Source organism: Molossus molossus, unplaced genomic scaffold, assembly GCF_014108415.1.
Source record: "Molossus molossus isolate mMolMol1 unplaced genomic scaffold, mMolMol1.p scaffold_m16_p_14, whole genome shotgun sequence".
Classification (NCBI taxonomy): domain Eukaryota; kingdom Metazoa; phylum Chordata; class Mammalia; order Chiroptera; family Molossidae; genus Molossus; species Molossus molossus.
In genome coordinates, this window is record NW_023425349.1 from 49,017,195 (window position 1) to 49,161,373 (window position 144,179).

At 40.7% G+C, this 144,179-nt stretch overlaps 1 protein-coding gene and 1 pseudogene across 1 annotated transcript; both read right to left on the minus strand.

The window, feature by feature from the left end:
* Positions 1–24,775: 24,775 nt before the first annotated feature.
* On the minus strand, positions 24,776–24,885 carry LOC118630393 (annotated as a pseudogene).
* A 1,057-nt stretch (positions 24,886–25,942) lies between these two features.
* GDA (guanine deaminase) lies at positions 25,943–109,140 on the minus strand. The gene is made up of 14 exons (XM_036261286.1): positions 108,847–109,140; positions 66,968–67,056; positions 63,469–63,640; positions 58,181–58,268; positions 56,920–57,025; positions 55,261–55,288; positions 53,993–54,100; positions 51,057–51,164; positions 49,187–49,284; positions 46,782–46,849; positions 31,763–31,909; positions 28,556–28,686; positions 27,391–27,418; positions 25,943–26,584 (listed from the first exon to the last, which is right to left on the minus strand). Exons 1-14 carry the CDS (start codon positions 108,967–108,969, stop codon positions 26,514–26,516), a joined length of 1,365 nt encoding a protein of 454 aa, XP_036117179.1. The 5' UTR covers positions 108,970–109,140; the 3' UTR covers positions 25,943–26,513.
* Positions 109,141–144,179: the final 35,039 nt, after the last annotated feature.

Genomic DNA, 144,179 nt, shown 5'->3' on the forward strand with positions numbered 1-144,179 from the left:
TTCTCCAAAATCTGAGGTATACGGAGAGTTGGACTTTCACATAAGCCTTCAGGGGATACAATGTAGCACGAAAGAGGTAGCAACCCAGCTTCCATTGTTTTCATTCATTTGCAGGATGCAGGACTGCAGCTCAGTAGGAATCCCTGAAGTTACCCATAGGTGCTAAGGGCTTTCAAGTTCTTCCACTCTTGTTCTGCCCAGAAAGCCACTTCGGGGTCCCTCTCCACCACTACTCCTGTCTGCACCCGGGGTGCCCTGCCCAGTGCTGAGGAGGCCCGGGTGGCACGGCCTCCTTTGCAGCACAGTCACACAGCCAGGCCCGCGCGGTGGGGAGAACACCACTCGCCCCACTGCCACTGGGCCTCTAGCCAGGCTGCTTATACTTCTGTGTCTCAGTGTCCTTCATGGAAACAGCTGCTTCATCATCTGTCTGCAGCCTCTTGCCCTAGAGGGCTTGGACAGTATCGAACCAAATGCCATGCTCTGTTCCCCACCCTCGTCTCTCTACATTAGGCACCAGGGCACACCACCCCTCCCACTGCAGGGTCAGCCAAAACCTCATTGACATTGACTTCTGTCAACCTCTCTAGGTCATTCCCATGCTCTGACAAATCTGACTCTCAGTTCCAGTTTAGGACTGGATTCCTTTTTATGTAAACCCTTGTACTTTCCCAATATGTTTCTTCAACAGGTGACCTGGGAGAGACGACGTCACCAGATCTGATACTATTGTCTTTGCCACTTGGAATCCTCTAGGGCAGTAGTTCTCAACCTTCCTAATGCCGCGACCCTTTAATACAGTTCCTCCTGTTGTATGTGGGCGGACCCGCCTGGAGACGGATAGAGGAGCGGCGTCTTGGTTCCTAAGACCATCGGAAAAATGTGTTTTCTGATGGTCTTAGGCGACCCCTGTGAAAGGGTCGTTTGACCCCCAAAAGGGTTGCGACCCACAGGTTGAGAACTGCTGCTCTAGTGGGTAAGAGGGTAGGATCTGCCTGGTCTGTGACCTTGGGCTGGAAACTCATCATCCTTCAGCCTCGCATTACCTATCTATAAAATAGGTATAATGATAGTTCTTACTTTGCAGGATTATAGTAAGAGCTAAATTGATAATATATGTAAAGAATTTATCCCCATGCCTGGGACTTTATGATTATTATCATTACCATCTAACATTCTCTAAATGCTAACTCTTCTCAGCATTTCTTCCAGGTATTATCTCATTTACTTCTCAAACAATCCTATGAGGCAGTTGCCATTCTGATCTCAATTTTACAGATGAGGAAACAGTTACATGGGCAGCCAGCAATGGCAGGGTTAACAAGCTACACGGTCAGGATTCAGTCCAGCTCTGTCTGCTCTGCACAGACTGTGCTCCAAGCACTGGGCTCAGTAAGTGATACTTATTATTGCTATAGTCACAATCAATTAGTCAACCGATTCAGTGATACCTCGGTTCTCGAACATAATTCGTTCCAGGAGGACGGTCGAGAACCAAATTGTTCGAGAACCGAAGCAATGAAACCCAATAGGAAATAATGGAAACTGGATTAATTCGTTCCAAGCCCCAGAAAATGCCTATTTACTGGCCTAATTTGTATATAATATGTAGAAAAACATAAGTCTCAACAAGAAATAAAAGTGTACAGTATGTCTAAGGGTTAAATTCAGTGTAAAGCGTGACTCTCTCCACAAAGCGTGACTCTCTCTGCACTCACACTGATGCCACAAGCAAGGCGCGCTGGGCCGAATGAACGCCATTCGGCTCAACTCGGCTCATCTCGGAAGTTCGAGTTCCAAATATTTGTTCGGATTCCGAGACAAAAGTTTCTCGAATCTCCTGGTCGAATACCGATTTGGTCGAAAACCGAGGCGTTCGAGAACCGAGGTATCACTGTAGATGCTAAATGCACTCCAGTAGGTGGAGTGAGAAATACAAGGCGTTATAATAAGAAGTAGTGTTTTCTTTCAGGAAACTGCAATCTCACTGGAAAAACTTGACTACGTATGTGAAAACAGACGGAAATAAAATAAATAAAGTAGAACCGTGCAGGAAGAGTGGGGATGAAATACGCTGTGAGGTCTGAAAAGGGAGAGGGAGAGCCCGTGGTCAATCATATGGTCAAGGGAGGCCCCAAGACAGAGGTGGGCATGACACCTGGGAATACAAGTTTTGTACCTGTTTGATGATTGAATAAATTAGGCAGGCATTGAAGGGTAAGTAGAACCAGGAGAAATTGAGAGGAGGGGGAAAGAAAAGCATTTCAATAGATTGAGGTGAGCAAATAAACTAAACAGGAGGAAATACCAACATTGTTTAGATTAGTAACTTAGAGTGAATTAATAAATGCATCTATTCTCAGATGCATTCAGAACAAAACTGCCTTCACGAAGCTCCCTAACCTCCAAGCTCTGGGCTCAGAGCACATTCGATTGCAGAGCACATTTAGAAAATGGTAAGGCTTTACATTAGGGTAAATAAAAGAGGCAGCTAGAAACAAGAAGCCACTAGCCCCAGAGCTCCAGCCAGCCAGGCCTCATCAGCCACCCCAGGGCTGACGGGAATCAGTATCTTAGTTCTAAGCGCTGTTCTAAACAGCTTAAAAAGTACTTGTGAATAGAAATGTACTGGTATTTCTCAGTGTGTTTTTATGCAATTATAACCCGAAGGTGCCTAAAACAATGAGCGACACATTCCCAAAGCAAATAGAGAAACTGTACAATTAATTGTTACATCAACCTAATGACGAAACTCGTCCAAAGGTTTAAAAGTGAGCCAGGAGAAAGAAAGCCAGCCGTGATGGATAAAAACAAATTAGACTTAGTGGTTTCTTGAGTTTAAACACTCAACCAACAAAAGTCAAACAATAGTAATGACAATCAAAAGCACTGTTTTATTAGGCGATATCTGGCCACGCAGAGTGCCGGGAACTGGGTTTTATTTAAGGAACGCGCAGTCCACCCGAAACAGCAGGTTAGCCCGCGTGTGGCCGCACATTCCCCATGGTGGCACACCAGCTCCTGCCTGCAGGGCTGTCTGAAAGAGAACATTCCATGCATTTCGCATGATTAGTACATTGGAGTGGACACCAGGACACAGCAGCATCACTGTTAGACCCAGCCAAGAGGGGTCCTGTCCTGCGACACATAATGTAGAGGGTTCTGCTCTGGCTTTCCACAAACAACATTCCTCCCTACGGGGCAAGGAGTTCATGCAGCCAAAGGGATGTGTCCACCTGGAATCCAGTTGTTCCCTCCGCACCTTGACCAAATGTCTTCGGGCTACTTTTATATATATATATATTATTGATCTTAGAGAGAGAGGAAGTGAGAGGGAGAGAGAGATAGAAACATCAATGAGAGAGGATCAGTTCTCAACCTTCCTAATGCCGCAACCCTTTAATATAGTTCTTTATGTTGCGGTGATCCCCAACCATAAAATTATTTTTGTTGCTACTTCATAACTGTAATTTTGCTACTGTTATGTCTTAGGCGAGCCCTGTGAAAGGGTTGTTCAACCTCCAAAGGGGCCATGACCCACAGGTTGAGAACTGCTGGAGAAACATCGACTGGCCGCCTCCTGCATGCCCCCACTGGGGATCAGGCCCCCAACCTGGGCATGTGTCCTGACTGGGAATCGAACCAGCAACCTCCTGGTTGCATGGGTTGACCCACTGAGCCACACTGGCTGGACCCTCAGGCCACTTTTGAGGGCGTCTGCAGACCCCGCCCCCAAGCCTATCCTGCGGAGAGTAGACTGCATTGCTGGTGTGGAAGTCCCTGGCCGAAGGATAACTGAAACCCGTTGCCTGTGTGGTGTGAACGGAGGGGCAGTCTGGGGTGTCTGTTCTACTCACATAAAACCCCTCAAGGTTGAGGACAGAGGGTGGGGGGAGGGTTGAACAAGTGTTGGGGCCCAGCTTTCCCTCTGCCACTGTGTTCCAACGTGGGACTTTGGTAAGCCTGACAATTCTAAATTCAAGCCTAGCCCTCTCGGTCATTATAATGGTAACTTTGCCAAGGTATACCATTTATTGGGCTGTGCGCTTGATTTAGAACTTTTAAATATTTAGACATAAGGCATGTGGATCTTCTTTGTATTCTTACCAAGGGCCCCACAAATATTTGTAGTGGGCCCAGGACACACAGAAGAGTGACAGGAAGCAAGAAGGGACAAGAGCCTAGAAATTCTGACTCCCGTCTCACTGAACCCAGGGCTAGGAGGCCCATGGCCTAAATGGGGACCTGTGGGTGCCGTGTCTGCCACCAACATCATGTCTTTCTCTTCTCTTTCTTCTTTCTGTTCTTTTACTTTTTTCCCCCCTCACATTCTGATTGCTCCCTTGCACGGATTGGAAGAGCAGCTAATTGTCACCTTGAGCATTGATTAGGTGGCTGCCAACAGGTGCACAGAGATAAAACACAGTCATTCAGAATTACAAAAACATGAACCACTTAAACTAATAGCCAGCCCTCCGTAGTTGAGGACTCCCCAGCTCTACCCCACATCTAAACCAAATCAGGAGTTCTCCTAATTCTCTTTTCCTAAAATCAGCTATTCTTAGCCTTTTGGATAGATTGGGCTCAATTTTCTTTTTCTTATTTTTAATTTATTTTATTTTTTATCCTCACCTGAGGACATTTTTGCATTTATCTTCAGATAGAGTGGGAGGGAGAGAGGGGGAAGAGAGAGAGAGAGAGACATCGATGCTAGAGACACACACCGAGTAGCCACCACCCACACAACCCCCATCGGGGCCGGGGACAGACTGCAACCAAGGTACGTGCCGTACCCTTAGCAGGAACCAAACCCGGGACTCTCCATTCTGCGGGCCAACTCTCTAACCGCCGAGCCAAACCAGCCCGGGCTCAATTTTCTCTTTTAATGGATGATCAGTGCTCTTCTTTGCTTTCAGAGTATCTCTGCTACCTCAGTTGGTATTAACATCTTCTACTGTAAATAGGAATTAAGCCAGAATCAGTGTTAAAAGTTCTTACACCTCAACATCGCTTAGGTTGTAGAGTGTCTGGAAACAATTCTCATTTGCGTCCTTACATTGACGCGTAGCTTAGGCTAGAAATGAAGATAAATCAGAAAGCAGACTTCGGATGTAGTTCATACCAGTGGTGTTAATTATTGATTTCATTAACCTTTAGACTCTACGATTCAGCAGGGATTTACACAAACTAAAAAGGAAAAAATATTCTAAAGTTTGCCTGTATCTGCTTCATAACTATAATAAATTTCTTGGAAGCATGATTTTCAGTATGCTTCAAAGGGAGGCAAAATGCCAAACTCAGATGATAACTTCATTTTCTGAAGAGGAGAGAAGGAGGAGCTTTTGGGAAAGGTCTTAAGATCTGAATGCAGAAAATGTGATTCTGAATCCCAGCAGTGCCTCCCATTAGCTGTGCAACTTTGAGTAGGTTACTCATGGTTTCTGAACCTATTTCCTCAATTGCAAACTGGAAATAGAATCTAGGGGTGGGATTGCTGGTGGTCTCAAAAGAGATTATGCATGATAAGATATTTTATCAACTAAAACCATTGTAAAAGTATATGTTACTAAATGCTCATCACAAAGTCATATGCTCTCAAGTCTTCATAATAAGGGAATCAGTAAGAATTTGCAGGAAAACAGAGAAAAGCAAATGGGGAATCTGTGAAGATACAAACCAACCAGAAACCCCTTTAAGAATTTAATATCCACCTGTAGACTCTGTCTGCAATAGGTGCTAAATAAATAGTGTTAACCATGGGCGGAACTGAGTTCTTAACAAAACTTTCCTCACAAATGAGAAAAAAATTAATATTTTAAGGATCCAGAAATTTGCTCATCATTTCTATGTAAATATGTTAGTGGAGAAAATGCAAACTGCCCTGAAGTATTTCTGAATTTTACTAAAGGAGCAAATGAGAAACCCCAGTAACTATCCCCTGCCCTTACTCCCCACAAAAAGCAGAAGCTCCCACAGAGCAGGAATTTTGTCTGTTTTGTTAACTGAAGTATCCCCTGTGTCTACACCCAGCGTCTGGCACAGAGCAAGTGCTCAATATGTGTGTATTGAATGAAATGAATTCATATGTATATCTAGGTCACTGTTGTAATTTGGGGGCTAGTTTGCACAGGTTATTTATCTTTAAGAGACTCACTAACAAGGTCCATGCCTGCCATTCCAATGAGAAAAAAGTCTTTTGTTAGTACACATAAGATCCTGTGCCTAAGTGATGAAGGTTTCTACATAAAAGTCTTGAATGAGGGTAACGCTATGCAACTCACATAGACTTTTGACCTTTAAGTGTATGGTCTCCTATCAGCAGAAGGAGAATTGCAAGACCAAGTGTTTCTTGTTTTAAAAATCATCTTACATGCATGCAGCTTATTTATTTTAAAAGGCTCTTTGATACGAGTTATCTCACTTGATTAGCTAAAAAACACAGTAAATGAGGCAAATTACACTACCTCCATTTTGTACAAAATGAGACCTAGAGAAGGAAAGTAATTAAAGAGTAGTAGTGGGGTGGGGTGGGGATGGGGATAAAAATAAATAGTTGGGTCCTTGTTTTTTTGTTTTTTTTTAATCCTCACCCAAGGATATTTTTCCATTTTTTGTACAGATAGAGTGGGAGGGAGAGAGAGGAAGGGAGAGAGAGAGAGAAACATAGACACATCGAGTGGCTGCGGGGACAAACTGCAACCGAAGTACGTGCCCTTAGCGGGAACCGAACCCGGGTCTCTCTGGACCGAGGCCGAAGCTCTAACCGCTGAGCAAAACTGGCCAGGGCTGGGTCCTTGTTATTAGACCTACTTACTCCACCACGATGTATGCCATAGTCATAGGTTTGTTCATTAGCTTTTTTTCCTATGGAAGTGCATTTAAAAAAAAAAACAAAACTAAACAGTTATTTGGACTAAGTCAAAGCATCTTCATATTGAACATAAATATTACAAAAATGCTTTCAAATGGCATTATTTTTTTCTTGGCCTTCTGGTAGTTGCCTCGTCTTCACCCGCCCCGCTCCACGTGCTTGAACACAGCTCTGTCTCTGGTTTCTGGTTTCTTAAAACCACACTCTCTTACCACCTATTTTTATTCTTCGAGAAAAGTGTTTTCTGACTTCTTGTATAAGATTTAAGGATTAACTTTATTGTAAATATTTCCTAGTTCTTACACTTCTAAGCAAATTATGGTAGTACTAAATGCACAAAAATTAAAGTCTATGAATCAGAAGTAAAAAGGCTGCAGGATCTTATTTGTGAAGGAATTTCATTTCAAAAGCATGCCCTCTGCCGTAATAGTCGTGACATGACATCTGGAGAGAAATAAAATTAGGAAGAACTGTGCAGTTATGTTGAAGGCCCAATCTGACACCCAGGGGCTTTATTATCATTTAAAGACTCCTAACAGCATAGGACGTGCTGTCCTGATGAACATCAATCACATAGTCTAGAAAATTCAGAGTTCAGGAATAACATAAGAACACACTATTGAGTTCTCTGCACATACAAAATTTCACCTTAGGCCAAGGGATTTTCTTTCACAAATTATTTTTGACAACACTTCAGAAGAAAATTTTAAAAATTACCTCTTAAAATTTTAAATAAAAACTTAGAAACAAAGTTGTAGTCATGAAAATATAGAAAAATATCCTCTCTCTACCCTGCCTTGTGAAGCTGGCAAACTTCTATTTGTCCCCCAGGGACCAGCTCGAATATCATCTTTTCTTTAAGCTTAGTCATACTCCCTTAAAGAGGATTAGCCATTTTCTTTTCTTGACAATTATGCAAGAAAAAAAAAAAAAAAGGCATCCAGGTTAGAAAGAAAGAAGTAAAACTATCTCATTTTGTGGAAGACATGATCTTGTATACAGAAAAATCTTAAGAAATTCACATGCGCGCGCACACACACACACACACACACAATTAGAATTAACAAGTTCAGCAAGTTGCAAGAGACAAGATTAATATGCAAAATGCAGTTGTATTTCTACTTACTAGCAATAAACAATCTGAAAAAACACATTTAAAAATAATTACATTTATAATAGCACTAAGAAAATAAAGTACATAGAAATAAATTCAGCATGCTCATAAATCAGAAGACTTAATGTTAAGATGATAATACTTTCCAAATTAATTTGTAGAGTCAATGCAATCTTCATCAAAATCCTCACTGCCTTTTCTACAGAAATTGACAAACTGACCCTAAAATAGATATGGAAATTCAAGGGACCCAGTATAGTAAACAATCTTGCCAAAAAAAAAAAAAAAAAAAAAAGAACAAAGTTGGAGGACCCAGACTTTGCGGTTTTAGAACCTACTACAATAATGAAGACAGTATGGCCCTAGCATAAGGGTAGACAGAAAAATCAATGGAATAAGATTGAAAATTCAGTAATAAGTCCTCACATTTCTTGTCAATTGATTTTTGACAAGGGTGCCAAGACTATTCAATGGAGAAAGAATAATTAATCTCTTCAATAAATGGTACTGAGACAATCAAATAACTCCATGCAAAAGAACAGAGTTAGACCTACCTTACACCATGTACAAAAATTAACTCAAAATGGATCCTGGACTAAAATGAAAGTGCCCAAACTATAAAACTTTAAGAAGAAAGAAGAGAAGTAAATTTTTGTGACCTTGAGTTAGGCAATGGTTTCTTAGATATAACACCAAAAGCACATGTGATAAAATAAAAGATAAATAAATTATACTTTATCAAAAATAAATTTTTTTGTGTGTTTCAAAGGACAGCATTAAAAGAGTAAGAAGACAACCCACAGAATGCGACACAATATTTGCAAATCAAATGGGACTTGTGTCTAGAATATAGAGAGAATTTTTACAATTCAACAATAAAAAGATAATCAGTATTAAGATGGGAAGAAGCTTTTAATAGAAATTTCAGAGCTTGGTTTTTTTCACAAATCCAGGTGACTTTCTATTAAAGACATATTAAGCAAGGAGTTTAAATTTAGAAAACAAGCCCTGCCGGTTTGGCTCAGCAGTTAGAGCGTCGGCCTGTGGTCCGGAGAGACCCGGGTTCTGTTCCCGCTAAGGGCATGTACCTCAGTTGCAGTTTGTCCCCGGCCCTGGTTGGGTCGTGTGGGTGGCAGCCACTCGATGTGTCCCTTTCATGTCGATGTTTCTCTCTCTCTCTCTCTCTCACTCCCACTCTACCTGAACAAAAAATGGAAAAATGTCCTTGGGTGAGGAAAAAAAAAAATTTAGAAAACAAATCTACAACCATAGAGTTGAGAATATTTTTTGGTCACCAAGAAAAGAGACTCAAGGACTTCCGGTCAAGATGGCGGGTAGGCAAACGCGGTATCGCGTCCTCCCACAACCACATCAAAGTTACAACTAAACTACAGAACAACCATCATTCAAAACCGCCTGAAATCAAGCCAAATGGAAGTCCTGCAACTACGGAATTAAAGCAGCAGCCACATCCAGACTGGTAGGAGGGGCGGCGGCGGACGGGCTGGTCCCACACCCACGTGTGGCGGATAAAAATCAGGAGGACACCTCGGCTGGGAAGGTCCTTCCTGAGGACTGAGGGGTCCCCGTCCCACACCAGGTGCCCCGCTCAGGGTTCCAGTGCCAGGAAGAGAATCCCCATCACTTCTGGCTGGAAAAACCAGCGGGAACTGAGGCTCAGGGAAGCTGAAGCGGCTGGAGCCCCAGGCAGCTCCCTAAAGGGCCCCGCACGGACTTATCGGACTCTCTCCCTCTAAGCTCGGAGGGGAGGCAGCTCGAGGGGCGCCAGAGACACACAGGGAAGAACTGAGCTGTTTGGCACTGGAGTGAGGGCTGGAGAGGGGGCTTCCTCGGGGACAAACATGCTGTAAGAGGCCTTTGTTCCTTTGGTGAGCCCTTCCCTGGGGCGGCAGACAGTGGCCATATCTGGGACTCCAGCAACCTGGCTCACACTGGTAGCCCCGCCCTGGTGACTCCCTGAGGCCCCGCCCCACCCAACTTTCAGGCTCACCCAAGCTGTTGCCACTTGCTTAACCCTAGGATTGGCCTGTCTTGGATCAGGCTTCAGGTTTTCCTAAATTCTTTCAAACGAGCAGCATCTGGTCTCAGTGAGCCCCACACCTCTCGTTAAGTAATACACAGAAACAAACACAGGGAGGCAGCCAAAATGAGGAGACAAAGAAACAGGTCCCAAATGAAAGAACAGAACAAAACCCCAAGAAAAGAACTAAGCGAAATGGAGATAAGCAACCTAACAGATGCTGAGTTCAAAATACTGCTTATAGGGATGCTCAATGAACTCAGTGAGAAACTCAGTGAACTTAGTGAGGGCCTCAAGAACATAAAAAAGGACCAGTCAGAAATCATGAATGCACAGTCAGAATTGAAGGAGGTATTAACTGAAATAAAGAATAATTTACACAGATTCAATAGTAGAGTACATAAATCCAAGAAGCAAACCTCGATTTAGAATATAAGGAAGCAAAAAACACCCAATCAGAACAGCAAAAAGAAAAAAGAATCCAAAAAAATGAGGATAGTGTAAGGAGCCTCTGGGACAACTTCAAGTGTGCCAACAATCGCATCTTGGCGGTGCCAGAAGGAGAAGAGCGAGAACAAGAAATTGAAAACCTGTTTGAAACAATAATGGCAGAAAACTTCCCTAACTTGGTGAAGGAAACAGAGACACAAGTCCAGGAAGCACAGAGAGTCCCAAATAAGATGAACCCCAAGAGGCCCATACCAAGACACATCATCATCAAAATGCAAAAGGTTCAAGACAAAGAGAGAATCTTAAAAACAGCAAGAGAAAGGCAGCTAATTACTTACAAGGGAGTTCCCATTAGGCTGTAAGCTGATTTCTCAAAAGAAACTTTGCAGGCCAGAAGGGAGTGGCAAGAAATATTCAGAGTGATGAAAAGCAAGAACCGCCCTGGCCGGTTTGGCTCAGCGGTTAGAGCGTCGACCTGCGGTCCCGAGAGGCCCGGGTTCGGTTCCCGCTAAGGGCGCGTACCTCAGTTGCAGTTTGTCCCCGGTCCTGGTTGGTCGTGTGGGTGGCAGCCGCTCGGTGTGTTCCTTTCGCATCGATGTTTCTCTCTCTCTCTCTCTCTGTTCCTGTCTCTCCCTCCCACTCTACCAGAACAAAAAAGGAAAAATGTCCTCGGGTGAGGATAAAAAAAAAAAGAAAAAAAAGAAAAAAAAAAAAAGCAAGAACCTACAACCAAGATTACTCTATCCTGCAAAGCTGTCATTTAGAATCAATGGCCATATAAAGACTTTCCCAGACAAGAAAAAGTTAAAGGAGTTCATCACCACCAAACCGTTATTATATGAAAAAAAAAGATAAAATATATGAACAAACAAAATGGCAATGAATACATATCTATCGACAATGGAATCTACAAACAAAATGAACAGGTAGAACAGAAACATTCTCATAGATACAGAGAACATTTTGTTGGTTGCCAGTTGGGAGGGGGGTTGGGGGAATGGGTGAAAAAGGTGAAGGGATTAAGAAGTACAAATTCATTGCTAGACTGACAAACCTCAAAGGGAAAGGGGTTGGGGAGTGGGAAGAAATAAACCAAAGAACTTATATGCATAACCAATGGACACAGACAATAGTGTGGGAAAAGGTGGAAGGGGGGCAGGGGTGGGGAAGAGGGGATCAATGGGGGAAAAATGAGGAACATCTGTAATACATTTTACATTCAACAATAAAGATTCTTTAAAAAAGAAAGAAAAGAAAATAATTTCAGGAATTCCTGAAAGTATGAAGCTTCACCCAAGAGGACATGTGTGATTCAGTAGGTCTTTGAGTTTGGTTTCATTAGTGTTAGAAATTTTCACCCATGAGCCTTTCCCACCTACAGAGTTAACCTTGAAATTTTGTTGGTGACAAAATTTACCATAAGACTGCAAGGGTAACAGTCCTGGGCTCTTGGCCAGCATGTTCTCACCACCCGGCTTGGAGTGAATCTTGACCAGGAGGCAAAAATAATCAAACTTTTAATGGAAAATTTCTAAAGAAAGACAAGCTATTTCTTGGCTCTTTTGGGAGAGGGCACTATAAAATATTCCTAGATTCAGCCAAGTCACAAATATTCTTTTGATATCCTAGGTATAAAGGATATCCTATAAAGGATTTCTAAACATTAAGATTCCAGTGCAAGCTGTCAGAAAAGCATGTTAAGATATCCATGTCTGCCTTATTTATAAGTAAGATCACATTGAATATAGATGAGTGAACCACTTTCCAACAAGCTGTCTGCAAAGGTTGGATTCACTAAGTTGACATGAGATCAGTTGTTTGGATTGCAAAATGTATTTTCCCATAGAAACAGTTATCCCTAAGGTAACCAACTCATCATGGTTAGCAGGGGACTTTCCCAGTTCCAGCACTGATAGTTCCATATCCCAGAACACCCTCGGTCCTGGAAAACCAACAATCCTGGCAAACTGAGACAGCTGGTCACCCTACTTATTTCTGATAGTTATGCTTCCATATTAGTTCATGGAAGCCCCTGGTATAGCTGAAACTTAGTCCTGATCATGGAGAGGTTCTGAGTCGTGGATAAGATAAGGTGCTGTGATGTATTTGAGAATTTCGGGGCTGATGAAGGAACAGCCAGGACCATGAGATGGCAGTATTGCAAAACATGCATATCAGGCAGCTGTAAGATAGGGCTCAAGAGAGAGTAAGTCCCTCGCAGGGGGAGACCTTCCAGAGATAGTGGGGTGGGGCCACTACCCAGAATGGGGAGAGAGCCAAGGAAGCCTCAGGGGAGAGGAGAATTGGGGAAGGAGCTATGAGTTTAGGCAAGGTGGGGAGTCTCTGGGTCAGAGAGCTCCAGGGGCAGCAGCAGCCTGGGGTCTTCTACAGCTGTGGGGTTTATCTTATGTATGGCTAGCAGTTGCTGCATCCAGTTTCATGAGGTACACAAAGCAGGCAGGCTCTAGACTGCTAAAAGTATGTTTCTTTGGGTTATATTTAAACCAATTAGATGTGTAAGAATTTGAGTTTGTGGGATTTAGGCTTTACAAAAGCCTAAATATAGGAACCAATATGCAGACCTCATCGTTGGCCCATTGTATAGCATATGCATCTGGATTTCCAACCATGGGTATCTGAGCATATACCACTCCTGGGAAAACGAGAATTTTCCTCTGCAGCTGGCCTTCTGCCTCTCCCTGCTTCCCATCCTGGTTCTTCCTTCTTCAGACACCTGTGAGGAGTGTCTCTCGTGACCTGGGGAGAAAGATCCAACATAAAGTAGAAGGAGATGGTGGTGGAGAGGGAAATAGAGTTACTGGTGGATCCGGAGTGCCAAAGTAAAATAATAAGACAGGCGTGGGCAGGAAGGAGGAACAGAGGCAGAACATTTAAAAAAAACATATGTTTCCATTGACTGTTTAGAGAGAGAGGAAGGGAGAGAGAGAGAAAAAAAACATCGATGTGAGAGAGAACCATGGATCAGCTGCCTCCTGCACACTCCCTACTGGGGATCGAGCCCACAACCTGGGCATGTGTCCTGACCAGGAATCAAACTGGGACCCCTCAGTTTATGGGACAGTGCTCAGTCCAGTGAGCCATACTGGCCGGGCCCAAGGCAGGACAGTTGATGTGAGGAATAAAAATGTTCTAGGACATGAAAGGAACTGTAATGGGACCTGTAAGTCAGAACCCGTAGAGATGAGTACTGTAAATAGTCTTTATCTTTATCCAGATTGTCTCTACTTCCCCCTTTTAATTTTCAGAAATACTCCACTCTGTGTGGTGTCGGTGGGATGTGGCATGCCAGTGCTCACTAAGGAAACTCAAGATGAAGGCCTCCTAGTTCATGCCCCTTGGGGAGGCAGGGGCACATCACACAGGATGGCCCACAGATGCCCAGGAACCAAAGCTGAAGGGCACTTACAGTCATTCATTTTGATGGTGTTCCACATGGCGATGGCACCCGTGTGTTCAGCATTGGGTGTGTTACTGGGAGGGTCAGCAGGGCCTTGAACAAACTGTTTCCATAGCTCACATTGGACGGGGCCTGATTTCTGAGCCTGGGTCTCCAGCTTGTATGATGAGTTTTAAACTAGTCCGAGTGAACCCACCCCACTCCACCACCACCACCACCTAAAATTAAAAATAAAATGAAATAAAATAAAATAAAATAACTAGTTGGGATCAATTTCTGTTATTTATAACAAAGAATCCTGATCAATATAAATGTTGTGGCCTCTTTGAAGTTGCACATTTCTATGTCTCTAGGCAAACCCAGATCTCTCCTCAAAGTCTTAAACATAGACAGATGAAGTATATTTTTTTTTTCCCTAAAGACAAATTCTAGCCAAGATGATCAGTCCTCTAAATGTAATGAACAATTTCCATTACAATAAATAAACAGTATATGTATCAAACTCTTTTTTTGATGGACAGAAATAAAAACATGAATTAACAAATATGAAAACATTTTTTGACCTGCAGATACAGTAATTTTAGAAATGCAGAATTGTTGACATTGTTTTCAATTATTGTCACAGCAAGATGCCTGCAAAATTCATATAATTAGATAAAAGTGGCATTGTTAATGACTCTTCAGATATGTACAAATCTAGTCATACACTTTAAAATTTGCAGAGACAAATCAATTTAATATGCTTTATTCATTCTCTGGGTTTAGCATTAGGCTATATCCAAATTAAATTAAAACATCAGATGTGCTGTAATTTGCATTTTTGCACACAGTATACTTTCTGATTCTGCCTCATTCACATCATAATTTAGTATTGTGATTGTGTCAATCATTTCTTAGACGGGAGGACATTAGTCACATTTATTATCAGCTGGGTGATTTGACTCAAAGGGCAAACATAAATCACACTCAATCTGGACAACTGAATGTCAAACTTTTTTTATTTTTTATTTTATTTTATTTTTCAGATAGAGCGGGAGGGAGAAAGGGAGGAAAAGGGAGAGAGAGAGAGAAAGAAAGAAACATCAGTGTGAGAGAGATACATCGAGTGGTTGCTACCCACACAACCCTAACCGGGGCCCGGGACAAACTGCAACGGAGGTACATGCCCTTAGCGGGAACTGAACTGGGGTCTCTCTGGACCGCAGGCCGGCGCTCTCACCGCTGAGCCAAACTGGCCAGGAATGAATGTCAAACTTTTAAACTGTAGCTGACTTAGGTCAGGCAAAAGGCCCTCACTGGTCCTCCTTTCCAGGGGAACAGTGTCAAAAACATTAGGACGTGTCGCTCCACATTCTCTCTAAGATTAAATTAGTATGTTTGGAGGATTATGTTCATATCTGATTAGCAGTAGGGTATGGATGATTTGTGTATGACCTCTAATCAACAGCTTATATATGATCATAAAAACAAAAATCTACAGAAATATGTCAGTTACAAGCCGAAGAGAAGCCCTAACATTTTAGATCAAAAATTGATTATAGCTTTCATGGTTTGAAGTACTACCTAAAAGGAATTTCTAAAAGTCCCAAAATATTAGTGAAATATTAATAGGTATCTTACGGGGAAAAATAACTGAAAGGTGATTCTGTGGCCTAATAATTTTGGAAATAATAGGTAAATAAAGGTAGACAAAATTATTAGGCCAGAGAATAATTTTTTTTTACCACGTTGAAGAATTTCTCATTATCAATAATATGCTATAGTAAATAGTGAAGCTTTGTGGGAAGAGGGATATAGATAAAGGAAGCAATACTTCCCAAACTTATTTGGCCACACAAACATTTTTTAATGAAGTATCTCTCAGAACCTGTGTTCTGGGGAACATAGTTTAAGAAACGTTGGTCCAGAAGGAATGCATTGAAATGTGCCTGTTGTCTTCAATGGCCACCTGCGTCTAAAAACCTACCTTTAATTCATAAGTGTATTTAAAGGGGTAATAGATTATCTGCTATACTATTCAAGTGGAAGAGGTTTTAATGATGAAAACATGAAAAACGGTATAATATGAAGACCTGGGGATGCTTCCTCCGGAGAAAAGGTGCTTCAGTGGGACACAGTAGCCATCTTCAGATATGGGAAGACTGTCACATGCAGAGGGTACACTTGTTTTTGTAAGGGTTTCCATGGGGTGGGGTGAGAGGTTGCCATGAGAACAATTTAGTCTGTTCAAGAGAGGATTTTCCAACTTGGCAGTCCAAGAACAGGACATATCCACGAGCTCCTCACCACTCTCAGGGCTTAAAAATGTTCATTGTTGGAAATGCAAGGCCAGGACTCAGGCCAGCATCAGCCAGCTGCTCAGACACGATGATCTTCAAAGCACTCTTCCAAACCTGAGACCCTGGGTGTCTAAGTCTTGACTCCTAACATCCTTCATGGGACAATGTCAGCATCATCTTCCCAATTTCCCTGCTGATGATTTTATTTGATTATAAAATCCTGGCAGAGGGCATGATGCCTGTTAATTGGTAGTTGATTTGCATATGCTTCAGCAAATTTTATGGTTTGAATCATTCATGTATTCAAAGGAATCTAAAATAATTGACCAAAGTGTAGGCAATGCTGTTAAATTTCATATTCAGTGATGCATAAACGAGTTTGTAATACAGTCTTACTTCTGAGGCCAAATTTAATATGCCATGGAAATTCACCATTTTGTAGTCTCCAAAGATTCCTTTCTGATGGACAAATCTTTGCTTTTCTTATTATTTCTCCTGATAACTTGGGGTGATTCAAACAAGCCATTTCAAATTTCATAATTTTGTTTACTTTTTTTCTTGTGGAATTGTCTTCACCAAGAACAGTAAGTAAATGAAATGTTTTTGTACTGAGAATATAATTTTTTTTAATCTGGTCTATTATGGAGTCTGGGTTCAACCTAAGAATTATTTATTAATTTCCTTGCATAGAAAAAAGAAATATATCCAGCTTCCTGCTAGAAAAAAATCTCCCACATTTTCTTGTATTGTTTTAGACTTTTATGAAAATTATGAATGTCTCTTCTGCTGAGTGTCAAAATAAAATTAATGTAGCCTCTCTTTTCTTCTGTAATTTGGCCCTTTTGGAGGGAGACCTGCTTATTTCACAGAGCCGTCTGTTTAAGCTTTGGCCACTAGGTGGTGCCCTGGTTAAACATTCTCTCCACCTTGCAGGACCGCTTGCAATCTCAAAGTACTCCAAAAACAATTTTGTATCTTGTAACAACAGGCCAGTTTTATTCACTTTGAAATAATTGTATTTTTCCTAAAATTTGAATCACATGTGACTATAATTTAATTTAATTAATGCTTTTCTAATGACTTATGTTGTCCTAGAATGAAATGGGCGGTTTAAAATAAGTTCCTCATCAAGGGAGCTATGCAAGCCGAGGCGGGAAAATCACTTGGCAGAGAAAGGTGGGGACAGGATGACACCTTCTCTCTAAATGCTTTTACATGTATATTCTAAACACACGGACATTTTCTTACATAACCAGAGTGCATTTATTTGTTTAAACGTCTCACTCTGTCTGTCCTGGGACTCTGCCATCAGCGACATCTCCGCAGCACCTTTAGAGGGAACCAAGAACCGTGAGCCGAGGGTCCTGGGGCCCTAACGGGTGCCAGGTCCAGGCCATAGGCGCCCTTCTGGATGTGGGTGAGAGAGCCTCTGAGAAGGCTTGGGGTGGGGAGGCGGCCAAATGCCCAGGGAAGTAATAGTTGTTTCTTTATCATGCATTCATTTATTTAAGAAAACAACAAAACAGTATATAACCCGGGGGCGGGGAGGCCAGAGAGGATTTTAGTCTGGGCTCGTTGATTTGCAAGTCACAGACACACAGTGGGCAGTAGCTTCAGCCAACATAGGGTATTGAGGTCGCCCACAGAGCGGCGGAGCGGCGGCAGCCTTGGGAGCTCCAGGCGGATCAGGGAGTCGCCCAGCCCAGGAGCTTCTCCGTCTGTCTCAAGTCTCCGAGTCAGGGAAAGTCCTCCGGGTGTTTGTGGGCCAGGGGCTCCCGCTGTTTTCCCCTCGTGGCAGGACTGAGGCTGCCAGTGCCACGTTCCCCACTGGGGGTGGAGCCTGCCGCGTTTGCTGATGAGTATCTGCCCAGGAACAGGCCCAGGGACAGGGTTGCACAGGAGGCTCACAGTTTCAGGACTCAGCCAGTGCTGCTGTGACTCTCTTCAGCAGTTCACCCTATGATCACACCTGGTCCTTGTCAGCACCAGGATGGCCCTCTTTACTCTACCCTACCCCTGGCCCTACCAAGGCATCCAGCCAATCCAGACACCCAGCCAATCCAGACATCCAGCCAATCCAGACATCCAGCCAATCCAGACATCCAGCCAATCCAGATGCATGTAGCCAAGTCCAGGCTTTGAATCAACACCCTGGGGACCCTGATGGTCACTGGACTAGTCCACGTCATCCTCAAAGGTCGAGTTCTTTTTTTTTTAGTTTTTATCCTCACTCGAGGACATTTTTTTCCAGTTTTGTTCGGATAGAGTGGGAGGGAGAGAGAGGAACAGAGAGAGAGAGAAACATAGATGGGTCACATGGAGTGGCTGCCTCCCGCACGAGTCCAACCCAGACTGGGGATGAATCGAAACCGAGGTACTTGCCCTTGACTGGAATCGAACCCGCGACTCATTGGTCTGCAGGCCGACTCTCTAACCACAGAGCAAAACCGGCCAGGGCATCAGAGGTCAAGTTCTTTATGATGATTGCTCTTGCTCATGGTGACTGCTGTTTAGAGTACCCTTTTGAGAGTCTTCACGTGGAAAATAAATTTCTATTGTTTTTCTCAGTTTAGGTGTCACTTCCTCTGAGAAATATTCACCGTTATCCTTTGCCCTCTGTTCTTTTCACTCACAATATGCCCAACACACCCCAGCTTTCCCCTCTAAGCCCTCGTAGGTCTCCGTACATCTGTCATGAGCTTAATATATTGACTTGTCTGCACAGCCCCCTTACCCACCATCCCAGCCTGAGTTTCTCAAAGGATGAATGTTGTCACTAACCCTCAACACTGGCTTGGACCAGGTATCTTGTGTGCCCCTCATCAGGTATCACTCCAATGAGTATGGTTTAAAACGTACCAACCTCATGATTAGTAAATAAAAATTATTTAATAGGCATCATTTATGACTTCTGAGTGTATGATTTCTATCTCTTTTAAAAAGCAACTAATTAATTTCAAGTATTCAATTTTACCAACACATGAAAAGCAGAAGAGAACAGCTATGTACATTTCAGGGCAACCTGATTGTTTAACTAAGATTTCCTTTAGAATCAATTATGCCATGTTAAATGGCCTACAGCACTGCAAATAACATTAAATGAAGCTTTTATATGCATTTATATTGACTTCTTTCTTATTTCAGTTGGGTAGTAATTTTATAGAGAATATGATTTTGTGCATGTTTCTACATAACAGGAATTTTTCCTCCTGGAAATTACCCTAAATAATCCATTAGCAAGAGATTACACAATTGTCCTGGACATCAAAAAAAAATCTATTGCTGAGCTTAATATAACAACCACGCCCGGCCAGTGTGGCTCAGTGGTTGAGCATCGACCCATGCACCAAGAGGTCACCAGTTCGATTCCTGGTCTGGGCACATGCTCAGGTTGTGGGCCCGATACCCAGTTGAGGGCATGTAGGAGGCGGCCAATCGATGTTCTCTATCATTGATGTTTCTATCTGTCTCCCCCTCTCCCTTCCTCTGTCTAATATCAGTAAAAAAAAAAGGAAAAAAACAACCACAACCAACCTAAACACCATAGCTTCTCTTTTATACCCATACTACTTAACTCATAAATATCATAGCCATTACTCATAAATGGGAGATTTGCTGGATGCACAGCATGCCATTGCATGGAGCAGGACATGTTCACTATGCAGAGGGTTTGTTGTTGTTATATAAATGAATCCAGACTACATAATTTGCTAAGCCTGATTTCTACCAGCAGGAAAGTGGTCATGAATTGAAAGAAGTATATGCACTGTTTTCCTGAGCCTCTTAATTTATCCTGTGAACTAACAAAAACCCCTCATGTCTTTATCTGTTTATGTGCTTTAGTCAAGGTTTGCAAAGTACTTTCCAAACATAAAGCCATCTCTGCCTTTGTTCCCAAACACAGGTGTGGATGGAATCATCTTTTCTAGGAAGAAAAAGAAAAACAAAACACCAAAGATGTTTAGTCATTTAAGTGCTCTGGGAAGCAAATTTAGAAATTAAAAAAACAAAAACAAGAGTAAAATTCTTCCTTCAGTTAATCATTTTGGGGCTGTGGCCTTCTTTGACAGCATGAAAGGAAAATCTGATTTGGGAGCCCGCCCACAATTCAAAGGGCAGAGATTAATTTCAGTGAAGCTACAAGTGTCAGGTTTCAAGCGAGCATTCGATAACTTCTTGTCTTGTGATTAAAGGATAATCTTTCTGGGGCCTTTATATCTCTTATGTTAGATTTTACTGCTATGACTTTGAGCTCTCTTTACAGATGGGAGAACCAATGTTTGCTTAATTTCCTATCGAGATGAGCAGAATCTAGGTGATGGAAGGGGGCCCAAGCGGCCTGAGAAAAACCTCCATGTATTTGTTCATATTTTATAACTTTTTACATTGGGGTGCAAAACATTTTTTTTCTAAGTTACCACTGAAAAATTAGCCCAGAATAAAATTAGCTATAGAGAATGCTTTTTTAGTGACCTATTGTTCTCCCACCAGAAATATAGACTCAACTCATATAGAAACATGACATAATCCAGACGTGTGACCAGTCTGATACAACTTCACAACGATGGTGTAGGCAGGCTTGATGGGGAAAGTGAATGCGTGTGAATTAGTGAAACAAGTTAATTACCCTTTAAAATAATGTTCTATCATGTTAAAGAAAAAAAAGAATACTTCCCTTGTCCAAATTTAAAACAAGATTTAAAAAAAAAAAAACCCTGCTCCTCTCCGACCGGTGTGGCTCACTGGTTGAGCATCGACCTATGCACCAAGGGGTCACTGGTTCGATTCCAGGTCAGGACACATCCCCAGGTTGTGGGCCTGATCCCCAGTGGGGGGCATGCAGGAGGCGGCCAATTGATGTTCTCTCTCATAGATGTTTTTTTCTCTCTCTCCCTCTCCCTTCCTCTTTCTCTAAAATCAATAAAGGAAAATAAAAATTAAAAAACAAACAAACAAAAACCCTGCTCCTATAGGTGACAACTACTTGTGGGTCTTGTGTCCTTAACTGGGTGGCCTCCTCATGGAGTTTTATTTTTTATCCTCACCTGAGGATATTTTTCCATTTATCTTCAGGAAGAAAGAGGGAGAGAGAAACATCAATATGAGAGGGACACATTTACTGGTTGCCTCCCACACGACCCCGACCAGGGCCAGGGATGAACTGCAACCTAGGTACATGCTCTTGGCTGGAATTGAACCTGGGACTCATTGGTCCAAGGGCTGACGCTCTACCGCTGAGCCAAACCGGCCAGGGCTCCTTAAAACACCCCACAACAGGCCTTGTTTGTATTTATTTTATTTAAGTCTTGAATTTAGTACCATGCAATAATTTGCATGTGTCTACTAATTAACTGTTACAGAACTCAGTGCCCACAATGTACAAGTCAGGCACACATTTTGCAAGATTATGCACATAAAAATTCTCTTCTGGTTATTTTAACTAAGTTGTCCTTTAGGAGGAACAAAAAAAGGTGTTTAGTAAGTTGCTCAGAACACGAGAGTGAATTTATAGACCAAATCTACTTCTCTCTTATGCTTCATGTTATAAATAAAAAATAATGAACATAATAGCACTGAAAAAACTCAGATTTAATCCTTATAGAATATTTTTATGTACAGAGAGATCCGTAACATCACTTGATTTAGATTCTAAAAAGTAGACTGATAAAACTTCCTTTTAGAGTTATTTTTGTTCTGTCCAGTCTGTATTCATTTAAAAAATAACTGCTATATGGTGAGCACGCTGTCCGCGGTGCTATCTTAAGAGCTGGCTGTGTATCATTCTGTTTAATCCTCATGACTCTGAGGCAGCCACTCATGTCATGCCCCAACCACAGAACGGAGTCACGGAGACTTCAAGCAAAAGACACTGAAATGGCTTCCATGCAGGTTTGAGAAACCAAAAATCATTAAACAGAATAAAATGTAATAGAACAGAACAGAATAAAACCATACAGAAAATAGCCCAGGGCATCACAGACATGAAAAATATTATTTTTTGAGACTTTTGTTTTAAATACATATGTACATATGTATGTGTGAAGTAATTCTTCATGTTAAGGTACATTCTCACTCTGGGTTGTGGCATATACATATAAGCTAAAATATGAACATTTTAACTTAATTTGTAAAAGCCATGTACAGTGATTATCAGAGCTTGGAAGTGCATGTTGGCCCACAACTAAATATTCTAGTCTGTTTTTTAAAAATATGTTTTTATTGATTTTTTTTTTTTAGGGAGAGAGAGAGATACATCGATCGGTTGCCTCCTGCACGCCCCACACTGGGGACTGATCCCGCAACCCGGGCACATGCCCGCACCAGGAATCGAACCGGGACTCCTCAGTCTATGGAACAACACTCAGTCCACTGAGCCACACCAGCCAGGCTATTGTTTTAAAAACTTCATGTTAAAAGGAGTAAAAACATTGTAAGATTAATCCCCTTCTATCAAATTGATAGTACTCACAACAAAAATATAATGCAAACACAAAATCTCATTTATTTTTCTAAATCACAAAAGAGCTCACTCCACACATAAACAATAGGTAAACCATACAAATATTGAGAAAAAAAATGTCCCCATAAATACATACATATATATATTTATTCTTCAGAGCAGTGATCAGGAGTTTAACAACAATGTGAAGTGGTTTTCAGTGAAGAATGCTCTCTGACAGGCTTTGCAGTAGGCAATGAACAGGTAAATTACGGACACATAACATCTGGTACTCAGCCACTTGAACTCCGAGGGCTGTGAAAGCCACCTTTATATTTAGTTTCATTAACAGTCTGTTCAACTTTTGCATTTCACTAAGTCTGCACCAGAACTAACCTCTCAATGTTTGATCTCACACGCTGAAAATAAGAGGCATGGCAGAAAATAAGGAGGAGAGCCTGGACCAATGCCAGGGTTTCCTAAGAGTGTCCATTTGTGCACCCTTTTCCATGCTTTTCCTTGAGAGACATGAAAGTGTGTCAGGGTTCAAAGTCATACCTAAACTGGCTAGGTCAACTTGAAACTGCAAATATCTCTTGTAAGCCTCCAGGAAAAAAAATTCACAATGATACATACCACTTAAAAATTATGTCAAGACACTGCCCATGACACATTTCTCAGTCCACCTTTTAATAACTCAGAAAACTCTTCTTACACATGTGAATGTTGCTGCCATCATCATCAGCCTTGAAACATGGACAACAATGAAATGATACCCAGCAGGCTGCAGAAGCATCCGATTCTGCATCTCTTTTGTGTGTGGCACAAGGTACACCTGATCCAATGTGCCTTCCAGCTTGCCTTTAAGGCTTCCCATATGTCTGGTTCTGAGATGGAAAGATTAAAAATAGGAAGAGTTTGGAAGGGAGTGAAGATTCAAAACATGTTGCTGGATCTCACATGCATTGTTTCCTCACTGCGTCTCAGCTGCAGCTGCCAACAGGGAGATTCGAGGGCACACTGCAGAATCAGATCAGCATGACAGGAGTGTTTTCCCACCACTTTCCTTTCTTAACTGAGCAGAATTCTCACAAAAGTAAAAAAGATGGGGTTCGAAGCTCACAATATTCATTTAGAAAGATCTCCTCCTGGCATGAAGGGAGCTTGTCCCAAGACATCCTCTTAGATTCTCAAATCTTTGACAATTGAATAAGAGAAGAAGCTGGGGGAATAAATAAGGGAGCTGAGTCTCCTTGATCTCAGGTCACGATGACTAGGACAACGTCTCAGGCCCTAATCCACATTTCACTCTCTTATGAAAATTAAATTCATCTCATCTGATTAGTCTGCTTTTGTGTTCTGGTTACAAAAATGTATTTTTAAATGCATGACAGTCAATCCTACTGGATACATTTTGGTCTCTTAAAGTGAAACCTAAGGCAAACTAGTGCAGGGTGCAGGAAGTGAGGGGGCTGATTAGAAGTTTTCATTCTTTCCTGTCAGAGAGCAAAATATTCAAACACAAAGTGACGACTAGAATTGGCTTGGGATACTGTTTCCCCACAATTCAGGAAGTCAACCCACATTAGACAAAGGCCACATTTCAAAGTGCAGAACATCTGGGCGTATGTGTAGCTAATGCCCAAAGTACTGCAAAAAAGCATATGCACCATTCAGGAACACGGCACTTGGAGAAATAACGCACGTAAGTTCTAAGTGATGCAGGAAGATCAAAGCACATGTAAACATCTCAACACATTCTATTTTTATTACAAAAGATACTCAGGTCTTAACATACTATCAGGGCTAGATTTAACCTTTGACGAAGTGGTTGTATGTGACCATTCTTCCTGCTGCTGATGCTACACTCACTTATATTTACTGCATAGGAACCCTAAATCTAAATGAGAACTGATGTTCGATTTCAAAATGTACACCCTTAAGGAAGGTAAAAGTATAGGATCTTGCAAAAGCTGGGGGCAGCTGCTACCTGTTAGTGGATCTTGAACATCTCATCCAAATTCTTAAGCCCACTCATGTGGGTGAGACACCAGATAACCGAGCTCCTTTGGCACGGATGGAGAGAGAGCAGAAGACTCGTGCTGGCACTGCAGAGAAACGGGGAGCAGTTCAGTGGGCCATCACTCACATGGCTCGGGAATGAGGAATTCTGGAAATACAGCTACGGAGATTAGAAGTTAGATTTACTGAGTTATTTAAACTGATAAGTACAGATACTCCACTTGATCTTAGCCAAAAGGCGGAGAAGTGATCTGAGTTATTTAATATCCTAAAAAAAAATCTGTCTTTAAAAAATAAGACCAAAGATTGGTTCTATCTTTAGGTGTATTTAAACACAATCAAATCTAAAAGTGTTTCTACCAGAAAGAAAAAAACTGAGTAAATTACTGCTGATGTAGCATGATTATATGAGAATAAAAATTATAGTCCAAGAGGGAGGATTTTATTCTTAGCTCTGTAGATATGGTCTATATATCAAGGTCTCTACTATAAGGTGATAATGAGTCAAATCTAAACCCCAGGCATGAGTGTTATGAAATAATAAGAAAATCTACTCCTTTTCCAGTTTATATTATTTGGAATTAACTGAGAAAAACAAAGTATTTAAATAATATTCACATCAATACTTCTTAAGGATTTATCATAGTCAGTTAGGAAGCATAAAAATACTCTTTGCTTTGTTTAATGTTCCCAGATGTTTGGTACAGATTAATATAAACATTAATTGGGTTGTCTATACATTTTTCATTATACTTAAATTCTAATGTTCTAAAATCATTAGGAATTAAAAAACAATAGGACAAAATTGAAAAATAGACTGCTTTCAATATTCAGAGTTTAAAGATTTTCAATAATATTTCTTTCAATAGGATTTGCCCTTCATTTGAAAGTTCTAACAGATCAATCAGAGTGTGAAATTACCAGTGACTACCACACAGTTCTTGGGGAGAACAGGTCATTGCAATGAAACTCTTCCTTTTAGTACCGACAGCTTCTGCGTGCCCAGCACTTGCCCCACTTTATGAAGACTTCAGTTACACAACAGTGGGGTATGGAATTTGTTTCTCTTCTAATAAAACTGGAGCAACAATAGCATCACACAGTTACACATCAAGGTGATTTAAAGTACACAAAAATACAACTATTTATGTCACGTAGTTATGCAGCTAATGTTCCTAAGAGACTTTAAATCTTGACTACCCAACTTCTGTCAAACACTTTGAAGCACAGAACTATATTAAGAAAGCAGGTGGCATTCAATTTCTGACAGTTCACCCCCTAAACAAGGCAAAGCACAACACTAACAAGTCTCTGAAATGCAAATTCCATTAAGTTCAAATTTCCAGAACACAAAGTCAATCTAGAAACACGTTTTACAATTCAACGAGTTCTCTTTTTAAATTAGTAAGCTCAGTATATAATTTTCAAGCAATCTGAAAAGATTTTCCAATGTTTGTTCATAGTCTTTTTCTCCTTCATAAAAATATGCTCACTAGTTGATTTTCTGTACCCAAACTTCACACTTATTAGCTCAGAATATCTAACCTTATAAGAATATCTTTCCTCTCCACATTTCCAGATACAAAATAGATTTTACTTAGAGCTCATAATTAACACCGCTAGTGATAGCATTCTCTTATGTTTAAGCTTAAAGTAAATCTGAACAGCTCCAAAGGGAGAGATTTTGAATCCGCCCGATCAGAGACTTGAGGATCAATGCAACTTCCTTCGATTTGTCAAGTGAGTACTGTAAGTAAACACAGAAAGAGATAGTCATCCCAAGAACAAGGTACTATTTTTTAACTTTCTAACTCTGCCTGGGCACCACGAGGCAGGCGCAGAACCATGTCATCCAGGAGAACTCCAGACGCCGAGGGTCTTAGACTGAACTGGAAAAGGGAACCACCTGCTTTCCGCCCACATAAACCTCCTCAATATTTCGGTCATCTCCTGAAAGAAAAAAATCAGGGAATCATTTATAAAGTGCTTTTGTGTCAAGAAGTACTTTAATTGCCCCTGGGAGAGACTGAAGAGCAAAACACACTTCTAAGAGACAACATATAAAAAGCTGCCTTTCTCTCCGATTTTTTAAAATATGGACAGAGAGACATGACCAACAGAAAATGCTGCGTCTAATTCGAGGAGAGCGGAGTCTGAATTCTGCACCTAAGGCTGAAATCACACCACCCTGAATTGACCCCTCTGGCTGTCCTCTCAGCTGAAGTGAGTGGTTTGGCTTTCCAGCCCCAAATGGGAAGAGCTTATCTTTCCAGCCCAGCATCACACTCAGGGACTGAGCTCCGCAAGGAATACGGGCCTCTCCCGGCTCAGATTCCCTGGGACTGGGAGCTCCCTCCGCAGATGGGAGGCAGAGTAGATAGAATCTGTGCATGCTGTATTTCTCTCCCTCGGTGACTACAGGGGACTCTGAGTACGTGACAAAGCATGTGTGGGGAGACTGCACCACACCCTTAGCATGAATATAACCTGATAGGGCAGCCATGATGATCCTTCCCCTGGGCATGACATTCCTCAGTTTAGGATTTATGACTGGATGTTCTAGCATGCAGTTTTCAAATTATGTCTTTAAATATTGTGCCACAAATGGGCACCATGCTGAGGAATGTTTTTTTAAAAAAATCAAAGCCAATGACCATACATAGAGTTTAACATGTGGTATCATAAATGTGGATAGTCATACCCAAGACAGAAACAAAGAAAGATTTTATTTAGCATAGAGACATATTTCTACCTACCTAGGTAGAGAAACTTCTGGATAATAGTCTAAAATGGAAAATAAAGGTAATAAAAATAATTATTTTGTGCATTTAGAAAAGTAAATTCACAGTCAATAGTGGGTTGGCAAAACTCAGAAATATAAGTTCATTTCTCAATGGTAAAATCTACTTTTATTAATGAAAAAGAAATGGTCTTTTGCTTAAAAAAAAACCAAAAAACTACTGTCTACTAAGAAATGTTTATCTATTGCCTGGAAGTTCTCAGTATATAACCTTGAAATCTTTAGAAGAAAAGTGTTATATAAATTAATTTAATAAAATAATGCAAACACTTTAAGAGATGTATAATAAAAGAAAAATGAGTGGATGAATAGGACTAAGCCTTTTTACTAGAAATCCACTAAAGAAATAAAAGAATAAATAATATAAAAATTACCTCTAATAATCCAGCATCTTTCTTCTAAAAAACCTCAATATGCTATATTTACATATTTACTTTCATAACTGGATCAATTTATAAATAATAATTATTTTAGAAAAACTCAGTATTTTATAACAAATTGTTATTAAAATAAGAAAAACCAGTTTTTATACAAAGGGAAACATTTTATAATAAGAGAACAAAGTAATAAAACACATTTTCTTATAGTTGAGAAAATCAATGTAGCATTGTAGTCAAGAGCCCAGACTCTGAAAGTCATAAGTCCTGGGCTTGAATCCCAACTCTGTTTACTAGTTACTAATTAATAGCCACGAGTCCTTAGGTAAATCATTTAACCTCCCTTAAGCCTCACTGCCCCACAAATTATATGGCAATATCAACAGTTCCTACCTCTCATGAGAGCTGTTTCGACCATTAAACAAAAATTATGTATGAAAGTGCTTAATGCCATATCACCTGGCACCTAGCAAGTGTGTTCAATAAGTGCTAACTATATTGTGGCTTCTTATAGCCAAAAACATGCAAATATACAAATATATCCAAAATACAAATATTCTGTTAGTACCATTATTGCTAACATTATTGTCATGAAATTATGCTTCCTTTTTAAAACCTAGCTTCCTTTTTTAAGATTTTCTTGCATTCTGTTAAAATGTTTGTTTCTATTTTGTTTTCTACAAGAAAGCATGTTTGTGATTTCCTCAAGACACAGATGCCTTTTGATTAACTCTTTTTACTTACGTCAAAAGTATCAACACCAAAATCCCCACAAAACAGGTCAATGGGAGAATCAGATGCTTTGGGGTTGATCAAGAGGGCATCAAATTCCTTGCCCACTTCAAAGTTTCCAATCTCTCTATCAAGCCCCAGGGCTACAGGGTGGAATAAATTAATAAATAGTCAGTATTTTGAACCATCAGAACATGCCAATGTCCCAGTTTGCAAGGACAGAGTCAGCCAACACGTCACTAGAAAAAAAAAATATTATCTTAATAGTGAAGCAGAAAAGCTCTCTCATTCCAATAGGTTACAAGACTTTGATTTACAGAAATCAGAGTAAGGAAAGGGAAAGCAAGATCTGAGAATAAAAACAGTTCCCTTCATCACATGACCATAATTCAGATGGTGTCTCCCTACTTCAGCTCTATCAGTGCACTTCACATCCTGCTAGTCTGATTCATTCATCCCTCCAAGAAACACGAAGATTGACAAAGTAGCTTTCATCTTCTCCCCTCCCCTCCTAGACTCCCCCCAGCACTCCAGCTCCTCCCCTTGCCCTTTTTGTTCTAGGAAATGTCTGACAAGGTCTATTTTCATGGCAGTGAAATGAACCTCAAATAAATAAATTAATTAATTAAATAATTATCCTTTTGCACATTTGCCAACGCAAGCATATTTATCGTAAGTTCCTTGGTTTAAAAAAAACAACTCAGTTCTAAAAGTAACTGAAGAGTCCCAATCCTTTTGAAAGCAGATCGATTTCTTGCAACTTCAAAGATTTTCTTGTTGCCAGAGAAGAATGATTTTCTAAAATGGGGCATAGGTCAATATGTCTATTGATTTCATCCATCTTATAGCTAGAATTCATGTTCCATGTGTATTAGATGCTGAAGAAGAACATCTCTTTCACCGAATTGATTTGGTTTCAGGGGGTAGCTGGCTTTCCTGGTCGATGAAGGTATTGAATCTTGAGCCTGTAATTTGAGTAAGGTGCACACGGAGGTACCAAATGGAAGCGTAAAAGGAGGGTCAACTGGAGTGCAGCATTTTTATTTGAATTTTTACACGTGTTTGTTGTATTCTATCACTGTCAGGGTCTGGTCCAATGTGAAATATTGGATGGCATATCCCTATGAGACAATATCTGATACCTTATATTTCTATGTATGGATATCCAGAAGTCTTTTGGCACTGGCCTAGAAATCCTACTTATTCTTAAAGGTTTATTTAAAGGTAAATTCTTTTATTCTCAGAACAGAAAGGTTTTTTAGCTAAAAAATTCTTATAGGAAAACAGGGGCAAAAATAGTCAGAAATGATAAAAGCAGTTAGGTGACTAACAGTGTGGAGAAGAACTGAGTGTAATAGAAAATTACTGGAAATTCTCTCCTCCTTCACCCATTTGTCCATGACAAAAAAACATGACAAATAAAGTTTTTAATGACTGCATTCAACATAAAGTTGTTCTGTGTTTAATAAGCCAGATAACCAGGTTCATTTGCCAGAGTTTGATAATATATATAAACTAACTAAGTTATTTGTGGGAACCTGGAGAGTTCAAAAAATCAAAAAGGACACAATTGATTTTGGTGATTTTAAAATTGATCTAAATTCAAATTATTGCAGTAAGGCCCAGGTGGACTGGTAAGCAACTCCAATGCACTTCTGGAAATACAGTTTTGCTGCCTTTGGCACAAACGTTGGCTCTGTGAAGGTGATTTAAGCACATCTTGCATATAAAGGGCGTGGCAAGGCAGAAAGATGCCACATTTGAATAGGAATCCATTCATCATTTCACTCAGTCTCTTGTAGAGACACAAGTTAAGGAGAAGAAATTCTGTAACAGTAAGCCCAGCGCCTCAGAATGCAGATTTGAAAGCTACACAACAAAGTAGAAATTATTTGGTGAGCACCCTGTGCTGGCTTGATCAGACACAGAATCCTGATGAAGTAACTCATAGAGAGCCTAGAATAAAAAATAATCAACTAAAAAGCACTATTTCAATACAACTCATCTGTCCCATGAAAAGAAGGTGGTTGGCCAAGTGCTTTAGCTCAGATAACAAACACGGTGGTGGTGGGGGGTGGGGATGGGGAACAGCACACTTGTTAAAAGAATGGTGATTTAAAACACGGAACTTTACATGAAATCCTAAGACTTGGAAATGCAAAGAGCATGGCTTCTACTTGTTCTTCTTGAAAGGTTCTTGAAGGCGTTCATCATAGCCCAGAACATGCAAAGAAGAGCCAGGATGTCTCCCCTCCCAGGATATTCTTGGTTTTCATCTTCTTCCATTTTTAAGACCCTGGGTATCTATCATAAATCTACAAATACATCTGTCTCTATATCTGTGTGTTTATTTCTCACTAGCTACCTAAGGTTTCATGCTATGTTCACTATCATCCATCTAGAATACACCATAATGCTAAAGTGACGAAAAGCGATACAGTTACCCATTTTTTTGTTTGTTTGTTTCATAAACATAGTTACATGTGAGAACTGGGAAAAGCTGGTGAGCACATTTGCATATCAACCCAGTATATTTCAACATCTCTCTCCACTTAAAGAGACTTGGGTTAATTACTGTACTTAATTACATAAACAAAATGTATGCTCTACGTTGGGATTTACACAGGAAGATATCACAGTAAAAGGGTAAGAACCTCCACTCTGGCATCAGATTTTGGATTCAAATTATGGCACTCTATAGCTGGAAGCTGTGTAAGCTTCCGCCAGGTACTCTGCTGATAAAATAGAATTAATATCATTGGTTAAGAGATAAAATAACAACATACATAAAGCACGTCGTATTGTGCCTATCACATAGTAAGAGTTCTTGGCTATCGTTCTTACTATTAGTATTATTATCATCATCTTCACTCAGGCCAATAGATAGTATGTTACTTGACTTAATGAAAGAACTGATTATTTTAAAGAATTTATATGCATGTGACCGATGCAAAAACAATCCATTAAAACAATTAATATGGTAACTGTGTATTAAACATCTCTTCTGCCAAAGACAAGGAGGTTGTTGAAAAGAATTATGCCTCTACCACATGCCTGAACATGTACTTGACTTGCTAAGCTTTGGGTATGTTATGTGAGATGCAACAGTCATGAATAATGGATGCCTGCAGATGCCACTATCCTGTGCCTTCATAGTGCATCCAAGGACATGGATTGGCATGGTTGTACATTGGTAGAGAGAAAACAAAAGGTTTTTACCTTGGCTTCCTCCAAGAGTAGCTAGTCTGAATACCTCTTTGATGGTGAGGCTTTTCTCATTTATCTTATTAATTGAAAGGATATTGGAAACCATCACTGCTTTTCTCATTGCATCAAGCATGGAATATGAATAACCACCAGCCACATCTATGGTAGATAAAATAAAGCCAAAACAGTAACTTTAGGAGATAAATGGAATAACATGTATATAAGGTTCGATTTTAAAATTTCATTGTTCAATTAATGTTCACTGTTATTTTGCACTGATTTCAGGTTTAAAGCATAGTAATTAGACAATTATATACTTTACAAAGTGATCTCCCCCGATTTTTCAAGAACCCACCCGGCACCATATGTAGTTATTACAATATAATTTATTATAGTCCCTGTGCAGTACTTTATAGCCCTGTGACTATTTTGTAACTACCAATTTGTACTTCTTAATAGGTTGGGTTTTTTGTTTGTTTTAAGTGACAGATACTCAATTTTTTATATACTTCAAAGAAAAGATCTTACCTATAAACACAGACTAACGTAAGGGAATTCAAAACCTGCAATTAGTATTAAATGTACACCTGCATTCGTCTTCTAGGGCTGCTGCAACAAGTTACCACAAATTTTGTGGCATAAAACAGCAGAAATGTATTCTCACAGCTTTGTGGTGCAGTAGCCTTCAATCAAAATGTTCCCAGGGCCATGATCCCTATAAAGCCTCCAGGGAAGAATCTGTCCTTGCTTCTCCCCGTTGCTGATGGCTCCTGGCATTCCTGGCTTGTGGCAATGTAATTCTAAGACCTGCCTCCAACTTCAAATGGCTTTCTTCCCCCTGTGTCTTTAAACGTCTCTCGCTTTCTGTCTCTTATAAGACATTCATCATTGGATTTAGGAACTACACTAATTCAGAATGATTTCATCTTTATATGCTTCATTAATCACCTCTGCAAAGACCTTTGCTTCAAACAAGGTCACATTTACATGTTCCAGGTAGACATCTTTTTGGGGGGAAGGAGGAGTGGGAAGGTGCATAATTTAACCCAGTACAATGACCAGATGGCTACTGAAGAGAAGAAATTCTTATCTCTGAATATTCCCAGAATTCCCACAGAAGTTAGACAAATATGCCTGCCTAGTTATAAAGATAATTTAAATAACATAATGTGAGATTTAAAATAAGCTCACAGTTCTCTGCTTTAAATACTGATCCTACCTTTATTCTAATTCAGATGAGAGCATTGGAAATTTAAAAAGCACTTCTTTATGATGATATTAGAAGCCAACCTTCTAGAATGAATTGATATATTCTGGAACATTAGCATAAGTGAGCAATGCTGATGTAAACAGCTTTACATGTTTTTTGGCCATCACTAGATGAGGAATGAGGCTTTCAGTGATTTAAAAAAGTTAAGTCCGGGATTCCAAAATGGCGGCGGAGTGAACGGAGCTACACAGACCGTCTCCCAGGACCAAACCGGAATTACAACTAAAACACAGACAAATCGACGGGAAAAAGCAACAGAAAAGCAGCTTGCAAGGACCATATAACCAGGGACACTGACTCAATCCTGGTAGGATTGCAAAGGCACGAGACAGGGGCTGGGAGCCCACAGACAGCAGCAGCCTTAGCTGTGAGCAGCGCTCTTCGGTTACACTCCCAAGCGGCTCCATAGTGCAGGGCCGGGACAGAGGCTAAAGTAGCCACAGCCACTCACCTTGAGCTCCGGCAGAGGGAGGGCAGACTGGACTGGAACTGTGTGGGGACATTCGGGATTTGGAGGGAGCTCAGAGCTTTTGCTGAGTTGCTGCCACGCAGGACAGTGGCCATATTGCTCCTTCCCAGGGCTCTGGGGAGAGGCAGCAGCCCCGCCCTTGGAGATCCAACCCCACCCTGTGGGCCATTGAAGTGCTAATTGAGGCTCATTAACAACCAGCATCTGCCCCACCCTCAGGAAATCCCCTTACGCTGAGCACCTGAGGGAGTTTTTCAATCAACTGACAACTCAAAACTCTTTAAGTAACCTGGACTGCTAGCCACCCGGCAAAAAGCTAGAGGATAACAGTACCATTCCTGGGCTAGCAACTCTAACCAGGAAAGTAAGACTTGACAGTGGTGTTTAACATGGGTCTTACCTCGCTCATCTAAACCCAGGAGAGGAAGCCACAAACAGTAGAACACCAATACCCACAGGGAAAACTTGGCAGGCTCCAAAGCCCACTGTGATAGCCAAAATGGTGAAACACAGAAACAAAAGCCAAATGAAAGAACAAGAGACTTCTACTGAAGATGATATCAATGTGGAGCAATTAGGAAAGTTAATAGAGGTAGAATTTAGAGCCATGATCTTGAGGAAGCTCAACAGCATGAGTAAGGACATAGAGATGCTGAAAATAAACCAATTGGAAATTAAAAACCACAAAGAAGAGATCAAGAGTGACATATCAGAAATAAAGAACACATTGGAAGGTCTAAAGAGCAGAGTAGAGGAAGCTGAGGACCGGATCAGTGAATTAGAAGACAGGGTAGAAAAAATCAACCAATCAGAAAACCAAAAGGAAAAAAACAATTAAAAAACAGGAAGACAGCTTAAGAGAACTGTGGGAAAACTGGAAATGTAATAATATTCGCATCATAGGAGTCCCCAAAGAAGAAGAAAATGAGCAAGGGTTAGAGAATATATTCAAAGAAATAGTGACAGAAAACTTCCCTAATTTGGTGAAGGAAGAAGGCATTCAAGTTCAAGAAGCACAGAGAGCCCCAAGTAAGAAGAACCCAAACAGGCCCACACCAAGACACATAGTAATTAAAATGCCAAAAATTAAAGACAAAGAGAGAATCCTAAAGGTAGCAAGAGATAAGCAACAGGTGACCAACAAAGAAAACCCCATAAGGCTCTCAGCTGACTTTTCACAAGAAACACTACAGACCAGAAGGCAATGGCATGAAGTAATCAAGGTCATAAAAAACAAGCATCTGAATCCAAGACTACCCTACCCAGCAAGGCTATCATTCAAAATAGAAGGTCAAATAAAGAGCTTCCCAGACAAAAAAAAAAGGCTAAGGGAATACATTAGCACTAAACCAGCACTACAAGAAATGTTAAAAGGACTGCTGTAATTAGTAGAAGAAATAGGAAGAAAAATATAACCAAATGAAACAAACATGGCAATAAATAAATATATATCAATAATCACCTTAAATGTAAATGGACTGAATGCTCCGATAAAAAGACACTGAGTCGCTGATTGGATAAGAAAGCATGACTCATCTATATGTTGTTTACAAGAGTCCCACCTCACAACAAAAGACTCACATAGGTTGAAAGTGAAGGGATGGAAAAAAATTTTCCAAGCAAACGGAAAGCAAAAAAAAGCTGGGGTAGCAATACTCATATCTGATCAAATAGATTTCAAAATGAAGACCATAACTAGAGACAAAGAAGGCCACTACATACTATTGAAAGGATCTATCCAACAAGAAGATATAACCTTGATAAACATATAAGCATCCAATATAGGAGCACCAAAATATATTAAAAATCTTCTAGAGGATTTCCAAGGAAAAATCAACAGAAATACAATCATAGCAGGGGACTTCAACACCCCATTGACATCACTGGATAGATCATCTAGACAAACAATTAGCAAGGAAACAGAGACTCTAAATGAAGCACTAGACCAAATGGATTTAATAGACATCTACAGAGAATTACACCCCAAAACTACAGAATTCACATTCTTCTCAAGTTCACATGGGACATTCTCAAAGATAGACCACATGATAGGACACAAACTAAATCTCTACAAGTTCAAGAAGATCGAAATAATATCAAGCATCTTCACAGATCACAATGGCATAAGACTAGAAATCAATTGCAACAAGAACATGCAAAGACATTTGAACACATGGAGGCTAAATAGCATGTTAATAAACAATGAATGGGTTACTGAGGAGATCAAGGAAGAAATTAAAAACTTCCTGGAAACCAATGAAAATGAACATACGACACCACCAAATCTATGGGATGCAGCAAAAGCAGTTCTGAGAGGGAAGTTCATAGCACTACAGGCCTACCTCAAGAAACAAGAAAAATTCCTAATTGACTGTCTAACCTCACAACTTAAAGAACTAGAGAGCAAACAAAAAGAAAACCCCAGAGCAAGTGGAAGGAAGGAAATACTAGCAAATCTGATCCAGCAATACATCAAAAAAAATTATTCACCATGACCAAGTGGGATTCATCCCAGGGATGCAAGGCTGGTACAATATTCGCAAATCAATAAATGTGATACATCACATAAACAAAATAAAAAATAAAAACCACATGATCATACTAATAGACGCTGAAAAAGCATTCAACAAAATCCAGCATCCATTTCTGATAAAAACGCTCAGCAATGTGGAAATAGAGGTACCATATCTCGATATAATAAAAGCCATATATGAAAGACCTACAGCCAACATCATACTCAATGGGCAGAAAATAAAAACATTTCCCTTAAGAACAGGAAAAAGATAGGGATGTCCATTTTCGCCACTCTTATTTAACATAGTACTGGAAGTCTTAGCCATAGCAATCAGACATAAAGAAAAAATCAAAGGGATCCAAATTGGAAAGGAGGAAGTGAAAGTGTCATTATTGGCAGATGACATGATATTATACATAGAAAACCTTAAAGCCTCCATCAAAAATCTAGACTTAATAAATGAATTTGGCAAAGTAGCAGGATACAAAATTAACGTAAAGAAATTGATGGCATTCTTATACACCAATGATGAACTCACAGAAAGAGAAACTGAAAAAACTATCCCATTTACCATCGCAGCAAAAAATATTAAGATACTTAGGAATAAACTTAACCAAAGAAGTAAAGGACCTTGAAGAAAACTCCAGGACATTGAAAAAAGAAACAGAGGAAGATATAAAAAAGTGGAAGCACATAACTTGTTCATGGATTGGAAGAATTAACATAATTAAAATGTCCATATTACTCAAAGCAATCTATAGATTCAATGCAATCCCCATCAAAATACCAACGACATATTTCACAGAACTAGAACAAATACTTCAAAAGTTCATATGGAACCAAAAAAGACCCCAAACAGCCACAGCAGTTTTGAAAAGAAGAACAAAGTAGGTGGGATCACATTACCAGATATCAGATTATACTACAAAGCATCGGTAATCAAAACAGCCTGGTACTGGCACAAGAACAGGCATATAGACCAGTGGAACAGAGTAAAGAACCCAGAAATGGACCCAAGGCAATATAATCAATTAATATTTGACAAAGGTGGCAAGAGCATACAGTGGAGTAAAGACAGCCTCTTTAATAAATAGTGTTGGGAAAATTGGACAGCTACATGCAAAAAAATGAAATTAGACCATCAACTTACACCATACACAAAAATAAACTCAAAATGGATAAAAGGACTTCCCGTCAAGATGGCGGCGTAGGTAAATGCGGTATCGCGTCCTCCCACAACCACATCAAAGTTACAACTAAACTACAGAACAACCATCATTCAAAACCGCCTGAAGTTAAGCTGAATGGAAGTCCTACAACTACGGAATTAAAGCAGCAGCCACATCCAGACTGGTAGGAGGGGCGGCAGCGGTGGCGGTGGCACGACGGGCTGGTCCCACACCCAAGTGTGGCGGATAAAAATCAGGAGGCTACCTCGGCTGGGAAGGTCCTTCCTGAGGACTGAGGGGTCCCCGTCCCCACACCAGGTGCCCCGCTCAGGGTTCCAGTGCCAGGAAGAGAATCCCCATAACTTCTGGCTGGAAAAACCAGAGGGAACTGAGGCTCAGGGAAGCTGACGCAGCTGGAGCCCCAGGCAGCTTCTTAAAGGGCCCGCACAAGGACTTATCAGACTCTCTCCCTCTAAGCGCGGAGGGGAGGCAGCTCCAGGGGCACCAGAGACATACAGGGAAGAACTGAGCTGTTTGTCACTGGAACGAGGGCTGGAGAGGGGGCTTTCTCGGGGACACACGTGCTGTCAGAGGCCTTTGTTCCCTTGGTGAGCCCTTCCCTGGGGTGGCAGACAGTCACCATATCTGGGACTCCAGCAACCTGGCTCACACTGGTAGCCCCGCCCTGCTGACTCCCTGAGGCCCTGCCTCACCCAACTTTCAGGCCCACCCAAGCTGTTGCCACTTGCTTAACCATAGGATTGGCCTGTCTTGATCCTGCTTAAGGTTTTTCCTAAATTCTTTCAAACGAGCAGCATCTGGTCTCAGCTACCCTATACCTCTCGTTAAGTAATACACAGAAACAAACACAGGGAGGCAGCCAAAATGAGGATACAAAGAACCAGGTCCCAAATGAAAGAACAGAACAAAACCCCAAGAAAAGAACTAAGCGAAATGGAGATAAGCAACCTAACAGATACTGAGTTCAAAATACTGCTTATAAGGATGCTCAATGAACTTAGTGAGAACCTCAGTGAAATTAGTGAGGGCCTCAAGAGCATAAAAAAGGACCAGTCAGAAATCATGGATGCACAGTCAGAATTGAAGGAGGCCTTAACTGAAATAAAGAATAATTTACACAGCTTCAATACTACAGTACGTAAATCCAAGGAGCAAACCATCAATTTGAAATATAAGGAAGCAAAAAATGCCCAATCAGAACAGCAAAAAGAAAAAAGAATTTAAAAAAATGAGGATAGTGTAAGGAGCCTCTGGGACAACTTCAAGCGTGCCAACATTCGTATCTTGGGGGTGCCAGAAGGAGAAGAGCGAGAACAAGAAATTGAAAACCTGTTTGAAACAATAATGGCAGAAAACTTCCCTAACTTGGTGAAGGAAACAGACATACAAGTCCAGGAAGCACAGAGAGTCCCTAACAAGATGAACCCCAAGAGGCCCACACCAAGACACATCATCATCAAAATGCAAAAGATTCAAGACAAAGAGAGAATCTTAAAAGCAGCAAGAGAAAGGTAGCTAGTTACCTACAAGGGAGTTCCCATTAGGCTGTCAGCTGATTTCTCAAAAGAAACTTTGTAGGCCAGAAGGGAGTGGCAAGAAATATTCAGAGTGATGAAAAGCAAGAACCTACAACCAAGATGACTCTATCCTGCAAAGCTGTCATTTAGAATCGATGGCCATATAAAGACTTTCCCAGACAAGAAAAAGTTAAAGGAGTTCATCACCACCAAACTGTTATTATATGAAATGATGAAGGGTCTTTTTGAAGAAAAAGATAAAATAGATGAACAAACAAAATGGCAATGAATACATATCTATGGACAATGGAATCTACAAACAAAATGAACGGATAGAACAGAAACATTCTCATAGATACAGAGAACATTTTGTTGGTTGCCAGTTGGGAGGGGGGTTGGGGGAATGGGTGAAAGAAAGTGAAGAGATTAAGAAATACAAATTCATTGCTAGACTGACAAACCTCAAAGGGAAAGGGGTTGGGGGGTAGGAAGAAATAAACCAAAGAACTTATATGCATAACCAATGGACACAGACAATAGTGTGGGAAAAGGCGGGAGGGGGGCAGGAGTGGGGAGGAGGGGGTCAATGGGGGAAAAATGAGGAACATCTGTAATACATTTTACATTCAACAATAAAGATTTTTTAAAAAATGGATAAAAGACTTAAATGTGACCCGTGAATCCATAAAAATTCTAGAAGAAAATGTAGGCAACAAAATTTCAGACATATACGCAGCAGAATTTTCACTGATACATCACCTAAGGCAACAGAAACAAAGGAGAAAATGAACACATGGGACTACATCAAACTAAAAAACTTCTGCACAGCAAAAGAAACAACCATCAAAATGAAAAGGCAACCCACTATATGGGGGAACATCATTGCCAATGATACATCAGATAAGGGGTTAATTTCCAAAATATATAGAGTACTCATACAACTCAACAAAAGGAAGACAAAGAACCCAATTAAAAAATGGGCAGAGGAGCTGAATAGACACCTCTCCAAACAAGACATACAAATGGTCAAGAGACATATGAGGAAATGCTCAACATCACTAATGATCAGAGAGATGCAAATTAAAACAGCAATGAGGTATCACCTCACACCTGTCAGAATGGCCGCCATCAACAAATCATCAAACAAGTGTTGGCGAGGGTGTGGAGAAAAGGGGACTCTAGTACACTGCTGGTGGGAATGCAGACTGGTGCAGTCACTCTGGAAAACAATATGGTGTTACCTTAAAAAATTAAAAATTGAACTTCCGTTTGACCCAGTGATCCCGCTTCTAGGAATATACACTAAAAAGCCTGAAACACCAATCAGGAAGAATATATGTACCCCCATGTTCATAGCAGCACTATATACAATAGCTAAGATCTAGAAAAAGCCCAAGTGTCCATCAGTAGACGAATGGATAAAAAAGCAGTGGTATATGTACACAATGGAATACTATGCAGCGGCAAGAAAGAAAGATCTCTTATCCTTTGAGACGACACGGAAGGACCTGGAAAGTATTATCCTAAGTGAAACAAGCCAAGCAGAAAAAGACAAATACCACATGATCTCACTTATATATGGAATATAATGAATATAACAGTCTGAGGAATAGGGTAGACCCAGAAACACGGAAGTAGGGTACAGACTGACAACCCTCAGAAGAGGAGGTCGTGGGGGGTGGGAAGAGATAAACCACAGAACTTATATGCATGTATGCATAACCAATGGATGTGGACAACAAAGCCGGGGATGGGGCGGAGGTGGGGTGGGGAGGAGGGTGTCAGTGGGGTAAAAAAGGAGAAACATCTGTAACAAAATAAAATTAAAAAATAAAAATAAAAAATAAAAAAGTTAAGTCCCTCATATTTAAATTGAAATACTACCTTTGACAAGAACAAAGGTAGAGGTTATTAAACGGGTTTGTGTAAATAAGTCAACTAAATTAACATGTTTTATTAGAGAAAAAGTATAGCTAAAAAATATACTTTCTATTTCAAGGGTTCTTTGTCATTTCAAAGTACACACATATAATTCCTAATATATATATATATATATATATATATATATATATATATATATATATATATATATAATCTTGCAAAAGTAAGAACCTATTAAGTAATAAGCCCAGATTTCAGTTCAATTGTACATTCCATTGTTTTCCAAGTCCTTAGACAAACTTGAATTTTTCTTTAACCAGAGTAGTATTGTTTGAGGATCATCCCTTCCTTGACACGTTTTATTACATCTACTTACATTATTAGTCCATTTTGGTAACCATCTATTAAACCTTCATTTTACCATAGCATCAAACTAAGAAAACAAATAAGATTTGAGAATAATGCACATTAAGCTTTGAAGTACTTTGCCCACTGCTTTTGCTTTATTGCTAGAGCAAACAAAATGTTAAATGAAAATGCTATCATCCATGATATGGAAACATGTAAATAATGAATATACATTTCAAAATAGGTGGCTAAAGACAGAAGGGAAACAGAAATACTAAAGCAATGCCATTCAAACTGAATGAACAGGAAAGATTTAAACACATGCAGTTATAAAAACAGGTTTTATAAAATATTACAGAAAGTCATATCTTCCTCAATATCTCATCAAAACTATCCATATAGAGCCCTGCCAGCATGGCTCAGTGGTTTAAGCGTCTTCCCATGGACAGAGAGGTCCTGGTTCAATTCCCCGTCAGGGCACATGCCCGGGTTATGGGCTCGATCTCCAGTAGGGGTAGGCAAGAGGCAGCCAATTGATGTTTGTCTCTGACATCAATGTTTCTGTCTCTTTCTCCCTTCCTCTCTCTCTCAAAAAATCAATAAAGACTTATTGAAAAACAAACAAACAAACAAAATCTATCCATATAGAAAAAATAATGACAGATTAAGAAATAATGCCAATAATGCAATTTATTGAGAAAATTTTGAGCGCTATCTCATTATGTTGCTGAATTATAGGATGAGCTAATCATCCTATATTCTTCTGGTTGTTATGTTAATAAATTTCCAACAAAAGAACAAAGCTTGGCATATCAAAGAAGAAACCCTGGATTACATAAATCATGGCATTTAGTCAAGCTCTCCTTCCAGGGATTTCCATTGTGATAGTAACTTCCTGATCCCTGCTCTGCCGGGTGATCTCAGAGGCTTCTCCTCCCTCTGCAACACAGTAGTGCAGGTAGAATTCCTACTTTGTCAGATAACAGAGGCAGTGTGCTGGGGTGAAAAGAGAGATAATGGACATCACATTTTATAGACCTGGTTTTAGACTGTGGATCTGAAACTATTTGGTTTGGTTGACTTTTGGTCAGTTACTTAGCACCTGTGCACCTCAATTATCTCAGAAAATAGAAACATCACCTATGTTAACAGTTGCTGAAAAAATTCAATTAAGTAATATAAGTGCAGGGGAATGAGGAGTAAATGGGTGAAACTGCATGGAGAAAATGGATGCATTTTCTCAGAAAATCTATTCCCAACTCCATGTCCCTCTGATAAATAAGGGCATTATGATTTGCTTAACAGAGTCAGCATAAGGACACACTATTTACAAGAAGACTCTAAATAAACCACACAAAAGTAAAAATTTAAGCCAGAGGGCAATGAAAAGATCAAAGAAAATGATTTTATATGTGTGTGTGTACTTCATATGCATTCATTCATTTATTGAGTCATTTACTGAACACCTTCTATGTGCTTGATTTACTTAAGTTCTATTTATTTACTCATAACTAGAACTTATGGGCTCCGTATGAGCCAACCAGCTAGTGGAGGAGAAAGAAAAGAGACAAATAAACAACTATTAAGTATAAATTATGTTCGATAAGTAATAGAGAGGATGGAGGTGGAAAGCCCATTTAGACAGGATGGTCAGAGAATACCTCTTTGAAGCAATGGCATTCAAACTAAGACAGAAATGAGAACTCAGCCATGTAAAGAGAGGTCGAAAGGAATTTCAGGCAGAGGAACAGAATGCACAAAGGTGTTTTGGTAGAGGGAGTGTGATTCATGAAGGAAATTTAAAGATAGCCCGTGGGGGGGGGGGTCAGAGTGTTGGGAGACAAAGCTAGGAGGTGGTTGAGTGTCAAACCATCTAGCATTTTGTCACCTTGTAATGAGGTTTGCATATTCAAAATCTCACTAAAGGGTGGTAAGCAGGAAGGGGTGAAATGGTCAGATTTTCATTGTGATTCTTTTGAAAACAGAAGACTGATTTGAAGGGCCCAGAATAAACACGAGACAGATTAGGAAGCTGGCCCAAGAGTTCAAGCCAGAAATAATGGTAGTTTGCATTAGGAGGTGGTGGCTGATATGGAAAAAGAGTACAGATTCAGGGGCTATAAAGGAGTCATGAGGTTGGACGTTGTCGTGCCTTAGACATGGGGGAAAGGTGAAGAAGAGAGTCTCAAAGACAATGCCCAAGTTTCTATTTTGAGAAACTAAATTCTCTGAGAAGAAGACCCATTTCAAAGAATCAGGCTTAAATATGTTTTGGGATATAATGAACTTTGGAAGATCTATGAGTAGGGGTGAAGGAGGAAAGAGAAATTAAACAACTGAAGAGACAGCTTTGGGATTCAAAGAGAAATCTGAGCTGGATATAAAAATCTGAGTCATCTGCATGCATGTAATCATGTAATGCCAATGTTGTAAATGAAATCTCTTAGGAAGAAAGCATAAAGTCAAAAGAGGAGAGAGCCTACAACTGAGCCCTGAGTGGCCAGGAAGGGGAGAAAGGGCCTTCAGAGAAAAAAAAAGGGCTGGCAAAAGAGGAAGAAGGGAAATGAGAACAATGTGGTTTCACTGAATCCAATATAGGACTGTTTGAACAAAGGAGAGAGTAGTCAACAATGACAAATACTGTCAGAGTCCAGCATAATAAGTACAGAATGGTGTCCTTTGGAGTTGGCAGCAAGAGATCACAGGGATAATAGCCCAAAGGAGAAAGGACAAGGACCATTATCATGGGGGGGTGGGGGTGGTAAGAAGTCAGCCTGAAGTGGGTGGAGCAATGAAAGAATGCCTAGAAAATGCTAGTCATGCGGGTCCCCACTCTTTGAAGAAGTTTTGCTATGAAGGGGAGTGGAAAGGTGGAGTAGGAGCAAGAAGGGGTGTCTGATTCAAAGAGGTTCTTTTTCATTTCAACGCTTAGAAGATCAAAAGATACTAGAGAATATTTGTGTGCTGATAGGAATGATCCAGTAGTGAGAAGATAATGATGATACGGGATAGTTAGTGGCTAAAAGAATTAATTTATTGAGACACTGGGAGAGGGAGAGAATACAAACATACCTCAGGGTATTGTAGGTTTTGCCTAAAATTGGAGGAGGGACTTTGGGGAGTGGAGGCTGTTATGAGTAAAGCTGTTATAAACATTCTTGTACAACTCTTTTGGTAAACATGTGTTCATGTCTCCAGTGTAAATTCCAAAATGGAAGTACTGGGTCACATTTAGCTTTATATTTGACTTTATAAGAAACTGCCAAAGAGTTCTCCAAAAGTGGTTGTGCATTTATCCTCCCTCCAGCTGGGTATAAGAGGCTACATACTTCTTGTTTTTTTTTTTTTTTCAGTTTTCTTCTTTCATTTAAAAAATTTCCTTTTCCATCACAACTTGTGGTCTTTCCATAGCGCCATGTGTTTTGTGTACTCCAAAAACGATGGCAATTTTCTGAAATTTTCCTCTGGATCCTGAAGTAAATCATTTGCAGAAATATGCTCATCCTTTCATTATTTTTTATATTGTTTTCTCTTGTTTTGCAATATTTTCATTAAGTGTGATGTGGGTTTGGGTTTCCTCAATACTTGGGCAAGTGCAGACCTGCCTACACTTGATATAGATTCAGTGAATAACCTGCTCTTGGAAATGCTCTCTGTTAATATTATCAGATTAAATAATCTTCTAAAGTCTACAAGTGAAGCACAAGTTCATACACAAAGATCATGTTTAGGAAATAGTGGAGTACAGGGTGGCTACCACAGTAGAGATTACATAAAATGCGTTCTCCAACTTAATAAGCGAAGACATCATAGTTAGTCAGACATTTGGTCAATGCACCAACGTTGCTTTTTTGCTTTTAATTCAATCCGTATTGACTAGTTCAAGGTGTCAGATATGTGCTAAACCACTTCAAATACATTTTTTTTTTCCATTTAAGCCGCAAAACAAGCTTGTAAGATAGATATTGTTATGATTGTTGGTATAGAAATCAGAGATGAAGCCTTAGAAAATTAGTTTGTTCTGTGTCTTACAGCAGTAACTGACAGAGCTTTTACTTCATTGTTTCAGGCCATTGCTAGACAACCTAAAGTTAAGAACGGGAAGTCAAGTAAGTGATGAATTTAATCATATAGATCAAACTTCCAGAAAATTGGAAAGCAATACCTACCTTATTTTGCATATCTGCTAAATTTTTCGTATGTGGACTATTCTGTGTAACAAAAGCTCTTGGCCATTTTTTCCTTATCCATTAAACCTTTCTGTTGAAGTAAAATAGCTGGTTTCCTGCCTTAGCACCTGTGACATATCCAGGGATTACATGATCTCAATGACTCAAGGCATAAATTATAATTTTTAAAAAATATAATTTCTTTGATTTAGGTAAAATTGGGAAAACTTCTACATTAGCATGCCTACTTTTTAAAAATATTTTTTTCTTTATTGATATTTAGAGAGAGAGGAAGTGAGAGAGAGAGAAACATTGATGAGAGAGAACATCAATTGGCCGCCTCCTGCATGCCTCCACTGGGGATTGGGCCCACAACCTGGGCATGTGCCCTGACCGGGAATCAAACTGGCAACCTCTTGGTGCATGGGTCGACGGTCAACCACTGAGCCACACCAGCTGGGCAGCATGCCTATTTAAAAATATTAATAAATCTCTTTGTTTTATTGTGTCTTTTTTTTTTTTTTTTATCCTCACCCGAGGACATTTTTCCATTTTTTGTTCAGGTAGAGTGGGAGGGAGAGAGAGGAAGAGAGAGAGAGAGAAACATCGATGTGAAAGGAACACATCGAGTGGCTGCCACCCGCACGACCGACCAGGGCCAGGGACAAACTGCAACCGAGGTACGTGCCCTTAGCGGGAACCGAACCCGGGTCTCTCTGGACCACAGGCCGATGCTCTAACCACTGAGCCAAACCGGCCAGGGCTGTTTTATTGTGTCTTACCAAGGAATTGCTTAGTATAAAGTTATCTGAGACTTGAGTTGTTCCAGAAACTGACAACAACTATCACTGTCAACATGCAAACATCCCGACGTGCTTAAATACTAGGAGGGCAAATATATCAAGAATGCAAAATAAGTCCCTGTGCCCCACACTCACACTTTAAAAAATTTTAGTTCCTTCACACACAATAGTAAAAGGAGGTTCACAGTGGATAAGCCTAGACAGTTGGCCCTGACGCACGCTTTCAAAGTGAGTAGTACTGCACACACTCAGGAAAAATAATTAAAATGTACTGTAAAAAAAAAAAAGAGACATCCTTAATTTATCAGCCACTGAGAATGTCCTTCAGCCTAGCAAACGTCACACTGCCCGTGGGAATGGAATCTCATTTTGTTAAACACTGCTTAAAAGCAAAGCAAGATCTTAACATAACACGTCCAAGTTCCCCATGCTGGCAAAGATCGAGCGCGTGTGTGCAGCAGCAAGGTCAAATAATTTTCTTTTCAGACAGCATTTGTGATGGCATACTTATTGAAAATGAAAAGCATACAAATCCAAACTATTAAAGCCTAGCCAGAAGGACAAAAACAAAAGAGAAAAAAAAAACAAGGACTTTTAAAAAAGAATCTCTGAAACACTGGAGAAGGACTCATCCTTTCTAGCCTCTGAAGAGTAACATATACAATAGTTTTTGGAAGGTCAGTGACATGTCTTCCTATGCACATATCTTACCGCTTCCCACCTCACTATTTTATCAACTCAAGGTATTATTATCAGAAAGTAGAATTATTTTTTTTTAACATGGAACTACAACCTGAAAATTAATCACATTAGAAAGTTATGCACTTAATCAACCACTTTGCCATGGCTCCAGGTAGTCCACTACTAACCTGTACCCAGCCCTATTTTCACTTCATGTTTCAGCACTTCTAGCACATTGAGAAAGCCGCTCCTGAGCCTGTGGAGAGAGGAGATTGTCAGCACAAGGAGACCTATGTGGGTCCAACGAGAGGACACGGACAGTTGTCATGGTGATGTCACCGAAAATGGTGTTCTCCAGCACATCAGCTCTAATGTTGACACACACACATTCATCACATCCGACCATCTGAGTTCTGGAGGGAAAACAGATCACAGACGAGCTAGAGTCCTTGCACTGAGGTTAATCTTAGGAGAGTACAAAGAAGCAAGAGCAAAAAACAAAACCAAAAAACAAACACAAAAAACCAGGAAGCAGTTGCAAGGAAAAACAAATGAAGAAATTAACCTTATAATTAGTCCAAAAGTCTTACTGGTCTTTAATATAGTTTAACCAACCAATCCTCCTATGTTAGGAAGTAGAAGTTATTATGCATTGTTTTTCCTGTTCGTCTGAAATAATGTTACCCTGAATGAGTGACTTTCCAGATCAAAGAAAGGGGGTATAACAGGAAAAGGGGTGCAGGCTGGTGAGTCTGGCCTGACCATTCAAATGCAGCCACTGAGGACAGCAGAAACTAGCAGAGATGATTCCTGTGCTGAATTCTGGACCTCACGACCCTAATCTTAATAGATATGCCACCTTTCTAAAGAAACAAAGGAAAACTAAAGCTATCCTTAGAAGTCTGAGAAAATGCAAAGGTCAAAATGGTCTGTTCAAAGATGCACATAACTATAATTTTCAAAGCCCCAATGTACACACAATAAACCTCTCAAAATTGTCAAAGAAAGAACCACATTTATGGATACATTTAAACAGAAATGTATCCATAAAAAAATGTAACTTCAAGCCTTAATTTGAATCATATTTTAATTTAGATGTTGTGTAACTAATGGAAGGGTTGTTAAACCCTTCTCCATCTGACCTCTAGGCCATAATTATGGTCACTGAGCTGTACACAGGCAGGATTCCCTGTCATGTGTTACCGCTCAATGTCTCAAAACTAGAAGCCACTGGAACATCTCAAAATACTCCAGAAATAAATCACTGTGCCTCTTGTGCCCTTCTCATGCTGCCACTGACATGTAACTTTTTCATCCACAAGGGCCCTAGACTTCTAACTGCTGGCACCTCCAACCCTTGGCTGAGGGCTCTCTTCAGCTGCTAGAACCTGCTCTGCCCTGGTTTGGGGAAGGTCAGCAGCTCCAAGGAATCAACGCTTCTTCATCCCATTCAGCAGTCGCTCAACAATAACTGATGGTGTTTGGGTATAACTACCCCAGCTCCCCACCCCTTGGGCAGAATGACTTGGAGATTTGCTTTTACACTGGCTCTCTAAGATTTCCAGAAGGATTAAACTCCAGGAGCCCATGCTGGTAACTTGGTTAATGATGCACTCTTTACTGACTTCCTTCCTCTCTCTGTCTTACCCCACTAAAGGTGTTTCCTGAGATCGCCTCCCCAATAAACTACGTGTATGTGAATCCTTGTCTCATGGTCTGCTTCTGCAAGAACACAAAATAACCCCTGAAAACACTAAAATCTAGCAGAAGCTAAATACATTTATTGAATGAATATATGAATGATGTACCCCAACCTGCCCCTAAGAGGAAACAGCTCTGTTCTGGGTTGACTAACACCAGAAAGGAGAGCTCCTTTCTGTGTCTCATCCTGGACCATGATTTGTTAACCTGGCATGGATTAGCATCATGGAATCTATGGGTTCCCTGAAATTAGGTGCAGCCTGTTTATATCTCTGGGCTTTTTTCTGAAGGTACAGGCCATGACTGTCATCTGATTCACTTGTGAATATATAAGCTTTCAAAATGTTAAGAACCAGTTATAATTAAAGCTTTTGCATTCTAGTGAACTATAATAGGGCAAGGTCCCTCCCATGTGAACTGGCATCCTGTTGAATCCAGCAGGTGACATATACCGTACCTAGGCTGTTGCCTTCCGGTAGCGCTGCATCATTTCTACTAGTTTGAGTGTTTCTAATAGTTTCCACAACACAAAGTAATGGAAGTCAGCACCCTCTCCCTGGACACTTGGCTGGAGTATGTGCCCTTTCAGTCCTTGCTGCAAGGACTGAATGCTATTGTTTTTAAACTATTTCTGCTGTATTCCCAATTTCTTGTTTTGTGGAAACTCAGAAATTTTAAGAGCTATGGCTCTTCAAATGCATAATCTGCAAAAATGTCCTGTTAAGTGCTCTCCTTCCCTACGACAGCAAAGGTACGTGTCTGTCTATCTAGTCCCTGTCCCAATCAAACATAGCTACAGAAGAGAAATGCTGGAGGAATGACTAGGGAAACCAAGGTGGCTACTTTGCAACCCAAATAGTCACAATCTATCAATCAGGTATTGCCTACTTACGATAAGTTTGAGTTGGGACAATGTGAGATCGATGCTCCTCGCTCCCGGAATACATCCAGTTCTTCTGCAGAGAGGTAGCAGCCATGCGCCATCACTGTCTGGAGAGAAGAGTGTCCAGGGTGGAGTTCACTACTTAACAATGCTTCGGTCAGTCCTCACTCACAACAAGAAATCACAGGTACAGACAGAAGCTGTGCCATCTGTACCTTTTACTATGTACATGAAGATGTCTGTTAGCATCTTCACGAGAACATTTAAGATGATCTGTCTGTATAAAACCACTCTGTACAAGTCACATCTCATAAAAGCCTGTAAAAACATTGGATTACAAACATTTCAGCAGATTTTTAGATCTTATCTTTTTCTTTTTTTAATCTATAAAATAAGGAAGGCTGGTCCAGTTCATCTACAACATAGGACATCCATCCAGTTTGACAATAGTATGATTTCTTCATCTCCACTTTAAAAAATAACTGAGTTACTTTCTTTTCTAAATCGAGTGGGCATCTGTTGGGGCTGTAATTGTTTCTCTTCTAACTGGGACTTTCTAGAAGTCAGCTTTCCCTTCTCAGTTCATGTAAGCTCTGGGAGTGATCCCGGGAAGAGTTGTTGTTTCCGCCCCTGGTTAGATACAGGCATCAATGGTCTTGACACAGAACCAAACCCACTTTAGCTATTTCATCACCTATATTTACAGTTTTATTAAAATTAGGAAATGTAATATTTTATAAGCATGAATTCAGAAGGTAAAATTCATCCGAGAAGGCAGGCACTGCGTACATAAGAGATTTCTCTTAATTTCAAGTCTCGGCAACATTTGTGGTTTTTCTTGAATAAGATTTTACTCTTTCAAAATTCTTTTTCTCTCAGTATGCAGCCTGTCTCTGAATAGCCCTCTCCTTTAGGAGGCATGGTTCAGTGGCCACAAAATTGTTATTAAAGTATAATTTTCCTAACCTCTGTGCAAATCAAATTAACATGCAAACTGAAGGTTAATTTATTAATCATATGGAAATGTATGTAAAGGAGGATGCAGATTAAGGGGTAGCCTTTATAAAATTTATGCAGAATACTAACCTTTCAAATTAGTCATATTCACATCTCCATTCACAAAGTCCTGAAGAATTTATTTGCTGCCGTAGTTAAATTCTCCACGCAGTTTGTACATTTCATTGAAGGCCAAGGCCATGGGGTATATTGTTCTAATAAAATCTCTCCTCACTCATATTAATTTTAATTAACTTAAAACTGTTTAATTATAAAAACAATACACACTCATAAAAGCAATCTCAGAATGTTTAAAAATAAAAAGTAAAGTCCTGCTTTCTCGCTCAGGAAGAATCACCTTTAGCAAATTCAATGTGTGTCTTCCGTACAGTTTTTCTAAGTAAGCATGCACCACACATACGTACACATACACCAGACAATACTGCAAGCCTGTGTGCCTCCTTCTTTGTGAATGTTGGATAAAATTCTAATTATGTATGTTCTGTAATCTAAACAATCCGCCACAAAAGCCATTTTTTAACTTTCATATGTAATTAACATTCCTACTCATATTCCTCACAGACTGGATCCTTAGAAATGATCTGCTAACTCAAAGGAATGTACATTTACATTCTAATAAATACTGACACCATGGCCTTGGACCAAATGACGTTCCCACCCTCAATGAAGCCTTTAGATGTATTTGCTGGGATGAGAGTCCAGCCCATTTTTACTATGTACACACACATAAGCACTCTTTGAGCTTAACTCTAATCTGGCAAATGCACAGACATCATATTAATCTGAAGAACACTACTGAGATTTTAAAATTTAGGTATATATGCTCAATTTGACACAGATTTCATCATGATATGCAATTTACCTTATTTGTCAGAAGACCATTTTTATCATACACATCTGTATAGTTTTTATAACTAGGATATAAGTTTTTCACAGCTTCAACTTCATCAGGATTTTCACTTATATGGCTCTACAAGAAAATAAATAATATTTTCAATTTTTCAGTGTAAAATTCCATTAGAAATTATACTTCCTACCCCAAAATGATATGGATGGTTTCTACTTGCCTAAGTCAGGGGCCACACAGAAAGACAATGAGGACTGTACATGTGTTTTATCTAAAACAATCACATGACAAAGATACTATGATTATGTAACTACACAAACATGTAATGTTCTAACCCATGTAATGTTCCAACAAAGTCTTTTCAATTCTAAACTATAGCAAAAAAAACAAGCCAAAATAAATAGTATTCCTTGAAAAGAGTTGAGAGACTAGCTGTCTGTGGCACGGGCCTCTTCTGGTGTTGGCTGTTTCAGAAAAGAGTTCAGTGGCCATCAGTAGGACAGACAGCATGGTTCACCCATACGAAACTGGATTTGAATAAAGAGAGCTGCATTTTAGCCCAAGTTCTGACCCTAGTCATGTGTCTTAGGGCAAGCCAGTTCTTTTCTTTGGACTTTTATTTCCTCATCTCTCAAATAAAAGGGTTGGGCTAGATAAGTAATTTTCCAAATTCTTTCAGCTTTGTATATGTTATTCTGAGAAAAATCCATAGAAATCCAGGGTGTAAAAGGCATAAACAAGTTGCCTCTCAGGATGCAGCAGGGGTGAGACTCGGGAACCCTGTCTCCATTCTGTCCCCGTTTCTGGCTTTCGGAATGAGTTCTTCTGCAGAAAATGATTAGAAGATAACTGAGCTAGACAATCCTGCAGGCACCAAGGAAGAGCGGGCAAGAATTCACATGCAAGCAAAACAAGTGCGTCCTGGCTCCCGCGCCAACCTTCTGCAGGCACCACAGGACCCAGAACCCGAGAGCGCGTGCAGTGCTTTGAGACACACTTCGGTACAACCACACCTACCCCCGGCCTAAAACAAGCATTATTTCAGACCAACTGCTGGTGAATATATATTATGGGAAATAACTCATGAGTGTTACCACTTCTAAGAACAACAATGCCATTTCCCTCTCTTCATGAGGTAGAGTATGCATAGCCAAATAAATAAAAGAAAAACAGCAACGTTCTAAACCCAGTGAACCACCTATGGCATGAGCTCTATCCCGGCCTTGAGGAAAGCCCAGACCACTGATAAAATTCAAGGGCATCAGAAGAGGAGGGAGGACAACCAGATGATCTGTGTCACTTTGGTAAATTTGAGTAAATATACAGACAGACAGACAGACACCCCTAGCAGGACATACTTGCTTTTGTTGTGTGTTGATGGGGTTCAGGACACACGGCCCCAAAATATGGCATCTTGGCATGTTGAAAAATGATATTTTAAGCTGAAGGAGTTTGATGACAGAAGCAAGAAGGTCCCTTAGATGCTCCTCCCACCCTTCCCTCCCTGAAACTGGTCATAAAACCCACAGGTGAGAGGTGCCTGCCCCACCCCAGGAGGAGAAGAGCATCTTTATCTCTGAAGACAAAGGGAGTCAAGAAGAAGCCAAACAAACAGGCCTCGCTAAGTTTCCTACACTTACCTCATGTCCCTTAACCTATCACATTCCTCCACAGCCATGCACTCTCTTCAACAAAACTAGCAAAAAATACTCAGGTCTGTTTCTCCGGGTTTTCATTTCCTATAAAGGCTCCTGTGTCATGTCATGTAGAACTTACATTAAATACATCTGCATACTTTTCTCCTGTTAATCTATCTTTGTCAGTTTAGTTTTCAAACCCAGGCTGGGACCCCAAAAAGGTCAAGGAAAACTTTTCCCTCCCCTCCAACTGTGTGGGATTGAATCAAAAATTCAAATAGCATGAGCTGTAAACGAATAAAAGAGAATGGGAAAAGATGAGAACAGTTAGTGAGCCCTATCAAGATAAATCTTAAAAATGAAACCACCCTCCACTTTACAAATGATAAAGAATCAATGTGTTAAAAAAGGAGGGACGTCTGTAATACTTTCAACAACAACAAAAAGAATCAATGTGTTGCCTGCCTTCCCCCTGACTTGCCCTTTGTTATAAGATAGTCAGCTCTCGCCCAGCTGGTGTGGCTCAGTGGTTGAGCATTGACCCATGCACTAAGAGGACGCTGGTTCTATTCCTGGTCAGGGCACATGCCCAGGTTGTGGGCCCAATCCCCAGTGGGGGGCATGCAGGAGGCAGCCAATCGATGTTCTCTCTCGTTGATGTTTCTATCTCTCTCCCTTCTCTCTAAAGTCAATAAAGAAAAAAAAAAGATAGTCAGCTCTTAAGAGGGGACATTTTAGTGCAGTATGTAATGAAGCTTGGATGGAGGAAGGTGAGCTCCCAACTTTCAATTTTAACCCAGCTGGAAGCTTTAAAAAGTGTTTTATTCCTAAATTGCAACTGCTTAATGACAAAGTTAAATGTTTTTTTGTTCCTGATTTTAAATTAAGAAACTTGGAACAAAGGGGCTTTTAAATGCATTTTGTGAGGTGGAAATTAGGTTCTTATTGCTTTTTAAATAATAGGTGTTTCCTTCAAAAATGAAGGACTCGAACACTGAAAAAGCATCAAAAGAAAGACGTAGAAAAGACATGTGATTAAAGTATCCTACAGACAACAGGTGACCCGTCTGTCACAGATTTTGCTAGGTACCTGTGATGGCCTCATGTCTGCAATCCTGATCAGAGAATTGAGAGGGAAAGGAACTTTCTTAGCTGAAAAAATTTAAGAACTGGCATCTGTGAGGGCCCTCCCTGTCCCATAGTGCTCTACCTCTAGGTGATCTCAGCAGGAGACCTGGAGATTACTCCCAGAATGCGGGATAATGGGAACCCCGCAGTTCTGGACTGAGGCACACGCGGGAGAAAAATACCCACCTGAATGTGCAAATCGTGAGTCTTCGCGGTGCTTCCAAGTTCGCTCATCAACATCTCAGAGCAGGAAAGGGAGAAACGTGGCGTCACTATGGGCTTCACTCTAGGATACTGGCAATAATCAAGAACAGTTGATAAGGACACCATGGATATCATGAATGAGTAGCATACCCCAAAATGCATGTCATACAACAAGATTATTTTATATCTGGACATTTGGGGACAGTCCTCCTTTCTAAGAGCGGGTGGAAGTGCTGGGTCTCATGCTGGGGACAAAGGGGAGTATATTCTGTAACACCAAGTTCAGTGGAAGAAGATCTCGTTCCGAGTGGCAGCCACCCCTGCTCCACATCCACAGGAAGGCTCGTCGAGGCTTGCACGGCGGCCTTATGAAGAGAATCAAGAAGTAGAAGGAGAACTTTTAAGGGAGAGATCTGGGGAGACTAGAAGTAGGTGGTTGCCTATTCCCTTTTCTACGTCTTGGGGAGGTGTGCTGGCCATGGCCTCCCCGAGGACTGTTTAGTTACAGAACTGGCTCTGATGTCACCTGAGGTGAGGGTCCCAGCAGGAAAGAACTCTGAGAGGGATGGTGAGAGTAAGGGTCCACAAAACTCCACCTAAGTCTCCCAAGATTGAAAGACATTCTGAGGATCCCTGTGTTTTCCCATCAGACCTCAAAAGATGGTAAGGCTTGCCAATCTAAGAGATGGCACCACGAATCAGCCTGCTGGGCACAGGGGTAGATATCAGCACCGCCTCCATAGGCTCACCGACCCCAGGGCCTGCAAAGGGGGTGCCTGGCTGAGCGCCTGCAGGCCATGGGACATCCACACATACGTACATGGACCAAGGCAGTCTTGGGCAGGGGCATTGGGCTGGACACCACCGGTGTTTCAGACCAGATCAGGGGTCCAACAGGCCAGAGCCCATGTTAACATAGCCAACCAATACCATGCCTCCATTTCCAGTTGCCATCAATCTGTCCACAGCTATGAGGCCCTTCTCCATCTCCCCAGAGACCAGTCCTGTGAAATTAGTTGGTCCCAAAGGAGAGGAAGAGAAAACCACTGAGAAATCATAAAATGCCTGACCTCACAGAGCTGAGTTGACAGGTCCTCTGTGAAAACAGTCTAAGGTTCTAGGAAAATATTCCTGCGTGCATGGGCATAAGACAAATGCACACAGATTGTTCTCTGCCAAACAACTTAATGACAAACCCTACAACTAAGACAAAGACAATCCTGAAACAAGCTGGGAACAAGTTTACTTACGTTCCTTTGGAGCATCTCTGACACGAATCTGAAATAAAGCAGCACATGGGAAGTTAGAAAATTCAGGCATTTTCAAATCAACTTTTTCAAAGGATGAAGACATGGCCTTTCCAGGTCCTGTTTTCCATGCAAACATTTCTCATACTGCACATGTTTCTCCACCACCAATTAAAGACGAACCAGTAGTCATTCTTCTGCCTTCTCATTTGCAGAGATGGAGTGCGACATCACAGGGAAATGCAGCTTATCCTCTGCAGCAGCTGGGCTGCTCCCGGGTATTCCCACAGCACTCGAGCCGCTCTACCAGCTTAAGCTCAGTCTGGGGCAATATTGCAATATGTGATGCTCCAGGGATGTTAGGGTCCCGGAGTCCTATGCACCGGAGGCATTTAGAAGCCATGGGGCTCTCTATCCCTAATTTCCCTAAAGCTAACACAATATCATCATTTACTTCCAAAGGCAGAAGAAAAAGGCCAGCTGGTTGTGACAGGGTGCTGATGGTGGTGGTGTCTCCCCCGTTACCCCTGCAGGGATGGCGGTCTGTCTGCACGGTGTACGAAGTGGTAGCTCTGCCCTGGCCAGGAATATTTACTAGCTACGGCCTCCTGTCTCCTGGTATTCCTTTTTCTGTTGTTTCAGAATAAAGTGTGAATTAAGGTTCACAATGACACAAACACACATTCATAGAAAAGTTGAGCTGGTGGCCAAGGCAACAGACACATGCTTCCTATTCTCTGGGAGCAGGCAGCAGCCCCTGAGCCTCCCTTTTCCGAGGGTACACTTTAGGCGAAGAAAGTCAGGGGACTCAAGAAAAGTTGGACTTCTAGAGTTTGCATTGGGAGACATGTGGTCTCGGGGAAGCTTTAAATGTGAAGAAATGTCTTCTATGTATATTGCTTAGCTGGTGAGTGTCATACAACATAATTCCTTGAAAAGAAATGTAGAAAAAGTACGTATAGGATCAGTAGAATATCCCAGTGTAAGATAAAAGGTTCAAACCCGTGTTGTTCAAGGGTCAACTGTAACCTAAAGAGCAGGCCACACACACACTTAAAGCAAGTCCAATACACAGGAGAAGATCAGATCTATAATGAAGGAGAGGAAGAGGGTAAATCATTTACTTCAAAAAAGAATCCCTCGTTTTACAAGGAGTTTGCCTATAAACCTATAACAAGTTCCCAGAAGCTTTAAAATATAATTGGGTATATGAAAATAGTACTGACATGCAACATTTTTTTAGGGCCAGATCAATTTCATGAAGTTGGGCAAACCCACGCTGTAACATATGTGCACATCCCACCTGGTTCAGAGCGGGTTTCCTTTTTTGTTAATCCTCACCCGAGGATTTTTGTTGTTGTTGCTGTTTTTAGATAGAGTGGGAGGCAGGGAGGAAGGAGAGAGTGAGAGAGAGAGACACACCGATGTGTGAAAGACACATCAATTGGTTGCCTCCTGCATAACCTGACCAGCGTCAGGGATCAAACCTGCAACCCAGGTATGTGCCCTTAACCGGGAATTGAACCCATAACCTTTGGTCCATGGGCCAATGCTCTAACTGCTGAGCCAAACCGGCCAGGGCCTGAGTGGTTTTCTCTCCCGGTCTCCAACTCCATCAGTGCAGCGGAGGGACCACCCACGAGACAAATCAGGTGGACATACCTCTCTGTTTCCTTGATTGATTCCTCAGTGCCTTCCATGTATTCTGGAAAGGTGTCATTCATATCCATGCAGACTTTGCCCACAAACGCTCGCTGCCCAAATTTATCTGTGAGGCATGTACAAACAGAATCTAACGTCATGTGTCTTTCCCACACAGTACCTTTTCTGAGACTTTTAAAAGCGTGTTTAAATCAAAACAAGTGAGAATGTGAAATATTATCCACTAAGAACAACAACAACCACCAACCAAGTTCTGTAAGTAGCAAATATTCTCCCATCCATCACTTCAGCCACCCCCTTCTCCGCCCCCACTTCCAGTCTGGCCAGGTAATAATTGAGTGTTTTTTACTTTGGTGTTATTGGGTGTTATTACTCAGCTTTGCCCTTTGCTTACACAGTTTGTCTACATTTTTACTCAAGTCATACTGTCCTTGTTCCCATTTCATCACATGGAACAAAAGAGGGCAGCCTCAGACCCTGGAGAAACACTATTCAGCCTTGACACGTCTACACCTTGTTTTTTCTTCCTTCCTTCTCTTGTTTCTGTGGCTCACTATCTCTGTCCTGTCTCCTACTCTACCACTGTCCCATGGATAGAGTCCCTCTCTATATTCTTCCTCTGTTCTACAGAAAAAACAGTAGGGTGTAGCGATAAGAAAAGGGGCACCGGATTTTGACAGATTATATGTGTCCAGTGTCCTCTGGTATGTGTAGGGTTAGAAGAAATATACCCAGTAATGTATAGACAGGGTCTGGCACATGCTTAGAAAAGATGTTGCCACTACTCCTAACTGTAGCTATGCCCATAGTATTATCTGCAAACATTTTATTTAGTCCTACTAGCAGATCTCAACACTAAAGAACCTAGTTCTATTTAGAAGATTCAGAGGAATTCTTTTTCAGCTAGGAGCTTGAATCTACATTGGGCAGTGTTAATTTTGTTTACAATGTCTCCACCTCTGTCATAGAATCTTACAAAATCTTTCTGCCTCTGTCTTTCCCTGTAATTCATTTTAATAACTGGGCGTTCAATTACTCTTTCTTAAAAAACCACCTTCATCACATACCTCAGAACCAAAAACCATAAGTAAATAAATAGTTAAACAATAGAAAACATTCAGGGGCCGCAGTAATACACTTAATCACTTAATGCTCAAATTCTAGCAACTGAAAGGCAAGGCTGCACACCGCATGACTCCCTGCTCGACGAGGTCCGACTGGCTTCGCTGGCTTGCCGTGAATCATGCTTTCATCTCCTCACCTGTAATTTCTGCAAGGAGCAGAGATGAGTCCGTGTAAATTGCTGAAAAGTAACAAGCAGTGGTTGTTCCATTCTTCAGCGTTCTCCTCTAAAAATACATCACAAAAGCCATGAGTTACATGTGCCAAGAAAGTCACGTGGCATGTTCAAATGAAAACAAAATTCCAGTTTCCAATTGTAAAGTGTTTTTATTTAAAAGTATGCCATCTTGACGTGAAATACAATTAAGGAAAATGGCAAAAGTATTGATATTCCAGAAGAGTGAGCTGGAGAAGTTGATACTTTTGATTTCCTAGATTCACACAGTTCTGTAACAGAATTCATAAAATGTGGTGCTAATGAATTCCTTATCTTTAGATGTGTGTGAGCATATGCAAACTATACTGCATCTGGGAGTGAATAAAGAAGATTTTTCTATCTATAACAGGGTAAAAAAATTCAGCCATACTTCTAGTTCAATCTGGCAGATTGGTCACATGAATCTATCTCTCTTCCTTAGCAAATTTCCACTAAAAAAAAAAAACAGTAAAAGAGTACAAAATCTATTCACCAACAAGAAGAACATAAGAAGAGACATGAGCAGAAGAAACATTTCAACATCTCTTTGGAAGACAAAGAATACGGATGAGCAACTTAAGAAGAGAGAGAAGCATGTGGCTGTTAACAGGGGATTGGGTCCAAGTCTGTCTACAATGCTTAAGCCATGGCAGGACCCTCCTCCTCCCTGTTGAAATCAGCCAGCTACCCCAACCCGTTCCTTGCAGGAGAGATTTACTTTTCGTAGAAACTGGGTAGTATCTAGAGAATAGAAGCCCCAAAGGACAAGGTGAGGCAGAGACTGAAAAGAAGAGGTTTGGAGAAAGTCTGGCTCATCTCAGGAGCCCTCAGTCAGCTTGCTCAGAGTGCACTTGTATCACTGCCACCACTCCTGGTGGGCCTGAAGGACTCTTCCCTGGAGAAGATGAGTTGCTCTCCAAGAAAGATGTCCTCACCATGACTTGTGGAGCCCACAGTTGAAAAGGCTGTTCATTACTTTCACTGTTCAGCCTATGCTGAAGTTCACTAGCCAACAAGAGCTACCCCTACCCAGGCCTTCCAATCACCATCTTAGGACATCACCTGTAAATATGAATGTATGTTCAAATGTCAACAGACACTCGAGGAGAGTGACTATGAAAAGGAAAAGCGGGAAGAGAAAGTCTGGAAAAAAATATTGAAGGAGCCCTGGCCAGTTTGGCTCAGCAGTTAGAGCATCAGCCTGCGGTCCAGAGAGACCTGGGTTCAGTTCCTGCTAAGGGCACGTGCCTCAGTTGCAGTTTGTCCCCGGCCCTAGTTGGGTCGTGCGGGTGGCAACCACTCGATGTGTCCCTTTCACGTCAATGTTTCTCTCTCTCTCTCTCCCTCTCTCTCCCTCCCACTCTATCTGAACAACAACAACAAAATATTGGAGGAAACAGGTTCAGAAGGAAGTGTGATTAAAAAAAATTAACTATGGTTAACATTCTGAAAGAATTAAAGAAAATGTCACTTGTAGATACAAGTCAAGAACAGACTACTATGAAAATCAAAGAACAAGAGCTCTCCAAAAGTAAAAAATTATAAGTGAAATTTGGAAGTCAATAGAAGCATTGTAGGATAGATTAAAAGAGAATCCCTCAGGTGCGGGGGAATGCTTTGAACTTAAGTAATAGGAGAGGACATACCCCATGTCTCAGACAGCAGTCTCTACTCTGCATCAGCCAATTATTGAAAAAAGCAATGAGAGCCCAGGCATGTAGGTTAGTCCCAAAGATCAAAAGACTTTGAAAAGCTGGAATTTTTATGTCAATCTTTTCAAATTTTAAGACATTTTGCATATGAAATAAAATACATCTGGCTGCTAATAGATGATAATTATAGCCTGTCAGCTAAAGACAAGAATGAGCTCTCATCAGAATCACAAGTCCAGGAGACATCAAATTCAATCTCCAGCAACTCCAGAAGTATCTGGATCTCAGTATACTCAGTAAATATTTATTGACTGAACACTTGAGTAACTGGATTACTAAGCAACAAGAGGCATAAAATGAACTAAAATCAGTATTTTTAGATAAATAGAATAGGATATGATATACTTGAAAGAGGACAGGCTATTCAATAGTAGAGTGAATTAATGACTTGCAAAATTGGACCATGGCGTTCTTTAAGGATGTAATACAAAAGTATACACAGAACTTTCAACATTTTTCTAATAGGAGTTACCAAAACAAAGAGTAGATTGAAGAGAATATACTCAGAGAGAAAGAGGGAGAAATAAATTTTCCAAATTAGAAGACAGGAGTTCTCATATTGAATGAACTACATATGACAGATAATGAATTGAAAAAAAAGATCTATAAGTGAAATTTCAGAACATCCTGAATGAAAGCCAGCAAATTAGCCAGAATGGTATGAGAATCAGACTGACATCAGCACATTGGATGACGATGGGCAAATCATGTAGAGAGAAATAGAACTCTCTCTATGGCGAAAATGCATCACTCAAGAGTCAGGACAAAGTAAAACCAATTTTGGTAATTTAAGGATTAGGAATGTTTATCATCTACTTCACAAAAAAAAAAAAAAAAAAAATGAATCCAGAAGAAAGACAGGGAATCTAAATAGCAAGAGAAAAAGTAAAGTTCATTGTTAAATTAAGTGCAGATGTTAAAAAATAATAAACTGAAATTATATTAAAATAAAATTTAAAATATTAAATTTAAAAGTTAAAACATTTTAAATTAAGTGTAGATGGTAAAAAAAAATAAATAAACTTGAACTAAAATCTTGGGTGATATATCACAGAACATGGTGAGGGGGGTTATAACATGAAGAAAGGAAGGGTATGTAAGATTCTTGTCTTGTTATACGAGGGAAATCCTAGAAGACTTACTTAACGCTTTTAACAACTTAGTCTAATAGAGATGTAAAAAATGTCATGTCCACAGAAAAAACACAATTTTTAAAAAAAAATGTATAGATAACTATAAAAACTGACTTTTTGTTGGGTCATAAAATAACTGAATCAATTCCCCAGAAAATAATCATACAAATTATATTCATTAACCAGAGTAAAGTGAAACTCAAAATTTAAAACAGAAGTATAGTCAAACATTTCCTAAACCTCAAAATTTTAAACACCTTTCTAAAATCTGGGCTTGAAGATGAAATCAAAATGAAAAATCTTAGCTGTTTAGCAATGAGGACAATGGAAATACTATCCATCGATGTAAAAATAATCTATGGTGCAAAACTCTGCGGTCTTGACTGGTCATTTTTTTAAGTATAGATCTAGAACTGTTTTTTGAAAGAGAAAAAATACAAAAATGTCTTGATTATATTCATAGATATGGCCTTAGCACGCCTATGCCCTGCCATGGGCTGTCTAAGGAGAGGTTCTAGTTAACAAGTCTTAACTTCCTTAAACAGCTGTCCACCATACCCTTGGCTCATGCAGTTCTTAAAGTGTGTGGGCTTGCTCATAATCAGAAACGTTGGATGTGTGAACTGCAAATACTTGTTGAGAATAACATCTATTTTGTACTCCCAGACATCAATTTCTTACTCAAATCTCTGACTTAAGAAATAAAATGTATGGAGTATGGCCTGAGGGACACAAAGTTCTAGATGTTCTCTCTAAACATAAAAGACTTTTAGATACTATAGCCCCTTGACAGTATATGTATTTTGATAATGTAGTATTTAACTATATTGGAATATTAGGCATAATTTTCTTGAATTTCAGTATGAGAAATAGATAGGTTTTACCTTAACAAAAAATTTTTTTTAATCATCCAGACAGTGTAAAATTCAAAATTGATTTTCCTCTCTGGGTCATTTGCTAGACACTTAAAGCCAAATTGTGACTATCTCTCTGACAAATGCATGGACCCCCCCATGGCATATATTTACCTCTCAGTTTTATTTTATTTTTCGTCTCCCCTCTTCTCCTTCACCATGATTTTGTGACTCACTTTCCTCTGTTGAAGACTATGCAATTTTAAGATCTCTCAAACCCTTTTTAGAACAGTGCAAGGTATAAATAAATTTTGGAGATGAAAAGATTTGGTGTGGTTAACACAATTCATTAGCACAAAGCACCAGCAACTCCGTACACAGCTTTCGTCCTTCTCAGCTTTTCTGGTGTCATGTGGATGCATGCTAAATATGTACGATCCACAATTACACGGAATTTATAATTCAGTGAGGCAAGTGTGTAAATGATAGCTCTTGTTTTTATTCTTCAAGGCTTGAGTAATGCAAAACCAGGAAACTGGCAGGATAACTAGTCACTATAGAAGGCTTATAATATTGTCACCATCACACAGACATCACTTTTAGGGGAAAATCCATCAATGGGTCCAACACAAATGCAGGAATATTCAGATTAAGTGTGCTGAATGATAAGAGGCAGGGGTCAGATAAGAAGGTATTTGCAGCTTTAATTCTAAACTACAGGAGCTGTTTCTGGCTGCTACGTGGACTGGGCATAGGGTTGGGGTAGAAGGATGGGAAGTGATTTTCTTGAGAGAGCGTAAGGAAGGACATTTCCAGAGGCTTCAACATATAGTTGGCACACAGTACAGCCACTGTTCAATGACTGAACTAGCCCCATAGTTCCCTCTAGTGGTGTTAATGCTCATCACAGTCCCATATGCTCTGTAAAGGGACCACCCTCTTTTCCCTCCTTGAGAAGCTATCGAAATAGTGTGACATCCTTCTAATTGTAAGCTAAATTTTTAATTTCCTTGGGTATTTTTAAAAGCAAACACGTAGAGAGCTTACCATATGTTAAACACTATTCTGAGAACCTCACAAATATTAACTTGCTTAATTTTCATAACAATCCAGTAAAATAGGTACTATCATTCTCTCTGTTCTTTTTTTACAGAAGGGGAAGATGAGTAGCAGAACTTTCCAAAGGTTACACAGCTATTTCATATGGTCCTTCGAACAGTCTCATGGATTAGCAGGAGTAAAGGAACACATGTATGTATTAAACCCAAATTTGGTATAGAAAAAATAAAGTAACAGACAGACAGTCATGAGAGCCCACCAGATTGGGAATCTGGGAATTTGAACCCAAGCCTCTCTTTGCTAGTGACTAGTTGTGTAGGTGAGGTGATCACAAACTCACTGGGCTTTGAAACCTCTATAGCCCATTCTAGGCTTAACTGCCTGTGTTTTATACTTAAACTATGTCCCAAGAAATGCATGTTTCCACAGGTGATCCGATACAATACACCGACACTCACGAGCAGGATACTTACAACAACTCTGGTAAACACTTCTTCAGCAAAGTCGATGTTCTGGAGTCTGAGTTCTGTAGGATACGTGTACTTGGTCAGCCACTCCAGAAGTGGCAGGTCTACATTACTCCCGGCAAAGGAATACTGGGCAGCATGGATGTGTGTGTCAACCATCCCGGGCATGAAGAACTCACTGGGAAATAAATGAGAGAAGAAGAATTCAGTAGCATCTTTGGTCGTTTTCCATATCTTTACATCATGTTTTCTCTTGGCAGTGACTGAACTGTTCACCCCACATAGATTTAGAGCTGATGCAAATCAGATGACTAAATTCTTCTATTAGTTAGAGACCAAGATATAAAAATGAAGCTCTGCTAGGAGAGATATAGCTCCTAAATGGGAATGACTGGTGTGAGGTTAATCACAGATGATGAAGGGAGGAAAAAGCATAGCATTGGGCAGAGGTAAGCAGTCGTAGCACAGGGAAGGAGTGAAGCTGTGCTTTCAATTTGTTCTCACAATTGGAGGTTGTGCACTTGAAAAGAATGTATACTCTGCTGCTTTGGGGTGAAATGCTCTGTAGATAGCAATTAAATCCATCTGATCTAACGCTCCTTTTTAGGAAACAGGAAGCATTATGGAAGGCCTAGTAATAGAAACATTCACATAATCAAGGTATAGTTCAGGATTTATATTACAGATATCAGTACATGCTAGAGTATGGGCTGTCAGAGCTGTATGTGAGCTGAGAGGTCACTGAGCCCAAAAAGAAGCTCAGAAGGTCATTTTCCGATGTGCGGTTCGTCAGTGGTCCAGCCAGGCAGGATTAGAACTCAGCTCTCTGCCCAGACCTCGCTCACAGCTCGAGCATAGCCATCAAAAGTGAAGCTGCAGGCACAGCAGAGAAGGGGCTTGGAAGGAGAAGCAGGAAAGGTGGAAAGCTCCTCTTTCTTCTTCTCCTTTCTGCTTTCCTCTTTTCACTTTACTTAGTCATTATCCTAACTCCCTTAGAAAACCTCCACTTCCACCAGGAAGAAAACATCCATTTCATATTCCAAACCTGCAGGGCAAGCCAGAACCTAAGGAAAAAGAACAATGTGAGCGCTATATACACTTATTGAAACATCCACCCACCTTCTAACCAAGTGGAAAACCTTAATAAAAGCTTTAGAATTAGAACACATGACTGATTGTCTGTAAAGGCCTGAGTTACCCGATCTGTTTGCACACCATTGTCAACCTGCTCTGGGAACCCACTGCTGTTTGAAAACCATTCTTTTCTTGTACACACACACACACACACACACACACACACACACACACACTCTGTAAAAAGGGTATGAAACAATGACATCCCATCTTTATTTAAAATTTTGGCATTTTGTTCACCATAGATTTTTTGGCATTAATTTTGATTTTTCTACATGTTGCATTAAACTGTTATTTATTTCAGTTTCTGAGGTTTTTGCCCTCCCCACCACCCCTAAATCCTGTGCCCAAGGTAAATGCCTCACTTGTCTCACACTCGTCTTGGCCCGGGAGCCTCTCTCTGGTCCGTGGCCACAATCTGAACCACTCCTACCAGAGCACTGCTCAGAGGTGCAATTTTCATTTCTCTTAGATACACATTGTGCTGAGATAGAACTGTAAACGCACTGAATCTATGAAACAGACCGTCAGAGACATCATCTTCCGTGGTATGTTAATCCCAACTTAAAGAAATTCAAATGCATGAATCTTACATGTTTGATATGCAAGTTACTTAACATTTTAAACACGATTTTTCTTCAAAGACTTTGGTCTTGCACCAAAGTTTAAATTTTTTTCTTACTTTACCTCTTTTTGGTGTTTTGTGCTTACAGGTACCTTTGTATCTGCATTTTTAAAAAAAATTAATTTAATTACAAAAGCACCCTCACAAAGAGGAACAAAAACTGTGAAGATCCGCAAATGTGGATCTCCCCATCCTCCAACCGCTTCACCATCCTGTCCCTCCCTCCCAGCCCCCAGCTCATCCCTTCCTGCGCCTTCTAATCTCTCATTACCGAGGCACACAAGCAGGTGACTAGAAATGTCAGTTGTTCCTCAACATATTTTCTCATGAAAATCTAGCAAGAGGAAGCAGACAGTAAGTAGCAGCAGAAGGCACTGGATTCATCTCTATGCCCACTGCCTGCAAGCTCGCAAGCCCAGAGAGAGGCGGCAGAGACAGAGCAGGTAGAAGATGTGAGTAAAAATGCAAGTGCAACAGAACGTTATGACCACTCATCTCCCTCTCTCTGGACTGTGGTCAGCCCTTCTGCTTCAAAGCCTTGGGTAACCCAATTCACAGATCCGCTGCAGACAATCCTTCTGCTAACAGCCTAGGAGACAAAAAGGATATCACCTAGGACAATCCTGCTAACAGCCGAGGAGACAGCTCAAAGACAGAAAGCGGCGTGGGTTCCAGTTAACAGCCACAAAGCTGTAGTATTAGAATCCACAATGAGAATTCTAATTCCTACTACTTCACTGTTCTTCTCATTACATTATTCTAAAGTCATTTCTCAAGTTATAAAGATGTTTTTAGAATGAAAATGATTTCAATTGACTTTGAAATTTTCACTGACTTTGGAAATATACTTGGCCTGAAACAAGATAAAATCTTTGAGTTAAAAAGAAAAGTATCTTGCCTGGCCGGTGTGGCTCAGTGGTTGAGCATCGATCCACGCACCAAGAGGTTGCTGGTTCGATTTCTGGTCAGGGCACATGTCCAGGTTGTGGGCCAAAGCCCCAGTGGGGAGCATGCAGGAGGTGGCCAATTGATGTTCTCTCTTATCAATGTTTCTATCTCTCTCTCCCTCTCCCTTCCTCTCTCTCTAAAATCAATAAAGAAAAAAAAAAAAAAGCTTAAAAAAAAAGACAGAAAAGTATCTCCAGTTCCATAAAACAAGTAGGCTATAAAGAATGTAGGCCAATCACAAGAAACACATTTTGAACACATTATTAAAAACTACTAAAAGTGGTTGAAACAAAAAATCGCAGCTCAAATGCACTTTTGGAAATGGGTCTTACCTAACCATGCTGTCAGAGTGATTGCTCCCAAATGTTCCTCCTTTCTTCCCAATAATTTTTCTCTATCATGCTCTTTCATTATTTCCTTACAGTAAGTTCACAACCTATCACTGTCATGCTTACATATCTGTGCACTTGTTTATGTTCTGTATTCCCCAGGAAGTATAAAGGGCTATAAACCCCGCAAGGACAAAGATTTTGTAGACCATTTTCACCTTCAGATTCCAGTTCTTCCACATACTAAGCTCAACAAATATTTGCTGAAGAATTAAATGAATAATGACACCCTGTAGTACTCCAAGTTTCTGTCCTTTAGCTCCCTATTCTCTGTTTACCTCTTCCTTCTCACCTTACACCTTAAGAAAATAAAAAAATACAAAGCCTCTCTGTCTCTCAAGGTGGGTTTCTTATCATTTGAGACCAGTTAATGGGATCCACAAAAGGGAAGAAGTTGACTCTGACTCACTTGTGGCTCAGTTCTCTTATCTCACAGGGCTTGAAGCACCATTCTTTGGCCAGCTTTTCTTGTTGAGATGCTTCTTCTAAAAACACTATCTTTAAAAGAAAGAAAGGAAAGAATCACAAATTAATGAAACATCATTTGTTGCTATGAAATATCTAAATCTTTTTAAAAGAGACTATACTGTAGCTGTGAATTACAAAAGGTATTTGACACCAAATGGGCTTGATTTTAGAGGCAAAAAGGCAAGTGTTTGCCTTTGGTTGCCCAAAGAAGTACATTGCCTGATATTTCTCCTTTTCTGCCATTCTATAGACATAAGCAAGGCTTTAAAAATTCTAATTTCGAGACACAGGGTTGTTAAAATGGCTAATTGATATTTATTTCTTTCCCACTCCTGAAAACGATGAAAGGAAACAATGGTTTATAGAAAGTACGTTTCCCTGAAGATGACTAAAAGATTTTTGTCAGGCTGTTATAGGAGACTCAAGTCCAGAGTACCACAGTAGTGCATCACAGGGCAATCCATTTGAATATAACTGCTCATGATTGCCTGAAAATTGAGTCTTAGCATGAACTATGTTGATGTTCTGATACTAAATGTCTGCTACATTCTTCTAGTACTGTGTATGAGACATGAGCAGAGTGATCTCTCATGTTAGACTTGTGGCGTCGAGAGCACATGGACCACATTGATGGGTCTCGCAATCTCCCTTGGTCTGGTTTCCCCATCTGCAAACAGGGCCTAACACCAGAACATACTTCACAAGGCTATTGTGAGACCTAAACACGATCATTTGAATAAAGAACTTAGCACATCCTTGGAACATGTTAAATCCTAGATACATTATGTCTATTTATCTATTGTTGATAATTTTTTTAAAGTATAGTATGATTGCTTTTTCTATAAAAATGGATGTCAAAGCGAGAAAGGACAAAGAAGAACGAAATATATATATGCAGGAAATACCGTTTCATTTTTAAATGCAATATTGTGAGAAAAAACATTTTATGGAACATGAAATACTAAAAAAGACCTGTAGATAAAATGTATCTAATTGATTAGAAGCAAGGCAATATACTGCAAAAAATTTGTTTATGGACCTGAAAATGAAATAAATATTAACTTCCTTATTCATTGAAGATATTATTTTTATTTACTTATTTTTATTTTATTTTTTATTGTTGAAAGTATAACAGATGTCCCTCTTTTTCCCCATTGAATCCACGACACTTTATCCAGCAAAGCTATCATTCAAAATAGAAGGTGAAAGAAAGAGCTTCACAGAGTATATTAGCACCACACCAGCACTGCAAGAAATGTTAAAAGGACTGCTGTAATAAACAGAGACAGAAACATAGCCATAATAAATAAAAATGGTATCAATAAATAAGTGCATATCAATAATAACCTTAAATGTAAATGGGAAGATATTCTTTTTAAAAAAATTAGAATGTTTTCAGAAGAGAAAATGAAGATGTAATTCCTACAAAAAGAAAGTTGGTGATTCAAAAAAATACACTGGAATAAATACATATCGAAAGAGCTACATAATTAATCAAACCCCACAAAACAGAATTTATTAATATATCTCAGAAGTGATTTACCATGAAAGCACTCAATCAATAATAAAATGTTTGTAAAACACTATATTCCCACATTTGAAAATATATTTGAAATAAATGGTTTTGAGAATAATATAAATTATCAAAATTTATTCTGGAGAGATAGGAAAACTAAATGAACCAATAGGGTCTAGAAAAAAAACCCAGAAAGTTTTACTAACTCTTTAGGAAATCATATGATCCAGAACCATGCTGTCAAATAGAAATATAATGCCCATCACAAATGCATATGTAACTTTAAATTTTCTAACAGCCACACTAAATATGTGAGACAGAACAGGTAATATTAATTTTAATATGTTTTATCAAACAACATAGGGGCCATGAATAAGGATTATCATGTCAATGTGAAGTCAATATAAAATTTATTAATTTTATTTTGGGGGATAGTCAGTCTTTAAAGTCTCAGGTGCATTTTGCAATTAAAGTATATTTCAGCCTGGCTCATGTGGCTCAGTGGTTGAGCGTCGACCCACGCACCAAGAGGTCGCCGGTTGGATTCCCAGTCAGGGCACATGCCCATGTTGTGGGCCCAATCCCCAATGTGGGACATGCAGGAGGCGGCCAATCGATGTTCTCTCTCATTGATGTTTCTATCTCTTGCTCCCTCTCCCTTCCTCTCTCTAAAAAAAAATCAATAAAAAAAAAATTTTAGAAAAAAAGTATGTCAACTGAGTTGCTAAATTTTCATCAGAAATATTTTATCTGTGTATTTAGATTTTATATAAATTACAAAAAGTAGACTTACATATCGAGATTGTTCCAAAAACACTTAAAAGTTTTCCAAAACTGAGATGAGTGTCCATATTTAATAGAAAATTAAATTAAAAATAAAAATAAGATATAAAAATTCAGAAATTTAGTTCATCTATCTTACTAGCCACATTTCAAGTGCATTGGACAGAACTCATTCAGAGAATTTCTTAGCCAAGTTCTTTTCAAATAACAAAGAACAGACAATGTCTGTGCTAGGTGAAGAGCCTTAGAACAGAGAAGAATGGGCGCCTCTCTATTTTTACAAAGTTAGCATAATCCTCATACCAAAACCTGACAAAGCACACAAAACACATACATATACAAACAGAGTGAAAATTATAAGTTGATGACATTTGTTATTTAATAATATAGATGCAAAAATAATTCCAATAATACTAGCAATAAAGAGCTAAAGTATATTAAAATAATAATTCAGCATGTCTGCAACATGTAAGCCTCAATTATTCTGACCAAGCAAGACACATCTTCTATTAACTTAAAGCAGATTTTTAGTAGTTAGGCAAGATCCCACCTCCTTAAAGATGTCTGGAATAAGCTCAGCCACTCTCTTTTCTGGTATCATCAGTTGAAACTGAAGCTAGAATTCTCCTGCTCCTCACATATACATCAGGGATCTTGATCTGTGTCATTATTTTCATTAAAGCTCTGTACTTTCTTCTCCCTAACTGAGCTCCCACCACTTTTCACTTACCAAAACCCTTCACTGTGACCTCTTGTTACTGCCTCTCCATAAGTGGCAAACTCCCTTATCTGTCCAATATGTCCTCTGAGTTTCTGCCTCTTAATAGCTGGGGCTCTACTCCGAGGATATGGCTGCTGCTGTGCTTCTCAAATGGCAGGTATTCCTACATCAGCTCAGGCAATGAGTTTGATGCCTTACGTACCCACCATGGCCACTTCCAAACCATTTTTCCTGCAGCTTCTTGTAAACAAAGAGAACTCTTGTAACACCTGCCCCTTTCAGCTTTCAAGAGCATCTTTCCTCTGTGTTCGTTGCTCTCCTTTACCAACCTTTCTCTTGTTGTTCAAATCTGTTGATGCCTGCCTCACACTCTTTCTCCCACTCCAAGTCCTGCTCTTCCTTCCTTATACTATCAGCCTGGACAGCCCTGCTCACACCATGGCCAGCTATTTCCATGAATTCATCTTCAGTGATCGGTTCATGAACAAAGGAAGTTCAAGAACTTCACATCATAACTGCTCCACTTCCAAAGCTCCCGAATCACATCTGACCACAATTCTTTCTTTTACCTGTTTGTCTTTCAGCAACTCCAACCAATCTTGCACCTTTAAAAGGCCTCCCTTGACCTTCTCCCCTCCACTTTTCCTCACTCTTTCAGTGGTCTTTCACCATTTTCCTTGTCCAGCTAAGATTTTGTCATGTATTATTTCATACTGCTTATGAGTTTTAGTCAACATTCATCTGGTAAAAGTTCAACTCCTGTTCTGGGCTGTATGCACATGGTAGATGGAATATCCAATCATCAAGCTCAAGTGTGCTACTACCAATGCCTGTGCCTGGCATCCTAAGATATTTCTCTAGCACCTTGGTCTTTACTTTCAATACAATTCACAGGAGACTTAGTTGCTTTTCCACTGACAAATTGTTAAAAATATTTTTGATGATAGATTAATATACAATTTTATCAAATAACTCAGGAGTTCAAAAAATTGAGCAATATTGCTAACTGAAACTTTTCTCACCCCCATCTACTTGATTTATGTGAAAATAATTCTCATCACTTACTTCTGTAAAAATAAAATTAAAAAAAACTTTGATGGTATTCATAGTTCATTCATTCTACCAAGTAATACTTGTCTATAGATATATTTATCTAGTCGGAGTAAACACAGCCTTTTAATTTCACATTTAATAAATTACCTTTCAACGTGTGTAATATATATTTTTTAATTTCCTTATGGTCCCAGGAAATTTTAAATGTTTAAATTTATGTGCACAAATTTTATTGCACTGGTTGACCAATAAAAGACGTTCAAGTGCAAAAACTAGATTGCATTAGCACAACTCTGTAAGGAAAGTAGAATATAATTAGTAATTCAAGAGAAAAAATGGGTTATATAGCATTTTAGATCATTAAAGTGGAGCTAGCTCATAATTTTTAGAAAATAGGTTAAGGTAGATATCAAATCACTATATTTTCACTCCATCAAATACATTTTAAAAAATAATATCATAGTGTCCATCAAAGATGAATAGATAAAGAAGTGGTGCATATATGCAATAAAATATCAATCAGCCATTTTAAAAAAAGTGAAATCTTGCCCAGCTGGTGTGGCACAGCGGATTGAGCATCATCCCATGGACTAAGAGGTCCTGGTTCAATTCCTGGTGGGGGCACATGCCTCAGTTGCGGGCTCAGTTCCCAGTGAGGGGTGTTCAGGAGGCAGCTGATCGATGTTTCTCTCTTATATCAATGTTTCTATTGCTCTCTACCTTCCTCTCTTCTAAAAAAATCAACAACAATAATAATAAAAAGAAGTATCATCTGTAACGATATGAATGGACCTAGAGGGTGCTGTGGTGAGTGAAATAAGTCAGACAGAGAAAGACAAATACCATACAATTTCACTTACATGTGGAATCTAGAAAACAAAATAAACAAACAAGCAGTCTGGAAACAGCTTCTCACACAGGGCCACCCAGGCAGTAATTGTTGAGTGAATACATGAAGCACTATCCAGGGACTAGGAACAATATATCAATAGATGAATGAATATAAGATAAATTGCATGTATTAGTGAGTACTATGATGAAAGTTAAAGCAAGGAAAATGGATAAAGTAAAATGTGGGTGTGAGATTCAACTCTGAGAAATTATTTTGAGCACAGATTTGAATAAAGGGAAGGAGTGAGCCACTAGGATATTCTGGGAAGAGCATTCCAGACAGAGAACAATCAATACAAAGTCCTCAATATGTATGTTTAAATTAGATGCTTGGCATGTTTTAAAATATCAGGGAGACCAGTGGGGATGGAGTACAAGAACTAGAAGAAAGAGTTATAAGAAAATGGATGGAGGACATAGTATTGGCACAACCTGGAGATTTATTTTTAAGAAATCTCTAAAGATACTTTAGAAAACAAGTATTGCAGAACTACAAATATCATTGATGTTTTCTTTATAGGGCAATGGGTCTTTCAACCTGAAGTTACCTGGGTTTATATGGCCATTCATTCACTTATTCAATCATTTACCATTAAGAGTACCTATTATGGCCCATGGTCTTCCTCTTCAAAGTCCACTGTAGGTGGCCTGTCGAGCACATACAGCAGTCATTAAAAAACAAATTTCATAAAATCATAGATGGTGCCAGCAGGCAGGAACTTTTCATCTGACCCCCTTGCTTTCTAGATGAGAAAATCAAATTTCTTCTGTTAATCAATGACTCCAAGTTCTCTCTTACTTGAAACTGGGACTTTTTAGGATGAGCAATAACCAGAATGTCAAGAATACTAAAGCCAAAAGCAGATGAGTAATGACTATCAGATAAAGAAAAAAAAAAATCTCTGCAAGATAGAGGCTTCAAACACCAGATGGCAAATTTGGGCAAGAGGCTTGTTGCTATGGCACAGAGTAAACTGCTCTTCAGGCCATTGTGAAATAGCTTGTCCATCCAACAAAACAAGGTAACACATATTGCAATCTGTTACACAGAATCCACTCTTGGGCACTATAATGGAAGATAAAAGCAGATAATAATATGTGGTCTCAAGATTTCTGAAGTGCCCTGGCCGGTTTGGCTCAGCGGTTGGAGCGTCGGCCTGCGGTCCCGAGACCCGGGTTCGGTTCCCACTAAGGGCGCGTACCTCGGTTGCAGTTTGTCCCCCGCCCTGGATGGTCGTGCGGGTGGCAGCCACTCGATGTGTTCCTTTCACATTGATGTTTCTCTCTCTCTCTGTTCCTCTCTCTCCCTCCCACTCTACCTGAACAAAAAAAAAATGGGAAAAAATGTCCTCGGGTGAGGATTAAAAAAAAAAAAAAAGATTTCTGAAGCTTTTGGACAGAGATAAAATTGGCCATATTAGCTCAATTCACCTCAAACAGATTAATAGAAAAGAAAGATGAAGTAAGATAGCCTTAAAAAAAAAAAAAGTCAGCCTATAAAGTTAGAATTAAGTGAATTCATGGTACAAAATTACCAACGGGAAGCATGAGAGATTTGCTCTTCAGGTCCAAGATGCTCATTTCACAGGTAAAAACATAGACCAGGTAATGTGAATTGACCAAGGTCACAGAGCAAGCTAGGAGTATCTGCTGGTCTTGACCCATCTTCCTAGAGATTCTTCCACACCTATGTGAGTGTTTCTCTACAGTATAAACCAAGGATCAGCAAACTTTCGACAAAAGGACAGACAGTAAATATGTTAGGCTTTGAAGATCGTATTGTCTCTGTTACACTCTTCAAGTCTGTTATTATAAAGCAAAAGGAGCCACAGACAATATATACACAAATGTGTGCAGCTATGTTCCAATAAGACTTTATTTCTAGAAAACAATTTAGACAAAGGTGGCAAGATCATACAGTGGAGTCAAGACAGCCTCTTCAATAAATGGTCCTGGGAAAATTGGACAGCTACGTGCAAAAAAATGAAGCTGCCACCAACTTACACCGAACACAAGAATAAACTCAAAATAGATAAAAGACTTAAATGTAACTTGTGAATCCATAAAAATCCTAGAAGAAAATGCAGGCAACAAAATTTCATGCATCATACGCAGCATAATTTTCACTGATACATCACCTAAGGCAACAGAAACAAAGGATAAAATGAACACATGGGACTACATCAAACTCAAAAGCTTCTGCACGGCAAAAGATACAATCATCAAAATGAAAAAGGCAACCCACTCTATGGGAGAGCATAATTGTCAATGATACATCAGATAAGGGGTTAATTTCCAAAATATATAGAGTACTCACACAACTCAACAAAAGGAAGAAAAGAACTCAATTAAAAAATGGCAGAGCACCTAAATAAACACCTTTCCAAACAGGACATACAAATGGCCAAGAGACATATAAAAATATACTCAACATCACTAATCATCAGAGAGATGCAAATTAAAACAACAATGAGGTATCACCTCACATCTCTCAGAATGGCCACCATCAACAAAACATCAAACAACAAGTGCTGGCGAGGGTGTGGAGAAAAGGAGACCGTAGTACACTGCTGGTGGGGATGCAGACTGATGCATCCACTATGGAAAACACTCTGGTGTTACCTCAAAAAATTAAAAATTGAACTACCATTTGACCCAATGATCCCACTTCTAGGAATATACCCTAAGAAGCCTGAAACACCAATCAGGAAAAATATATGTACCCCTATGTTTATAGCAGCACTATTTACAATAGCTAAAATCTGGACACAGTCCAAGTGTCTATCAGTAGATGAATGGATAAGAAAGCTGTGGTACATATATACAATGGAGTACTATGCAGCTGTAAGAAAGAAAGATCTCTTATCCTTTGAGAGGACCTGGAGGGACCTGGAAAGCATTATCCTAAGCAAAATAAGCCAAGCAGAGAAAGACAAATATCACATGATCTCACTTATTTCTAGAATATAATAAACTAAACAAACTGATGAACAAAATAGACTTAGAGTCATAGAAGTAGGGTACAGACTGATAATCCTTAGGAGGGGGGGGAGGGGAGAGATAAACCACAGAACTTATATGCATGTATGCATAACCAATGAACATAGACAACAAAGCTGGGGATGGGGCCGGGGGGAATGGGGAAAAGGGTGTTAATGGGGGGAAAAGGAGAAACATCTGTAACAAAAATAAATTAATAAGAATAATAAGAAGAAAACAATTTACATTTTTTATCATTTTATTTTGTTAAGAAATATTCTTTTTTTCAACCATTTAAAAACATGGAAACCATACTTAATTCACTGGTCATATAACACCAGGCAGTGAACTGGATTTGACCTGTGGGCCACAGTTTGCCAGCCTCTGATGCAGGACCCCTATAAGATGCATGTACATTGAAATTGTATAATTTGTGGTTTATGCTAGTATTTCTAGGAAGCATTATTTTAATTTATGATTGTTTTCAATTTGTAATAACTTAACAATTTTTTTTCTTTAACTTCAGGGCCTGGTAAATATTCTTGGAAAAGTACAAATTCTGGCAGCCTTACAAGCCCCATTTGGCTGTAGAAAAAAAATATATTTTTTAATAATCCTTACCCAAAGATATTTTCCATATATCTTCAGATAGAGTGGAGGGAGGGAGAGCGAAACATTGATGTGAGAGAAACACATCGACTGGTTGCCTTCTGCTTGACTCCAACCAGAGCCGGGTACAAACTGTAACAGAGGTACGTGCCCTTGACCGACTCATTGGTCCACAGGCTAACGCTCCAACCGCTGAGCCAAACTGGCCAAAACTATAAATAGTTTTAAATATATATATATATTTTTAATCCTCACCCGAGGACATTTTCCCATTTTTTGTACAGATAGAGTGGGATGGAGAGAGAGGAAGAGAGAGAGAGAGAGAGAAACATTGATGTGAAAGGGACACATAGAGTGGCTGCCACCCGCACGACCAACCAGGGCCGGGGACAAACTGCAACCGAAGTACGTGCCCTTAGCGGGAACCGAACCCAGGTCTCTCCGGACCGCAGGCCGACGCTCTAACCGCTGAGCCAAACCAGCCAGGGCAGTTTTAAATATTTTTAAAATTGATTTTACTAGAGAGAGGAAGGGAGAGAGAGATAGAAACATTGATTGAGAGAGCTACATGGATCAGCTGCCTCTGGCACACCCCTTACTGGGAATCAAGCCTGCAACCTGGGCATGTACCCTGACCAGAAATCAAACCAGGATCTCTCAGTCCATGGGATAATGCTCAATCCACTGAACCACACTGGCCAGGTGAAAACATATATTTTTGATAGATAAAACAGCAACTTTACCAATTTTTCTGATCTCTATTGAAGACATCACTGATTCACTGGTATTTAGTAACTTTTCTTTAGAAAAATAAGGCAACATGTTCCAAAATAATAGAAAGTCTGATAATAACAGAAATATTTAAATGTACTTACTCTCTTCAAGACACTGCCCTACAGAATGTACATGTATTAACGCATTTAAACCTCACAAGAACCCTGTGAGGTACATACAATTACTAGCCTCATGTTACAGATGAGAAAATAGAAGCACAGAGAGCGTAAATACCTTACCCAAGATTACACAGCTTGTAGGTGGTAAATCTAGAAATTGAACAACAGTTAGCCTTGGCTGACGACTATTAATGCTATACCATACATTTTTTAAAACTGTCTTTCATATAAATAAATAAATAAATAAAACAGCCTCCCCTTTCCTCTCTTTTTTCTTTATAAAATATTTCTTGGTGCTTTTCCTTTTCCTTCCCTTCCTTTAATACAGCCAAGCTGGTGGGCCTGATGAGACCAGGAATGCATCGGCAGTCAGGTCTAAGGGGCGGTCTAGGGCGGTCTAGGCTAAGAAGGCTAATAGAGCCAGGGAAACTGAGCTGGGGAAGAGGAGAGTCAGGAAAGCAGATTAGGTGGGCAGGGGTTTGTCTAAGGGGTTAGCCACCAGGGTCAGGAGATGATTATATACAGGGGTAATAAGCAAATATATAAGGATATTGTGGATAATGAGAGCCAGGCCTTTCAGAAAGGAGGTACAAATATAGAATGCTAGAAAATTTGCATTTATTTATTTATTTTTTTTAATCCTCACCCGAGGACATTTTTCCACTTCCTGTACAGATAGAGTGGGAGGGAGAGAGAGAGAGAGAGAAACATCAACGTGAAGGGACACATCGAGTGGCTGCCACCCGCACGACCAACCAGGGCCGGGGACAAACTGCAACCGAAGTACGTGCCCTTAGCGGGAACCGAACCCGGGTCTCTCCGGACCGCAGGCCGACGCTCTAACCGCTGAGCCAAACCAGCCAGGGCTAGAAAATTTGCATTTAAATGAAAAGTATTGGATTTAAATTAGAGGTATTGGTGTCAGCTCGTGGTTTTTAATTTACATAGATCAATTATATATATATATATATATATAATTTCCTTCCTAGCTCTATCTGTTGAGAGGTCCTAACTAGATACAGTGACACCCTGTAGCATTCAGCACCCCTAATGCTCAGATCTTGGTTTCTATATACCATTCTCCAATAGAAAGAATGAAAGTGATTCTAGAGTTGGAGCAAAGAAACTGCAATTCCTTCTCAACACCATGTATAATATATTCATGTATTTCAAAAATACTCAAAATTTTAAAATATTTTTAAAGAGCAGAAGCATTTTAGAAACATTTCTCCTACCTCGTCTTTAGCTTTTTGCTAGGGATCGGCTTGTGATTTCCCAAGGGCTTAAATGCAGCAATGGACACTTCCAAGAAAAATGTCTTATAACCTGAATAAATACAATTCTATAGCACCTTTGGCCCCATTTACCAACACAACTGAAATACGGTAATAAAATAAACTTTTAGAGAATTTGAAAAAACAAAAACAACACCACCACCACCAAAAAAGAAAAAAAAGAAAGTAGATTAGTGGTAGAAAATAGCTTGGGGCGGGGAGCATGGGAGGAAAGTGGGAGTGACTGCCGAAGGGCATGGGCTTCTTTGGGGGACAACGAAAACGTTCTAAAACTGCCCGTGGCGATGGTTGCACAAATCTGAAAACATGGAAACCCCCTGAGCTGTGTGGTATCTGAATTATATCTCAATAAAGCTGTTTTTAAAAGTCTGAACAAAATATAAATCTGGAATATATATTATAGATGGAGAGCGGTAAAAAGCACACAGGCACCACTTTGAAGATGCATCTACCAGCAAAATAGGGGCTAATATGAGGATGAAAATAAATAATAAGAGTAATGAACTAAATTGTAATGAATAAAATAGAAATCCATGAGTTCACACAAATAAGTGAATGAATGAACAAATTAATTATTAACTAACAAGGGAGAGTTCTTCCTATGGTAGAATACCAACTAACACATGTGGAAGGAATGAGAGAATTTAAAACATGAGTATTTGGCACCATCATTTAACAAATTATTCATGCAAAAATTATCAGTGAATGATAAAACTAGTGGATAAAAATTCATTGAGAAATAGGATATTTATATCATTTCAAATTATCTCTCCACAAAACTTATTTTATAGAGGAAAATAATAACTTTATGGTAGAGAAACCTGATAAATACCACTCTAACCAAGTGAACAAAGTTAACATCAAGAATAATAGGATTGCCCTGGCCAGTTTGGCTCAGCAGTAGCGTGGGCCCATGGAACAGTGAGTTGCGGGTTCAGTTCCAGTCAAGAGCATGTATCTAGGTTGCGGTTCTTCCCTAGCCCTGGTCAGGGTCATACGGGAGGCAACTAGTTGATGTATCCCTCTCACATTGATGTTTCTCTTTCTCTCTCTCTCTGTCTCTCTGTCTCTGTCTCTCTCTCTCTCTCTCTCTCTCTCTCCCCCTTTCTTTCCCTCACTCTCCCTCCCAATCTGTCTGAAGATGATGGAAAAATATCCTCGGGTAAGGATTAAAAAAAAAAAAAAAAGAATAATGGGATAAATCAACATCATGTGCCTCCTGATATAATGCCTTGAGAAAACACAGTATCACTTCTGTGATATTCATGCCAAAATTGCCTAATCTGCATCTAATCATGAGGAAATACCAGGCAAACCCAAACTGAGAGACATTCTTAAAACAAGACAAAACTTATCCTGTGTTATTGAAAATTATCTGGGACATAAAAGACAAACAAAGACTGAAGACCTAGTCCAGATGGAAGACAACGAATGAAAACATCACAAGTAAATGCAACTTACTGGAGGGGATACTGAACCAAAAAGGGGAAGAAAGCTATCAAGGACAATATTGGGTCAATGGGCATGGATTGAATGGATCTGTGGGTTATATGATAGAATTATATCTATGTTAACTTTCTGGTCTAGATGACTGTACATGATTATGTAAGATTGCGTCCTTGATTTTTAAAGAAATACACATTGAAGTATTTAGACTGGAACAATATGTCCATACTTATTCTCAATCAGTTCAAAAAAAGAATGTGTGTGTATGTATTTGTACATGTATATATCTACATATATCTGGAGACAGCAGGGAGGAATGAAGAAGCAAATGTGGTAAATGTCAACCCTGGGAAACATGGTTGAAGGCTATGTGAAATTATTTATACTATCCTTGTAACTTTTTTTATAATTTTGTGATGATTTAAAAATAATAATTTTAAATATAAAACTGAACACTATATTTGTTTTGAAATACAAATATTTAAAGTATAAAGAAAAGCATGGACCTGAAAACGTAAGATTTAGAATAATGGTTTCCTCAAAGGGAGGAAGAAGAAAATGGGGTGGGGAGACATAAAGGGGCTCCACAGATAACCGACAGTTCGTATCTTCGTTCATCACACCTTACAGAGACATAACTGTTCTGCTCATACTAAATGTTATTTTTTTAAAACACCAAAATCCATGTCTTGTAAAATGCCCACATTGATCATCTGCAGAACACTCAAATGACCAAGAAGAGAAACTACAGGTGTAGAGGGGATGAGAGAGTCGGTGACACAGCTCGAACGTTTAGAGCACTCCGGCATCAGCCCTCTAATTTGTCCCTTGTTTTGACAAGCGGTCAGTAACGTGCTACACAACCTGACATGCACCTGAGTGCTTGTGAATATCTTTGGGATACAAATGGTTATTCCCTAGTTTATTTGTTTTCTAAATTCAGAATTCCTTGATGCTTTCCTCAATTTGTGGACTAAGGACACTCTTTAGATGGGTGTATAATTTTCACCAAGCACTCAGTCAAGTTCAGCACAAATCTCAGAGCCAAGGTTAAATGACACTTTTCAATCACGAAATCATTAAACAAGCTAATAATCTCAACATTTGCCTCACAATAGACATCTTCGGAGACTGAATTCCTTGAGTAGAAAACAGAATGAATGCAGGAAAAAACACTCACTCTCTTTTGATAACTGAAAAGTGGTATCAACTGACCACTAAGTTTACCTCAAAAGACTGCATTAATATGTAGATACAGTAAGAAAATGCAGGCATGCACAAAAGTGCTGGCTACACAAGCCTACTCTTTGGGTCATTTTAAAAAATCTGCCTTAGAGTCATGCTTTAGGTTGAAGAATGATTCCCCAAAATCATATATGGAAGTCCTAAACCCACAGCACCTCAGAATGTGACTGTATTTAGAGGTCTTTACAGAGGTAATCAAGTTAAAATGAGGTCATTAGGGTGGGCTCTAATATGACTGGTTTCCATATAAAAAGGAGAAATGTGGACCCAGAGACCTGCACAGAGTGGAGATGAAATGAAGAGACATTGGGATAAAGTGGCCATCAACAGACCAAGAAGAGAAGCCTGGACAGACCCTTCCCTCACGGCCCTCAGAAAGAATCAACCCTTCTAACACCTTGATTTCAGACTCTTGGCCTCAAGAACTGAGAGACAATAAATTGTTGTTTTGTTTTGTTTTGTTTTTTATTTTAATTTTTTTCCTTTTATTTATTGATTGATTTTAGAGAGAGAGGAAGGGAGAGGAGGAGAGAGAGAGAAACATCAATGAGACAGAACATCGATTGGCTGCCTCCTGCATGCCCCTCACTGGAAATTTGGCCCACAACCTGGGCATGTGCCCTGACTGGGAATGGAACTGGTGACCTCTCGGTGCATGGGTTGATGTCAACCACTGAGCCACACTAGCCGGGCAATAAATTGTTGTTTAAGTCACCCAGCTGTGGTCCACCATTATGGCAGCCCTCACAAACCAACAGAAGACCCTACGAGATGTGGGGATTGTAAGATCAGTCTAACAAATCAACCACAGAAAAACCCCTGCAGAGCCCTAACCAGTTTGGCTCAGCGGTTAGAGCGTTGGCCTTCGGACCGGAGAGTCTGGGGTTTGGTCCTTGCTAAGGGCACGTACCTCGGTTGCAGTTCGTCCGGGCCCCGGTTGGGATTGTGTGGGTGGCAACCAGTCGATGTGTCTCTCTCACACGGATGTTTCTCTTTTTCTCTTCCCTGCTCTCTCTCCCACTCTATCTGAAGGTAAACTCAAAAAATATCCTCAGGTGAAGATAAAAAACAAAACAAAAACAAAAAACCCTGCAGAAACCTTTTCTTTTTTCTTTTTTTTTATCCTCACCCGAGGACATTTTTCAATATTTTGTTCAGATAGAGTGAGAGGGAGAGAGAGAGAGAGAAACATCGACGTGAAAGCGACACATCGAGTGGCTGCCACCCACACGACCAACCAGGGCTGGGGACAAACTGCAACCGAGGTACGTGCCCTTAGCGGGAACCAAACCCGGGTCTCTCGAGACCGCAGGCCAACACTCTAACCACTGAGCCAAACCAGCCAGGGCCAGAAACCTTCTCTTGTGTGTGTTTTTTGTAGGCCCCTCATCTGAGAAGCTTAAGGTGGTAAAAACTACACTGGACGTACCGAAGAACCAAGATTCTCCTCTCTGCCAGCTTTGTAAATCAAGGCTAATTCCTTAACCTTTTTGATTGACCTTTTACTATTATTATTGTTTGTTTGTTTTTGTTACAGATGTTTCTCCTTTTTCCCCTCTAGACCCCTCCTCCCAACCCCCCCACCCAGCATTGTTGTCTATGTCTATCAGTTACACATACATGCATATAAGTTCTTTGGTTTATCTCATCCTCTCCCGCCTCCGTCCTCTGAGTTGACTGATCATTTTTAAAAATATGGCAATATCTGACATATTTCCTTTCAACTCCAGAAAGATAAAACATTTAAAAATGAAGATATATAAAACATCCCATGAACTGTAAAAATTCTCCATAAACATAAGATATTATTAGTAGTGCAAATTTTTTTTTAAATCCTCACCTGAGGGTATTTTTCCATTGCTTTTTAGAGGGAGTGCAAGGGAGGAAGGGAGGGAGAGAGGGAGAGAAAAACATTGATGTGAGAGAGACATATCAATTGGCTGCCTCCCACACTACCCCAACCAGGCCAGGGATCAAACCTGCAACCCAGGTACACACCCTTGACTGGAATCAAATCTGCAACCTTTGGTCCACAGGCCGACACTCTAACCACCGAGCACACTGGCCACGGCAGTTGTGTTAATGTTCTCTATGGTAACCAGAGTGGTGTTTCAGGAGACAACTCTTGACATTGTGTGATTTGATTTCTGAAAGGCAGCTGATGGCACCAGAAAAATAACTTTGTTGGACAAGCTAAAAAGGGCAAGCTAGATGACAGCAGAGCTGGAGAGATTCATATCTGGTTATATGTTCCTTCTCTCACAAAGTTGATTAACAGACCCTGGCCGGTTTGGCTCAGCAGTTAGAGCATCAGCCTGCGGTCCAGAGACACCTGGGTTCGGTTTCCGCTAAGGGCACGTACCTCGGTTGCAGTTTGTCCCCGGCCCTGGTTGGGTCGTGCGGGTGGCAACCACTCGATGTGTCCCTTTCATATGGATGTTTCTCTCTCTCTCTCTCTCTCTCTCTCTCTCTCTCTCTCTCTCTCCCTCCCACTCTATCTGAACAAAAAATGAAAAATGTCCTCGGGTGAGGATTAATAATAATAATAATAATAATAATAATAAAAAGTTGATTAACAGGATGAGAGAAGCATAGCTAGAGAGCTCTAGACACATCACCAAACTCTGCCCACGCCCTGTTCTCATTAACAGCTTAGGTATGACATGGACAACAATTTGGAGGGATAGTTTGTTCCTTAGATGGCAATATCCAGTTTACAAAAGACAGCCACAGAATAAGACTAACCAGATGACGCTAAACAAGAAAGTAAGTAAAATCTGACATTTATATTTAAGAAAAAATCAAATGCATAGGTCAAGAAAGATGTATGAGACTACATTGCTGGTATGGAATAGTTGCCCATAAAACACATTATAACTAAGGTCAAATTTATAGAATCATGGGAGCCCTTACTAATATACATAAATTTCTATGTTTCTAATATACATAAATTTCAGATGCCATAGTTTAGTTAAATAATGTCAGTTCCTTACCAACATGGTTCAAATATCAGTCACCACGGACTATTAACTTTGAATGACTATGTGAAGTACAAACTTGGCTTCTAGCTCTTCAGTCCACAAGTCACTACATACACAATAAACGTCTGTCGTGATCAGGGACCAAAGTCTGTGATAACTGGTCACTGGGCATCTCTTCCTCAGTTCACACACAGACAGCAGACCATGTGGTTGTGTTGCCCTCACCCCCCAACAATAAACTCATGAGGCATTTTATAAAAATGAATAACTGAAGGAGTGAACTTAACAAAGATGAAAGTACAGCAAAGAAATGAAAAGTGATAACACTTGAATATAACATAAATGGAGCTACGGAAGAAATAGCTGATCATGAGACATTGACATCACCACCATTCCAGAAACTATATCTGCAGCCAGAGAAACTTAGCAAAGGTGAACATATTGACATAAGTGAGGACAGTGATTGATGATATCTCAGAAGTGATACCAGTGAAAAATCCCCCTATTAAAGGAACTCTTGGAGAAATATCTCAGAGATATCTCACAACACTGAGAGTTCAGAGGACAAAACGTTGGAAGCCGATTCATATTTATAAAGCAGGATGACAATTTGACAAGGCAAACAAAAGATGCTCACTCTGTATGATGTTACACTATGAAAAGAAAAAGGCAAGCACTGTTCAAACTACTTTTAAGTTTAATAAAGAAATAAAACACTTTCGGCTACTCTCTCCTTAGAGGTGGTCCGGCAGGCAGATTCCCAATAAACCTGCACTTCTGGAGACCATGCACCGCCTCCTTCCGCCTCGTTCTCACATGATGGTGCCGAAACCCGGGAACGGGAGCTTGGTAGGCTGGACGATCCCCAGCACAGACCACCCTTACTCCACATTCTGGGTGGACTGTGGTTTGGGTTGGTTGGCCGGCTCCAACCTGTCCCGGACCTCCTCCTACCTGCTGAACCAGAAACCTCTCATTCCAGAAAACCAAAACCCATCACTCCAGTCAGGCAGAATGGAATGATGGAACCAGAATGGAATGACAGAACCACCCTAACCCACCTAAAACTGCACACGGTCGCTCACAAGAAAAACAAGTTTCAGGAGACCCCAGCCCCCAACCAATCAAGGACTCAGGAGACCCCAGCCCCCGACCAATCAAGAACTCAGGAGACCCCAGGCCTGACCAATCAAAGACAACCATGTCTCCTCGGCTGAACGACCACCCTCCCAGCCCTGAGTTTAAAAATCCCTAGTCTGTACAAGCCGGTTGCTACTCTCTCCTTAGAGGTGGTCCGGCAGGCTATTCCCAATAAACCTGCACTTCTGGAGACCCTGAAAAAAAAAAATAGAAAGAAAGAAAACACTTTCTTGCCCTGACCGGTTTGACTCAGAGGTTAGAGCATTGGCCTGTGGTCCAGAGAGACCTGGGTTTGGTTCCTGCTAAGGGCACATAACTTGGTTGCAGTTTGTCCCCGGCTCTGGTTGAGTCTGCGGGTGGCAGCCACTCGATGGGTCCCTTTCACATCAATGTTTCTCTCTCTCTCTCCCTCCCCCTCCCACTCTATCTGAACAAAAAATAGAAAAATGCCCTCGGGTGAGGATAAAAAAAAAGGAATAAAACACTTTCTCTGTTTCTAATGTTTTCAATACTAAATGAACACTAGTTTCACTATTTTTTTTTCATTTCTTCATACATTTATATCTGAAAGAGAAATTTTAATGTTTTAACAGAAGTTCTTACAGATTTCGGAATAATCTTAATTTTTCCCATTGACTCTTAAGATTACAAGTATACCTCATTTCATTGTTCTTCACTGTGTTGGGCTTCACAGATGTTACACTTCTCACACACGGAAGGCAAGTCCTTCATCCAGCAAAAAGATTAGTTTCCTTTGTTGGGAACTTTACTGTGGTGGTCTAGAACCAAACCTGTAACATTGCCCAAGTATGATGATTGCACCTTGCGTGATTTCAATTTTCACAGTCATTTCTCTCAATCCTTCACTGTTATGAAAAGTGAGGATTGCTTTGTCATATCCTTTTAGACTTAGCTTGCGGTACAGAACTAGTTGCTGATTTTCAGATGTACTGAACTGAAATGATTTACAGGAAGGTGACCAGAATGTGGGAAAATCCTGAAATCAAAACTTCAGAGGGAATTCTGAGTAGAACTGACAGTATTTTGTCTACAGAAGAGAGAAGTCGAGATTATCATCATCGCAAATAATGGAAAAGCCCCCACCTAAAAGTGCCATTCTAGAGTGGAGAACTAGCTCCAACAATGGAATGTTCAGCAATAGAATTTTCAGTTTCATTAATAAAAGAAGCTTCTAACAATTGATATAAATGAAATTCAGTGACTCACAGCACAGTGAACTCCTCATAGTTGGAAGTGCCAAGCAGACACTGACTGACCATCTGTCAGGTATGCTGTGACAGAAATTCATTCCCACACAGGGGGAAAGGGAGGATCCATCCACAACTCAGATTTCAAACATCAGTGTGGCGGCTTTAAATACGTCCACAGACTCTGTGACACTCTTCTCTTTAAAAGGTCAGATCTAGCTTCCTCCCCCAACCTAGTCCCTATCCAGGGTCCCTGTTTCAGAGAATGTAAAAACATTAATTCAGGGCACAATCCAGAAAACTTTGCCACACCTCTTTATCTCTTGCTGAAAACCTCGATGGCTTCCCACTGCATTTAGGATCAAGAAAAAGGTTGTAATGTGGTCTCCTGGGTCCAAAATGGTCAGCAACTACCTGTCTTCCCAACCTAACTCCGTCTCAGCCTAATCCCATGTCTTGTTCCTCTTTCTCCCTTGCTCTCTGCTGCACCACAGGGTCCCATTTAAGACCCTGTAAGCACCTTACTCATCTCATCATTAAGCCTTTACACATGACCTTCTCCCAGCATGGAGCACCTTTCCTTTATTCTTATCCAGTTAGCCCAGACTTAGCGATGTGCTTGGAACTAAGTATTCACAATGCTATGTGACTTCTAAGGCTAGCTTAGACATGCCTTCCACCTGGCTCTCTCACTCTTGATTATTATTCTGGGGAGAATCTCCAGTCACAGCATGAAGGCCCTCAAGTAGTTCTCATGGGGAGAAACCAAAGATTGTTGCCAAGAACCATAAGCAACAGCTTACAGTGATGTGAATGAACTTGAATGTTGTAAACAGATTCTTCAGTCCCAGTCAAGCCTTCAGATGACTGCAGTCCTGGTAAACATCTTGATGACATGATCTTGTCTCACAAGAGAGCCACTCAACTAAACTGCTCCTGAATGCCTAACCCAAAGAAACTATAAGGATAACAAATTGTCGACTTCAGCCCCTAAGTTTTGGGGTAATTTCTTATGCAGCAATAGCTAACAAATACAATCCATTTTTATCTGAACACTGAGGGTACATTGCAAATTTAAGAAACCTGCTCACATGCTTTTTTTTTTTGCCAGCTTCCTTTTAATAGACTCAAACTACAATTCCCCAAAACTAGTTCCTGTAATTGAAGAAATGGTATTCTTCTGTAAAAAGTAGAGAAGGGATCTAAATTTAATTCCTCCCACTCTGGCTGATTATCACCCCACATTCAAATCTGCTGCAAAAGATGAATGTGGATCTCACAAATCAGTCCTAAAGATCTCTTTAGCAGGAAAGAAGTCCTTCAACAAAATCACCACTCAGTTGCAAATGGTCAGTGAAATAAAAGCCGAGTCATTCCACCTTTCATACACGAAGAAACCGTTTCCTTCAATATAGCACCATTTGTTCACCCAAACTTAAAGGTCCAACTCAGATCTCTATGAACTCTAGATCCATAGTTTGACATTTCCTTTGATAGCTCATTTGCATTTCTCACAAGACACTTCAAAGTCAATATGTCCAAGATGGAGTCCATGATCTTATTCCTGAACCTAGTCCCTATCCAGGGTCCCTGTTTTAGAGAATGTAAAAACATTAATTTGGGGCACAATCCAGAAAACTTTGTCACATCTCTTTACCTCTTGCTGAAAACCTCCATGGCTTCCCACTGCATTTAGGATCAAGAAAAAAGTTTGTAATGTGGTCTACCAGGTCCAAAGTGGTCAGCATCTACCTGTCTTCCCAACCTCATCCCATCTCAGCCTAATGCCATGCCTTGTTCCTCCTTCTCCTTTGCTCTCTGCTGCACCACTCTGGTCCCATTTAAGACCCTGTGAACACCTTACTCTCCCCACCATTGAGCCTTTACACATGACCTTCTCCCAGCATGGAGCATCTTTCCTCTACTCTTACGCAATTCACCCCAACTCATCTCTCCTATTTCCGTTTAGCTATCCTTCCTTGGGAAGCCTTTCCTGACCAGCTCAAACTCCCCATCCTCAACCCCATTCATACCCCCACCCCCAATTAATGACTCAAAGCACCAGTCACCTCTTCTTGGTGGAAATACAACATCGCGTTAAATGCACACAATCTGGAACCCGGCTGCCTAGCTGGTTGTGTAAATTTGGGCAAGTTACTAAAACTCTCCGTGCCTGTTTTCTGTAAAGTGGAGATAATATTTATGAACACGTGGTGAGCATTAAATGACACAGTATGTGCAAAAAGCTCAGAATAGCACCAAGCACATCACAGGCATTACATAATTCTGAGCTATTGTTTTATCACAGTTGCAATTTCACATGTATTCATAATTATTATTTTATATCTGTCTCTATTATTAGAAGGCAAACTCTACAAGGATGAAGATGTCTATTTTTACTTACTATCATGCTTCCATTGTCTACCATAGTCTTAGCACATGAGAGATGCCTAATGAACATTTGATGAATAAATAAATAAAAACATAATATAGGGCCTGTACTCTAGAGAACCTTAGAGTGTCACATTGAAGAGTTTTATTTATTCATTTTAAACATTTTTATTTATTCATATTTTTATCCTCATTTGAGGACATTTTTCCATTTTTTGTTCAGATAGAGAGGGAGGGAGGGAGGGAGGGAGGGAGGAAAGGAGGGAGGGAGGGAGAGAAACATCGATGTGATTTTTTTTTTATTCATTTTATTTATTCATTTTTTTATCCTCATTTGAGGACATTTTTCCATTTTTTGTTCAGATAGAGAGGGAGGAAGGGAGGGAGGGAGGGAGAGAAACATCGATGTGAAAGAGACACATCGAGTGGCTGCCACCCGCACAACCCAACCAGGGCCAGGGACAAACTGCAACCGAGTTAAGTGCCCTTAGCGGGAACCGAACCAGGGTCTCTCTGGACCGCAGGCCGATGCTCTAACCGCGGAGCCAAACCGGCCAGGGCTAAACATTTTAAAGCAAGAGTCACATGTGAAAGTAAATGCAGTAATGACTAGGAAGGGTTTAGAGATATAAGCCTCAGAGAACCATGTAAATGATTCATCCGGGTGGGGGCAATGGCCAGTGTACAGAGGAACTGAAAGAGAGGTGTCATGTGGGGAGCATGTGAAGGAAGGACCCACACACCTGTGTAGCACACTGGATCTGAAGGGAACTGTGGAGGCTATATATAAATAGTAAGTATCTGAATGAGAGAATGACAGCAGGACAGAACTAGAGAAGCCGAAGGAAATGTTGGTTTGGAAGTGTGGGGAGGGATGCTGTGAGGGGAGCAGGACTTGTAGACAGAGCTGTCCAACAGCAGATGTGGGCATAGGACTGAAGCTCTGGGGTGGCCAGGCCTGGCAATGGAGATTGGAGCCATCTGTGCAGAGGTGAATGTCAACCCCAGGTCAAAGGCTAACATGTCTAGGGAAGGGGTGAGAAGAGCCATTTGGGGAAGTCTGGGGTTTGCTGCTGATTTAAAGAGGCTGGAAGGGGGAGAGGAGCCAGGAAAGGAATGGTAAAAGGCAAAGTCGGAGAGACAGGACTGGGAACTAATGACATGGACGCTCACTCGCACCCACTATTCAAGAATGCAGCTGAAAGGCCAGCCACTTCTTTGGCAGTGTTTACCTGTATTTGCCAGCAGTAATGTAGTAAGCTGAATAATGGCCACAAAATATCCAGTTCCTAATCCGTGGAACTTGTGAATATTACTTTATATAGCAAAAGACAGTTTGCATGTGTGGCTAAATGAAGGATCTCCATATGGGGAGATTATTCTGCATTACCAGGGCGGGCCCTAATGCAATCAATCACAGTGTCCCTGGTAGAGGGAGATTTGACAGAGAAGCAAAAGCAACATGACCACTGAAGCAAGATGCTGTGCTGCTGCTGTTGAAGATGGAGGAACTAAGGATGCGAAGAATGAAGCCGGAGAAACCGGAAAAGGCGAGGAAACAGTCCCCTAGAACTTCCAGGGGGCACCGGGCTCTATTGACACCTTGGTTTTTGGCCCAGTGAAACTGATTTCAGACCTCTGACCTCCAGAAATGTAAAAGAGTCTGTGTCGTTTTAACCCAAAAAGTTTGTGGTAATTTGTTAGAGTAGCCACACAAAGTCAATACAAGCACTTAATTCACGGCATTACTATTCGAAGTTAGGGTATCTGTCTCCCCACTAAAGTACGATTTCAAAAGACAGCGATACTCTTGGACCTTTGTATTTCTGACACCACACAAAGTACTAGACCCCCAAAAGCACTGGTTGACAAAGGCGTATCCTTAAACAAACATGAAAATAATACAGATGCAGAGAACTTGGGTAGGGCTGAGCTTCACATGCCGCATTTGACACTACCCCCAGCCAGGAACCCCAAAATAGACTGGGGCAGGCCACATCCAGGCAGCACATAAAGGATAGAGGGGAGACCCTAAAGTGAACCCCAACTCCAGTCTCAACTCTAAGCCTCACCATACAGTACAGGGGCCTAAGGGTGTCAACCTCTCTGAAGAGCCAAAGGTAGCATCCTCTGAGGGCTGGAGTGCAGGCTCAGGGACCACAAAGACCTGGGTTTGCATCCAAGCTCTGCTTCTCACTATCTGAAAATTCTTGGGCAAGTTACTTGATTTTTCAAAGGCTCAACTTCTCACCTGTAAAATAAAACTAAGAATTATTTGGAAGATTAAAGGTAATAAATGAGAAGTACCAGGCACAGACTAAGGGTTCAAGAAATATTAGTTTCTGTCTTTGCTATTTTTATTTTTCTATCAAAACCAGACCAAAACAAAACAAAACAAAAGGGTAAGGTTCAGCTCCATGAAAACTGGGGGCTTGGAATAAGGCATGGACAGGCCCTGGTCAGAGCGGAAGAGACTCCAGGTGAGGCTGTGCTGGTGGCCGGAGTAGGAAGAGGATGGAAGGCCCTGGACGAACAGGTGGGAGAATTATGACAGCACTTTGTTCACATGGTGAACAGAGAAGTGGGAATAAATGTTCATCTTTGAAAAGAGAATCTTCTCATTACCAAACTCATCTTCATCTCAACTTTCCTCCCTGAGGCCGCCAGTTATCTTTCAACTATAGAGCACTGGTAACACTCTCCTACTTCAAAATGTTTCTATCTCTTCATCATCTCCAGAGAAGATGCCTTTGGGGAAAGCAAATAAAAAGGCTGGCAAAGTAGAGATCAGATGATCTGAATTCACAACTTGGCACCGTGCTGTTTGTAATAGCAAAACAGATAAAATAATTTACATGCTCATCAACAGGGGATGGTTAAGTAAATTCTGGTTCATCTCTACAATAGAAAATTACGGAAGGGTGAGATGAGGCAAATCTTTATGTCCTGCTATGAAAGGATGACCACGATATATTAATTGGACTATCTAACTATCATCTATCTATCTATCTATCTATCTATCTATCTATCTATCTATCTATCATCTATCTCTCCATTTATCTATCTGGATATATTATATGACAAAGCATTAAACAACACATTTAGTGTACTACCATACCATTTGTGGGGAAAAAAATGAATATATAAAATTACATAAGTATTTTAATACATAACATATATTAGCTTGTATATTTTTGTATACTATCTCTGGGAAAATATACTATTCCTAGCCAAAAACAAAACAAAACAAATCTGGTCATAGTAGCTGCCTGTTGGGAGGGGCAGTGTCATGTCTTGGGGACAGAAAAGGAACTTAACAGCAACTACATATCATTTTGTACACTTTAAATTTCCCATAATGAGTATAGATTATTTTTAAGTATTTTTTTAAAAAACCTAATTCCAACACTTATCAGCTATATGATATTGGCAACTCATTATTTAATCTCCTTGAACTTCTGTTTCCTCATTTATAAAATAAGAATAAAAATACTACCTTCCAGGACCTAAATAAAAACCTTTCCAAAAAGGACATACAAATGGCCAACACAAACATAAAAAAATGCTCAACATCACTAATTATCAGAGAGATGCAAATTAAAATGACTATAAAGTATCACCTCACACCTGCCAGAATGGCTGCCATCAACAAATCATCAAACAACAAGTGCTGGTGAGGGTGTGGAGAAAAGGGGACTCTAGTACACTGCTGGTGGGAATGCAGACTGGTGCAGCCACTATGGGAAACAATATGGGATTTCATCAAAAATTAAAAATGGAACTGCCATTTGACCCAGTAATCCCACTTCTAGGAATATACCCTAAGAAGCCTGAAACACCAATCAGAAAGAATGTATGTACCCCTATGTTCATAGCAACACTGTTTACAATTTCTAAGATCTGGAAATAGCCCAAGTGTCCATCAGTAGATGAGTGGATAAAAAAGCTGTAGGACATATACACAATGGAGTACTATGCAGCTCTAAGGAAGAAAGATCTCTTATCCTTTGAGACTACATGGAGGGACCACAAGAGTATTATGCTAAGCGCAATAAGCCAATCAGAGAAATACAAATATCACATGATCTCACTTCTCTGTGGAATATAATGAACAAAATAAGCTGATGAGCAAAATAAACCCAGAGACACAGAAGTAGGCATCAGATTGCCCTGGCTGGTTTGGCTCAGTGCTTAGAGCATTGGCCTGCAGACCAGAGAGACCTGGGTTCAGTTTCCACTAAGAGCACACACCTTGGTTGCGGTTTGTTCCCGGCCCTGGTTGGAGTTGTGTGGGTGGCAGCCAGTCGATGTGTCTCTCTCACATCAATGTTTCTCTCTCTCTCTTTCTCTCCCTCCCTCTCTCCCTCCATCTCTATCTGAAGATAAATGCAAAAATGGCCTCTGGTGAGGATAAAAAAAAAGAAGTAGGAAATCAGACTGACAAACCTCAGAGGAAAGGGGGAGGGGGTACGTGGGAAGAGAGAAACCAAAGAACTACATGCGTATATGAATAACCAATAGACACAGACAACAGTACTGTGAAGGAGGTGAGGGACAGGAGCGAGGAGGAGGGTGTCGATGGAGGAAAAATAAGAAACATCTATAACAAAAATTAATTAATTAATTTTTTAAAATACTACCTTCCTCATAAAGTTGTGCACATTAAATAACACAAGTAAAGTCCGGCTGGTGTGGCTCAGTGGTGAGCGTTGACCCATGCATCAAGAGGTCACCGGTTTGCTTCCCAGTCAGGACACATGCCCAGGTTGTGGGCCCAATTCCCAGTGGGGGACATGCAGAAGGTGCCTAATCGATGTTCTCTCTCATTGGTGTTTCTATCTCTCTCTCCCTCTCACTTCTTCTCTCTCTAAAATCAATAAAGGAAAATAAAAATTAAAAAAAATAATATCACAAGTAAAATGCTCATAGATTAAGCATTTAGTAATGTTAGCAATTTCTGCTTCCATAAATATAGTGGGCAAGACACTCCGAAGGGCCCTCCAACTATGAAATAACTATATTCTGCACAAGTATTTGCAGAGCAGTATAAAGTATAAAGGTATTTGGGAGGTGTGTGTGTGTGTGTGTGTGTGTAAGGAAAAACTAAAAAGATGCTTAAAGCGAAGAAGTAAATACTAAGCTCAGGCAAAATGCTTGGTGATCCAATAGTCCCTACAGAAGAAAATAAAAATACTTGCTGGAGGCCCACATCCCACACTCGTTTCACAGATGAGGAAGAAAGGCACCCAATGGATCCTGACTAGCCTGTGATCACACAGTCCTCTGAGTAACAGCATCCCTTCTCCAGTTCAGGTGTCCTCACCTCTGGCCTAATATACTGTTTTTATAATATTTAATTTATTAAATCTCTTTTACATACAACTCCTCAAAAAATCTAGTTATTAAGTTCTAAGAAAGATCTGTGATGGATGGAGACACCAATGAGCTTTTATTTTTCTCTCTCTCCTGGTCTTTATGCCTATTCCTTGCTCTTTGCTGTATCCTTTAAATAGTACAAGGAGAGCCATTTTTGCCAACCTGGATCCTATCTTTAAATTTAATGTATGCGAAGGCCCCCCACAAGCTACTGCAATTGGTTCATTCCAAGAGCTGTGGCGGGGGGGTGGGGGAGTGGGGAGTGTTTTTACGAGCACAGCATTCATTAGCCAAACCTGGGGGCTCTGGTCCAACATTCCTGTTACATTTTTATGGCAACCAGAGAATGGTATTTGATTCATATTCCCTGATTTTAAAGAGAAAAGAACTTTATGCTTCATTCTGTTTGTCTGATTTACAATTCATCTCTCTTCACCCCACTTGGTCACTGGGATGCAGCTGTGAAAGTAAACTACTTTGGTAGCAGTACATCTTCACTTGCTCATCAATTTTCCAAGAACATTACGACATTTTATAAAAATGCTAAGTTTTAGGGGGAGGATAGGAAGGAGGGTGTCTGCAGGAAAAAAGGAGAAACATTTGTAACAAAAATAAATTAATAAAAAAAATTTTTAATGCTAAGTTTTAGTTGTTTTTCAACTAGTTCAGGAGAGTTACGAGGGATACAACAAGAATAAGAAGCCCTGGCCGGTTTGGCTCAGCGGTTAGAGTGCCGGCCTGCAGCCCGGAGAGACCTGGGTTCGGTTCCTCGAAGGGCGTGTACCTTGGTTGCAGTTTGTCCCCGGCCCTGGTTGGTCGTGCAGGTGGTTGGTCATGAGAGTGGCAGCCACTCGATGTGTCCCTTTCACGTCGATGTTTTTCTCTCTCTCTTTCTCCCTCCCACTCAGGTAGGATAAAAATGTCCTCAGGTAGGATAAAAAAAAAAGAATAAGAAATTGCTGAGCTGCTGATGCTGCCAGGCTAGCTGAGCTTGCTGGTTGGTTAAGTGACACGAACAAGCATGCCCATGGGCAGGGTCCAGACATTAACCACCACAAACTCCAAGCATCTACCAGGGTCACCTGTGAAAGTCACGCCTGTGCATGCCAAGGGCCTGTGACAGGATGCATGCCAATCAAATCATTGCATACAGAGGTTGGGAGGAGAAATCCCAAGATTCGACAGGAAATTGCTTAATAGTATGCTTCTTGCAACATACACACCCCCAAAAAGGGATTTTTACATTTAAAAAAAAAAACAAAAGAGCCCTGGCCCATGTGGCCCAGTTGGTTGTGCACCAAAAAGTTGCTTGCTTAATTACTGGCCAGGATGTGGGCTTGATCTCATAAGGGACATGTAAGAGGAGGCCAATCAGTGTTTTTCTCTCTCCCTCTCCCTTCCTGGCTCTCTAAAAATCAATTTAAAATAATTTTTTAAAAAGTCTTGGCTAGTGTTTCTCAGTGGTTAGAACATCTGCCCATGCACCGAAGGGTCTTGGGTTCAATTCCTGGTCAAGAGCACATACCTGGGTTGCCGGTTCCATCCCTAGCCCAGGTCACGGCAACCAATCAATGTGTCCCTCTCACATCGATGTTTCTCTCTCTCTCTTCCCTTGCACTCTCTTTGAAAATCAGTGGGAAATAAATATATATCCTCGTGTGAGGATTAACAAAAAATATTTTTTAAGCCTAACAACAAATTCAAAACCTTGATTGGATTGTTTATTTGTTTAAGCTAAAAAGACATGATAGGGACCAATGAGAAAATCTGAATATGGATTATGGATCATTAGAGGACACTGGGAAATTACTATTAATTTTCTAAAGTATAATAATGATACTGTGGTCATGTAGGAAAGTGTTCTTAACCTAGTAGATGCAAACTGAAGACACTCATGATGTCTGCACTTAACTTCAATTATTTCAATAAAAACGGAATTAGTTAACATGGGGGGAAAAGCATGCTTCTTGGCCTACCTTTTGTCATGTTCAGTAATGCATTTCAACTGATAACAACTCCAGACAGTACAGATTGATTAAATGTACTTCGTATGCCATCAAATTGCTAAGGATTCAGATAAATGTATAAGAAATAACCCTCACCTTTCAAGAGTTTATTTTTCCAGCTGAGGAAATAAAATGTACATGTATATAGGAAATTGAGGACAATGCATGGTGACATGTTTTTCAAGGCCAAACTAACATTATAGACTAAACTGGGAAAACCCAGAGAAGGGAGAATATTTCTAGGGAGAACTAGAAAAATTAGGTTGGCTTTATTCTGGAGGAGATGATGAATAAGGTGTATATCAGGGAGAAAAAAGTGGTAAGGGTATTCAGGATGTAAAAAAAAAAAAACAGATGGGGAAGCCCAAAGACATGAAAAACTGTGAACTGATGTATTGTTCTATTGCCCTAACTGTCACATCATTTCCTTTCCACATCTTTTCTTCCTACTGTCCTCACACACTTCCTACTGCCCAGTTATTTGGCATTTTTGAAGCATCCAATCTTGCCTAGATGACACTTACAGTTGTTTCTTTCTAATTTCAGTGGCATATCTAGAATTAGTTTTCTTGTTTTTCTTCTTCCTACTTGATTGTATGGACAGAGAAAGAAAATAGAAGAGTGACTGTATAGGCCTCCATTCATACATAGAAAGGGAGTAGCTTTCATTCCGAATGTGAGTCACTTATATGTTGCTTTTCTAGCTGGAACAATTCTTCTGTTATAGTCATCCCCCCAGCAAAGAGAAAGGGGGCGTGATTTTTCTCACATCCTCGGGGAGGGCAGAAGTCCAAAAATGATTCCCTAGAACCGAACTGCATTTTTGAATACAGAAAACATCTGATTCTATTGTCTTACCTGACTTTATTTTCAAATCAATCTCAAATTTATTGAAAATCTATGTCTTCCCTTTTTGATCAAAATAAAATGAAAAGAGTTTCACTCTGACTAAATACCAAGACTTCCAATGCACTGAGATGTGAAATTATACTTCCGAGATAAGATAGTGAAATAATTTTTAAGAAGACTGCAATTAATCCCAATTCTGGCACATATAGGTTGCCAACCCTTTGGTTTCCATTAAGACATTTGCAAATAGGCAATACCAGCATGCTTACATAACTTTTACTAGTGCAAACATTTCTATAAAGTCCTTACTTGGGGAAATAAAACATAAATAGCATATTTGTATTTTACTACTGGTGAAGGCACTTTATTATTCATATGATAAATAAAAATATTACATATTTATTATTTCAAAGAGTTGTCTCAGGTCACTATCTGCATGTTCTTGTCTTCTTCCCACTCTAAAACCAAGCCAATTGCCACCCTCTCTCTCTACCAACATAAGTCTTCCTAATGTCAACAATAATTTCAGGTTTGCTTAAATCTATTGGATATTTTTCCAGTTCTTTTTTTTTTTTCCTCTTACTTTTACTTCATGGAACATGTGACATCTGCTCTACTCCCTCCATCTTGAAGTATCCCCATTCTTTGCCTCCTATGACACTCCCATCTCTGACCTCTGGGTTCCCCTTCTCACCCTACCCATCCTCTTTAACACCAAATTCAACCACTGGAGTTAATGTAGTTCCTGTTCACTTCTCAACCCTTACTCCACATTTTATATCTCCCTCTCAGATATCTCTTCTGAGCTCCAGACCTGCAGGCTAACACCTACTTGACATTTCCACATGTATATCGTAAGGTCACCTCAACTCAGCATGACCAAAACAGACCTCTGGGTCTGCCCTACCTGTGTGGACCTTTCTCCGTTTCTAACTTGGTGATGGTCATCCAGTTGTAGAAACCCTAAACCCAGGAGAAGCTTGTTCCTCTCCCTCCATATCCACCTGGTCATCAAATCCCACTGATTTTTGCCTCCCTGTTGTCTCACAAATGCACCTACTTCCCTCTACTCTACCACCACCTACCCATCTCTTCAGTGGTCCACTACAATCACCTTCTACCTCATTTCCTCTGGCAACTACTCTTTCCCTTCTCCAGACTGATCTCCACTCTGTTGATATATATATTTTTCAGTGCAAGTCTGATCTATCTAATGTCCTTTATTGGCTTTCCATTGCCCTTAGAATCAAGGGAAAGGCCTACAAAGACACTGATATGGCCATCATTTATGTCTCTAGCTTCATGTGTTTCTGCAACTCCCTCTTTCACCTCTTTTGCAATATCCCACATCTGTTTCTAGTTCCTCCCTTTTGCTAGGTCTTTGCATAAGCCTTTCCCTTATATTTCTCTGCCTAATCAATTCCCATTTAACCTCCAGACTAGGCTCAAAAAGCATTTATCTCCTCAAGATAAACTAAGTCCTCTGGCCTCACACTTCCATAGCACTCTGCATTTTTCTTTCTTAAAAATGATATACACACCAATGCTTATTTGATTATTGACTCTGAGTGAAAATAAGGCAGGACCTGCACCTCTTTTGCTCACCATTTATCCCTAAGCCCTGGAAGTTTTGGGTCCTTACCAGCTATTATCAGCTCTTATGAACTCCAAACACACTAGTTACACAGGGCTAGGGAATCCACACCATGCTGGAGCTTAAGGAGGTCCACAAGCACCCACCAGGCTAGGGACCTGGAGTGATTTCTAGGTTTTGCAATTCATAAAAGGGTTAGCACATACATGGGACCATCTTACAAAAGGCAGGAGGAAAACTGACTTCCAGTGAAATAATACAGAGGAAAATCTGCCCCGCATGTTGAGGACCTTAACAATGCAGCTGCTTGTGTTGCTCCTTCACACACACTGGCCACAGCCAGCTGGGAATGCAGTCACTCTTTCATGTCTACTCTGCCGGAACTACCTATGCCCCGAAAGGAATAGCAAGCAGTCTATTCTCTTCATTCTTCCATTCAGAAGCATTTACTGAATGCTGATTTTGTGCTAAAGCACTAAGTCCTGTGAGGGACAGGAGATGGACGATGAGAGCTATTGTTTAAGGAGGCTCTACCATGTTCCAGGACTGAAAATTGTAAGTGGCAATATACAAACACACTTAAGGTAAGTTACCATTTTATGAAGATGTGAACACTGAACAAACCATAAGATAAAAACCAAAGGGAGTAAACAGGACTTTATAACCTACATTATCTCAGGTCCTAAACACAGTCCATGATTCAGGCACTTGAGAACTTTATGAGGTCTCAGAGTTCAATTAAAATCGACTCTTATGAACACATGTGACTACATCAAACTCAAAAGCTTCTGTGCAGCAAAAGATACAATCCTCAAAATGGAAAGGCAACCCACTGCATGGGAGAGAATAACTGCCAATGATATATCAGATAAGAGGTTAGTTTCCAATATATATAATAGAGTGCTCATACAACTCAACAAAAGGAAGACAAAGAACCCAATTAAAAAATGGGCAGAGTTCTATAATAAATGGTGATGGGAAAATTGGACAGCTACAGGCAAAAAAATGAAACTAGACCATCAACTTACACCCTACACAAAAATAAACTCAAAATGGATAAAAGACTTAAATGTGACTCATGAATCCATAAAAATCCTAGAAGATGCTGTAGGCAACAAAATTTCAGACATCATACGCAGCAGAATTTTCATTGATACATAACCTAAGGCAACAGAAACAAAGGAGAAAATGAACACATGGGACTACATCATCTTAAAAGCTTCTGCACAGCGAAAGATACAATCATCAAAATGGAAAGGCTACCCACTGTATGGGAGAGCATAATTGCCAATGATATATCAGATAAGGGGTTAATTTCCAAAATATATAGAGTGCTCATACAAGTCAACAAAAGGAAGACAAAGAACCCAATTAAAAAATGGACAGAGGAACTAAATAGACACCTCTCCAAACAGGACATACAAATGGCTAAGAGAAATATGAAGAAATGCTCAACATCACTAATCATCAGAGAGATGCAAGTTAAAACAACAATGAGGTATCACCTCACACCTGTCAGAATGGCCGCAATCAACAAGTCATCAAACAACAAGTGTTGGCGAGGGTGTGGAGAAAAGGGGACTCTAGTACACTGCTGGTGGGAATGCAGACTGGTGCAGCCACTATGGAAAACAATATAGTGTTACCTCAGAAAATTAAAAATTGAACTTCCAATTGATCCAGTGATCCCACTTCTAGGAATATACCCTAAGAAGCCTGAAACACCAATCAGAAAGAATATATGTACCCCCATGTTCGTAGCAGCACTATTTACAATAGCTAAGATCTGGAAACAGCCCAAATGTCCATCGGTAGACAAATGGATAAAAAAGCTGTGGTACATGTACACAGTGGAGTACTATGCAGCTGTAAGAAAGAAAAACCTCTTATCTTTTGAGACGACATGGATGGACCTGGAAAGTATTATCCTAAGTGAAACAAGCCAAACAGAGAAAGATGAGTATCATATGATCTCACTTATTTGTGGAATATAATGAACATAACAGTCTGAGGAATGCGGTAGTCCTAAAGACGTGGAAGTGGGGTACAGACTGACAGTCCCCAGAAGAAGGGTTGTAGGGGAGAGATAAACCACAGAATTTATATGAATGTATGCATGAACAATGAACATGGACAACAAAGCTGGGGACAGGGTGGGGAGGCATGGGGAAGGGGGAATATCGATGAGAGAGAACATTGATTGGCTGCCTCCTGCATGCCCCTCACTGGAGATCCAGCCTGCAACCCGGGCATGTGCCTTACTGGGAATCGAACTAGGACCTCTCAGTCCATGGGATAACGCTGAATCCACTAAGCCACACCAGCCAGGCAACAGTGAAAGGTTTTGAGAAACAGATTTCAATTAGAAGTTAAATTTAAAGTCAATATAATTTATCCTTTAGATTTAGTAATTTAATGTGATATAATCAACTAAACATTGTTTTCGCAAAGGAAAAGGGTGCGGCTTTTAAGAAGGTAAGCAACAATGTCCAAGTCACGCATGAAGTAAGATCTTATGGGAAAAGATAAACATTTATTGCTCAACTTTAGAAAATGTATCAGAAGAGATGAATTTGTCCTTATCTTTAATCTTAGGGATTGACTCTGTATTAACAATTTAAGTAAGGAAAGTTATTGTAACTTGGCTATTTGACTATCTAAAAACAAAGAGCTACATGATGGTTTTAGAACAGAGAAAATTCATTCAATGTATAGTTATCAGATATTAATTTCAGGGTTAAGATTAACACCCTGAGCCTCAGTTTTCTTGTCTGTAAAATAAAACCAGTTTCACTTCATAAAGCAATCAGGACAATTGGCCTTTGCAAAGCACTGAGCACAGGACCTACCATATAACAGGTGTCCAGTAAATATTCAATATTATTATAGCTGTTAATATGATCCACATCAAACAGTATCATCATCAGTGTGGCTCCTGTCTACACGTTTATAATCCAGTGTCATAGGCAAGAAGCCAAATGCAACGCAAGAAGATGACTTACAAGCAAAATTTATTTCCTTTTCATTCACATTATGGTATCTGAATGCACAATTGCTTAATATAAGAGATGTGTTACTGATATTTTAACTGATCAAACTTTTTAAATCATAATTTAAATGTACCATGGAACTCTTCAAAAAGTTACCATTGTAGTTGAGTGACAGTTGAGACTTTATCTTGTATTTTGTTCTCTTAGTGCCTTGGATGCACCAGGAAAGAATGAAACGTTGCTCTCCTTCCTAGAAGGGAAGCTAAATATTAGTGTGACCACAGGGCTCTGTATGAGTGGTTCTCCAACAAGCTGAGCATAGGGGTGTAGAGTGGCCACTGAGGGGCCCTTGGTGAACGCCACATCCAGCCTGGACAGGACAGACTGGTGACAGCAGACAGATGACTGGGATCAGCATCCACGCGCTGCATCATGTGACCACAAAAGACAAAAGCGCCATGATCACCATGGATTTAGAGATAAGGGGTTATCTTCATTTAAGAACTACACATATGGAAAATCCCCTTTCAAATTCCTTGAGGGAGGGCAACAGTTTTGTCTTGTTCCCTAAGAAGATGACTTACAAGCAAACATGAATAGGACCTAGGACATAATAAACACTGAATCAATATCTGGGAATGAATGGACCCTGGGAATCCTTGCAGAGTGAAAAGAAAGGAAAGAGAAGTCCCAAAGTGACTGATATTGGAGTTTCCAATAATTTTATGAGAGAAAACATTGATTGGCTGCCTCCTGCATGCCCCTCACTGGGCATCCAGCCTGCAACCTGGGCATGTGCCTGACTGGGAATCGAACTAGGACCTCTCAGTCCATGGGATGACGCTGAATCCACTAAGCCACACCAGCCAGGCAACAGTGAAAGGTTTTGAGAAACAGATTTCAATTATAAGTTAAATTTAAAGTCAATATAATTTATCCTTTAGATTTAGTAATTTAATGTGATATAATCAACTAAACAATGTTTTCGCAAAGGAAAAGGGTGCGGCTTTTAAGAAGGTAAGCAACAAATGGATTACCTCAAAATTTTAGAAATATTTTAAAAAGAGACATAATTAGCACCCGAATGATTAGATCAATACATTTCTGGTACATTAATCACTGAAAGCATTTAAACAAAAGATGGACAAGAATGTTGCACAGACGAAACAGTCTTATTTAAGGTGCAAGAGTAGACGATCTGAGGTTTTGACATTCTGAGGTCCTTTATTCTTTCTGGAGTCTGATGAAAGTTATGAACCCCTCATAGAAAAATCCATACACAGACACTGCAACAATTGCAGGAGGGAGAGAAGAGATTAATAGATGACTGTTTAAAGAAAAACAGGGTAAGAAGAATCTGAGATCCCTCTGGAATCTACATCGGTCTATAAAAGTCACCTCTTACCAACTCCTTTGTAAAGCTCATGTATATCTTTCCTTAATCAGTTTTGTAAATTTAAGATATATACATATTGTTCGATCAGGTTAAGAGCCATCACTTTTTGCCCTGGCTGGTTTGGCTCAGCGGTTGGAGTATCGGTCCACAAACCAGAGAGTCCCGGGTTCGGTTCCCTCTAAGGCAGTGGTTCTCAACCTGTGGGTCGCGATCCCTTTGGGGTTTGAACAACCCTTTCACAGGGATCGCCTAAGACATAACAGTAGCAAAATTACAGTTATGAAGTAGCAACGAGAATAATTTTATGGTTGGGGGTCACCACAACATGAAGAACTGTGTTAAAGGGTTGCGGCATTAAAGGTTGAGAACCACTGCTAAGGGCATGTACCTCGGTTGCAGTTCATCCGTGGCCCTGGGTGGGGTTGCGTGGGTGGCAACCAGTCTATGTGTCTCTCTCACGTTGATGTTTCTTTCTCTCTCTCCTCCTCCCTCTCTCCCTCCCACTCTATCTGAAGACAAATGCAAAAATGTCCTCAGGTGAGGATGAAAAAAAAAAAAGAGCCACCACTTTTTGCATTCTTTGGGGAACGCTGGGGTGGTGAGAGGGCTGTACATTTGGAGTATTCCCAGACTTTAAGTTGTATGAGTGCTGAGAACCGAGATGTTAACATAGCTTAACTGACAAGAGCACATCAAACAGGGCCAAAGGAAAAGATTGAGAAAAAGGTGTCACCGCTTCATCAGTGAAGGAGCCAGGGGGTGACTGACAGGACAGCAGGGAATCTTAGACTTGGCTGCAACATGAAGATGGCTTTGTCATCTAGGATCAAAAGGCACAGCAAGGAAGGAGGCAGGCCTGAGAGAGTGAAGAGCTCAGGTGGCTGAAACGGTAACCAGAGACTTTAATCAAATCTGGAGAGGTAATAAATGCTGGAGAAGAAACATCTATATTCAAATCCCAACTCCATTCTTTCCTGGCTGAATAGCACGGGGCAAGCCACTAACAGTTTCTCTGCAAAGAATATGTTCCTTATAATTATATCCACTGATAGAGTACAATCCTTTACCCTGCAACACTGAGCATTTGGCTTTAAGTGGTAAATCCATAACTCACTGTGAATTGAATGTGTTGCTGTGATCTCATCAATGAATCCAGTTCTTTAGTATACTAAATACATAGCATATAGTAGGTATTCAATATTTGCAGAATGACTGAGTAAGGACATTACGTAGGTAATGGAGTGCTCAAAAGAAGCAACCCTACAAAACTCTACCTTGCCTAGGAAAGTTGTTACACATAATGATAAGACACAGTGTCCACCTAGGAGAAATTCTGGTCTGAATGCAGCATCAAGAACAGACATGTATGAGAACTTCAGGTCAGGATGGTGGCGTAGGTAAACACAGACTCACCTTCTCCCACAACCACATCAAAATTACAACTAAACTACAAAACAACCGTCATTCAGAACCGCCTGAAATCAAGCTGAATGGAAGTCCTACAACTATGAAAATAAAGAAGCAGCCACATTGAGACTGGTCGGAGGGGTGGAGGCATGGACAGGGGTGCAGGCACACACGTGTGGCGGATAAAATTCAGAATACCTCAGCTGGAAAGGCCCTCTTTGAGGAGCAAGGAGGCCCTGTACTACACCAGGACCCCCAGCTCAGGGTTCCAGTGCCAGGAAGAGAAGTCCCTATCACTTCTGGCTGTAAAACCCAGTGGGGCCCAGGCTGGTTTGGCTCAGCGGTTAGAGCGTCGGCCTGCGGTCCAGAGAGACCCGGGTTCGGTTCCCGCTAAGGGCACGTACCTCAGTTGCAGTTTGTCCCCGGCCCTGGTTAGGTCTTGCGGGTGGCAGCCACTCGATGTGTCCCTTTCACATTGATGTTTCTCTCTCTCTCTCTCTCCCCCTCCCGCTCTATCTGAACAAAAAGTGGGAAAATGTCCTCGGGTGAGGATAAAAACAACAAAAACTGTGGGAACTGAGGCTGAGAGAGGCTGAGGCTGCTGGAGCCCAGGCAGTTCCTCTTAAAGGGCCCGCACATGGACTTGCTCTGTCTTGCTCCCACCAGGCTCCAGTGTGGGGGAGGCAGCTTGAAAGGCACCAGAGACATATGGGGAAGAACTGAGTTGTTTGGCATCAGGGCCAGAGCTGGAGAGGCAGCTTTCTCCTGGACAGACGTGCTGGTGGAGACTGTTGTCCCATTGGTGGGCCCTTCCCCCAGGGGCAGGCAGAAAGGCACCATACCTGTGACTACAAAAACATGGCTCACACTGTTTGCCTGGCCCTGGTGATTCCCTGAGGCCCTGCCCCACCCAACTCCTGGAACCACCCATGCTATTTCCAGTGGCTTTACCATAGGGTTGACCAGTCTTGGTTCTTGCTTCAGATTTTCCTAAATCCTCTCAAACAAGCAGCATCTGACCTCAGCAGGCCCCATCCCTCTTGCTAAGTGGCCCCAGGCCTGGCACTAGAAGTAGCCAGCCTTGGTTCACAGCTTGACTTTGCCTGGGCACCTCCAAGCCCAGCACAAGAAGCAGCCATCTGCAGATAGCTTTGTAGCTTACGTCTGGTGGCCCTGGGTAGTACACAGTCAGTGGCTGACCTTGCTCCAGAGCCAGCACACCCAGTAGACAGCTTCAGACCACATCAAAACACCACCACCCAATCACCTCCACAACTGACACACTCAAGGAGTGGACTCAGTGGGTACCAGAGCCCTGAGGAAGTACATCTTGGTCTGGATAGTGGGCCCCTGCACAGCTGATCCTCCAAGGTAGTCAGAGGGCACAGCCAGTCCTTGCAGCTGATCAGCCTGAGTAAATGCCTCCCATTGATATACCAACAGCAATCAAGACTCAATTACAACAGAAGAGGGTACAGTCCACACAAGGGGTGCACCTCGTGGGCCCAGCTGGGGTGAACAGGGAGGCTGTGCCACTGGACCCTACAGGACACCTACTACAATAGGCCACCCTATGAAGCATAGGGGACATAGCAACTATACCTGATAAAAAGAAACAAACATAGGGAGGCAGACAAAATGAGGAGATAAAGAAACATGTCCCAAATGAAAGAACAGAACAATCTACCTTCCGGAAAGTAGGAATTTGCAAGATAATAACATGATACTTGGGCATGAGCATGTTTCTAATGAAAACAAAGCTGATTTGACAGTCACAGAAAGGAGGGCTTAACCCAAACTTCCTCTTCAAGTTCGCAGGATATTCTGAGGTCCTGTGCTTGGCAGGAAGATGGGTCTCCACCTCCCCAAGCAGAAAGAAAGCATGACTCAGAACCACTAAAATTTGTGATTTACCCTGTGAGAACTCCTGACAAAGCAAGATGGTGATGCAGTCTCAGGTGAAATAAAAGTGTTGCTCCTCCCGGCAGTCTGGGGATTTATAGATCATTGACTTACCCCCTTCACCAGAGCCAATTAACCTTTCTCTGCATGTCCAAGTACTATGTGTTCTTTAATGTCCATCTCAATTTTGGCTTCCTTCATCAAGCTTTTTCTATCACCAGCCAATCTGTATCCCATGAAACAATTTAACACATTCACAAACATTTTTCCAACCCAATCCAGGTTATTTGACACGAAAGCTACCAATTTTGTCCACCTCTCTCCATCTCCATTGCTGATAATAACTGCTGGTGTTTATTGGGCATGTGCTACATGCAAGACATTAATCTATGCACTTGACAACTATTTATTCTTTTTAATACTTTCAATGACCCTATGAGGTAGACTATAGTAATATTTATACATGTGGAAACTTGGAAGTAGAATTAAGTAACTTGATCAAATTCACATAGGTTGTAAGTGAGCAGGTAAATGGTAAAGACCGAACTTGAACCCAGGTCTCTGTTTCTCCACAAGACTTTCTTCTTCTATTCCAGGACATTACCTCCAAAATGATTGTCTTCCTTGCTCTTGCCTCCATGTAAATGTGCATTAAAAGACACAAGGCATCTTTACTTAATCTTTAAAATCAACCTGATCTTGTTGCTTGTGGAATCAGGCAATTTGGTAATATTTGAGCATACAGTGTTTCGAGATTAATTAAATATATGCAAATGAATTATACAGGCTGGGCTCTTTCTTTTGAAAAGCTACATGTCATTTTTTTTTATTGATTAATTTTTGTTACAGATGATTCTCCTTTTTTCCCCCACCTACATGTCATTTAAGTGGAAAAACTAACTCTGAATTCAAAATGCCCAATACTAAAATGTTGACTGGAGAATTAATTTTAACTAACCTAATTTTGAATGAGCTTTAATCAATTAAAAGTAGTGAGTCATTACCATTCTCTGGGCCTAAATGAATTATATGAAATAAGGGATGAGGTCTAGAAGGGAAAGGGAGAAGGACGGAGGAAGTCATGTCCCCTCTCTCTGAGATGCGACTCCAGACCTGAACTCAAAGCAGGTAACTGAGCTCCCAAGAACCCAGACAACTGGTTCTATCACACAGCCTATACACGGTGGCTACCCAAAATGTAATCCACCCAGTACCTGTGTTGGAACCTCCAGGCCTACAGATTCAGATGCTCTGAGGATGATGCCCAGGAAGCAGCATTTTGATAAGCACCCGTTAGATGTTTCTGATTCATCCCAACATTTGAGAACAGCTTTTGGAGCTCAGTAAAAATGTAAAGATCATGAGAATGCCTCATGTTTATCATGGAGATATAATTTTCTGCTTAGAATTTGAATATTTTTAAGTAAATAAGATATTTATCCCAGCAACTCCAAAGGCAAGGCATGCCCGCTTTCAAAACGAGAGAAATCAAGTCCTGACTTATATATGACACGTCTTTCCCTTTACACACAGTCAGAAATCAACTGCTTTGCACCTAGGAGCAGAGCAGTAAACAGTCACCAATTCAGTGATTAGGGCATTTTATACAATCAGTTAAAGCCACTTGATTAACTCACATTTGTATTCAATTCCTAGTTAATTTTATCTTGTGGCGAAAAGGCATTTTTCTAAATTTATTACTTCAGTATGTTTCACAGTTAGGAATAGACTTCCTGACTCAACTACTAATTATATGTTCTGGACACTCTTTTATTCTTCTTCTGTACAACACCCAGCAAAGGTAATTTTTTAGATAAATTACTTCCTTTTCTTATTCCTCTTCACTGGTTAAAGCCAGTCCTCAAACTCACTCTCTTGCCTGCTATCCTACAATTAAATTCTGGATAAGGGAAATTAATTTTTAAAAATTATCCCAAGAGTCAAACACCTCCTTGTGGTTAGGCAAACAACTCTGACCTTTCCCAGTTTAGCAGTCCTTGTTCCTTTGCTTCTTGGGACTTGCCCTGAGCCTAAGGGTTCCCTGAAACTTTGGGGCTAAAGTACACAAGGCAATATAATTAATCGGTCCTAGTGTTTTGGGGAGTATCCCCATTTGGGGGAACTCTGAGAGTTCGATCACCTTGGAAACACAACAGCACGGAGAATATTTTTTTAAGCACCATAGGAAAACAGGGTTTAGTTATTCCCAAATGTAAGAGTCACCATACAAAACTCCCACTGATTTGGAAGAATCTTTAGTCAGGAATAGTATCGTCAAGCTGACAAGTCACAATACATGTTCTTTTGTTAAACAAACTGATGGGGAAAAGCTCAAAAATCTCCCATCCCCATCTTAGATATTTTTCTTCTGAAAATGTAATGCCTTTCACTTATCAAACTGGCCAGGCCACTACTGATACAGTTACCACCGAGTTTGGAACAGGAACTATTAGACATCAAGTTACCCATGTCATTTGCAGAAACCCTGACTTTGGAAAAGAAAATGTAGAAGATACACTCATAGAAGACATTTTGCACCTTAAAATGGAACTGCTTGCTTTGATGCAAATGGTGAGTTGGGGGAGTGGGGTGGATAATTTCTCTCAGACTATCCTTTCTACTATTACGAGTTGTTTAGTTTGAATCATTAGGAAGTATATTGTCTGTTGAATGATCACGTGAATGAAATTAGTACTTGTTTATTCTATGCACTGAAAGGATTAAAGACCACTGATCAAATTTCCCCTCCTCTGTGATTCCTTTCGCAATAAATTTACGTAGCGCCTAGCCTGTGCCAGCCACTGTGCCAAGTACCCGATAGACAAAGATGAATGAAGTGAGGTTCAAGTCCACTAATGCTCTCTTAAGATTTGCGAGGGAATAGCCTCGCTCTCCCTTCACTACCGCCTGGACGGCTGTCGAACCAATGGCTCCCGGCTTCTGGGAACACGTTACTCCCTGGCCGGCCCAAGAACCTAACGCCAGGATTCTTTCGGCTTCCCCAGCACCAAGCACTCAAGTTCAACTCTGGGGCCACGGCACTCGCCCTGCACCGAGCGAACTCGGGGCTCGCGGGGCACCTTGCGCGACTCCTTCCACCTGTCCGTCCGCCCGCCAATCGGGCTGCGCCAGACCCTGCGCCCGCTTACTTTGCCGCTGTCGCTCACGCCGAGGAGGTGATCCCGCAGCACCTCCATAGGGCAGGTCCAAGTGGAGTGGACGAAAGTCCCTCGGAAGATATGCGCCAGGGGCGGCATCCGGGCGGCACACATGTCAGGCGGCCGAGCGCAGAGCCGGGTCGGCGGGCCGAGCAGAGCGCACCGGGCGGAGGCGCAACGAGGGCTCCCGTGGCTGCGGGCGGCTACTGAACCAGCTCCAGCCTGGTCCTGCCCCCGCTTTCCCTGGCGATCACCTGCCCCCTGCAGGCCGCGCCCAGGGGCTGGCTCCCTGCCTCTTCCATACCAATAGGATTTTCCTCCCTGGACTTGGCACAAGCTCCCGTGGGTGTGGTCTTTCTCTCCTCCTCTGCTGGCTCCGGTGGATGGGGTCTTTCTCTCCTCTGCGTTAGGTTTTGATACATTAACTCTTTGAATTTCCAAAATCACCCCTCACGTTGCAGTTCTTTTCATCCGTGGTGGCTGTCACCCACACAAGGAGCAGATGAAGGAAGGAGCTGAGGGAGTCAGGATTCCAGCCCTGTACCTTGAATTGGTCACTAAATTTGATTTTGCTCTATCCCCCGATCTCCCCCATCTTTCTTCAGCTGGCACAGCTGGCGTTTCAGATGCCTGTTTTCTCTGTCCTTTAAACTCGTAAGGCTGTTAGTGGCCAAATCCTGGACTCTTCAACCTGTACCACCCGCAGCTCCGTTCAGCCCTGTCGGTTTAGACTAATGGGTGAAAGGTGGGTTAGGGTTGCCAACCTTACAGACAGGTTTTATTTTCAGTTTCTGCCAAATGCAGAATTTGTCCCAACCTAATGGTCTGGAAGCAGAGCTTACAGAATTCCGGGGAGCTCCACCACTGGAGGCTAATCCGGACCCCAGACTACCTCTCTTTACCTTGAGGCCAATATGTTGGTCCTTTTGTCCATCCACAAACAATTCTAATTTTTCTCATACCTAAATTAATCTCTTTGATTTCTTTCTAGTTATGCCAGGAGGGAAAATAAATACTCAACCCAACTAGCTAGGAATGGCAGTGTGAAATGGCTCAGTGGAAAAGTGCTGGGTTAGGAACCAAGAGACTAAGGTCAACGAAGGAGGGCCTCAGCATCCTTATCATCCTCATTTGTGAAAGTGGAACTTGGACTGGGTAATTGCTAAGACTGCTTCTATGTTAGTGTTTCTTTCCTACACTACACCCATAAAGCCCTTCACTAAGTTCTTCCCAAAAGACCAACTGTTTTCCACTCAGGGCCTTTGCACATGCTGCTCCTTCTGCCCCTAATGCCTCCTGTGGATCTTCACATGGCCAGCTCTTCTTACTACTGGTTTACCTCAGTTGTCAGTTCTTCGGAGCAACCTTCCCCCACCACCAAGCTAGTAGCAACCCCCTGCCCCAGAAATGTCTATTTCATTAATTCATCCTTTAGTGGACACTGCATTTATCATATCCATCCACATGGATTCCATGTTTTTTCATTTATTTCTGCTTCACTTCCCCCAATACACGTACACAAAAAGTAATAAAAGTACCCCAAGCACAGGGCTTTATGCTTAGAACAATGCTTGGTGTTTCATACATATTTACTGAATAAATGATGAAACGGTTTTTCTGGGAGCAGAGCAATAACCCGAGATAAATATCCAGTTTGGAGTCTTACATAAAGAATAAATGTTACATTGTGGTGCATGAGCAGGCTTTCTCTGAATTGTTGCCTTTCTAATATAAGGTTAGCTTATATGAACAATTTATTATTTTCTCAATTCCTTCATTTCCCCCACTGTCTAGGGTGATCAACTCATTCCAGGTTATGGGAGACTTCCCTGGTTTTAGAATGGGAAGTCTCAAAATCCAGAAAACTCAGTCCCATGTCCACCCTCCTACCAAACACTCAGGTAAGGAGCCCTGGAGCTGAGAGCATTGCACTTGCCTCGTGGAGACATTAGCCCTTCCTCCCGATCCTGAAGACCACACTCCCTCCTGGCAGCCCCAACAGCCAGACACTGAAAACATCCTCTTGACCTAGGCCTGTGCACACACAAACCTTGGAAAGAGAAGGAAGAAAATGTCTGGCTGTTATTACAAAAAAGAAGTCAATCACATGCTTCTAAAAGATGTGTTGGTTCCCTAAAACAGACACAGCTAATCTATTTCTAATGAAAGTCACCTAAATATCCAACAATTGAGACTAGTGAATTAGAATGTATCTACTCAGTAGAATATTAGGCAGTTATTAAAAATAATCAGGGGAAATATGTAGCCACATGGGAATTACATATAGTTAAAATGTTCAGTTGTTGTCTTTTCTAATGGCATTATGCTTGGTTAAAAATCATGAAACACCTATAGGCAAAATGGAGAGACTTGAAAAGATATACCAGCCCTGGTTGGTTTGGCTCAGCAGTTAGAGAATCGGCCTGTGGTCCAGAGAGACCCGGGTTCAGTTCCCACTAAGGGTGGCAGTTTGTCCCCGGCCCCAGTTGGGGTTGTGTGGGTGATGACCAGTCGATGTGTCTCTTTCACGTTGATGTTTCTCTCTCTCTCTCTTCCTCTCTCTCTCCTTCTTGCTCTATGAAAAAATGTCCTCGGGTGAGGATTAAAAAAAAAAAAAAAGATATACCAAACAGTGGCTACTGTTCTGTTGAGACCATGGAATTGCTGGGGAATTTTGTTTTGATGTTTACTGATATTGTTGCCTGTGGCTCATGGTATGAGTAATTATAGTGTAGCTTTAAATAAAGTAGATCTTTAAATAAAGCAGAAGGAATGGCCACAGGCCTCCACGTGACATGGCATTTGCATTCCTCAGGTAAGTGCTCACTCTCCCAAGCAGTGCACTGTCTGCTTCCATTCCCAGCCCAGTTTGAGACCCCTCGCTCAGGATCCAGCACCCTCAGCTCGGCCACACATCACCAAGTCTTGGCTTGCTGCCCACTCTCACCCCTTCTCCACCCTCAGACTCGGAGACTCCTTTAAAAATTGTTGGTCCTCCTGCCATTGTGAAGCCGGTCCTGGTCTCCCCAGGGAAATGTTCTCAAGGTTACTAAGGTTTGGAACAGAAAAGGAGTGCAGAGCTTTTATAGTCACCTTTGAAACAGTCGAAACACATTGCAAGCTGGCTTCTGGTTAATATGGTTATACTCATCAGGAAAAAGTATGCAACAAATGGTATAGATTGTATTTCCATCGTCTCAAGGAAATCGCAGTTTCTATTCTTCAGCTCTTTCTATAGCCTGTGTTTAAATTCATGCACGGTTAGAATTGAAAGAGGCTTAGAGATTATTATTCAATGTACATTTCACTGCTAGTCTCTAGTATTACTATTCCCTGTCAGTAATGGCTCCTTTCACCCTCACCAATGCAATTCTCAAAGGAAATCCACCAATGCTGTGCGCTTTCAGGGCCGCACCCCACATTTCACTGCCTTCTGAAGAAAAGAGACTCTCCTTTGTATGGAGGCTTCTTCAGGCTCTTCTTCCTTCCCTCCTACCCACTGTGCATCAGTGTGGCTCACGGTCTCACTGTCTGCAGTGCCCTTGTACAGCCTTCCATGGTGCCTGCCTCACTTGACTACCCACTCTCCCTGATCAAATCCTTCAGCTGAATTGCTCAGCCCCCGCCCCTCTTTACACTTCCCCTCTCTCTGGTGTTCCGTGCTCCTCCTTTATTAGTCTGTCTCCCCAGAAGATTGTGTTCTCCTAAAGAACCATGCTATTTTTCTTTCCTTTCTTTCTCTGTATCCCCTAACACAGAGCCTGGCCAAGAGGAGCTGCTCAACAGATTTATATAAATGCTGAATTTCAAGAGATGGCTCTAATGCCTTTATTTTAGTGATTAAAAAATAAGGGGCTATAGTGTGTTAATGGTGAGATTTTCACTGGGACTAGAACTCAAGAAAGAGCTTTAGCCTGGGCCGGGGTGGCTCGGTTGGTTGAGCATTGTCCCATGCAGTGAGAAGTCCCTGTGTGATTCTCCACCAGGGCTCATGCCCAGTTTGTGGGTTCAATCCCCAGCAGAAGGAGTGCAGGAGGCAGCCCACTGAGGTTTCTCCTTCTCCCTCCCCCTAAAATCAATAAAAGCGTATTTTTTAAAAAAGGAAAGAGCTTTATTTCCTTGATTTAGTTTTACAACATTTTATAATGAAAATTTTCAAACATACAGGAAAGCAAAAAAGCTTCATTACTTAAACTCACATTTCTCCCTACTTCAGATGGAAACAAGTGGTCTCAAAACTCCCCAACTACTACATCAGACCCGAACCTCTAATTGCCTGAGGCAAAGGACGGGGCCATAGTATGATCAGTTTTGACCTTTTGATCATCTTATTGGTGTAATTATACCTGCAACGAGCCAATCTCTCCTGCTAGATAGAACATGACCTGTTTCAAAAGGCTTTCTTGTCTACTCTGTCACAACAACCCTATAAAGTAGGAAGAGGGTGTACATTAGTCATTTCAGAGACGAAGAAACTGAGGTTCAGGGGCATTAGCTTGCCTCTCCACTTAGGACAGGATGGACCCAGGTCTTGACGACAGTTATCCTCACACATTGGCTCCTCACAGCAGACGGCGAAGGCTTTTCCGTTCCGTTTCCCATGACTCCCTTGGTCACTGCACTGTGCGTTGCCATCTACAACTTTCACGTTGTCCATGGTCTTTCAACCATTGCCAGTGACACACAGACCCTCCCTGAAGTAAAACCAAAGTAGGAATAGAAGGAGGACCTTGGGAAGATAAACAATCCGATTAGCATAGGTTAGTAAAATGATCCAGGGAAAAGAACTCATGTTTTCATGAAGCACAGAGAATAAGGGGCAGGTGGGTTAAACGAGAAGCCACTTCCCTCTCCTATCCACAGCGAAATAAGTGCCTGCCTATTTTATTTATTCTTTTTGTGTAGCTAAATCTATCAGTTTCCATGGTGCCCCACGTTCACCATGGAAACTCTGACAAGCTTGTTATGCTTTAAGGGGCTGGGGGGGTGGGGAGGAGACACACCAAAAATCTGAGATGGAATAAATGCATTCCTTTTAAAATTGTGTTCTTCGGAGTAGGAAGTCTTGATGGATAGCAAATCATAATGAGCTCAATTTTCCAGTTCTTAAGTGAGAATGCAGGTTTGCGTACCCATCAAAGGAGTACCCTTGCCCCCACAAAAATTACTTTGTCTGTGCAGCACTAGTTAAGTCTGTGCAGACATCACTACTGCATTTACTGGCAATAAAGAGAGATGGCTCAGTCCTCATTTAGCTAATTTTTATGAGACTATAGTGCTAGTCCCTATATATTTTATTCTGTTTGTTATGCAACCAATATTTATTGGAAATCCATAGTATGATAGGCATTACACTAAGCATTGTGGATATGACAATGTACAAAACAGATACTGTCCTACCTATTTGCAACTTACACTAATCTTCCTCCTCACCTCTAAGAGTGGAATTAATCATTTTCATAGCGTTAGCATAGCAGTTCCCTAGCATGATTGTATAATAGTATATTATCATATACACTGCATATTAACTTTTGTGATATGAATATAATAAAAGGCACTTAAGATTGGACCTCAGCCCTGGCCAGTTCAGCTCTGTGATTAGAGCATTGGCCCACAGACCAAAGAGTCGCGTGTTCGATTTTGGTTAAGGGCATGTACCTTGGTTGCAGTTCATCCCTGGCCCTAGTCAGGGTCGTGCAGGAGCAACCAATCAATGTGCCTCTCTCACATCGATGTTTTTCTCTCTCTCTCCCCTCTCCCCCACTCTATCTGAAGATAAATGGAAAAATATCCTCAGATGAGGATTAAAAAAGAAAAGATTGGAGCTGAAGTGACACATATTGATAATAGTGCAGAAGTAGGTGATTTCTTTAACATTATTTGTCTTAAAGAGGTCTATATTTTTAAGTAGATACTTTATTATTTTGTAAAATTTTATAAGTTCATTTTTAAAGATTTAAATATTTTTTAAAATGCTCACATCTATCATTACAACCCTTGAGGTTTTCTTAGAGAAAAAGAAAATACAAAAGATAATAGGCTATATGGTTTTCTGTTTTTTAGATAGAGTGGGAGAGAGAGAGAGAGAGAAACATCGACGTGAAAGGGACACATCGAGTGGCTGCCTCCCACACAACCCAACCAGGACTGGGAACAAACTGCAACCGAGGTACATGCCCTTAGCAGGAACCGAACCTGGGTCTCTCTGGACTGCAGGTCGACGCTCTAACCACTGAGCAAAACCAGCCAGGACAATAGGCCATATGTTTGTAGAGAGAAAAGTAAGCTAGAAAAAAGCTACCTCTACTTTATAGAACAGCAATTATATTTAGAGAAATTTAGGAAAAGGTATATGTTTTATACCTGAATTTTAATGAAGAAAGGAAAACTTTAAGACAAGAAAATTGAGTTTCCACCTGAACTAGGCTGGTGCTGAGAGATCTTTTCCTGGGTAGAAAGCTTTCAGTACCATATTATGTCTGTCTCCATCACCTACTCTTACTGCTGACCCTAAGGATCACATGGCACCATAGCTGTGACAATAAGCTCAAAGCACAGAGTATTGACTTGATGTTACTTTACCTACATGTCTACTCTAACACGGGTTATAAAGATATCTTACATTCGCCCTGGCCAGCTCAGCAGTGACAGCACCAGCCTGCACACCAAAGAGTTGAGGGTTCAATCACCCTGGTCGGGGTCATGCGGGAGGCAACCAATTGATGTGTCTTTCTCACATTGATGTTTCTCTCTCTATCTCTTCCTCCCACTCTGTCTGAAAATAGAAAAAATATCCTCAGGTAAGGATTAAAATAATATATATATACATATCCTACATTTAATATTAAAAGATAAACACTAGATAGAATCAATATCTATGGGTTCCTATTACAGCTCAGCCTCTAGCGAATGATGTCTTGGGAAAGTCATTCCACCTCTTTGGTCCTTGGTTTCCTCATCTGTAAAATGGGAAATCACACGCTATCACTGGTTCTATATTTCTTTACTCCCCAACACTTATTTTCTTCTTTTTATTTTATTTAATTTTTAATTAATTAATTAATTAATTTTTGTTACAGATGATTCTCCTTTTTCCCCCACGGATACCTTCTTCCCCTCCCTCCCCGCCCTGCCCCCAGCATTGTTGTCCATGTCCATTGTTCATGCACACATGCATATAAGTTCTGTGGTTTATCTCTCCCTACCACCCCCTCTTCTGGGGATTGTTAGTCTGTACCCCACTTTCACATCTCTGGGACTACCTTGTTCCTCAGACTGTTATGTTCATTATATTCCACAAATAAGTGAGATAATATGATACTTGTCTTTCTCTGTTTGGCTTGTTTCACTTAGGATAATACTTCCCAGGTCCCTCCATGTCGTCTCAAAAGATAAGAGATCTTTCTTTCCTACATCTGCATAGTACTCTATTGTGTATATGTATCATACAATGGTACATATCCATTTGTCTACCGATGGACATTTGGGCTGTTTCCAGATCTTAGCTATTGTAAATAGTGCTGCTATGAACATATATTCTTTCTAATTGGTGTTTCAGGCTTCTTTGTGTATATTCCTAGAAGTGGGATCATTGGGTCAAATGGAAGTTCAATTTTTAATTTTCTGAGGTAACACCATATTGTTTACCAGTCTGCATTCCCACCAGCAGTGTACTAGAGTCCCCTTTTCTCCACACCCTTGCCAACACTTATTGTTTGATGACTTGTTGATGGCAGCCATTCTGACAGGTGTGAGGTGCTACCTCATTGTTGTTTTAACTTGCATCTCTCTGATGATTAGTGATGTTGAGCATTTCTTCATATGTCTCTTAGCCATTTGTATGTCCTGTTTGGAGAGGTGGCTATTTAGTTCCTCTGTCCATTTTTTAATTGGGTTCTTTGTCTTCCTTTTGTCAACTTGTATGAGCACTCTCTGTATATTGAAAATTAACCCCTTATCTGATGTATCATTGGCAGTTATGCTCTCCCATACATTTGGTTCCCTTTCCATTTTGGTGGTTGCTTCTTTTGCTGTGCAGAAGCTTTTAAGTTGATGTAGTCCCATGTGTTCATTTTCTCCTTTGTTTCTGTTGCCTTAGGTGACGTATTAGTGAAAATTCTGCTGCATATGATATCTGAAATTTTGTTGCCTACAGTTTCTTCTAGGATTTTTATGGATTCATGAGTCACATTTAAGTCTTCTATCCATTTTGAGTTTATTTTTGTGTATGGTGTAAGTTGATGGTCTAGTTTCATTTTTTTGCATGTAGCTGTCCAATTTTCCCAACACCATTTATTAAAGGGGCTGTCCTGACTTCACTGCATGCTCTTGCCACCTTTGTCAAATATTATGTTGGGTCCATTTCTGGGTTCTCTATTCTATTCCATTGATGTACCTGCCTGTTCTTGTGCCAGTACCAGGTTGTTTTGATTACAGTGGCTTTGTAGTATAACTTGAAATCTGGTAATATGATTCCTCCAACTTTGTTCTTCTTTTTCAAGATTGCTGTGGCAATTCAGGGTCTTTTTTGGTTCCATATGAACTTTTGAAGTTTTTGTTCTAGTTCTGTGAAATATGTCATTGGTATTTTGATGGGGATTGCATTGAATTTATAGATTGCTTTGGGTAGTGTGGACATTTTAATGATGTTAATTCTTCCAATCCATGAACAAGGTATGTGCTTTCACTTTTTTATATCTTCCTCTATTTCTTTTTTCAATGTCCTGTAGTTTTCCGCAAATAGGTCCTTTATTTCTTTGGTTAAGTTTATTCCTAGGTATCTTAATATTTTTGCTGTGATGGTAAATGGGATTGTTTTTTAGTTTCTCTTTCTGTGAGTTCATCATTAGTGTATAAGAATGCCATCAGCCCTGGCCAGCTTGGCTCAGCGGTTAGAGTGTCAGCCTGCGGTCCGGAGAGACCCGGGTTCAGTTCCCGCTAAGGGCACGTACTTCGGTTGCAGTTTGTCCCCGGCCCTGGTTGGTTGTGTGGGTGGCAGCCACTCGATGTGTCCCTTCACGTCGATGTTTCTCACTCTCTCTCCCTTCCTCTCTCTCCCTCCCATTCTATCTGTACAAAAAATGGAAAAATACCCTCGGGTGAGGATAAAAAAAAAAAGAATGCCATAAATTTCTTGACGTTAATTTTGTATCCTGCTACTTCGCCAAATTCATTTACTAAGTATAGGAAATTTTTGATGGAGTCTTTGGGGTTTTCTACGTATAGTATCATGTCATCTGCGAATAATGACAGTTTCACTTCCTCCTTTCCAATTTAGATCCCTTTTATTTTTATTTTATGTCTGATTGCTGTGGCTAAGACTTCCAGGACTATGTTAATTAAGAGTGGCAAAAGTAGGCATCGTTGTCTTGTTTCTGTTCTTAAGGGAAATGCTTTTAGTTTTTGCCCATTGAGTATAAAGTTGGCTGTAGGTCTTTCATATATGGCCTTTGTTGTGTCAAGTTGTGATCCCTCTATTTGCAGATTGCTGAGTGTTTTTATCAGAAATGTGTGCTGGATTTTGTCAAATGCTTTTTCAGTGTCTATTGATATGATCATATGATTTTTATTTTTTATTTTGTTTATGTGGTGTATCACATTTATTGATTTGCAAATATTGTACCAGCCTTGCATCCCTGGGATGAATCCCACTTGGTCATGGTGAATAATTTTTTTGATGTGTTGCTGGATCTGATTTGCTAGGATTTCGTTCAGAATTTTGGCGTCTAAGTTCATCAGGGATATTGGCCTGTGGTTTTCTTTCTTTGTAGTGTCTTTTTCTGGTTTTGGAATTAGAATTATGCTGGCCTCATAAAACGAGTCTGGAAGTCTTCCTTCCTCTTGAATTTTTTGACATAGTTTGAGGAGAATGGGTATCAGTTCTTCTTTGAATTTTAAGTAAAATTCCCCCATGAAGCCATCCGGGCCTGGGGTTTTGTTTGCTGGGAGAGTCTTGATTACATCTTCAATTTCTTCTGTTGTTATTGGTCTATTCAAGTTTTCTATCTCTTCCTGGTTCAGTTTTGGGAGACTATGTGTTTCTAGAAATTGGTCCATTTCGCTTAGATTGTCAAATTTGTTGCCGTATAGTTGTTCATAACAATCCTTTGTATTTCTGTGGTGTCAGTTGTTATTTCTCTTCCTTCATTTCTGATTTTGCCAACACTTATTTTCTTATTTCTCCTGCTCAGACATTAAGTTTTCAAGCATTTTATCTAAAAAGAAGACAAGATAGATGCCCAATATAAGTTGTTGTTGAATGAATTATTTCCCATTTTCATTCATTCAAGACCAAATTAACTACCATCCCACATAATGTGCTTAGTATTATGATGTTGAATTCACATAATTCAAACCAAAAGCAGACCTAACAGTTTACTTAGCTCATACAATCTATCTCATGTTGGACGAGTGTTAGAAATAGCTTAAGAAATATAGTTTCGCATTTGGTGGAGTAGGGAATCATTAACATGATTTTACACAATTCTGGGAACTAGTTGTCAATTTTTCTGCCTTGAACCAGAAGAGTTTACTTTATACATATCCAACATGCCACCTCGACAACTGAGACTTAGAGAATCAAATCCTCTTTTGGTGCCAATTCTTGAGGCCACAAGAAAGGATTGGTTTTCCTCACAGGTGTCCATGCACGGCTCAGTGTCTCGAGCTGACAGTGGTGCCAAAGTTGGAAGATGCTCAGCCCAGCTAACAACATGATGGGCTATTTCCTAAGACCTGCTGCCTGCATGTGAGTCCATGCGCCTAGAAGCCACGCCGTACTTGGGTTTCTACCTCTGCAGAAAGCCAGTTGTTGCCGTCCTTAGAAAAGCTACACAATGAGTGCTCCCTTTGGATAGGTATACATTTCATATGGAAATTAAAAACTAACTCAAAATCGAGTGACGTGACAAAATAATGATGCTTTTAAAGAAATAAAAAGAGTTCTGAGAAGTTCTTATAGTCTTATTTGAATATATAAAATTAAGCTTATTTGAGAAACTATAAATGAATGTCAAAAATTCCTTCCTCTCTGCATATTTCTAACGGGATGATTTTTAATATTGTGTATAGAAAAGAACTTACCATTTGTGGAAGACTCTTTCATATGAAAAGCTAAAGACACTAATTATAAATCTAGCCCAAATGGGAGGGGAAAAGCACCTATGAGAAACAATTTTTTTTGTTGTTTTTATAAGTTTGCTTTATGTTTTCAGAATTCTTTGTGCAAGGGCACATGATAGGGACTCAGTAAATAGTAGATGAATTAATGTTACATTGTATACTCTAACACACCATTTCAGACTTACTCATCCCCTTCCTCAAGCATTCAAGTTGCCATAGTATACATAATACTATCATAAGCTGTGAAATGAAGAAAATGTGATTTGAATTTGGGGCATGTGTAAGTAAAGACATTAAGTTGAAAGTGGCAGAAAACCAACCCAAACTCATTAAGCTAAAGAAGAAAAACCAAAAAAATTTATGGTGGTACTGGCTTCTGGCACAGCGTGGTTACAAATTGTTCGTTCTCTCTCTCCCTCTTTCTCTTTCTCTCTTTCTCTTCCTCATTCCCTCCCTCCCTCTCTCTCATCACACAGACTCCTTTCTCTGGCATCTTTTTCCTCATGGCTACAAGATGGCAGTTCTAGGCTTAAGTGGGGGAAAAAAAAACAAGCAACATCCCCTCAAATTTTCCAAGAGAAAAAACATACCCTCTTGCCTTATTTGCCCCAGTTGGACCAATGCCCAGTCCTGAAACAATCATTACAGCAGAGCAATGTGATACCCTGACCTAGTCACATGCTCTAGCCCTCAAGGTTGGGGATGGAGCTGAGAGTGGGGAAAAGGGGTAGTTTTCCAGACAAACTGAGATAAAGTGTCCAGATGAAGGTGAATGGATGCTGGATAGCAAAAACAGCAAATGTTTATTAGGGTGAGATGGGTACAGGTTTCTTTACTCAAAGTTATTGACTTAATGGTAAGCACAGACATAGTTAGAAATATACCCAGCATAAATATGGATAAATTACGATAGAATACACGACGTACATGGAATAATTATATTCTAACATGCTTTCTGTTTTCCCTCAACACACTTTGTGTTGTGCCCACTATGAGTAAGATAATGTGCTCTGTCTTGTGCATGATATAAAAATAAGTGTGATATGGCTCCTGTCCTCAAACTAAGAAGCATGAGCAGAAGGGGCTTTTTAAAAATAAAGTGCATAGTGGAACTACCCTTTCATTTTTATTCCAGACTGCTAGACTGCTGTATCCTTAGAACGAGATGAATGCATAGATCTTGTCAGAGATTTGGTCACTATGAGTTAGATGAAAGACACTTCAAATTTTTGTGCCATAAGGAATTTCTCTTTCTATTTGTCATGTACTTACTTACTTTATGTAAATTTTAATTAATCATTAGTTAAATTAGTCATTACATCAGTAAATTCATCATTTCCAATATGAGACATTTTGATGTGGTTATTTCAATAGTGAGCTATTTTAATGGCCTAGAACAAATTACAATGCCAATTTGATCACTAATCTTTACAGTCTTTACCTATTGCTCATGCCATCCTGAGATTGCCAACGAAATCCAGTATAGTTGCAGTTTGACCAAATACACCAAACTGCCTCACTCAGGTAAGCCACATAAAAAAACAAAACAAAACAAAACCTTGCTTTGATCATTTCTGTTGGTCAAATTTTTATCTGTTACCCTTAAAGTGCTAGAAAGGGGAATAATAGGCCATGCCTCATTCACATTTTTAGGTATTCCTGGGTAGGTTAAGACATCTTTATTTATTTAATTTTATTTTTTAATGTTTTTCTTTATTGATTTTTAGAGAGAGAGAAAGGGAGAGGTAGAGAGAGATAGAGACATCAATGACAGAGGAAATTGATTGGCTGCCTCCTGCATGCCCCTCACTGGGGATTTGCCCTGACCAGGAATCGAACCAGCGACCTCTTGGTGCATGGGTTGCCGTTCAACCACTGAACCACACCAGCCGGGCTGTTAGGACATCTTTAATATGCTGGGTAGGTTACCACTTCCTGCCCTTACCCAATCCCCTACCCTGTCATTTGCTTAGTCAGCCCACATTTGTTGAGCATCTACAATGTTCCAGGCATTCAGCTAAACCCTTGGAATCAAAAGATTAAAAAGACATGGCTCTCAGGAAGCTCACAAGACAATGTGGAAACAGAGAGAAACACAGATTAACTATGATAACTGTTTACAGGTCTGTATCTCTCCCTCCGAGCCCTGCAACCTCATCCACCTACCACAGATTGGGTCTGTCTCTCTGTCCACTGGAGCCACAGTGTGTAACACAGCATCTAGCATGTTGTAGGTGCTCAGTGGATGCTTGTTAGATGCATTAAGTGCAATGGTAAAGGTATGCATGAGATATAAATATGTAAGAAACTTATTATGGATTCCTGTCTCAAAAGAGTAGATGTGCGGAGAGAGAAATAGATGTGAAGCAGTGATTCTCAGCCAAGAGTGGTCTGCTCCCTAGGGAACATGTGGCAATGTCTGGAGACATTTTTGTTTGTCACAACTGGTGGGTGGGAGCAGGCACTAGTATCTAGTGTATAGAGGCCAGGGATCCTACTAAACATTCCACAACGTGCAGGAGAGCCCCCCACAACAAAAACGTATCCAGTCCCAAATGTCAGCAATGCTGAGGTTGAAAAATCTTTGTCTAGGATAAGAACCTCAACTATAGGATCTTGATCTTAAATGTCGAGTGATCTTTGACCCACTAGAAGCACCATGAAGTCTCATAGAACGACGGAGCTGAAAATGATCTTAAAGTTCTAAAGACTCTTAAATTTGACTCTAATTCCCCCAAATAATAAAATCATTTCTTCTCTATAAATCTTGGAAGATAGTATGCTACCAATTTTCCTGGGCAGAGAATTCAGTTCTTTAAGCAATAGCCATGTCCCTTGTTATTTTAATATTCATATTGTATATTATATTGAGCTGAAAGTTGCATTTCAGAATGTCACACAATTTGTCCTAGTTTGACTTTCTTGAGCAAGAAGGAAGAAATCAGTACTATCTCCCACAAATCAACCCTCCAGGATTCGAAAATGGTGGGGATTGTCCCAAGTCTTTTTTCTTTTTTTCCCACCACATTCATCATCCCACTATTTTATTTTTTTATTCCTCACCTGAGGATATGTTTTATTTATTTTCAGAGAAAGAGAAACATCAATGAGAGAGAGGAACATGGACAGTTGCCTCCCTTATGCACTCTAACTGGAGATCAAACCTGCAACCTAGGTAGGTGCCCTGACCAGGAATCAAACCTGCAACCTTTTGGTGTACAGGATGATGCTCCGAGCAACTGAGCCACCTGGCCAGGGCCATCCCACTATTATTCAAGGTAGTTAAGAAGAATGTAAAGAGTATATTTAAAAATATTGGATGTGAGCAACCGGTAGAATGTGAGATGTCTTTAGATGGTTTAGGAGATTATTTTAGCTATCTCGCAGACACTACATTGAACAGCATTGAATTATACATAATTATAGTGAGAAAATTACCTCTACTTGAACTTTTCAATCCTTCTTAAGTCAAGAAGACCTTCTCAGTTACGTAAGTACTAAAAGGTTTAGTAACCTTCTAAGTAACTTCCTTTGTAAACAAAGAGAGAGGAGATCTCAGAGCTGGAATCTTCTGCTGGCAACAGTATCTCGCTAGAATCCACAACATTATTTTGTTTATAATGTATTTATGTTTATGGTTTCCTTCTACTTATGGCAAAGGGTGCTGGTTTCTCTTTCATAGATTTGGCTTAGTTGGTTTCTTGTTTATGGATGTGTATACAGTTTTCTAGTTAAATAACTGAGGTTGTTTTAAAAAGTGAGATTTTTATGTCCCATCCAAGTACTAACCAGGCCTGACCCTGCTTAGCTTCCTAGAGCAGATGAGACCAGACACATTCAGGGTGGTATGATCACAGACAAAAAAAGCGAGATTTTTAAATAAGTAAATCACAATATAAATTGGGCAAAAATCAATATATATGCTGTGTATAATATCTGAAGTTGGGAGAAATCAAACAGATAAGTAACCCGGTCTTGATTCTACCACTTATTAGGTGATTTTAGGTGAGTTATTTAGCTCTTTACACCTCAGGTTTCTCATATTAAAATGCAGATGTGATAATACCTATTTCATTGAGTTACTATATTAATTGTGGCTATGTATGTAAAATGTCTAGCAAATAATAGATGCCTTATAAATGGTAATTCACTTTGCTACTCTACCTACCTCTATTCATTCCTGCGCCTAGGTGGTTCCTTTTAGTGCCCTCTGGGAGCCTAATGTAATAGTGTGGATATGAGCCTTGGAATTAAATCAATCTGAGATCAAATCTCAGCTTCATTCCATCTCTGAGGTTCAGTTGCTGCAATCTTCTTTAAACATTTTTTTATTGATTTTTTTTTTTTTTTTTTTTGAGAGAGAGTAAGAGAAAAAGGGAGAGAGAGTAGAGACATAGCTGTGAGGGAGAAACATCGATTGGCTGTCTTCTGCATACCCCCTACTGGGTACCGAGCCTGCAACCCAGGCATGTGCCCTGACCAGGAACTGAACCAGGACCTCTCAGTCCATGGGATGACGCTCAGTCCACTGAGCCTCACCTGCAGTGCTGCTGCAGTTTTCTTTAAAAGTGCTTCACAGGGATGTTGAGATTTGGATGACTCCTAGCTCATGATCTGGTACATAGTAGGTCCTCAAAAAAAAAATGTTGTCTCTCACTGCCTGGTCAATATCTCATCTGAAACTGTCGTACTATTTTTTAAAAGTATAACAAATGATGAATACATTGGAACATCTTCCTTGATCTGAACACAAAGCTTAATCCATCAGCAGCTATATCACGTTATATAGACATACTGTACTTTTAAATCTTTTCTAGCCCAACTGTTATTGTATCAATTCTGTATACATGTAATTGACTTCCTGAGTCTAAGTCCAAAACTTCACATTATCCTTAATGATGATTCGTTTTTAAGCCAAAGTGTCAGTTATTTCTCAGCCGCTATTTGCCGAGCCCCTTCCCTTTCCTCTTCATTTACTCTCTTTTTCTTGGTCTTCCTGCTCCCCATTGTACTAACAGTTTCCACTCTTTAGACAAGAAGTAAAGAGAGAATCTGATTGGGTCTTATGCAGTAAATGAGAAACACAGAGACAGCTCAGCGTGTCACCCAAAGGGCCAGATTGCTAAGCTTTGAATGAAACGTAATGAATAAAGCAGCACTGCATCATACAGTGACTCTTCTGGACCTCATTCATAGAGTTACAGCAGTACAATTTCTAATATTGTTTGGGAAAATATTTCTAGGAAGCCAGATAGCGTAAAAATAAATGAGGTAGCTTTTCTAATTCTCCTTAAATTGTAACCAGAGTGAACATCTATTCTGCCCGTGGGAAATAGGATGATGGAAGGCCCGGAGTTTAAAAACAAGTGACCAGGGGATTAATTTCCATATGGGCTGAGGTCACCTGGGTAATCTAAAAGCAAGCATTCTCCGTTTGACATTCCCAAAGAACAATGTTCATGTACATAAGGGATGTCCAAGTAGCACCTATGCTACACGCATTGCTGATTTTTAAAACAGAAAAGAATTAATCTAGTATAGCTGAAATGCTGGAGCCTGCAGGTCAATAAATAATATAGATTGAGGCCAGAAAAAAAAAAAAAGCTCGGAGATTACTTCCTAAACAAAAATTACTTCTTGTATCAGAGATGAATAGTTCCCTGAAATTATCACACAGAGTACACCAAGCTGCCTCCTTTTCTTCCTTGGTTACACTTTGTCCTTGAAGATGGTGGGCACCGTCTCATAATCAGATACAAATATCCAAGGCTGCCCTACATAATGGGGTTTTGTAAGCCAGAGGCACAAATCTGGACCATTAGGTCATGTACAGTATTGTCCTAGTTGAGGACACGGTGGGGGGGGGGGGTGAGGGGACTCCCAGAATTATAACTACATGGGGCCAGCAGAACAATCAATGGCCTGGGGGTATCTTGGTATGTCTGGACTACTGGTTCCTTATGGGACATTCTTGGAGTAGTATTATTGACACTAATCTGCATCCTCTTGCTTGGTTTGGAAATCTTCAGAATGATATAGCCATTATCTAAATACACTGAAATTGCTGCAAGTCATTCACTATCAAATTGGGCAAGAGAAGAAAGGTGCTGAACACATTTTTTTTTTCCTCTGTGGTGTAATGCTGTCTGTCACAGCAATTTCATCACATCTACCTCACTTAATATGAGCCATTGCTTTTTCCATGTCTGTAGGTGCCATCCTACCACACACTTACACCCGTTCTTGTCTCCTCGCCTAGGGTATTATTATGTCCTGTATTTGGGGGAGTGCTCTCATATTGGTAAGCTCTCTTGTACTCAAATTTAACTGCCACCCACTTTGGTTGGGCACCCTCAGAATCAAGTCCCATGCATATTCTCCCTGTTGGCTAGTCTTGAAATTGGACTAGAGGGGGTATAGTTCTTTTCCTCCCTGAGCAGTTCCAGCAAATCCTTGGCCAAGTTATTTTGTGACTTAACCCAAGTTATGACCTAGTGGTAGGAGGGGGAGACAGTGGAGATCCCAAAGAGAGCATATAATGTTTTGCAGAGGAGAGGCCTCTGCATTAAATTCAAGAATGAGTGTGTGTGTACATATGTGCAGGCACACATATGTGTGTATCTAGCCCTTCATTGACAGGAGGAGTGAGCCAGTTGTCCAGGCTCAGAGGGTTCAGGGCAATCTGGAGATGTAAGATTCTTAAAGGACATCAGCACAGATGTACCCATACCTTGTGTCAGAAGCCCACTTGCCCAACCTTGGTATAGCCTCAGCTACTCTTACAATTAAATCCAGGCCTTGATCTTCATATTTGGACCTCTTTTCCTCCCAATTTAAGAGATGAGAGCCTCTTTTGTATACTTCCAGGTTGGCCCTCTGGCCTTCACACCTGCTGGTTAATCAATCTCAGCTTTTACTACCTTTTCCCAGGGCATCAGTGCAGCTTAACAGCAGTCAGCCAATTCATAGTCCTTATGATTACAGTTTCCCTCTTATTTCTCAAGCCCCCAACACCTCATCCCAGCCAGTCCGCCCCAGGTCACAGCTGGCGGAAGTGTTAACAGCTGCCTGGGCTGTGTGTGCTCCACCTACAATGACAGCATTCTCACTGGCAACCAAGGATGGTGACTGACTCCAAAACCCCGTCTCAGTGTCTCTGCTTGTGAATCAATTCTAATGCCACGGCGGGGGTCACTGAATGCAGACCCTGAGAAGGAGCTTAGGGAGTGCTCTTGGGATCAACACTTGTGAAAGGAAGCAGAATTGGGCACAAGAAAAGGCTGACTTTCCATGATCCAGAGGGAGCACTGGTGCCAAGATGGCTCCTCGGGCAGCTCCAGCTTGGGGGTTAAGGGACCAGGTCTTTATACCTCCCAGAATAAGTTTTTAGATGAGGGCTGCCCCAGAAAAAAAAGTTACAATTTGAAGTTTTCTTCCAATACAGCATAAGGCTGATAGGTGAAAGCTATCTTTTGACAACTGGGAAAATATATCCTCATTCTGCAGAGGGATCAGGGTGGCACATCACAGCATCCACCAAGTACAGAGCATCTCATTTATCATTTATCAAACACATGCTGCAGCTTTTATAATTATTGCCATGCTACTCATAAGGAAATTGAAGCTTGGAAGGGTTGCATAGCAATTATCTCAAGGACACACAGCTTGGCCACACCATCTCTGAAACAGCTACTTAATTCTACTTAATTTGCCATTGTAATGTGAAAGCAGACACAGACGATACTTAAATGAATGAGCATGGCTGTTTCAATAAAACTTTATTTACAAAAACAGATGGTGGTTCAGATTCTGCTCACAAGTTATAGTTTTCCAGTTTAGAGGTAGAGCTAGAGGTCAGCTAGAACTAGAACTAGACCTTCAAGAACAAGGAAGCTTTTTTTATTTTTTTAAGTGATAGAAGAAAGGCATTACAGCAACGGGAGAATGCATGGTGTGGTTAGGAATGGCAAGTAGGTAAGAAAGCTACAGCCCAAGGCTCATGAAGCCAGGGGCGTGATGGGATAGGGTTACAGTCTAAGGCCATGGTTATGAGTGGGGTTGAGTGAGGAGGATGACAGATGGAAACATTTTATCTGCCTGGCACATTTCCACACATCCTTTGCCTAATTAAACTCTACTGACGCTTCACAATTTGGCTCAAGCAAGGTCCATTATCATAGTAAGCCTACCTGTACCCTCTCCCCCACCTCAGGCTGGATTGGGTGCCTACCTTGTTATACCCATCCCCTCTTAGGAACCTTCATTATACAAAACCACACCTAATCGTTTTCAAGTTCAGCTATACATTTGGAAGTGGAGCTTGGGCACTCACGTGTTTTAAAAGCTCTCCTATGATTTTAAACTGCACCCAGGATTGAGAATCACTGCACTATACTATGAGTTCCTCAGGACAAATATCTCCTCTAACTTGTCTTTTATCTCTAACACGTAGTAGATGCTCAGAAAATGATTGTGCATTCAGGAACGAATGGAAGCTTGAAAATGTCATGATAAGGAGTTTAGACTCCATGTGTGTAGAAGAAAATTTTAGAAAAAATGCTCAACCAGATAAGACTAATACCAGCAACAGTCTGTGTTATATGGCGGTCAATTTTGATGACTCAGCACTTTCTTTCTTTCTTTTAAAAAAAATTTTACTGCCCCATTCATCGCTCAAAATTCAGTTCATAGATCACCTTCTCTAGAAAGCCTTCCCTAACCACTCCCCAAAGAATTATGTTCTCCTATCTGTATTTTATCACCATGCCTATCACCCTTGGATCATTGGGTATAATATGCAGTACTATAAATTGCTTAAGTGAAGGTCTTCTCTATTGGACTGTGGCTTCTTGAGGGAAGGGACTAAGTGCTGTTCATCCTTGTATCCTTGGGTTAGGACCAGTGCATATCTCAGCACAGGTGCTCAATAAATGTTGGATGAAACAAAATGAGATTGCTACTGTGAACAAAAAAGGAACCACATACTAACCTGACAAACTCAGGGGAGGCCTGCATGGTGGACCTTACTCAAAGTAAGATAGTCTGAACATAAAAATTCCTAAATAGCCTTGGCCAGTTTGGCTCAGCATTTAGAGCATCGGCACTTAGACAGAAGGGTCTCGAGTTCGATCCCAGCCCCCAGACGGGGTTGTGCAGGAGACAACCAATTGATGTATCTCTCTCACATCACTATTTTTCTCTTTCTCTCTCCCTCCCTCCCACTCTCTCTAAAAATCAATGGAAAACATATCCTCAGGTAAGGATTAACAAAATAAAACAAAAATACTCCTAACTAAATATAAGTCAGGGCAGGTAGTCATATTCTAGGCCTGTAGCTTCCTTGACAAAAGTCAATCATTACCTTAAATGAGCCTGTCTGTTGAGTTTTTTTGTATCTAAGATAACATACCTTTGAAATGTCATAATAATCTTCTTTTCCAGACCCTTCAGGGTACGAACCCCACAACCAAGCAGGAGATGACAGAACCCCTCATTGTTATCTCATTCCCAGCATACCATCTCTCTGTGCTTTAAATGCTAATCCTTAATTATCCTGTATCCCCAATGGAAAAGAAATGTCTCTACCTTTTAATTTTTATCCAGTCCCAGAGATTTCCCTGTTTTGCTTTCTCCCACCTCTCTAATCTACCACCAACGAACTTCACGAAACCCCTCTTACATCTCCTCCTTTTATTCTAAATAAGCTGCAAAACTGCCATTTTCCAGAGCATTTTCTCAATCTGTTGAGATTTTGCTTCCTGGCAATTGTCATCAGTTGGGCTTATAAAAATTCTCGACAGGTTTGAATGTTTCTTATGACAATACCACATTCTCATAAGTTATCCATTAACCAGAATCTCCAAGTCACCATCTTCCCGTGGCTTTCCCCTCAGGCACTTGATGATGAGTACCTTGTGTTTTACAAAGCTGATGCAGTTGAAGTAATAGAACAAAAATATATCAATAAGCTTGGCAAGAGAACTGCCGGCCAGTCCTAGAAAAATTGCAGAAATGGAGATGTCCATCGTGATCCTCTCTGCTCCTTCCACTAGGCTCTGCTCAGGTCCATTTGCTCCAACCGATGTCTCATTCTCAAAAAAGCACCCCTGCCCCCAGCCAAACTTCCCTCTCCTTATTTGGTGCATATCAACTGAGTAATAGGAGAAAAATAAGCTATGCTTAACTGTGCAAAAAACTTTGGACCGAGAGTTAAGAAAAACAATGTAGATTTTCCTCTGCCCCTACCCAGTATGTGTCTTCAGCTCTGTAGGTCTTAGCTTTTTCTTATGTAAAGTTCTTAATCATCATTTTCTATAAATCAAGCATTAGACCTCACCAAAAATTACTCATTTACGTGTACTAAGTTATCAAAATTAGGTAGATTTAAACCTCCTGGGAATATCTGTTTCTCAAAATAACTCTTTCCTATACAAATAAGCCATTGAGTTACACTGACCTATTTAGGATTTGCACACACACCTCAACCCACTCAATTCTGTTATGTTGTTGTTGTTGTTTGTTTTGGCTTACTTTAGCCTACTACCTTTATTCTCTCACTAGATGAGTAAAAGAAAACTACTTGGTATCTTATTTCAGAAAGATGGTCCCTTTCTAACGTGAATGCAGAATTAGAATGAGGTCATTCTTTGCTGTTTAAGAATCCTTCGCTTAGTGCCTGCTCACTGCATGTGCTGGTAGGAGGAGCCAGAGGCCAGTGGAAATAGTTCCAGTGTCAGGCAACACCTCCCAACAGGCACAAGTCATCTCCGGGGCAGGAATGTTCTGGGGGAAGAAAGGCTCTGGCTCAAGGCTTTGCCTTTCCCACCTTGGTGGCAGCAAGAGTTCTGGTCCCAGGATGATAGAACCCGATGCCTTTAAATATTCAACTCATTCTACTAACTCCTCTGCCCTGCTTTCAAGCTTTCCAAGCCACCCTCTGATTAACATTTAGATTTCACTAGCAAATACTTTTTGGGGGGCAGTTAAATTTCTCACGGTCAGTCAAATACCTTAGCATTTCGGTTTTGACATGGAGTCTGTTGTGAGCTAGGTGAGCATTAGTCTGTTTCCCTATATCCGGGAAATTCCGAGACCCAAACCATATCACGCTTGTGGAGCTGTAAGACAAAAGGGCAGAACATGGGATGTGAAAAATACCCTGCAGCAGATGCCATGGGCTTGTGTGACTTCCCGCCAGGAATTTTCCTTCAGTGACTCTGACTTCATCCCATCTACCAACAAGCCCTAATTTGGTCTGAAAGCAGAAGGGTGGTGACGAATGCTACCTGAGGCACAGCTGGGGGTGCCCAAGGCTCCAGAGGCAGAGGGAGGGAACGAGCTCGGTGCGCCATAGCCCACATGCCAGGGCCAGGGAAGCAGCCAGTGGAGACGCCAGCTGTGCTGGTTTATTCTCTGACGTACTCACGAGGACAGGCTGCTGGCCGACTCTGTAGAAAGCTCGCATAATTTTTTTTAAAAAGGAAGCTAAATTGGAGTCATTTTATTCCCTCTCTCATTGCCAGGCAAGGACATACCTCAGACACCCTAAGGGAAACTCCAGGAAGATCCCACCCGATCTGAGAAGAGAATTTGTATTGCTTTGACTGTACTGTTGTTCATTATTTTATTTTTACCATGTACTAATTTCTAAAAATAAGCTAGGTGCGAGGGAAAAATGGAAGCAAGCTCCAGGCATGTCTGTATAAAAATGCTGGCCACCAGCCTGTCTCGCAGGACTCCTGTGAGGGTTTCGAGCTGGCTTGAAAACTGGGAAAGAATTCCTACACACTGTCAAAATCCTAATGCAGATAACTAATCCACTCTCATTGCATCAATTGATAAGTGCTTATTATATGATATTCTATATATCAGCATTGAAAAGTAAGTAAAGGATATTTCTTCCATTATTGTTGTAAAGAGAAAGGATATATAAAATGCCTAGCACGTGGCAAGTGCTCAAAAAATGATAGTAGTTGTTTTAAAAGTATCATTATTATTATAACAATTAGCAAAGAGATTGCCCATGTAAAGCAAATTTTCAGGAGAATGAGGGAAACAATTCAACACACTCCTTCCTACTCTACCACATTCCACTGCGGCAGGATAGTAGAGGCTCAGAAAACACCTTGGCATTTGGAATAGGGAAACAGACAGACAGCTGAATAAACTGGCCAAGCAATTCCCAGCCAGATAATGAAGGTCACCAGGGTGGAAAGCCCCAGGTACCTAGCAACTGGTCAAACTGCTACCAGATCTCACCCCCAAGGTGGCCTTTCCTGTCCTGTCATATTGCTGACCATGTGGTTAAGAACTCCCTGACCTTTCCTCCTTAGAGATAATATCTAGGTCTCAGCTGTATCAGCCCCAGGCCCAGAAAAGCAGAAAAACAAGCAGGACCAGCTGCAGTAACTAATGACCCCTTGCCCTGGCGCCAACCAATCAGTGGAGACCGTGACCCACCCTGAAAGGACATACCTGGAAAAGCTGATGAACAGTCTATTGAGATCCTCCTCTAAGACCTCCCCTGAACTCCCAGCCTTTAAAACCCTCAAGACCAAGGACCCAGCGTACTCTCCCTCCCCAGAGCATACCCCTGTCTTCCCCACAGGCATGCATCTCCTAAACTCTAGGGGACCCCGCGAGACTTGCAATCAGGGGAGTAATGGACAGTGGCAGCTTGTCCTGGGCTGACCCCCTGCACCTGTCCTCAAGGTGCCCTTTTCTCTGACAGCAGCCCCGCCTTGGCTCACTTCCTTCGGTAACTGTCTAGGAGCCAGAGCAGCCTGCCTAGGCTCTCCTGCTGCTGCTTTTATCCTAAGCCTTTCTTTGTTTCACTGTCCCCAGCTTTGATAAATGGACTTTCAAAATCACCTGGACTGGTGGTGTGAAATCTTTCCTGCTCAGAGAACTCACACTACAGGCCAGCCTGAGGCCGTCCCGCTCCAGGCCTCGTCCCCTTCCAGTATTTGAGTACCACCATTCCAGTATTTGAGCCCCTTATTTAAGAGACCATTTGCCATTTCCATTCATTTAGTTATAGAGATGGCTTTATAAATGCATCAAGAATAATACAGTAGTAACAGGCATGTGCAAAAGCAGCCATACAGTTCTCGTTCACCTCACCTATTCATTGCTGTGCCAACTACACCCATCTCCTTCTACTAGAAAATTATTTTCTATTTAAATCTGTTTTCTTGCCCTGGTCGTTTGGCTCAGTGGTTAGAGCGTCGGCCTGAGGTCCTGAGAGACCCGGGTTCGGTTCCCGCTAAGGGCATGTACCTCGGTTGCAGTTTGTCCCCGGCCCTGGTCGGTCGTGCAGGTGGCAGCCACTCGATGTGTTCCTTTCTCATCGATGTTTCTCTCTCTCTCTCTGTTCCTCTCTCTCCCTCCCACTCTACCTGAACAAAAAAAATGGGAAAATGTCCTCAGGTGAGGATAAAAACAAAAACAAAAAACAAAAATAAATAAATAAATCTGTTTTCTTTGGGGATGTGGGTAATGGATAATAAAAATCCAATAAATCGCCCAGCTGGTGTGGCTCAGTGGATTGAGCGTCCTCCCATGGACTGAGAGGTCCTGGTTCAATTACCAGCCAGGGCACATGCTCAGGCTGTGGGCTCGATCCCCAGTGGGGGGCGTGGAGGAGGCAGCACATTGATGTTTCTATATTTGTCTTCCTTTCTCTTTCTCTAAAAAATTAATTAAAACCTATATTTTTTTTTTATAAAAAATCCAGTAAACCACTAAACAGGAAAATTTGGAGGTCTTTGTCTCAAGTAAAACCAAGCAAAATAGTTGACATAATTGATAGGACTCAAAGTTCTCTCTGATAAATGATTTACAGGCACACATAGATAAGAAAAAGAACAAGCAGACCATAACTAATAGACAAACAGATACATAAAATCTGAATGGGGGAAGCCAACTAATCTCTTTTGGAGGAAGTGACTTCCAAGGTCATTCGTTGATAGCGAGTACCTTATTTTTGCACGGAACAAGAGTAGAGCTGAGGAGGCTGTCTTAGCTTATTCATTTGATCCTCACAATTAACACATAGGCAGATAACCTGAGAAAATGTCCAAGGACTAGCCTGAAAGGAAAGAATAACTAAACCTACAGACATATTGTAGATTCTTCCAAGACAGATTTAGTTTCATACTGTTTTTGTTTCAGAAAAGATTTGTTATCCCATCATCTAATTTAAATGATTAGTTTTAATTCAACTGGTTCAAATGCTTTAAAAAAAAAGGATATAATTTCTACTCCATTCTAAGTTAAGTAGCCCATGAAATATAGAAAGTATGCAGTTTTTAAAAGATCAGGCTAAGTCAGATATAAATAAATGGAAATTTAGGATACAACCAATTCCCCCAATGATCTTGAACCATGCAGATGGCCATTTTGTATTATAAGGGTTACAGAGAGTTTTTTATTCTGGGATGTTTCCTAAAAATTACTGTGTATGTTTTCCTTGAACTGATCTATTATAGGCTGGCAGTTTGCCAAATACCCTCAGGGGAAAAAGCAGCAGTTATAGGACAAACTTGAAATAGGGAGAAAAAATAACCAGTTCCTCATTGTCCCTTTATACATTTTTAATATTTTTATTGATTTTTTTAGAGAGAGAGGAAGGGAGAGAGAGGTTAGAGCATCGATGTGAGAAACATTGATCAGCTACCTCCTGCATGCCCCCCAGTGGGGATCAAACCTGAAACCCAGGCATGTGCCCTGACCAGGAATTGAACCGAGACTTCTCAGTCCATGGGATGACACTCAATCCACTGAGCCACAATGGCCGGGCATTTTTTTTGTAAACCTCATTTCTAACTTGTTCTAACTGGGCTAGCAGATGTGGTCAGACTGAGGTTGAGATGCCACTTGTCTGTCACTACAGGTCATAACCACGACTGGCAAGTCTGTGAGTCATTCGCATTTATCAGATAGCCAGAGCAGTGTCTGGAGCATAGCAGATGCTCAAAAACTGTTTGCTGAATGGACGGGCAGATGGATGAGTAAACTCGGCACTGAAGAGCCCAAAAAAGGAAATATCACTTCTTTCAGCCTGGTTAACACAATCCAATAAACCAGGGTTATCATGCTCTAAAAGGCCCCTGTCTTTATTAAAAAACATTCCTGAATCCAACCTAATCATACGAGTCCTTAAAAGCGGAGAACATTCCCCAGCTTTGGTCAGAGTCAGGAGATGTGAATATAGAAGAAGGGTTAGAGATCTGAGGAGTCAGTCTGCTGTTGCTGGTGTTGAAGATGAAGAAGAGACCCATACCCAAGGAATATGAGCAGCCCTAGAAGCTGGAAACAGATTTTCTCCTAGACTCTCTAGAAAGAAATGCAACCCTACCAACATCTTAATTTTAGCCTGGTGAAACCTGTATCACACTTCTGATCTATAAAATTGTAATATAATAAATTTGTGTTGTTTTAAGCCACACACACACATACCCATTCCTGAACCTACCCTATGTTTACCTAATTCATTGAAAAGCATATCCATTATATGTATATGTATATGTGTGTGTATATATGTATATGTATGTATATGGATAGATATAGATATAGATATAGATATTCTCCTTTAAGTAATTGTTGTTGAGGATCAGACTTTGGGGACAAAGTTGGAAGTTTCTAGGCACTAGGAAACATAAGAATAAAGTTAATTCTATATAAGAAGCCAGAAAAACCTAAATGCTCTCAGTCTAAGACATTACCTACCTTGAAATGTCTCTCCCATCTTCACTCCAAGTCACCCTAATGTTCATAATTCTGCTATTAACCCATTGGTAAAGCTTGTGGAATGTGTTGATATCTCTATCACTGTATCATAAATTTATTCTTTCAATATTTTGATAACAGTGTGTCATATTATTGGTCTCCTTTGTAATTCTAAGTACTTGACTTTATGCATATAAAAATATTATTTTAAGAAGGAGTTCTTAGGCTTCCCCAGGCTGCCAAAAGGATTTACAGAACAAAAACCATTAGAAACCACTGCTTGAAAGGCAAGACCCTCATTTGCATCCCTCATGTCCACAGTCATCCAATTAGCAGAATTGAGTCACATGGTCACACCTCACTGCAAAGGAAATTGATAAATGTAGTCTTGTCTAGATCAATACCGCTAATGATGAGTCCATTGAGTCCTCTCTCTGAAATTATCCGGCATTCGAACATAAAATACAAGACAGCACTATAAACCATTTTCATTTGTTCTAAAAATGCTAATAACTATTTTATTATGTTAGAGGTTAAAACCCTGCTCATCAGTGGTTTCCAAGTAAGACTGATCACAAGATTCATCTGAGAGCTTTAAAATACATACAATCTTGGCTCCTGTCTCCAGAGATTCTGATTCAGTATATGTCTGGGGAGATATCCACATACACATATTTTAAATTTTCTGCAGTGATTCTGATGATCACCAGATTTGAGAAACACTCCTCTTGATGCTTGTTTACTGAGTACTCATCTGCCTGAGTGCAACTAGTGCCTCTTAGTGAGTAATGTCTAGTAGTTACCTTGAACAATACTATCAATGCATACCTATTTGTGTAAAATTTTGTGAAAATTCAGGTTTCCTTGTGTATTTTTTAAATTTCAAGCATCATTGTTCCCCCTTTCTCTCCCAGTTGTTTATCCATAATAAATAGTGTACTGAATGTTAAAATAAAGACCATAACATCATTTTCTCCCTTAATGGTAGAGTGGCTGGTGATCTATATAATAATTATGAGAAATAACCTGTGAAGGTAAGATAGTGTCTGTATGTATAGACCTGTTTTTCTTAAAAAGAGAAAAAGTATATATGTGTGTTTGTGTGGGTGAGATGAGGAAGTGGAGGCCTGGAGAAATGAATGCTCAGAGGTACATGATTCAATAGGGTGGTGCCAGGATTCAAACCCAGGGTCTGAGTCCAGAAGGGATGATTTTTTTTTTTATCCTCACCCGAGGACACTTTTCCATTTTTTGTACAGATAGAGTGGGAGGGAGAGAGAGGAAGGGAGACAGAGAGAGAAACATCGACGTGAAGGGACACATCGAGTGGCTGCCACCCGCACGACCAACCAGGGCCGGGGACAAACTGCAACCGAAGTACATGCCCTTAGCGGGAACCAAACCCGGGTCTCTCTGGACCGCAGGCCGACGCTCTAACCGCTGAGCCAAACCGGCCAGGGCCAGAAGGGATGATTTCACAACTTCACTACTCCAGCCCTGTGCCTGTGGGACATGTGAAGTGAGGAGTGGAATAGGCAGCAGATATGCAGGTCTGCAGGTCAGGATAGAATCCTGGGCTCCAAATAAAAATGTGGGATTTATCAGCAAATGGAAGTAAAACCGTGGGAGAGGATGAGATCTCCAGGACGGTATTTGCAATGAAAGCATTTGTATTTATACTAAAAAGTAGAAAGATCTGGGAAATTTCAACATGTAAGGAATAGGTAGAGAACAAAAAGAAAGCAACTTGCCACCCCAAAGATCAAGTAAGAGTAAAACTAGCAAAGTAGGTGTTTTATGGAAGAGAATGTTTCAAGGAGAGAACTGTCACACAGTCAAAGGCTGCTTGCTACAGTCGTGTTTAGAGGGGCACTCGGGATTCTTCAGATTTACAAGTGAGAAGATAATGGATAATGTTGCCCAGGGTGGATTCAGTGATGTCATGAGACACACAGCAAGCTGCAGTGGGTTGAGTTGTGAGAAGTGGAGAGAGCAAATGAATATAAGTCTTTCAGGAAGTTTATCTATGATCAGCTAGAGACTGGGTCCCAGAGAGTGTTTTTCAGAGATGACAAAGGGCAGAATAAGAAAATGATTAAGACATAATCTTGAGCCCTGGCCAGTTTGGCTCAGCGGTTAGAGGGTTGGCCTGCCGTCTACAGAGACCCGGGTTCGGTTCCCGCTAAGGGCATGTACTTCGGCTGCAGTTTGTCCCTGGCCCTGGTCAGGTCGTGCGGGTGGCGGCCACTCGATGTGTCCCTTTCACGTCGATGTTTCTCTCTCTCTCTCTCTTCCTCTCTCTCCCTCCCACTCTATCTGAACAAAATATCGAAAAATGTCCTCGGGTGAGGATAAAAAAAAAAAAAAAAAAAGACATAATCTTGAGCCCAGTCGGTGTGGTTCGGTGGTTGAACATCAACCCATGCACCAAGAGACTGCCGGTTTTATGACTGGTCAGGGCACATGCCCAGGTTGTGGGCCTGATCCCCAGTGTGGGGCGTGCAGGAGGCGGCCAATCAATGTTCTCTCTCATCAATGTTTCCCTCTCCCTCTCCCTCTCTCTCTAAAATCAATAAAGAAAAATAAATAAATAAATATCTACCATGATGATCCCAGGAAGCTACCTGGAGGTTGCTAATAAACTTGGTGGGCCTTATAAAACATGTTAGGGAATTTTAATCATGTCTTAAGGACAATGAGTTCATGCCCCATATTATGTTCATCACTTGGGTCATTTTAAATATGCCATGTTTTATGTTGACCAGATCACCTGCTTTGTTTCTCACCTACAATGATATGGATTGATCAGAAACAACAAAAGACCACACTGCTTCAAAACAGCCTCTCATATCATTCAGTTGCATAAAGATGCCATTTTGCTTAGAGTTTTTAAAAGATGATGTACATCTTTGAGAAAAGTATTGCTGTTTCTCATAATAATTGATATGACTCATACATCCTATTGATAAGTGTGCTTACACCACTCTTTAAATAGCACTGGCAGAGACAGAGAAGCAAGAAAGCAGCTTTTTAAAACATTAAGTTACAGTTCTTGCATTGAGACATACAAAGTTGAGGCTTAACTTCAAACATAATAGATTAAATTGTGAAGGTCAAACTAAAGGATGTGATTCTACAATGGACACAGAAATTTGTGACTCCTTGTGATATCATTTAAAAACCTGTGCCTTTGCTGCAGAAAAGTGGAAAAACATCTCCTTTTCACAGTGGAGAAACTTCCCACAATCTGCCACAAAAATACCACTAATTAGTTCTTTATGCTTAGTTTGGTAAATGAAGTGTGTATCTGTATCAAATCATCATTACCAAAATAAAATAATGACATTTGATTAGGAGTAATCAAATGGAGAGAAATTATTTTTCAGATCACATACTTGAAGAAAAGGATATTTATTCTTCTCTTCCTTGTTACCAAAACAATGCATGTTAATTATAAAAAACATTAAAAAAAATAAACTATATTCCCATCATGGTGAAAGAATCAGTTCACGTTTTGTTGCATATATTTCCAACATTTTTCCTAAGCATTTCCATGTTTTTAATAAAAAAGATCATGCTATTTTGAAAGCTTTTTGACTTGATAATGTACATTTATGAACATCTTCAATGTTATTAAATAATCTCCAATTTTTGTGTTAGCTGTTATCTGAATTTCTAACATATAGAATACTAATTAAATATTATTTCCTCCACTGACTTTTTTCTTGTTGATGCTATAAATTGCAATAGGATAAACATCTCTATAGAGAATTCTTGGTATATGACTCTTATTTCTTTTATGTATGTTCCTAGAAACTTTATTGCCAGGTTAAAGGTTATGTTTACTTTTAAAAACATCTGTTTTTAATTTAAAAATATTTGGTTCCCTTTCCTGGCTGGTGTGGCTCAGTGGTTGAGGGTGACCCATGAATCAAGAGGTCACCGGTTGGATTCCCAGTCAGGGCACATGCCCAGGTCGTGGGGCCGATCCCCCGTGGGGTCATGCAGGAGGTGGCCAATCGATGTTCTCTCTCATTGATGTTTCTATCTCTCCCTCCCTCTCCCTTCCTCTCTCTCTAAAATCAATAAAGAAAATAATTTAAAAATTTAAAAAAATATATTTGGTTCCCATTCAATAAATATTAGATACTGATTTATTGAATTATTAGGCGGTAGTCTAGCCACCAGGGATATTCAGGAGAGTAAATACAGTTCCTGCACTTGATGTCAAATACAGTAAATACAGAAAATAAATAATCCTTTTTCATACTTTATTAAAATAACAGCCAGAAAGGATAAAGCAAGTTACAGTCCCACCATCAGTCTTTAAGAGTGCCTATTTTCTCACATGTTCACCACATTCAATACTGAGCATAAAGGAAAAAAAAAGGCCAGTTTGATGTGTGAAAATGTTTCTCATCTAATTTTTATTTCTTTGATTACTAGTGAAGCTGAACTTTTTTTTTTTTTTACACATTGGTAACTGATTTGACATGTTTTTTGAAAAATGCTGCTTTAAAAATATGTGCAATTGTTTGATTTTTCTCTGCATCTTCTAGCATTTTAATCTCTTTTTACAAAATTTCTATAGCTCTTTAGAAGAGCATTTCACCCCAAAGCAGCTGAATATACATTCTTTTCAAGTACACAGGGAACATTTTCTAGGATAGACCACATATTAGGACATAAAATAAATCTTAATAAATTCAAGAAGATTGAAATTATATCAAGCATTTTCTCCAACCACATGGTATGATACTAGAAATCAATTTCAATTTCTGGTCAAGATGGCCACGAAGGTAAATGTAGTATCACCTCTTCCCATAACCACATCAAAATTACAACTAAACTACTGCACAATCATTATTCAAAACCACCTGAAATCGAGCTGAATAGAAGTCCTACAACTACAAAATTAATGAAGCAGCCACATTGAGACTGGTAGGAGGAGCAGAGGTGTGGATGGGCTGGTCCCACACCCACGTGTGGTAGATAAAATCAGGAAGATACCTCGGCTAGAAAGGTTCTCCCTGAGGACTGAGGGGTCCCCATCCCACACCAGGCTCCCAGCTCAGGGTTCCAGTTCCAGGAAGAGAAGTCCCCATCACTTCTGGCTATAAAAACCAGAGGGAACTGAGGCTGAGGCTGCTGGTTCCCCAGGCAGCTCCTCTTAAAAGGGTCGGTACACGGACTTTCTCAGACTTGCTCCCTCTAAGCTCAGAGGGGAGGCAGCTTGAAAGGCACCAGAGACATACAGGGGAAAACTGAGCTGTTTGACCTCGGGACAAGGGCTGGAGAGGCAGCTTTCTCTCAGACAGACGTGCTAGTGGAGGCCATTGTTCCTTTGGTGAGCCCTTCCACACAGGACAGACAGACAGCTGCCATATCTTGGACTCCAGCATCCTGGTTCACACTGTTTGCCTCACCCTGGTGATTCCCTGAGGCCCTGCCCCACCCAACTTTTGGGCCACCCAAGCTGTTTCCAAAGGCTTTACCATAGGATTGGCCTCTCTTGGATCCTGCTTCAGATTTTCCTAAAATCTTTCAAACAAGCAGCATCTTGTCTCAGCAAGCCCCATATCTCTCATTAAGTGGCCCATGCCCGGCACTAGAAGCAGCCAGTCTTGGTTCACAACTTGGCTTTTCCTGGGCACCTCCAAGCCCAACACAAGAAGTAGCCATCTGCAGACTGCTTTGTAGCTTATGCCTGGTGGCCCAAGATAGAACACAGGCAATGAAAAGCAATGACCTACAACCAGGATTACTCTATACTGCAAAGCTATAATTTAGAATCAGTGGATATATTAGGAGTTTCCCAAACAAGAAAAAGCTAAAGGAGTGCATCACCACCAAACCAGTATTATATGAAATGTTGAGGAGTCTTCCTGAGAAGAAAAATATGAATGATAAAATGGCAATTAATACATATCTATCAACAATTGAATCTACAAACAAAATGAGCAAGCAGAACAGAAACAGACTCAGAGAACTTTTGGTTGCTTGCCAGATGGGCAGGGGCTGGGGAGATGGGTGAAAAAGATGAAGGAAGTAAGAAGTACAAATTAATTGTTAGACTGATGAACCTCAAAGGGAAAGGAAGAGGGAGGGCAGGATGAGATAAACCAAAGAACTTCTCTGCATATATGCAAAACCAATGGACGCCGACAATAGTGGTGGGAAGGCAGGAGGGATTGGGGAGGAGGGAGGTCAATGGGGAAAAAAGGGGGGGGACATCTGTAACACATTCAACAATAAAGATAATTTTTAAAAAAAATAATATCTTGTTACATAAAAAAAATCAATTTCAAGAAAAAACTAAAAGACACACAAACACTTGGAAGTAAAATAGCATGTAACTAAACAACAAATGCATCAACAATGAGATCAAAAAAGAAATCAAAAGTTACCTTGAGAGTATGGTTCAGACTAACAAAGCTTAGAGGAGGGGGCAGAGGGAAGAAATGAGATAAACCAAACTATGTATATGCATGTATGGATAACCAATGGACATAGACAACAATGCTGGAGGCGAAGGTTGGGAGGAGGGTGTCTAGAGAGGACAAAAGAGGAACATCAGTAACAAAAACAAATTAATAAAAATTGCAAAAAAAAAAAGTTACCTTGAGACAAATAAAAGTGAGAACACAACAACCCTAAATCTATGGGACACAGCAAAAGCAGTCCAAAGAGGGGAATTCATAGCATTACAGGTGTGCCTCAAGAAACAAGAAAATTATAGACTTCCGGTCAAGATGGCGACGTAGGTAAACGTGGTATCGCATCCTCCCACAACCACATCAACGTTACAACTAAACTATAGAACAACCATCATTCAAAACCGCCTGAAATCAAGCTGAACGGAAGTCCTACAACTACGGAATTAAAGCAGCAGCCACATCCAGACTGGTAGGAGGGGCAGAGGCGCGAGGGGCGGGGCGGCGGCGGCGCCACTGGCTGGTCCCACACCCACGTGTGGTGGATAAAAATCAGGAGGCTCCCGTGGCTGGGAAGGTCCTTCCTGAGGACTGAGGGGTCCCCGTCCCGCACCAGGTGCCCCGCTCAGGGTTCCAGTGCCAGGAAGAGAATCCCCATAACTTCTGGCTGGAAAAACCAGCGGGAACTGAGGCTCAGGGAAGCTGAGGCGGCTGGAGCCCCAGGCAGCTCCCTAAAGGGCCCGCGCACGGACTTATCGGACTCTCTCCCTCTAAGGTTGGAGGGGAAGCAGCTCCACGGGCGCCAGAGACATACAGGGAAGAACTGAGCTGTTTGGCACTGGAGCGAGGGCTGGAGAGGGGGCTTTCTCGGGAACAAACTTGCTGTAAGAGGCCTTTGTTCCTTTGGTGAGCCCTTCCCAGGGGCGGCAGACAGTCGCCATATCTGGGACTCCAGCAACCTGGCTCACACTGATAGCCCCGCCTTGTTGACTCCCTGAGGCCCCGCCCCGCCTCTCCCAACTTTCAAGCCCACCCAAGCTGTTGCCACTTGCTTAACCATAGGATTGGCCTGTCTTGGATCCTGCTTCAGGTTTTTCCTAAATTTTTTCAAACGAGCAGCATCTGGTCTCAGCGAGCCCCATACCTCTCATTAAGTAATACACTGAAACAAACACAAGGACGCAGCTAAAATGAGGAGACAAAGAAACAGGTCCCAAATGAAAGAACAGAACAAAACCCAAGAAAAGAACTAAGCGAAATGGAGATAAGCAACCTAACAGATGCTGAGTTCAAAATACTGCTTATAAGGATGCTCAATGAACTTAGTGAGAACCTCAGTGAACTTAGGGAGGGCCTCAAGAGCATAAAAAAGGACCAGTTAGAAATCATGGATACACAGGTAGAATTGAAGGAGACATTAACTGAAATAAAGAATAATTTACACAGCTTCAATAATAGAGTATGTAAATCCAAGGAGCAAACCATCGATTTGGAATATAAGGAAGCAAAAAATGCCCAATCAGAACAGCAAAAAGAACAAAGAATCCAAAAAAATGAGGATAGTGTAACCTCTGGGACAACTTCAAGCGTGCCAACATTCGCATCTTGGGGGTGCCAGAAGGAGAAGAGCGAGAACAAGAAATCAAAAACCTGTTTGAAACAATAATGGCAGGAAACTTTCCTAAATTGGTGAAGGAAACAGACATACAAGTCCAGGAAGCACAGAGAATCCCAAACAAGATGAACCCCAAGAGGCCCACACCAAGACATATCATCATCAAAATGCAAAAGATTCAAGACAAAGAGAGAATCTTAAAAGCACCAAGAGAAAGGCAGCTAGTTACCTACAAGGGAGTTCCCATTAGGCTGTCAGCTGATTTCTCAAAAGAAACTTTGCAGGCCAGAAGGGAGTGGCAAGAAATATTCAGAGTGATGAAAAGCAAGAACCTACAACCAAAATTACTCTATCCTGCAAAGCTGTCATTTAGAATCGATGGCCATATAAAAACTTTCCCAGACAAGAAAAAGTTAAAGGAGTTC

Bases quoted from the DNA above. Each gene is read 5' to 3' on its own strand.
- GDA (XM_036261286.1), bottom strand. From the start codon at position 108,969: ATGTGTGCCGCCCGGATGCCGCCCCTGGCGCATATCTTCCGAGGGACT. The intron at 55,289-56,919 runs GTATGTCCACCT...GCTTTATTTCAG, and splicing joins TCAATCAAGGAAACAGAGAG to ATTCGTGTCAGAGATGCTCC. The intron at 27,419-28,555 runs GTAAGTAAAAAG...TTTCCATTTTAG, and splicing joins TTGGTGTTGATACTTTTGAC to ACTATTATCCAGAAGTTTCT.